General features: G+C 45.1%; 9 protein-coding genes across 19 annotated transcripts; 4 read left to right on the top strand and 5 right to left on the bottom strand.

Moving 5' to 3' along the window:
* Window positions 1-15857: 15857 nt before the first annotated feature.
* LOC115552866 (hyaluronan-mediated motility receptor) lies at window positions 15858-29832 on the bottom strand. Its single transcript, XM_030369231.1, has 8 exons — window positions 29578-29832; window positions 29135-29292; window positions 26769-27001; window positions 25706-25793; window positions 20662-20774; window positions 19318-19467; window positions 19066-19153; window positions 15858-16056 (listed from the first exon to the last, which is right to left on the bottom strand). The coding sequence occupies exons 1-8, from the start codon at window positions 29663-29665 to the stop codon at window positions 16018-16020; spliced, it is 957 nt and encodes a 318-aa protein (XP_030225091.1). The 5' UTR covers window positions 29666-29832; the 3' UTR covers window positions 15858-16017.
* An 8664-nt stretch (window positions 29833-38496) lies between these two features.
* Window positions 38497-42962, bottom strand: LOC115552470 (leptin receptor overlapping transcript-like 1). Its single transcript, XM_030368615.1, has 4 exons — window positions 42683-42962; window positions 41875-41950; window positions 41353-41539; window positions 38497-40432 (listed from the first exon to the last, which is right to left on the bottom strand). Exons 1-4 carry the CDS (start codon window positions 42696-42698, stop codon window positions 40316-40318), a joined length of 396 nt encoding a protein of 131 aa, XP_030224475.1. The 5' UTR covers window positions 42699-42962; the 3' UTR covers window positions 38497-40315.
* A 3233-nt stretch (window positions 42963-46195) lies between these two features.
* srp72 (signal recognition particle 72) lies at window positions 46196-60103 on the top strand. The gene is made up of 19 exons (XM_030367829.1): window positions 46196-46387; window positions 47145-47265; window positions 47414-47537; window positions 48049-48192; window positions 48515-48626; window positions 48725-48756; window positions 50605-50729; window positions 51021-51078; window positions 51453-51584; window positions 51930-52058; window positions 52375-52447; window positions 52577-52641; window positions 52892-52987; window positions 53199-53302; window positions 53548-53625; window positions 55739-55876; window positions 58153-58190; window positions 58472-58631; window positions 59299-60103. Exons 1-19 carry the CDS (start codon window positions 46288-46290, stop codon window positions 59468-59470), a joined length of 2001 nt encoding a protein of 666 aa, XP_030223689.1. The 5' UTR covers window positions 46196-46287; the 3' UTR covers window positions 59471-60103.
* Window positions 60104-60521: 418 nt separating this feature from the next.
* LOC115552075 (zinc finger protein ZFMSA12A) lies at window positions 60522-78633 on the bottom strand. Of its 4 annotated transcripts, XM_030367825.1 has the most exons (15): window positions 70375-70712; window positions 69897-69976; window positions 69701-69756; window positions 66107-66303; window positions 65609-65701; window positions 65428-65505; window positions 65244-65342; window positions 65015-65144; window positions 64208-64445; window positions 63974-64072; window positions 63855-63901; window positions 63641-63765; window positions 62294-62753; window positions 61225-61680; window positions 60522-61020 (listed from the first exon to the last, which is right to left on the bottom strand). In XM_030367825.1, the coding sequence occupies exons 1-15, from the start codon at window positions 70468-70470 to the stop codon at window positions 60845-60847; spliced, it is 2430 nt and encodes an 809-aa protein (XP_030223685.1). In that variant the 5' UTR covers window positions 70471-70712; the 3' UTR covers window positions 60522-60844. The 4 variants fall into 4 exon arrangements, with proteins under 4 accessions (XP_030223685.1, XP_030223687.1, XP_030223688.1 ...); XM_030367827.1 differs by lacking the exons at window positions 69701-69756; window positions 69897-69976; window positions 70375-70712 and adding an exon at window positions 78573-78633; XM_030367828.1 differs by lacking the exons at window positions 69701-69756; window positions 69897-69976; window positions 70375-70712 and adding an exon at window positions 75568-76144.
* Window positions 78634-78772: 139 nt separating this feature from the next.
* On the top strand, window positions 78773-92766 carry LOC115552085 (DNA-directed RNA polymerase II subunit RPB2-like). Of its 4 annotated transcripts, none has more exons than XM_030367846.1 (4): window positions 78773-79055; window positions 79372-79568; window positions 85998-86057; window positions 92579-92766. In XM_030367846.1, exons 1-3 carry the CDS (start codon window positions 78976-78978, stop codon window positions 86018-86020), a joined length of 300 nt encoding a protein of 99 aa, XP_030223706.1. In that variant the 5' UTR covers window positions 78773-78975; the 3' UTR covers window positions 86021-86057; window positions 92579-92766. The 4 variants fall into 4 exon arrangements, with proteins under 4 accessions (XP_030223706.1, XP_030223708.1, XP_030223709.1 ...); XM_030367848.1 differs by lacking the exon at window positions 92579-92766 and adding an exon at window positions 86191-86762; XM_030367849.1 differs by lacking the exon at window positions 85998-86057 and having other exon boundaries at window positions 92579-92765.
* Window positions 80351-87245, bottom strand: igfbp7 (insulin-like growth factor binding protein 7). Its single transcript, XM_030367838.1, has 5 exons — window positions 86756-87245; window positions 85056-85165; window positions 82734-82841; window positions 81894-82020; window positions 80351-81251 (listed from the first exon to the last, which is right to left on the bottom strand). Exons 1-5 carry the CDS (start codon window positions 87171-87173, stop codon window positions 81229-81231), a joined length of 786 nt encoding a protein of 261 aa, XP_030223698.1. The 5' UTR covers window positions 87174-87245; the 3' UTR covers window positions 80351-81228.
* On the bottom strand, window positions 87611-94579 carry cox18 (cytochrome c oxidase assembly factor COX18). The gene is made up of 7 exons (XM_030367831.1): window positions 94440-94579; window positions 93816-94226; window positions 92676-92776; window positions 91579-91745; window positions 89755-89870; window positions 88885-88992; window positions 87611-87937 (listed from the first exon to the last, which is right to left on the bottom strand). Exons 2-7 carry the CDS (start codon window positions 94209-94211, stop codon window positions 87770-87772), a joined length of 1056 nt encoding a protein of 351 aa, XP_030223691.1. The 5' UTR covers window positions 94212-94226; window positions 94440-94579; the 3' UTR covers window positions 87611-87769.
* selenot2 (selenoprotein T, 2) lies at window positions 94575-109900 on the top strand. 2 transcript variants are annotated; one of them, XM_030367840.1, is made up of 6 exons: window positions 94755-95158; window positions 95594-95704; window positions 95935-96061; window positions 106785-106872; window positions 108065-108213; window positions 108846-109900. In XM_030367840.1, the coding sequence occupies exons 1-5, from the start codon at window positions 94941-94943 to the stop codon at window positions 108184-108186; spliced, it is 666 nt and encodes a 221-aa protein (XP_030223700.1). In that variant the 5' UTR covers window positions 94755-94940; the 3' UTR covers window positions 108187-108213; window positions 108846-109900. The 2 variants fall into 2 exon arrangements, with proteins under 2 accessions (XP_030223699.1, XP_030223700.1); XM_030367839.1 differs by lacking the exon at window positions 108065-108213 and having other exon boundaries at window positions 94575-95158.
* An 18922-nt stretch (window positions 109901-128822) lies between these two features.
* Window positions 128823-139140, top strand: rnf4 (ring finger protein 4). Of its 4 annotated transcripts, none has more exons than XM_030367841.1 (8): window positions 128823-129119; window positions 129406-129490; window positions 131632-131860; window positions 131938-132020; window positions 132233-132245; window positions 132512-132635; window positions 138212-138263; window positions 138587-139140. In XM_030367841.1, the coding sequence occupies exons 2-8, from the start codon at window positions 129455-129457 to the stop codon at window positions 138734-138736; spliced, it is 687 nt and encodes a 228-aa protein (XP_030223701.1). In that variant the 5' UTR covers window positions 128823-129119; window positions 129406-129454; the 3' UTR covers window positions 138737-139140. The 4 variants fall into 4 exon arrangements, with proteins under 4 accessions (XP_030223701.1, XP_030223703.1, XP_030223704.1 ...); XM_030367842.1 differs by having other exon boundaries at window positions 128903-128925; XM_030367843.1 differs by lacking the exon at window positions 132233-132245.
* Window positions 139141-141939: the final 2799 nt, after the last annotated feature.

The raw sequence follows: 141939 nt of genomic DNA, 5'->3' as shown, positions 1-141939 counted from the left end.
TCCTTATTTTGGAGGTAATTATTTCCATACTCTTGGCTTTTCCTCCCTTATAACAACTTGTTGTGTTTATAGGTTACAGGCGGAGGAGGGCAGGGGCAGGCAGCTGTAGTTCGTTGCCACAGGTAGTTTGGAGCTGCGGGGCTTTTTACTGTGGGGAAGCCCGGGTTGTGCCGGGACACAAGCTCAGTATAAGGCTCTAGTTGTTCTGGTCCGGTCAGCCGCCAGACAAGAAGCCCCGACTGTTTCTGCTCACATTAGCACCCCGTTAACCTAAGCCAATCGGGTTGTAAGGCAGTGGTGTCCCCAGCCAATCAGGTCCTGAGGCTGTTAAGGCTGTTGTAACCCCAGACAATCCAGTTGGCTCGCACTTTAAGGCTGTTGTAACTCCAGCCAATCAGGTTGTAAGGCTCTGGTATCCCCAGCCAGTCAACTTGGCTCTCCTGTTAAGGGTGGGTTAAACCCCAGCCAATCAGTCTTATTCTCTTGAAACCCCAGCCGAATCCACTTGGCTCCCTCATTAAAGCTGTAACTTAAACCAGCCAATGAATTCTTCTCCCTCACTAGGGCTGTCTTTAACAGCCAATCAGGTTTGTCCTCTCATTAAGGCGCCCTCAAGGCCAGCCAATCGCATAAACTGCCAATGTTCATACTCTTAACCCAAGCTTTACATTTTCACTGATTAAATTTTCGATCCTATACTTATTTTCCAACTTCAACTTAAGCAATTTCAACGGATTTCCCTGTGGAATTAATGCAGTAGTCTCAATCTAAATCCGTTCAGTGTACAGTTTCCCTCATTATGTTTACACGCATGGCGGTGAACTCTGCACAAACCCCTCAGCTCTCCTTCTGACCGCATTCACGCTGTGGACAATTATTTTAACAGTGCAATAAAGTAGGAAATTACAGCGGAGGAGACAGCGAAATCCTTCATAAACCCATTCCTTACACCTGCAATGTCCATGTGTAGGAGCTCGGTATGCATCCGCACCAGAACTGTGCATTAAACACCGAGCTCTGAGATTCACATCCAACTGTAATACTTTAAGGAGTTCTCCACGGGTGGTCGGACTGGGATTTAATTTGAGGAACCAGAAAACGGGAGACTTTATTTGAGCCATTCGTCAGGTGCTGCCATAAAGCAGATGCATCGTTGTAATGTTGGAGGTGAACAGCATACTCTAGGCCCTGGTAGTTAAATCTTCTAGTCCCCGCCCTGAGACCAGATGAACGCAGACGTTAGTTGGACCCTATTGTTGAGGAGCATTGGAGGACGTTGGACGCTCTCTCCATGCTCCCTGTTATTAAATAATAACTCTATAATTCATCTCCTCTCCAAAGCAGTTCCAGAGGCCCACAGAGACACATGCAAGGAATGCGAGAGGCCCGAATGAATGATTGATGATTAACTTTCCCTCTCACAAACAGACTTCTCCGTTTTAGTTTTTCTGTCACCGTCGCGTGTATTTCCTCTGATTCACAAACATGTGAACAAACCTGCTGTACACAAGCACCCTTTTAACATAAACAAACCGACTCATATATACACACATTACGTTGAAACATACATGCATACACACACACAAAATCATACACAGACTTACTGATACGTTCACACACACGTTAACACATATACACACACTCTCATACATAAAAACACCATGAAATATACACACAAACCAATACACACACTCAAGCATGCATAGATACATAATAAAAAATATACAGACCCTCCCTTGTGGAGGGTCTGTATATTTTTTCCAATCCACCATCACCCATTCCAATACACACACACACACACACACACACACAAACTTCACCTAAATACCCCGCCCTCGGACGGAGGGAGGGGGGGATGAGTTCGGGTGATCGCCGAGACTGACCCATCACTACGCGTCGCTTACCGTTACCGCGGTGACGTAACCCGCAGAGGATTCCTCTAATCACGCTCCGAGCTTCCAATACATCAGGTTGTGTTTGGACTGGACGTGTGTGTGTGTTGGCGGGGGTGTGTGTGTGAGAGAGGCATGAACATGGAGACAAGGCCAGAGGCTAATGTAAATATTTTATTTATGTCTACTCCATTGAGAGGACAGAAAACAGAGACCGTGATTTACAACCAACACACACGGACCTCAGAGACAAGTCATTAAGGAGCCAGTAGGGGTTGGACAGTCCAGAGACAGGTCATTAGGAGCAGGTAGGGGTTAGACAGTATAGAGTCAGGTCATTAAGGAGCCAGTAGGGGTTAGACAGTACAGAGTCAGGTCATTAAGGAGCCAGCAGGGGTTAGACCATTGGTTCTCAAAGTGCGGCCCGCGGAATCATTCCTGGCGGCCCGCAATGACATACATAATTATGTAAGTTAGATAAAAAAAATATATTAAAAAATATATATATATATATTTTTTTTTATTATTATTATATCAATATTAATTTAAACAAAAATAAATGAATATAAAGAGAAAAGTCGAGTCTCTAGCTTTCACTTAAATCCTTTTACATTTGTTAGTTTTAATCCGACTGTACATTACTTTGAAAGGCTGAACCTCAGTTTCGTGATTTAGACCTCACTTGACCTCACTCCCGGAGGTCCATGGTGCAATGTTTTTTATGACCACTGGGATGCTGGCGGCCCTCAGTCAAATTTTGGGTTCCTAAATTGGCCCTCAGTTGTCAAAACTTTGAGAACCCCTGGGTTAGACAGTACAGAGTCCGGTCATTAAGGAGCAGGTAGGGGTTAGAGAGTGAACAGTCTATTGGAAACAAAGAGGTGAAGAATATTCTGTAGGTACAGTTCCTAGACTCTTGGAACCCTGCTTGGAAAAGCAAAACTCAGCCGAAGTGAACGTACTTTCATGCAATGCAAATCGCCAGCAATGCGATAATATACAATCTTCCAGAGTTCTACTTTAAACACACAGAGAGGGAAGGCTTCCTCGTCCTCGCCACACGGCCAAGGAATTTAAATCGACCAAACATTCAGAGAAGAGTCACCCAGTTCTCCACGGCCCTCTCCCAGTGAGGTACTATGTGTAGCAGCAATGCTCTCCCAGTGAGGTTCTACCTCTATCAGCGACTCTCTCCCAGTGAGGTTCTACCTCTATCAGCGACGCTCTCCCAGTGAGGTACAACCTCTAACGGTGATGACAGAGGCGATGTGTGCCAACACTCTGACCGGCTAGGGACGGCTCTGAGTGAGAGAGTGAGTCTCTCAGTGGGTGAGTGGTGTTGGGGAGGGACAGCTCTGAGTGAGAGAGTGAGTCTCTCGGTGGGTGAGTGGTGTTGGGGAGGGACAGCTCTGAGTGAGAGAGTGAGTCTCTCGGTGGGTGAGTGGTGTTGGGGAGGGACAGCTCTGAGTGAGAGAGTGAGTCTCTCGGTGGGTGAGTGGTGTTGGGGAGGAACAGCTCTGAGTGAGAGAGTGAGTCTCTCGGTGGGTGAGTGGTGTTGGGGAGGGACAGCTCTGAGTGAGAGAGTGAGTCTCTCGGTGGGTGAGTGGTGTTGTGGAGGGACAGCTCTGAGTGAGAGAGTGAGTCTCTCGGTGGGTGAGTGGTGTTGGGGAGGGACAGCTCTGAGTGAGAGAGCGAGTCTCTCGGTGGGTGAGTGGTGTTGGGGAGGGACAGCTCTGAGTGAGAGAGCGAGTCTCTCGGTGGGTGAGTGGTGTTGGGGAGGGACAGCTCTGAGTGAGAGAGCGAGTCTCTCGGTGGGTGAGTGGTGTTGGGTAGGGACAGCTCTGAGTGAGAGAGCGAGTCTCTCGGTGGGTGAGTGGTGTTGGGGAGGGACAGCTCTGAGTGAGAGAGCGAGTCTCTCGGTGGGTGAGTGGTGTTGGGGAGGGACAGCTCTGAGTGAGAGAGCGAGTCTCTCGGTGGGTGAGTGGTGTTGGGGAGGGACAGCTCTGAGTGAGAGAGTGAGTCTCTCGGTGGGTGAGTGGTGTTGGGGAGGGACAGCTCTGAGTGAGAGAGTGAGTCTCTCAGTGGGTGAGTGGTGTTGGGGAGGGACAGCTCTGGAGGTCAGACTCTCCTTCAGCAGCGATGCCACCTGTCCTCTCTCTGACCCAAAGCCCTTCAAAGCCTGGTGTGTGCGTTGTTCTGCACAGTGAGGTGGAACCAGGCCACACACACACACACACACACACACACACACACACACACACACACACACACACACACACACACGCACAACACCGCCTTCAACTACCCCCTGCTATGAGGGTCTAATGTGGCAGCAGTCAACCACAGAGAAGGTTCTTCAGAATCCAATTTCATTGGCCAAAAATACATATATTATACAGTAGTGCTATTATACACATATACCATTATGTTTATATGTGTAAATATTATTTATGTGATATAATATTATTAATGTGGCATGCATCATATATACTGGATACACTTGACGTTCGGTATATATTGCATTCAATTATCATAAGTCTGCTGACTGTTAATTTATAATATATGTTTTAGGTTAAATGTAAAACCTGTCCGGTTGTCTAAACACTGTGTAGGATGAATGGATCAGAAACGTGTGTGTGTGTGTGTGTGTGTGTGTGTGTGTGTGTGTGTGTGTGTGTGTGTGTGTGTGTGTGTGTGTGTGTGTGTGTGTGTGTGTGTGTGTGTGTGTGTGTGTGTGTGTGTGTGTGTGTCTGTGTGCGTGTGTGTGTGTGCAGCTCTACAGGGGAGGTGTCACCTTGTGTGTCAGGCGAAGCCTGGCTGGTAGGTATAGCTCCTAAGAGAGAGAAAGAGAGAGAGAGAGAGAGAGAGAGAGAGAGAGAGAGAGAGAGAGAGAGAGAGAGAGAGAGAGAGAGAGAGAGAGAGAGAGAGAGAGAGAGAAAAGGAGAGAAAGAGAGAGAGAGGATGGTAGAGAGAAAGAGAGAGAGAGAGAGAGAGAGAGAGAGAGAGAGAGAGAGAGAGAGAGAGAGAGAGAGAGAGAGAGAGAGAGAAGCACGTCACAGACGAGACCTTAATGTCGTGGAAAACCCCAGAAAGCCCTCCTGCTGTTATTCTACTGAAATAGAAATGTAGAGACCAGTCCATCTCCCGTCTAATGACCTCAGGACCATTAATATCTCCAGAAATATCCCAACACTGCGACTGGCCTCGGCCTTGGGAAAACCCCAGGTACATTCAGTACGGGTCCCGGTGCAACCAGACTCCCGACGCCGTTAACCCCCTCCGTAACCCCCGACAACCGTCTGGCACCCCTCTCCACTTGACACCGGCCAATAGGGTTAATTGACTGTGAAAACACCTGGAGAGAAAACAGTCATTTATAACAGGCGGGATTTAGACGCGCTCATATTGGATTATATTAAAAAAAAAACTCACGCGCTGAGTCCGCAAGGAAAATACCCTGACGCCGCTCTGAATAGGATTTCTTTATTCTTCTGCGACGACGTGTTATTCTACGCAGGGCCTGTGGTCGACGGGCGATGGGAGCACTTTAATGAAGTCGCAAGCCAGCAGCGGCTCGCTGGAGAGTACGGTAGTAAAATAAGATCGGCAGGATTTGACAGAGCATCTTTGAACGAGGAGCTGAGGCCTGCCGGTAATGAAAATCAGCTTTGAGAACTCACTCAGCAATGTTCAAACGTTTGACGGCACCCTTTCACAGGTTCACCTCACAGGAGGGAATGATCGACAGTTATTGCATTTCTCCATTTTGTTTTTCACTTCATCAGGGGGCCTTCTGAGAACTTTAGTATAAGATAAAATAACATATTATTCAGTATGAATTAGACTTTATCCTTTACCCCCTGTTATCCTCAATGAAAAACATAAAATTGCATTAAAAATAGTGACATTTTCCAGCGTAAGCTAGTGGATAGAACCTGAAAGGATGTAGGATTTGTTCCGTGAATCAACGTCGACAAGACAGATCCAGTTAGCTCTACGTATCCAATGTCACCACAGATTTTTCCTTCAAAGTGTATATTTTTAGATTGTGGCCTCGTCAACTCCAAACATGCCGTGTATTAAGAATACTTTGCTGCCTGTCATAATGTTATGTCGTTTGTCTTTCCACAGCCTGTAAAATGTCGGGATTTATTAAGTGGGAGAGCTAAAAGCAGAGCTAGAAGGTAGCATTGCTAGCTAGTGGGTAGATAGAGAACCACAGTAAATGCTAGAGGCCAGGGCCAACACTGACAGCCCTATCAAAAGATAATTTCAAAGGGTTTTCCATCATGTTATGAACTGTTTCGTAAGGTATGGACATTCCTCTGAAACCAGGGCTTTCAAATTTAGTCACAACTTGTTGTTTTTACAACGCTGTGTCTGCTGTTTTGACAGAGGCTCTGGTTTGCTAAACCTTCTACCCCGCTCTGCTCTCTCTCCTTTCCATTACGTTTGTGTACGTGACGGCCAACTCTGACAGATTCCCGAGTGTCTTGTGTGAGACATTGTCTAATTAAATGTATTTACACCCAATGACAGCAATACAGTACTCAAAACAAATCTCTGAGGAGGGCGTAAACTAAACAATAGCACATGTTAGCACGCAGCGAAAACACAGATCGCCTCGATGTTGATGTTGACGTACATCTTCGTTTCACAGATCACGTCCTTTCCCTCGCTTAGCTGGGAAACGTTCCGGTCTCGCTGTTGCAGGGGTGTACCTGTCATGTCAGAATGAAGCGACTCTGAACCCTACACGAACTTGTCTTGTCAGAGCAGTCCTGGGTGAAGTTGCCGGGGAACGTTACCATTGCGACTCCCCCGACACGGTGAGTCACAGTAAAGCTCGGCCGCTGTCTGACCGAGCAGCACTGCTCATCGAGCCCGGAGAAAAAAGCAGCTTCCACAGCCATCACATCTGCCTCGTCTCTCCCCAACTTTTTTATCATCATCTTCTTTTTCTTCTTCTTCTTCTTCATTCCTTTTGTGTTGCGGTCGCAGCCCGGTTGGACGGTCTCCGTGCACGGCGTCTTTTCCATACGCGGACAGCTGGAGCGAGTTACGGGCGGCTTGGCCGGCGGAGAGAGAGAGACGCAGATGGCTGAGCTCTCATGTCACCCCGTCTACTTGGCAAGAGGCGCAGGGAGAGCAAGTGGAGAGGAGATGTATTCTCTCACACAACATCTATACAGGCCCCCTACATACACACACAATCATACACACACACACGTACACACACACGTACACACACGAGCAATATACATGTGGATCCGCACCCGAAATGAACAAAGGCACAAAAGTTAGGGGCATGAAGATGGAAAACTCAAACAAACTTTTTTATCCTTCATTAAAATGTCAGCTGTATAGTAACGCTTCTCTGCAGAGTGATACAGATTGAGCCCGACAGCAAAATAAGCTCAAAACTATAAGCAGGCTTGCAGTACGACACGTTTGACATTCGGTGGATATTTCCCACTGAAATGGCGTCATGTTCGCATGTGAATTCACATACATTAGTGTTTTTTTTGTTTAATGCACAGCAGTGGCGAATACTTAAGGGTCTTTATTCAGAACATATATCCTGGCTGGAGTCACTGCGCAGAAATAAAGCTCAAGGACTTTCAGTATTTGACAACAAATCACCAAGAAAGAGAGATTTAGCCTCTGGTTTCAACTTGGAAAACTGTGTGTGTGTGTGTGTGTGTGTGTGTGTGTGTGTGTGTGTGTGTGTGTGTGTGTGTGTGTGTGTGTGTGTGTGTGTGTGTGTGTGTGTGTGTGTGTGTGTGTGTGTGTGTGTGTGTGTGCTTGTGTGTCTGTGCGTTTGCATTTGTGTCAGTGTTTATGTGGTGAAAGCTCTTTACAGCATACCAGGGTACAGGCTCAACGCGTACGCAGAAAGCCGTTCTGTTAAGAAACTGAACACAGAAACACAGGCTTCACTGGGCTGCTCTGTTCCCCCCCCCCCCCCCCCCATCCCATCTCCCCCCCCCCCCCCCCCCCCCCCCCAGCTGTGTTTCCTAGCTCCACCTGGGCAACAAATCCTTCCTCACTCCGTGTTGTCGTGACCATCCCAGCTGCACGATACATGTCTGAAGACAAAGTCATCATCTAAAAGTTAGATTCAAAACGGCATATTTTTTTTGCCTTAATTTATTCATGTATTTATGTAACTTTTGATTGTTACCATCCATGTGTCTTCTTTCACATTGTGTGCTTTTTTTCTTGATTTATTCAACTTGTCTTTCGATGTTGATTTTAGGATGAGTAAATAAAAACTATTTACTCTCGCCATTGATGTGTCTTTCCTAGTGAGAAGACAGAGGACAACTAAACAGTCTAAACCTTAACCGCTAATTAAAGACACGTTGGAGACTCCACGCTGCCAAGCGGTGCGCTCACGGAGGCGGGACCCGCGGTGCAACAGTGCCCTCTAGCGTCGAAACCGCCAGTAAAACTTAAAGTCCCCTCTTCACGCACACAGAGGGGGTCGAAGGTGAACGAGAACATGCCCTTTGTTTGTTTTCGTGGCAAACTACTTCAGGGTTTACCGGCCCAAAGAGAAAAACGCGCAGAGCTCTTCGTGTGGATGTGGACTGTAAACGAGCAGAAGATAAACATCATAGGAGCTGTGTTAAGGAGGAATGACATCATGTGCAGTGGTTGTGTTTGTCTTTATATGGCCTGTTTTCACCGCAGCTCTCTGGAAACCAAACAATAACTCATCATTAATAATGAGTTATAATGAGTTTGTTTACAGCCGGGCTGAACGAGGCTCTGTATGGGGAACCGACGAAGGAACCAGTCAACGCCGGTTCCTCCGTATCTGATTCCTGTCTGCGCTCTAACGGTTCAGATATGTTGGACGGAGCAGGAAGCTGCATCATCTCTTCTTCCTGCTCCTGTCCCGGTCAAAATGGAGGCTGAATATGTTGGCGAGCGCTGAGCGATTCCTGATTGAGAGAGAGAGAGAAAGAGAGAGAGAGAGAGAGAGAGAGAGAGAGAGAGAGAGAGAGAGAGAGAGAGAGAGAGAGAGAGAGAGAGAGAGAGAGAGAGAGAGAGAGAGAGAGAGAGAGAGAGACAGACAGACAGACAGACAGACAGACAGACAGACAGACAGACAGACAGACAGACAGACAGACAGACAGACAGCGCGAGAGAGATATTATATAGAAAGAGAGAGCGATACAGCTTGAACTCGAGAGAAAAATAGTTTCCATCTCTTTGGAAAGAAGAAGAGAGAGAGAAGAAGAAGAGAGAGCTGTCACCCATCTCTCCTTCTCCTTTGACGTCTGACAAAAGGCAGTCTGGCAGAAACACGCTTCTGTGGCGTCTCTCTTTTCACTCCCCCCCCCCGCTCGGCTTCGCCTGCCCAGCCGGGAGGAGGGGACTGAAAGGCCGCACGCTGGTCGGACGTCTCAGAACGGAGGGACCAGACGAAAGAGGTTAAAGAGGAAAAGTTGAATTAGAAGGAAAAAAGAAATGGGAATGGGAGCGGGAAATAACTGCCACCCTGGCCTGACAATAATAGCGGTTTAGGCTCGGCGGGGAGAATGGTTTGCAGATGTACGCCGAGACCTGCTGGGGAAATGTGTCCAACCTGGTGCACCTCGTAAACCGTAGCGCTCCCAGGAGAACGATATCCTCACGCTTGTTCTCCGCAACAAAGTACAGCGGGGGGGTATCTCAGAGGTTCATGTGTTGAAATGTTGACGATGAACGATTAAGGAACCAACCGACTTATCGATTAGCCATCAGGGACTTTTGTCTAGAAGAATCCTTGTTGATTTTCGAGTTTGTTTGTTTTAGTTGAGTTAATGAATACTTTAGACCCTTGTTGTTCTCAAGGTTAGGGAATCTCTTCCTCTAGTGGCCCGAAGCGTTTATCAAGCAGATGATCCTGCCTAAGCTCCAAAGGAGGAGACCATGTGACCAGATGATGGTCACATGGTCTGTCAGCATTCCTGAGAGGACAGGTGTGGCTGCTAGCTCGAACGTGATTAGAAGAACTCTGCTTGACAGAAGACAAGTACGCAAGTGGTATAGCTAGGATATTGGTAAGCTAGTTCTAGGCTAGTGATGGCTAGGAAACCTAAAGCCTGATGCTAGGCTAATAAGATAGCTAGGATATCTGTATGCCAGTACTAGGCCACTGAAACTTAGCTTATCTGTAAGATAGTATGAGCTAGGCTATCTGTAGGTTGGATCTGCAGGTTAATATTACAGTTTTTCTCAGTTGCTTTGGTACATTTCTCAGATCAGAATTGAAATTCTCAAAACTACCTGTTCAATCTTCACATCATTGTGTCACTTGTGCACATCAAAAAGCATTTTCTCATTTCTTTGAACAAGTTGCAAATGCTTTGGTACATTCATGCAAATATTTCTTTACATTTCCATTAGACTTTTTTTTTTTAATCTGTCCTGAATTGGTAAATTGCTACCAGGTGAATCTTGACTTTGGTGGATCTCCTGAACCATGAACTGGTAAGTATAACACAACACAATGTTACATTGTCTGAAAATGTAAGGACAAGGAATTGGACAGGGTCAACAGCCAGAGAGAAGAAGAAGAGGAAGAGGATTGAGGCTGCCTGAGAATTTGTGGACCAACAGACAGGAACGTCAGGAGGTGTAGGAAGACTGCACTGTAATTCCTACAGCAATGCATGCACAGTTTACCCTAAGGAGATATTCCTATGTTCTCATTTCTAACAATGACATGGTCTGTCAACAAATTACAGTACAAACAATCAAAGCGTAAATGTGAATCTTGTCAAGTCTCTTGCAATCAATCTCCCACATACACTAAGGTGTAACTTACAATTTACAATAATTGTATTCAAAACTTTAGCCATAGATTACATCAGAACATCCCTGCAGAGTACACTGTTATATTGATAACATGACTAAGCAATTTGACTGTCTTATCCGTACACAATGACACAAGGACTTGTCATTGTGATGGCACTGACATGTTCATTGACACAGATATTTACTTTTGAGAAACGAACAGGATTCTGAGCAAGAGACTGGCTTTTGCATGAAATCCATGGTGTTTTGCTATTTGTACGAATTGTTTTGAGAAATGCACTTACTGTTTTGCAAATTTCAATTCTGATCTGAGAAATGTACCAAAGCGACTGAGAAAAACTGTAAGGCAAATGGCCAGTGCTAGCTACGCTATCGCTAGGATTACATATGACATTTTTAACATTTAGCAGACGCTTTTATCCAAAGCGACTTACAATAAGTCCATTTGTTATTTGAAGGAGAAACAACAATATATGGCTGTATGTCAGTACAGTAAGGAAGTTCACAGAACCAAGTGCCAAGCCTTAACCACCACAACATAAATAGCTAGGATAAGATGCTAGACGATGCTAAGTATTATTTTTAAGTGCCAGGACATACGACATTGAATAAGTGCGTAAGAGGATTGTGAGTGTAGCTAGCACTAGCCGCTATCATGAAGCAGGGAGCAGTGTTTCAGCCGGTGGAAACGGAGTCACCAGCTCTGCCGATTTCACGGCCGTGACCCCGGGCCTGTTGGGATCTTTTATTCACGCCGTTCATCATAATTAAAACGAGGATTCTGGCAATATTGACACTTGTAATAACAAGGAAATACGATCGCCATAATGTCACTCAGGCTCCGCTGCCAGAGTAAATACGGCGTGGAGCTGGAGGAGGACTCCTGGAAGCCCGATGGAACATATGTCTTCCAGACGTACCGTTGGAGGGGGGGGACGCCGCAGTGACCCACTCCTCACTCGGACTCTGGGGACCTCGGTTTGACACTCACTGGACCTCAGGACTCTGAGGCTGCCAAGTGGCTCTGGAGCACACACAAACACGCACACAAAAACACATATAAAGACACACAGACACACACACATATAGGCACACACACACATAAAGACACACAGACACTCACACACACACATAAAGGCACACACACACACACACATAAAGACACACATTAAGACACACACACATAAAGACACACACAAAGATACACACACATAGAGACATACACACATAACGGCACACACACACACACACATAGACACACACACATATAAAGACACACACAATTGAAGACACACACACATAAAGACACACAGACACGTGCACACACACACATGAAGACACACACACACATGCATAAAGACACACACACAAGTATGCATGAAGAGAGAGACACACAGACACACGTATACATACCCACATACTAATTCCTACAGACACACATGCACATATATATCTATATATCTATATCTATATATATATATATATATATATATATGTATACATATATATAGACACACACATATATATTTAGACACAGATATATAGATATTAGACACACATTAACACACAAAAACAACAACACACAGACGAAGACAGCGTTACAGATGTGAAAGCAGACAGCGGCGTGTGTGCGTCACCTGCAGTCACCCTGGAGCGTGTAGGGTAAGCACCGGCCAAGCAGGGGTCAGCCACATGTCACAGCCCTCTCACTCACACAGACACACACACACACACACACACACACACACACACACACACACACACACACACACACACACACAGACACACACACACACACACACACACACACACACATACCAAGGGCTGACCGTTTCATGGACGGATAAAAAGGCGCACATCGGCCCTTACTGGTGATAGTCTGTCTGTGTGTGTCTGTTTCCTTATGCAGGTGTGTGTGTCTGTGCGTGTGTGTGTGTTTGTGTGTGTGTGCTTCTTTATGCACTTGTGTCTGTGTGTGTCTGTTTCCTTATGCAGGTGTGTGTGTGTGTGTGTGTGTGTGTGTGTGTGTGTGTGTGTGTGTGTGTGTGTGTGTGTGTGTGTGTGTGTGTGTGTGTGTGCTTCTTTATGCACGTGTGTGTGTGTTTGTGTCTGCGTGCTTCTTTATGCACGTGTGTGTGCTTCTTTCTGCACGTGTGAGATGTGTGCATGCACGTGTGCGCATTTGGAAAAATCCTTGTGTGTAACGATGGTGAACTCCAACGCATACAAAAGGAGCCCAGCTAGCCAAGGAAGCTTCACTCCATTCAACGAGCTGAAAGGAACAGAAAATACTCTTCTTTCTTTCTTTCCATTCATCTCCGCAGTGAGACAGGGTTCGGGGCAGATGATGCCGTATTTAGCCCAGCTCCTTTTACTAGAGCAGCTAAGAGCAGGCCCTGGTCACCCTACCACTCACAGGTTCAGCTATGCTTGGATAACACAAACGGCCATCCAGGTCTCCAATGACCCCACCCAGCCCCTCCATCCATCCTTTCAGCTATGGGCATCTGGCAGGAGATTGATGTTTCCAATGTCCAGGAAAAATGGGTACCAGAAGCAATTTGTCCCCCCTTTGTATGTAAATTCAGTGGACAGCAGGGCAGTGGTACTTAGTAGTTTAATCTTATTCCACGGAGGCCAAGCCCTGGCTTAGTCTTAAACTTTTAAGCGCTTTGAGTGTAAGAAAAGCGCTATAGAAATTGAATCTATTATTATTATTATTATTAGTCTTCGTAGTTAGTTCAGTTCGTTCACTCAACTATAGCACTTACTGTTCTGTACTGATCCTAGATTTGTGTTTTGCGCACATGAATGCTTCCCATCGTATATCTGGTGATTCATGTTCAGAACTAAACAGAGCCTCACAACTCTGAGCTCAGTTTATAGAGAGTATAAAAGGGACATCATGTGTCTTATTTGGGTTTGTGGGGACGTCTCCTTCGCCGGTGATGTCATTGTTTCTTGGAGCTGCGATGAGCGTAGAGTCGACGTTCAGCTGTGTGTCGTCGCGGCGACAACAGCGACGTCCGCGGGCGTCAGATCTCAAACCACGCTCCACCTGACCCCGGACACCTAACCCTGATCCGATCAGGTCAAACGTTGACACATCGCTGTGAGCGCTCGCTCGGCGAACCACCGCCACCGTCTCTACTTCCCGTCCGCATGCGGTCGCGCAGTTCGCCTCGGCGCTCCGACAGGGGAGAGCCGTCCCCAAACATCCACAACGATCAATCACAGGGAAACCAAAACAGCCGTACACAAAGAGCCTGGCTGGGGTAAACAACTTTCACGTCAGCTGGGCTGGCGTCTCCCTCCGCAGGGAGTCCACCGCACCCACCCCACCTTCCTCCGCCCAGGGGACAGGCTCTTCTGCTCAGCATTTGTTTGCAATTGGAAGCTCTGAAACAAATTGTTGTCTTTCGGGGGAAAGGCAGGAATTCACCAGGACAAGGCCCCTGGTTACATGCGTTTCGTGCAAAATATGTTCTTTTCCCGAAGCCGCATAAGCCTAGCACAAAAGGCCTGTCTCCTGCCACCACATAATCCAGATTTATTCCACAGCGTGCAGACAAAAGTAAAAGTCACACATGGCAATACGAGTCTGGGTTCCCGTTTAACAAGTCCCAGTGTTTTAATAGACGTGCCCTTGTGTTATATGTGCGCAGAGTGTTTTCCCTGGCGATGTTGACCGTCAGACATAAACATGCTATTCTTGCTCTACCTATAATTCTTCTATTTATAACCCCGCTACGGGCAGAGGCGGGCGTCCGCTTGCCTGTGTCGGGGTATTTATTGTGTGCGAATGAGCTCTGTTTCGTGACGCCGCCCTCGGCTGATTGCTGGCTCCTCCCCGCCTGGTTCACGACATGGTAGGTGCAAAGGTAGGCCTGCTGCTAACACCTGTACATAAGGGTTGCGCAGTTTCGCAGCAGGTAACAAGAAGTCTGTTAATTTCCAACACAACGCCGCATGGCACTGGCATCCTAGCCGGGCCGATGGTTTTGCGTCGCACCCTCCGTCTCAATACCTGTGCAGTAAACTTGAGCTACACGGAGACCTCTGAGTAGATGCTGTACAAAGCATGTACTGGGTTTGGTTTAAAAAACAATGCAACACATCAACATATAGGATGTATAGGATAGTCCAGTGGTTAGGGCTCTGAACCGAGAGGTTCTGGGTTCAAACTCAATTGTGTGCAGCCGAATCTGTACGCATGGTAGAGCAAGAGGTCTAACCCTAGCCACCCTCTTAAAACCGTTTGTCTACAGATTCAATTAGAGTTGGTTTGGAAAGAGATGTCTGCATAATCGTTAAAAAAAATTCACGGTTGCTTTGAATCAACGTCTGATGAATGACTAATGGGTCGTTAACATAAAATCGTACATCCACGGTCCCTTTGAAAAACTGTGTGAACACATTAAAACATTGACTTTCAGTCGAAATGAAAGCTCCCAAAAGCACTTAATGACAAATCTTTTCCAACAACCAACACGGCACTCCATAAAAATAAGAAATAGCGCCTAACCCAAAATAGTAGAATATACTGTAGACGACAGCCAGTGTTATTGTAGACACCGAATTTAGACTTCGAGTTGAGTTGCTGAAACATACCAATAAGTAATTTGAGGGCATAATCAGTGCAGAAGAAAATGTGAATTCATCTTTTCTTCGGTGCAGGGCAACGTAGACACAATATTTTCCATCTAGACAAATGTAATTTGTCTTCTCGTTTAATTCATGGACTTCAATCCAGGCAGTGGAAGTACATCAAAGCATTGGTCCATGGCAGGAAACTCAACTCTCATTTCTCCTCATACCACAGATGATTTAGGAAGCTCCAGTCCTGTTATTTACCAGACCAGCTCCTCTCGGATATGTACTGCACTTACGCCGGGATACAAGTCATTAGTGGGAGCATTCTGAAACGAGGGAGAAGATGAGAAGACTCGACTTGGCCGTGCTTCATCCTAGCCTCGTTTCCTGTTGACACCAGCTGTTTTGTTCCCCCCAGTGTCTGGCAGGAGAACACACCAAACCCAAACTCTCAGGTGCATTCGCTGGTCTGCAGGTGGTGATTACCGTGCTATTACCGCTAAACGGAACCAGACGTGCATGTTTGGTGCATGTGTAGACGAGAAGGAACCTCAACACAGCATGTCTTCATTGTCTCTTTATTATTTCACTGTTCACTCCACAATAACAACAGTGAAACCAGAGTGCGGACGGAGTTCCGACGTACAGTCTCTCTGGTGTTCTTCGATCTTCTAAAGAGGGCTGGGAGGAGAGCCACACTCGTCTGGTCGGAGGGAGAACCTCAAGGAGGTTTCTGCTCCGTGTCGACCACGCCTCCCACCTGAGGACACAAACGGCAACGTTTTAAAAGATCCCAAGCCCCTCAACCCCGGGTATAACTAACAACACCGACACGTCTCCTAGAGCCACCAGAGCTCCCGCCAGCGTCTGTGCCTGGCCAGACACGCAGGAACACTTGAATCAGGACGGCCTTGTTTCGCTGCTGATTTGTGGTGCAGAAGACGGACGGCTGTAACAAGCTTTTTCCGTTTCAAATCACAGCCTGTGAGCACGGCGTTCTGATAAATCACACGGAAACCATCACTCCGGCCTCCTCTCCGGCAGTCCCTGCTCCTCCTTCCCCTCCCTCCCCCCTGCTCTTCCTCCTCCCCCTCCTGCTCCTCCTATCCCTCATTCTCCCATTGCTCCCCCTTCTCTTCCCTTCTTCCCCCCTTCTCCTCCCTCCTCCCCCCCTCTCTCCGCTTCTCCCCCCTGCACCCCCCCTGCACCTCCTTCCCCCCCTGCTCCCCCTCCTTCCACTCCTGTACCTCCTCCCCTCATTTCCCCCCTTCTCCTCCTCAACCCCCTCTGCACCTCTATCCCCTCCAGCGCCTCCTTCCCCGCCTGCTCCTCCTCCTTCCCCCCACTCCCCGCTGCTCCTCCTCCTTCCCCCCTGCTCCTCCTCCTTCCCCCCCTGCTCCTCCTCCTCCCCCCACTCCCCCCTGCTCCTCCTCCTTCCCCCCCGGCTCCTCCTCCTTCCCCCCTGCTCCTCTTCCTCCCCCCTGCTCCTCCTCCTCCCCCCTGCTCCTCCTCCTCCTCCTGCTCTACTCCCCCTCAGAGTGGTGGGGGAAAGGCTGCATCATCTGTACTCAATCAGAATAATTATGTGAAGAAATGCGCTGCGGAGCCGGAGAGGTGGAGGGCCGTAGCACCGGGCCCCTGGCAGCCGCCTGCATCCAGACATTATTAGTCATCTCTGGGCTGCGCTTGGAAGCAGAGTGGGGCTGTTGGTGGGGCGCCATACGCAGACATACAGAGAGTGGGGGTGGGGGGGAGGGAGGGAGACAGACAGAGACACAGAGAAGAGCCTGATGCGACTGTACTGTAAATGTTCCAATGATATATAGAGGTTCCAGTTCTCAACCTCACATGAACATCCCAAGGCTTTAGGAAAAACATCCTCAGGTTCTAGAAGAACACCAGAACTTACCAAAGTGTGTGTGTGTGTGGGGGGGGGGGGGGGGGGGGGGGTCGATAGGTGCATAGCTAGCCAAAAGCGAAAAAAACAAATAAAAACATGAGGTCGTTCACGATGAGAGCGCAATGAACCTCAAAGATGTGTAAACATTCTTCAAGGGTTAAATCACTTGCCTTTTTTTTGTAATGAATCCCAAATGGCCAACAATCCTACCCCTGAACCGAAAACTAAAGTGGCACCACAGGGGGTGAGGAGTTTGTTCACAGTGAGAACACGGTGCTCAGCACCTCGGTATTAATCTACACACAGGCAGCTGCTGTCTGCACCACATCAGGCCTCTGCATGGGAATCAGGCCACTCGTGTAATCAACATAGCCCAGATAATGCATTCCCCCTCTCATGGAAACCGGGAGACTTCCAATCCTCCGGAGGGTTAAATTATGGGATGTTTATATGCACACGCACATCATCGCTTAGAGGACTCCCGGTTTGAAGATATTTGTTTAAATCGTTCATGCACTCGACCCCGGCACATGCCTTCACATTTCTGAAGAGCTCTGGGTAACTCTCGCTAAGTTTATAATGCCGTGTTTATGGAGTATGAACGACAGGAACACAGAATGGTGAAGGGGCTGCATCCATTCTGCTTTCTCAGAACTTTCTGGAAGTGGGACAGCTTCACTGGGCCCTAGCAGCGGGGCTCATCTGGCGGGGAGCCTTGTGTTATGAATGTCTCCCCTTACACCCCTCTGGCCCTTGTTTTTGTATTCTAATTTGTATTCTGAATCTTAAAGCACTGCAATGGGCCTGGCAGATCGCAACACTCAGATTCGTTGCGGACATCTCCCCAAAAAAACGATCCCATTCATCCAGAACGTATCAGGGTTCGTTGCTCCACAAACAAAAAGTGCATCGACCAAACGTGGACTTTTCCTTAAGAGACTGCAGTAGCAGCCGCAGGACCCCTGGAGAGGGGGGAGGGTAACCCCGCAGAGATACTGTGTGGTTTCCTCCCGCCCGTCCTAAACATCTCCTCCAGTCTGAGACCCTTGCATTGCTTTGAGGCCATGCCAGTACCCAAGATGTATCAGGGCTCTGAAATCTGGAGGCAGGCTGTTTGGTTTACTGCAGCTGTCCTCGAATAAATATTATCCATGCAAATTAATCTCTCCCATGTCACGCCTGTTGCACTCGTCTGCAGTCCAGCGGTATCGGATCCTCGGGCTCAGTGGCGAAAACTGTTCAGAAACAAGCGTTTTTTAAGGAGGTTTACAGAGCATTCTCGTGAAGATTACATGCATTATGTTGCTAGAAACAATGCGTGGATCGAGTCGCACGCTGACAGGTCGGCATGTTGGTTTTGTATTTGATTTCTACAGACAGACAAATTGCTGCACGGACAGAAATAAAGGCGGCCCAGAATAACAGAGACGTCTTGCTGCATGGTCAGACAGGCAGACAGCTGCAGTAATCCTGGCACTTAGTGTACACACTTATTGTATGTTGCATGTTCTGGCACTTAATATAAGCACTTATTATATGTTGTAGGTCCTTGCACTTAAAAATAGTACTTAGCATCCTGTAGTGTCTTATCCTAGCTATCTTTGTTGCATACGGGTAATGGGTTAAACTAGAGATTGTTAGTGCTTGGCTTACTGTACCGACAGTGATATATATTGTTTCGCTTTCTTTTGACAATTGTACTTGGATAAAAGTGTCTGCTAAATGCCCCCAAATGTAAAGCTAATGACAGACTGCAGCACGGATAGACATGCAGACAGACAGACTGCTCCATGGTCAGACATACAGGACTTTGCATGGAGACACAGCTGGTTTTGTAGACCACCAGTATGGTATGAAAGCTCTTCCTACCTGAGTGATGACTTTGTCCTCACACAGGGCTGACCACGGCTCCCCCTGCTGGTCAGCCCGGAACTCTGCACCACACATAGACTGGTGCCTGCACACACACACACACACACACACACACACACACACAATGTTAAGGCTACACACACATACTATACGAAAGTATAGTGTGCATATGTATTAAATAGGTGATTCAAACTTTATTCATAAAGCAGATTTGGTGCAAAACCACTTAAAGGTGATTGATTGATTTACCGATGCCTGGAGTTGCTGCCCCTGTCCTGCAGGGGGCAGTGGTACTGTCTGCTGCAGTGGGAACATCCCCTGGGCTTCAGGACGGTCTGCTCCAGGTCACTGACCTGCTGAACCACCGCCTCCCTCTCCTCCGTCAGACAGTCTTTGTACCTGCAGCCACAGGCCAACCAATCAGGAGAGACCAAGCGAGAGACGTGGCCACGCCCACTCTTGTGATGTCACAACATTGGCTTTCATTCCAGGTGTCTTAAGGAAGCTGGCGTAACGTGAATGATGTGTGGCTGGTAGCAGTATGGCAATATTAGTGTTCACCTCTAAATCATTAATAAAAAAGTAATTAGGAATTGATTTACCGTTAAGCGTTCTTTTGAGGTGTTACGTCATTATACTTAATACTTGAAACCACGTCAGCTAAATACTTGAAACCACGACTAGGTTAGGCATGGGTACCCAGTGATCTGTTTGCAACATAGGCTTACCTTATCTTATTTGTTAGGAGCGCAAAAATAGAAAAAAGTCAAGGCTAGGAATGCTAGCTGAACACGGTTAATATAAAAGGCTTGTTGTGCTAGCTTAACAAGGCTAAGTTAAGGCTCGTGGGCTAACTGAGCTAGCTGCTAGCTGAACTCTTGACGCAGAGCATCCAGTAGCGCGTCTAACTGAATCAAGTAAAGTTGGTACAAGATGAGCTAGCTTCTAGCTAACCTCTTGACGCAGAGCATCCAGTAGCGCGGCTAACTGAATCAGGTTAGGGCTATGCAGGCCCGCCGCTCCCTATACGCAGAGTACGCAGGGCACCAAGTACCTGAGGGGGCACCAAAAATTAAGGTTTGTAAAAAATAAAAAATAAAATACATTATTGAATTAAAAAAATATGTAAATTAGTTATGAAGAGGCCCACCGTGTTTGTTCTTAATTGCATAACCTATCACTCAATTTCGGCAAATTAGATGTTTTTACCTGATATATATTAAGGGGCTCCCCCCCCCCCCCCCCCCGCTGGCGTAGGGCACCGAAACGGCCAGCAGCGGCCCTGGGGCTAGGGTTATGGTTGGTGCAGGATGAGCTAGCTGCTAGCTAACCTCTTGCAAAGAGCATCCAGTAGCGCGGCTAACTGAATTAGGTTAGGGTTAGGGTTGGTACAGGATTAGCTAGCTGCTACTGTAGGTCACCTTTTGACACACAGCATCCAGTAGCGTGGATAACTGAATCAGGTTAGGGTTAGGGTTGGTACAGGATGAGCTAGCTGCTAGCTCACCTTTTGACACAGATCATCCACTAGCGCGGCTAACTGAATCAGGTTAGGGTTAGGTTTGGTACAGGATGAGCTAGCTGCTAGCTCACCTTTTGACACAGAGCATCCAGTAGCGCTGCTGTTTGCAGAGCCGCTCGAACTGAACGGCTGTCTGCTGCAGCTTCTGAACACTGCTGCTGTTCTCCTGCTGCAGCACACACACCTATTGCACAAGCACCCACGCACACACACACACACACACACACAGACAGACAGAAAGACATAGACAGACAGACAGACAGACAGACAGACAGACAGGCACGCACACACACACACACACACACACAGACAGACAGACAGACAGACAGACAGACAGACAGACAGACAGACAGACAGACAGGCACATAGACAGACAGACAGACACATAGACAGACAGACAGACAGACAGACAGACAGACAGACAGACAGACAGACAGACAGACAGACGCACAAGCACACACACACACATACACAGACAGACAGAGAGACAGACAGACAGCCGCACACACACACACACCATTATGGGTACATTTGTATGCATGTTTCCAACTGTAACTGTATGCATGTGTTCCTTCAAAATCTTACAATAAAGATTGTGGAAGCAGAGACTTCCAGCTCCCCCTCATTTGTTTCGCTGCTCTAATGGAGACGTCTTGTGAGAAAGATTACTGTCGACATGGCCAGGTGCTTCTGTGATAGGCTGGGAAGAGAGTCTTGGGAAGAGATTCCAAGAGGCCGTGTATGTCCCGGAGCAGGGGAATTGGTTGTTGTTTCTTTCCAGACCTCGGCTCAGAATAATCTAGTTCTACCAAACTACAGCTTGGCACGTTAGGCCTCTGTTGTTGGCCACGGCGGGTTGATCGCATACAGAGCTTTTGTTTTGCCGGGGATTTAATGTTTCGTTGAATAATCAAGTAATTTGAGCTACCTCAAGCGAAACAGTGGACCACAATGCATTGCTCTCCGCCGGCAGGAAGCCATTTTGGATCCGCCAACTTTAATTTATGTCGTCCAACATGGCCAACTGACACTCAAAGTATTAGAGAGAAGTTTGAGCCATTTGAAAACATTCTGGAAATGGAGTGTGTTTGGAAATGGGGATTGAAAGTATTTAAAAATTGAACTTCTATCAGTGGCGACTCGCCTATAGAGGGCGCTGGGGCGCCGCCCTCCCACCGACCTGCCTCCCTGTTTTTTTTTTTTTGTTGTTGTTTTTTTCGTGTTTTTTTTGGATAATCTTTCTCATTTTGAGATATAATCTATGTTGATTCGCTCGAATAATGCATTTACGTTAGAATATCTTTAGAATCCTCCATAATTATATCATCATTCACTTTCATGTTCATTTTAGTGAAGTAGGTGTCTTCCCTGGGGTATGGAAGCATATATGTAGCAAAATTCAAATGGCAATGCAATTTGCAATTACATTATGCAATTTACAATTCATTATGCAATTTTATAATGTCATTTGTAAATACGTTATTCAAAGTGTATTTTAATATGCAAAGTGACAATGCAATCCTCAATTAAATTTGCAAAAGTTATAACAATAAAAATAGAAAAACATTTTGTCAAATTCTTTGAGTTCCTTTATTCAAATTGAAAAGCTATAGCGTCCCCGTGATTGCAAATCCACTTCGCCACGCTCCGTGTGTTGCGATATTCAAATGACATTTCAATCCGCAAAACGAACGCTTTGCAAAAGATTTGGCAAAACGTTTTCCAAAACGTAATCCAAAATGTTATCCAAAAAGTCAATATGCAAAGTGTCAAACGTATCAGCCAATCAGTGTCTGGGCGGGAACTACGTCACTTGCTCGTAATTTTCTTGTTCACGTTCACTTCTAGTTCGTATGTGTCAGGTCCATGGTCACCAATGGATATTGATACGCTCCGAAGTTTAGCCGATGATGTGGAGAACAATCGTGTGGAAGACACAGATGCAGTAGATAGAGTGCGTGTTTTGGGAGATAGGATAGACGACTTATCCTCACTGGTACGTTTTGACGCCAGTGTGGTAAACATAAAGATTTCCCAAGTGCTACAGGCACTGCGAAACATAGGGTCGGGAGACCAGGGCCGCTGCTGGCCGTTTCGGTGCCCTACGCGAGCATTTTATATATTAGCATACCTAATATATAAAAAGGGGCCCCTTTTTATATATTAGGTAAAAACATCTAATTTGCCGAAATTTAGTGATAGGTTATACAATTAAGAACAAACAACCGTGGGCCTCTTCATAATTATTTTACATATGTTTTTAATTGAATAATGTATATATTCTTTTTCTTTTTTACAAACCTTAAATTTTAGTGCCCCCTCAGGTACTTGGTGCCCTACGCACTCTGCGTACTCTGCGTATAGGGAGCGGCGGGCCTGCGGGAGACCCACCGTGGAGATACCCTTGGAGGCAATAGAAAGTGACGTAGTTCCCGCCCAGACGCTGATTGGCTGATACGTTTGGCACTTTGCATATTGACTTTTTGGAAAACGTTTTGGATTACGTTTTGGAAAACGTTTCGTTTTGCGGATTGAAATGTAATTTGAATATCGCAACACACGGAGCGTGGCAAAGTGGATTGCAATCACTTTCTGGCAAAGCAACTACAAAGTAAATGATAACATTCTGCATAGAAATCATTTTTTTCACTGTCCGCTTATTTTAGGTATGTGTTTATAGGTCTCCATCTACTTCATGCATCAAGATATTCACATCCAGGTTTTTCCAGTAGGTGAAGTGACTCCCTGGCTACAAACTTGCCAAGTCTCAAAGCTCTCAGAGCTTGTGTTATCATTCTGCATTAGTTTATCTGTCTTAACTCCCATACGGACAGGCTATATTTTAGGCCTTTTTTTGTTTGGAGGTATATAACAATATCTGTCAATTTCACAATCTTAGCAGTAAAAATATTTTAGCCAAGAATCACTTTCATGTATGGGAGACCTTAGAGATGAGGAAAAACATTGTTGGGTTTAGTTCTACCTCCAGTAGGGGTATCTCAAAAATTAAAGCCCTTTCTGACTGTTTGTCACTAGCCTACACGGGGACGCTATAGCTTTTCAATTTGAATAAAGGAACTCAAAGAATTTGACAAAATGTTGTTCTATTTTTTTGTTATAACTTTTGCAAATTTAATTGAGGATTGCATTGTCACTTTGCATATTAAAATACACTTTGAATAACGTATTTACAAATTACATTATGAAATTGCATAATGCATTGTCGATTGCATAACGTAATTACTTATTTAATTGCAAATTGCATTGCCATTTGAATTTTGCTACATATATGCTTCCATACTGGGGCGCCAGTTCGCTCAGCCCAACAAGCCTGAATTTTTACCCAATAGTTTTCCGGTTGTTAGGCAGAAAAGTACATAATTTCGCCAATCAGCGTCGTCGAATTGTATGGCTTGTGGGTGCTCAAAATATCGCCCCCAACACAGTGCACCGTCCACTGCACGTAACCGCGCATTTGCCATTACCTCAGAGATCAGCAACATGGCGACTTTGAGTACTGCTACTACTGTTTCCCTTTGAGTTCAGCAAGCCCCAAATTCAGTTAAGTCTTTGCTTATGAATCCATTCGAAAGAATAACATTTGCAGAAAAATTGCAAGTAAAAGAACTCGGACCAGAAAAGCCAGAAGTGAACATAACCCAACAAGCAAGAGAAAAGGATAGAGCCTACAAGAGAAGTTTTTCCAGAGTTTGTTTCAGGTTTGGCTAACTAGCTGTGGGTATGCCAATGCAATTTTTTGCTTTCCTTGTATACTTATTAAAACAAGTGCGTGTGATAGTTCGTGGACACAGACAGGGTTGACCTGAAACATCTGTCAGAACGGATAAAAAAAACACGAGCGAGCAAGAGTGCATATGAACAACTGTGAAGCTAGCCATGCTAGAGGTAAGCAACTTATATTTATTCCACTAGCCTATGTATGTATTTGTGTTTGTTTGCACATTTTTCTATTCAGAGTTGTCATTATTAGACATACTAGTATGCATACTGTATATATACTGGAGAATGCAGACATGTCTTTTTTTCCCACGTTTATGCTTTTTAATTATTACTTTAAGCTTTATTAAAAAATTAACTGGTAGGAGTATGACTTCATTGTATCGTTGAACTGGAACATGTTTTCTGTGGTTATTATTTCATAGGTCTGTGACACCATTATGAGCCATCCCAAGGAGAGGTTTTCTTTCACAAAGCATCTCATCAGTGCTACTCTGTTGCAAGGTGACTTGTTCCCCCCCCCCCCCCCTCCCCCTTCCTGTGAGGTGGACACTGGTTGCAAACCCTCACAACCTCCCCCCACCCCTTTCAAGTGTACTGTATATAGTTCTCTGCAAACCTATGGTGGGATCAGGCCTTCAGTGTGCATATTGTATATAGTCCTCTGCAAACCTATTCCGTGTACATACATACTATAGTCCTCTGCAAACCTATGGTGGGATCAGGCCTTCAGTGTGCATATATAGTCCTTTGCAAACCTATTCAGTGTACATACTGTATATAGTCCTCTGCAAACCTATGGTGGCATCAGGCCTTCAGTGTGCATATTGTACTGTATGTAGTCCTCTGCAAACCTATGTTGGTATCATGCCTTAAGTGTGTCTTGAACAACCACACACAAAAGTTTGCACATTTACATGAATTGTGTGGAATTCCTATTTCATTGTATTTGTCTAAATGCAGACTGTAGATATATTTATGAGTGAAGTTTACCAACACAATGGCTTGGGCGTAACACACTCACCCATTATCTCTATCACTCTCTCTCTCACTCACTCTCTCTCTAACTCACTCACTCACTCACTCACTCACTCACTCACTCACTCACTTTGCCTTTATTATTTTGTCAGAATGCACCAGAATGCTTTGTTTGTTTGTGAAAATCACAAAAACATTTTCTGGGGGAGGATGCCCCCAGACCCCCCTACAGGAGCTTGGAATGCAAATGTTCAGCCCCCCCCTCAAATAAATTCCCCCCTCAAATAAAAAAAGATAAAGAAAATATAACTACTAATTTGACTACTGTAGTTTAATCTGAGCATCAATTTCCCAAACTGGCTGGCTAGGTGTCATTTCAGTGAGTTGCAGTTCCCTCACCTTCCTCTGGTGGGCGCTCTGGAGCTGCTCCAGCTCCTCTCTCTGTTTCTGCCGGTGTCTCCGCAGGTCCTCGACCTCCGTTGATTTACTGTGGGGCACACGTTGATCCAGATAGACTCAGCCACAAACAATCAAGATTGTTACGTATTTTAAGCACATAAGCTGCCCCCACATAGCCACTAGGAAACAGGATCGAACACATAAGCTGCCCCCACATAGCCACTAGGAAGCAGGATCAAACACACAAGCTGTATTACCCTCACATAGCCACTAGGAAGCAGGATCGAACACATAAGCTGCAATAACTACTCCAGCCACAGATGGCAGCACCTTTAGACAGGTGAGGAGTGCGGAGCCATTACGTCACACCAGCCACGCCCACTTCACAGCGCGGAGTTCAGATTTAGGCCAGAATTTACAGATACCCCGGCGTACCCCTTTAAGTCGTGTGTTATGTTAGGCTTCAAAGAAGAGGGGGATACTCTGAAATAAGGGGTCGGGGGGAGGGTATTTTGTGCTGACTCGTGGTATAACTTCGACCCGAGTTGTTTTCCTTCGGTCTTTATGTGACGTGCGAGGCGGGGATCGGTCGTGTGTCGATAAGCTGGCGGCGGCAGTGATGTTGAGATGTTAATCAAACTGTGACAGCGCTTCGTTTGTTTTTATGTTTGTCTGCATAGTATCGCGTGTCCTTATCTGAAAATCCCGAAGAAAACTAAATGTATTTTACATTTTTTGTTTGCTCTGGCATGCTGAGGGGACTATAAGAACAGAAATGTTTAAATCGAACCGCGGCTGATTTAATACGTTTTAAGACAACAGTATGGGGTGACAGGAGAGTACACACACACACACACACACACATAAACAGACACACACCAACAGCTGTAGCCTTTGCTACTGTTGGCTGTCATCATCGTCTGGTTAGATAGACAGTAAACAATCCAACAGTCCTAGTTGCACTTTTTACTTTAAATAAAGTGGTCCTTTATTTTGGAAAATACCAAAAGGCACACTGCCCTCCTTCCATTACTAACTCTGCCCCTGACTTCATCGGGCCTACCTGTGCAGCTCCTCCTGGAGGCTGTCTACCAGTGCTGCTCTGTGCTGGGCCTCAGCGTAGAGCTCCTCCACCAGGCCCACCAGCTGCCCGTCGGAGCTCTGCAGCGCCAGCAGCTCAGAGCGGAGCTGCTCCAGCTCCGTAGCCAGCAGCTCGGTGTCTCTCAAGTTCTCCTCCGCCGTAGGGCCCACCTCCGCTCTCAGGCCCGCATGATGCTTAAGGAATTCCACCAGGCCCTATGGAGGCAAGGAACACAGAGGCCAGACCATAATAAGTAACCTAAGTAGCTCAAAGAATTACCATAGCAACTGAAGACTAACCGTGCAAGTGAACTGATTCATAATACACACTTCAACCCGAGGGTCAGTCGGTTTGTTTGGATCATATTTAGGAAGAATGCTACAGATATTAGGACGGTTCCCAGCAGTGAGGGAATCAGGCTTGGCTCTCTCTAGCTGGGTGGTGCAGAGATGGAAGCTGAGCTGCTCTTCCAAGATTCCCTCCATCTCCTTGTCTCAGGCCCAGCGGGTCTTCCACGCTGCATGGCATTACGTTCTGCAATAAGTAGTTGCGGTTCAGAGCCCTTATGGATAGGAGAGTGAAGAAAAACATGTCAGTGGGTCTGAAGAAGAGATGGAATGGCCCGTCCCACCTGTCGCTTGAAAGGCGGGAATTGGACCAGGGTTGCTACAAGGGCGTATTCCGTACGTTGTCAGCGCCTTCGCAGGTTGAAGGATCACGTCGTCACATTTATTAAGGAGACACAAAATCACACTGAAGGAGGTGTCATGCCAAATTTGTACCGGCTGCCAAATTTGTACCGGGCGCGTCATCCATACGTAATCCATTACAAACCTGCATGACAGAGGCACTGGCCTCCAGCAAGGAGGGATAGGACAGAGGGGCTCACTCTCAGGCCGTGAGTTCATTAACTGGACTGAGAGGTCCAGTTCCCCAGTCCTCCACCATCACAGGGCTCCGTAAGCCCCTACCCCCCACTGACTGCACTGTCTGCTGGGGAGGCCGGAAGGGGCACCTGGCTGGACCGGGCCCGTCCCAGGTGAGAAGGAGTCTAGCTCCATCGACCAGGAGCGCCAAACGCTGGCAGTAAAGCCTTACTCACTCAGCAAAACACCCGCTGGAAAGTTCGGAATAACAAAGGGAAACTTGGAGGATATTTAAGAAAATGTTTTAGCCACATGTCTTCAGAACGAAAGTTTTTAAATATGACCGAAAGATCATAATCCCAAATGTAATGGTAATAAAATGTGTGGATGTCAACATGGGCACATAATTGGTGTGTAATTATTGTAATTATTGCCAGCTGGGCCAGCTGGCAGTACCGGGGCTCGGTGTAGTGGTTTTAGAAGGTGAGGAGGGTTTGAAGTTAAACTCTGGTGACGTTAAACGCCAAACACGTTCCAGGACATCACAAGGGAGTTGGTCGAGGGTAGGATGACGTTTCTAGGCAACCCTTTGATCACCACACGACACAGGAATACATCAAGACAGGGATAAAGCCTGAGAACAGACCTACTGGAGTAGAGTAAAGTAGAGTAAAGTAGAGTAGTCTCTAGTGCCACCTGGCAGCAGAATATGTAGAGAACAGTAGAAAGCGAATTAGACGGTAGAGTAATTAGTCAGAGTTCTGAAGAGCAGAAAAGAACCGCGGGCCAAGTTGACATTAAATCCCCTTGGAGTGAAAATGTACTGCATGATGACTCAACTTAAATTAGTCCGACTTGGTACTTTAAATTCATAAGTTGTTCATCATATGAATTATACTCGAGAAACAGCTTTCATGGTTACGAGTCTTGTTGTTTGAAAAAACATTGAAACAACATTGAAATAAATACATTAATGAAAGAATATGTACCGTATAATTTAAAGTAATGATAATTAGCTCTAAGTACACGTATGTTTTGTGTGTATGTTCGCGTCAGATTATATGATTATATACAGATGATTATATACTCAGACATGCTTGCAAAGCGTTCGGGACTAAAGCACACCAATGAAGCTCTTGAATTGAAGGGGCCTCTGAACACTGACTGCTCCTCTGACCTGGGAGGGGGCCATCCTTGAGGTTAGATTTGTAATATAATATTATCCTTTATTAAAAAAGGTACTCAGCATCCTGTATCATCTTATCCAAGCTTTGTTGTTTACAGGGAATAAGTTAACCTAGCGATTGTTAGTGCTTGGCACTTGATTCTGTAAACATCCTTACTGTACAGACATTGATAAAAGCGTCTGCTGAATGCCCTCAATGTAAACGACGCGATAGATGGCGACTTAACATACATTGATTTACGCGCAAACATTAGAGATTGCCCCCTTAAGATAAAGAATCCCCTGTATCGCGCTACCTGCTGTCGGTTGAGGTGGTCCACCAGGTAGTCCTGTTTTCTCCTCAGCTCCACAATCATCTGCTCCTTCTGCTGGAGGTGAGCGCCCATCGCTTCCAGATCATTCTGTAGCCTCCGCTGTCTCTCCCTGGTCACCAAGGTGTCCCTCTCAAGCTGGGCTGAAGGACCGGCAACATTGTTAAGCACATGGGCTGCGGCCAAAGAGACCAGCTGACATTCTCTCATTCGTTAACGCAATGAATGGTTACTGAATACACGTTACTCATTTAAAATGAACAAGTGTAACCTCTGCAAGGCAAAGGTTACCCGGAATTTTCTCTAGATACGTCTCTGTAAATGCAGGGGGGGAGGTAAACATGAAATGTATGCACCCAACGCATGACCCCAAGGACCCAAAAAATGCGGTTCAGTGGAGGAGTGAGGTCCTCGTCTCAAGTGCTCACCTCTCTCGTGAGCCAGCCGGTGACACTTGGCCGTCAGGTACTGGATCTGACTGGAGTCTTCGTCTCGCGCTCTGAAAAACCTCCTCATCCTCCCTTGGCTCGCTCCGGTCTACCTGGTGTCTCGACCGAGTCCTCAGAGGTCAGAGACCTCACAGACCAGAGACCAGAGTCCTCAGAGATCAGAGTCCTCAGAGACCAGAGTCCTCAGAGACCAGAGTCCTCAGAGACCAGAATCCTCAGAGACCAGAGTCCTCAGAGACCAGAGTCCTCAGAGAGCAGAGACCAGAGTCCTCAGAGACCAGAGTCCTCAGAGACCAGAGTCCTCAGAGACCAGAGACTAGAGTCCTCAGAGACCAGAGTCCTCAGAGACCAGAGTCCTCAGAGACCAGAGATCAGAGTCCTCAGAGACTAGAGTCCTCAGAGACCAGAGTCCTCGGAGACCAGAGTCCTCAGAGACCAGAGATCAGAGTCCTCAGAGACCAGAGTCCTCAGAGACCAGAGTCCTCAGAGATCAGAGTCCTCAAAGATCAGAGGGCTGGGTTTGGCCTGCCTGGGGGGGTGCAAACCCAAATCGATGCAAAACTTCCAAAGGGCAGCATGTGTTCTCCATTCTCTCCAGGGGGGTCAGGTTGGTGTTCCGTCTTCTGCAGGAGCCCAACAGTGTGCAGGACGGCTGCGTTGAGCTGGTGCAGCGGTTTCGGAGGCGCTGTGCATGTAGAGGCGTGCACGTGGAACACGCCTACTCAAGGCAAGTTTCAGCATCAGTCCAAGTCTGTCATGAGTTATGAGTCCGTTTTCATAACTCGGGGCAAGGGGTGCGCATCTGTAAGGGTGTGGGAGAGCATCTAACCTAGATAGTCTGACTGAACAAAAACATGTGTTAACAAATAAACAACTTTTTGATTTGATGTTATGCAATACAATTAATGATGACATTATTCCATGTGAGCCGGTATGCAAATACCTGGTGGAGTCAGTCTGACATGTTGGCTCTAGCAGGTGAAGGAACCTTCCAGATCTTCGCCCTCGGGGGGGATCATACAATTTTCTGTAGCAGCTCTATCTGTATATAATACCTCGGGTGGTGATGGACCTGAAGTCAAGCTCTGAATACATGGACACAAAGACAGGGATGTCTTGACAGAAAGCCTGAAGCTTACCCCGTCATAGGTGAACTCCTGATAGATGATTTTTTCAAGCAGCATGGGGCAAAGGATGAGTTGAGGCAAGCAAGAAAAATGAATGAATGACTGATCGGTCATTTTGTGAGTTTATTTCAGGGATTAAATTAAATAGACTGAAATAAAATAATGTTGACTGTGGATTATTACACAATGTCTATGTGCTCTGTTACCCTGCCATATATTATATTAACTCTCATTATTGTCGAATGGAAAGACTCAGCTCACAGAGCAGCATGTGTCAGCGTGTTACAGCCTGTCCCGTCCCTGCAGGAGTTCTCAACTGACCCTGAACTGTCTGAACGCTACACTACTGGGATGGCTCCATTCCTGGTCTGCAACAGTTCCTCTCCAGACAGCGAGGGGGCGCCAAACCCACACTACCCAGGACTTAGATTTAAATTTTTAGCTTTAGATTTAAAATCACTTCACATCAGGTGCGTCCTGATGGATGGCTGGAGTTTCCTCCTGTCCACCATCATCATCATCATCATCACCTGGGCGTCGAAGCCACTGGGCCGAACAAGTCGAATTTTAAACATGTAATAATTATACTAATATTTTATCATAATATGATCTATGTTTATAAAGGTAACAAGTAACAGCCACTTTTGACACTTACTCTATGGTTTTATTAATATATTGGTTTTATTTTCGGGCACTAAGGTCTTTCTCCGAACAAGTCCGGTGTGGGTGTCGGATTGACTCGGCTGCCAGATCGACTCGGGGTCCTAGATGCGCAATAATGACGCACTTCCTGTAAACGCTGTCTTTTAAATGTGCATGCGCGTTTCATTCATTCCCATGTTATTCCGAAGTATTAAGGATCTCCTTTTGTTTTCTAATTTATGAATTAGGGCTGTAACGATACGCGTATCGAAACCGAAATCGCGACACTCAAAGCCACAAACCTGTCTCGCGGTGTGAGAAGGCAGAAGCGCGATACGCCCTTTCTAACTCTCCGGTCAAATTGTCAGATTGAAATTTGCTAATAATTTGTCTAAATAATAGTCTGCTGACACCGTCCCCTCTTATCGATGCCGTAAGTATGCGACGAGATGCCCTCTCTGTGATGACAGCTCTCCGTGGCTACGGAGGATTGCATTTCTCCACAGCCGTCGAAGTCCTCATATGCGATATGAACGACTTTTATCCAGATTGGGCCAAGCGCGAAAAAAATTGCCTGTGTGATCCCTGTCTCTATTGTTTTGTGTGATTTGACCGGCAGTTTGTCTGCCTATAGGTCGGAATGAAGCGGCCACCGATTATTGACAGGGTGGATACTTTATTCTACCGGACTCATTCGCTTCTTCACTAGACACACACGCTACCGCTCGCTCTCCTCGCTCGTCCAATCACTCGCTGACGTCACTCACACACACACATACGCACACTGCCATTCTCGCGCACACACATACGCTACTCGTAACACATGCCTCGTTATTGCGACGTTCATGTTAGGCGTTCATGTTAGGCGTTTTTTTCCATCTATTGAAAGTTAGGCTATTAAACATGTTGCATTCTATACGGCCTGATTATGTCATTGTTTAAGCTACATAGCCTAATAAGAAGCCCTAATAGGATATTTGACTAAAACAACCAAACTTTAAGCTTTTTAAATTTAAAAAAATCGTGGGATGTATCGAACCGTGGGTCGAAAATCGTGATACAAACCGAATCGTGAGTTGGTGTATCGTTACAGCCCTACTATGAATAATAATCTAATTTACATATTATTGTTGCCTATACTTGGGTTATCTATAAAAGAAGAATCGGTTAACTCCATTCACTGAACGGGGCGATCCACTTTATTTCAAGCGCTGCCAACACAGAGTCAAAACAGCAACCCACACGCAGACACTTCCGTTATGCACTTCCTATGCATTCATCAGTGCTTTTAGACGTGTTTCCAATGGCTTTGTTTTGAAAGAACGGGCTGCGTTCAATGAAATCAAAACCAAAACGGATTAAGCCTTCTTTTTATGTCCATGATTGAGCCCTGTTTATAAACAACCCTTCCGGGTTTTGTCCGTTGGCTTGTGTCGATACGTCATCTGTAAGCGCAGGACCCCGAGTCGATATGGCAGCAGAGTCAATCCGGTACCCACACTGGCGGTAAAAGAGATCGAAGGAAGAAATGTGTTGTAGTGGCTGAGAATAGCCTGTATGGGGCAGTCGAGAACACAGCCATAGACATGGCTGGGTCAGCTAAACCAACCCACAGGGAGGTAGTTACCTTCATACTCTGTCTACCAAGTCAAGGTCAAGGTTAAGGTCAAGAGGTGAACATCCTAAGAGAAGAAGGGATGGGCGTTGATGGAGTTTAAAGGATTGGTAACATCACAGCGGTTGTCTTATAGTTGAGTGCATTAGTCTATCGGGGTCTTCATACATATTCATGAATCCATGCCCTCAGTGAAACTGACTTTAATCATTAACAGGGGCAGTTATGTATATTTATTTAAAAAAAGAATGAAGTTGTGTGATGGACTCAACCCCAGTTCAGGGGTCTCATTTATAACCGTTGCGTACGCACAAAACGGGGCTGAAAGTTGCGTACGTGACTTTTCACGCCAAGGTTGTGATCTATAAAAAAACAACTTGACGGGAAAATGTGCGCAGCCCTAAGCAAACTCTGACCCATGCGTACGCATGGTTTGTGGGAAAAGGAGAATTGGCGACACAGACGGTGTGGTGGTGAACTGAAGTCAGACCGAAGAATTGCAGAGTAAGAAGAACGATTATGTTTTATCATCGCCCTTCATAAATTTAATTTCAACCCGTATCATGCGTTAGATCCTAATCAGAATAATTTAAGTCCACTGCGTTATTTCTCAGTTATAACTCCAGAAATATCTCCTTAGAATATAAATAAAAAGAAATTCTCTATATTTAATCCCGTTACTCCACCATACTGTCCACTGACGGCGCGACTGCATGGAATAGAGCATCTGTCCAACATGTGTCAATAACATCATATTTTTATGTGACACTGTAAACATCTGTAATCCTTAGCCCAAGTGAAGGAGTTCAAGTAGGCTACCTCGGGGTCTTGTTTGCGAGTGAGGGTACTATGGAGCGTGAGATTGGCCGGAGAATCGGAGCAGCGGGGGCGGTATTGCGTTCGCTTTACCGCACCGTTGTAACGAAAAGAGAGCTGAGCCGCAAGGCAAAGCTCTCGATCTACCGGTCGATCTTCGTTCCTATCCTCACCTACACTGGAAAAAGTATAACCGTGCTCAAATTAAAAAAAATGATGTCCAGATATCACATCTGATATATTTGACTTCACTGAATCTAAATTGAGTCACTTGTTATGACCTGATTATTTTATGTTGATGTAAACAATAATGCTGCACTTGACCCAACATTAAATCTTTGCCTTGATCCAAATGATTTTCTCAACATTTAAATTGTTGAACCAAACTAATATATTTACTTTCAACATGAATTAATGTTTGCATTGATACCAGTTAATTTATTTACATATGACCAAACTATCATTTACACATTTAAAAACTCTACAAAAAAAGACACTTGGCCAACAGATAACTTTATATGTATTTATTCATCTTTAACATATGAACCGTAACATATTTAACATGAGGGGAGGAGTGAGGAGGTGAGGAGGAGAATGGAAAGGAGGAGAAAGGAGCAGATGAGAGGGGAGGAGATGGTGGAGAGAAGAGAAGAAAGGCTGGAGGGGAGAGGGGAACAGAGGAAAGGATGGAGAGAATGAGAGGTGGGAAAGAAGAGGATAGAGAAAGCAGGACAGGGCCATGAGGGCAGGATTCTATGTTTTCTAAAAACCAACATACTGGTACTTCTTTATCATCCTCTGGCGACTGGAATCTCCATGTCCAGATGCCATCTTGATAAAGACTACCCTTAAAAGGGCAGTTTTCTGCACGGATATAAACTGTAATGATCTTTAAGAAATGCAAGTCAAGTAAAAAATAGATGCCGCAAACACACACAAGCATGTGTGTGTGTAGTGTAGATGCAAGATATTAACTGTTCAGGTTGGATGAAGATATAGGCTACAGGCATGGAACTGAAGAGAGCGACCACGTGTTGCTGAAAGCATACAAAATAAAACAAACAATTAGGCTACTACTCTCTGAAGAGCACATAATACAACACCAATAAATAAATAAACGTTGCTGGGTGGAGAGCGAGAGAGTCTGTGTTTTCTCTCCACCCAATGACAGACCTTAGGTGAAGCTAATACGTGCAGCAGAGTATGTGGGTGGGCTACTAGCCACACTAGCTGCCCCGGATGTTAGCGAGCGATTCATTGTCATAACGTTACCGGTAAATGCATTATAATAACTCAAACGTCAGCTTGCTCATATTAACAGTTAAGGCCAAGCCAAGAGCCTGCCTGGAACGTGCCACAGCCCGCTACGGCAATTTTGCACAAAAAAACAACACAAAATACTAAAACATTGATTATCTGCAACTGTTTTGCTACTTACATTTATGTTTCGACGAAATCCTCCAAGGATGTAAACGACCGAAAGAGAGCTCTCGATCACGTTCTGAGACTGGGACCTGAATGTGCTCCGACTGTGCAACGTGCAAATTCAAATTCGACTCAAACTAAAAATAATACCTGCAGGTCATGAATAAAAAATAATTGTTTGTGAGAAATCTAAAACTTTTGTTTGTGTCTATTGGACGTGTATTTAGTTCAGTTTAAATCAAACGTGGTGTCTCAAAATGCTTAAAGAATGAGTTACACAATCAAATCAATAATTGTATCCTGTTTTCAATGACAGTTATTAGTTTGAATGAACAACCGCATGTTACTCTTTTTACAGTGTATGGTCATGAGGGCTGGGTGATGACCGAAAGGACGAGATCGCGGGTACAAGCGGCCGAGATGAGTTTTCTCAGAAGGGTGGCTGGCGTCTGGGATAGGGTGAGAAGCTCAGCCATCCGTGAGGAACTCGGATTAGAGACTCTGCTCCTTTACTTAGAAAGGAGTCAGCTGAGGTGGTTCGGGCATCTGGATGCCCACTGGGCGCCTTCCTTGGGAGGTGTTTCAGGCACGTCCAGTGGGGAGGAGACCTCGGGGAAGACCCAGGACTAGGTGGAGAGATTATATCTCAACACTGGCCTGGGAACGCCTCGGGATCCCCCCGTCAGAGCTGCTCAATGTGGCCCGGGAAGGGGAAGTCTGGGGCCCCCTGCTTGAGCTGCTCCCCCCGCGACCCGACCCCGGATAAGCGGACGAAAATGAGATGAGATGAGACTGTAAACACATAATCAAATGTCAATTAAATCAAGTGTGAAAAACCAAGCCACACTCCTCATCACAATCGTTGTCCGTTACTCTTGATGCTTTTCATGACAAATCAGGCATTAAAAAGGGGTTATGTTCAAGAACATTTTACGTGGGTGATTACAAACTGATTATCCAAGGCGTTCTCGTCAGTCTTATTACCGTAACCCTATAAATACAGAGGTGAGCGCCGTGGTAATGCTGCACCATATGGCACTTCTGGCGGACCATTCAAATGGCAGGATTCGGAGGGAGAGGGTATTTAGGGACCATAACGATTTATTGGTAGGCTACATAAAAATATGTAACTCCATGTCAGACCACTTCTTTTTCTAATTCTGGGAAAGTGCGCTCCGTGCTACTGACAGAGTTCACTGCTGCAGCAACATGTTGCCACTCACTCTGCTTTTTGTTGTTGGCGATCCCAATCCTTTCGGGCCTCCATCTCACCCACAAGTGTCTCCACTTCAAGCTCCGTGAAATTTCGCTTTTTTGATTTTCTCAGTACTTCTGCCATTGTTTCCAACAAGACATAATACCGGCATCTGAGTCTGTTTTATATGCAGATCGCATTCATGAGGTCATTTGCATTGACCATTTATGGTTAAAAAGGGGCGTGTAGAGGGCGGAACGTGAAGCTGATTCAGCTGCGCACAATTGTAGTCAGTATGTGATTTATAAAGCAAAGATTGCGTACAGGTGTGCGTACGCAGTGTTTTATAAATCCGAATATTTTTTGGCGCACGCAAAACTTGGCTTCTGGGCGTACGCACATTTTTAGTAACGATCCCACGCACAGTTTTATAAATGAGACCCCAGGGGTCTCATTTATAAAACTGTGCGTAGGATCGTTAAATGAGACCCCATGGGTCTCATTTATAAAACTGTGCGTATAAAACTGTGCGCAGCTGAATCAGCTTCACGTTCCGCCCTCTACACGCCCCTTTTTAACCATAAATGGTCAATGCAAATGACCTCATGAATGCGATCTGCATATAAAACAGACTCAGATGCCGGTATTATGTCTTGTTGGAAACAATGGCAGAAGTACTGAGAAAATCAAAAAAGCGAAATTTCACGGAGGTTGAAGTGGAGACACTTGTGGGTGAGATGGAGGCCCGAAAGGTAGTTTTGTTCGGCGGTCACGGGATTGGGATCGCTAACAACAAAAAGCAGAGTGAGTGGCAACATGTTGCTGCAGCAGTGAACTCTGTCAGTAGCACGGAGCGCACTGTCCCAGAATTAAAAAAAGAAGTGGTCTGACATAGTTACATATTTTTATCTAGCCTACCAATAAATCGTTATGGTCCCTAAATACCCTCTCCCTCCGAATCCTGCCATTTGCATGGTCCGCCAGAAGTGCCATATGGTGCAGCATTACCACGGCGCTCACCTCTGTATTTATAGGGTTACGGTAATAAGACTGACGAGAACGCCTTGGATAATCAGTTTGTAATTACCCACGTAAAATGTTCTTGAACATAACCCCTTTTTAATGCCTGATTTGTCATGAAAAGCATCAAGAGTAACGGACAACGATTGTGATGAGTGTGGCTTGGTTTTTCACACTTGGGATTTAATTGACATTCGATCATGTGTTTACAGTGTCACATAAAAATATTATGTTATTGACACATGTTGGACAGATGCATTATTCCATGCAGTCGCGCCGTCAGTGGACAGTATGGATTGACGGGATTAAATATAGGGAATTTCTTTTTATTTCTATTCTAAGGAGATATTTCTGGAGTTATAACTGAGAAATAACGCAGTGGACTTAAATTATTCTGATTAGGATTTAACGCATGATACGGGTTGAAATTAAATTGATGAAGGGCGATGATAAAACATAATCGTTCTTCTCACTCTGCAATTCTTCGGTCTGACTTCAGTTCACCACCACACCGTCTGTGTCGCCAATTCTCCTTTTCCTCCAAACCATGCGTACGCATGGGTCAGAGTTTGCTTAGGGCTGCGCACATTTTCCCGTCAAGTTGTTTTTTTATAGATCACAACCTTGGCGTGAAAAGTCACGTACGCCAATTTCAGCCCCGTTTTGTGCGTACGCAACGGTTATAAATGAGACCCCTGAACATTACCATGGTAACACACAGCTATTGGACCACCGAGGACGAGTCTTAAGTCTTTCAGTTGACCTGAACACTGCTTATAATTTAAAATGGCGATCAATCATCTCCATAATTTAAGAGTTTGAAACAATGAACTTTTTCTGTATTCATGTTTCAATCGTTCTGTTTCTGTGTTTCCATGGATATACAGATGTTATCCAAGACATGGAGAGATATGCATCTTTGGTCGTTAAGAAATTAATCTACTCATGGAAGGCACTTCAGATAAAAGCCTTCAGACGGCATGCATTAAATTGTTATTATCTTTGAGGCATCTTTTCCAAATAAGCGCACATAACATGCATTTAATAATGCAATGAGAGGATGTTCAAAAATGGCATTTATTTAAAAAATGAAAGCCAAATGCGGACACAAGCCTCCCGAACACAAAGTCTGTAAATACAAAATGGCATTGGATATCTACACAAAACAGTCAACAGAATGAATAAATTAACATACCGTCCGGATCTGCGAAGTAAGATAAATAAAACAAAATGAAAGCACAGACCCAACCAACCCCACAGACACAACGCACCAGTTCTCAAGATTCAGGGCGCATCTCTGAGGAAGACTTAACAGTGTCAAACTAAGTCTCAAAATCAAAACATGCATGAGACAGGTGATTAGGGGATATTAACAAAGAGAAAATACGCAACAGTTTGCTCCTAGTCTTCAGTTTAAACACACTGTTACATGGAATACACACGAGATAGATCAGTAGTTTGTAACAATGCCATTAGATAAAAGGTACATTTTTAATTAATTCACTTGAAATGTGTTGTGCTGGAGATACAGTATCTCAACACAGGTGGGCTAAATGAGGAACCAATCCAAATGAGTTTATATCCAATCAGTATCCTTATTTTGGCATCTCCCAGGGGGCACCATGCAAATAAAAAACGAAATGTTACACTCACTCATTCACACTCTCTCGCTCTCTTACCCTCTTACTTACTGACTCACTCACAGGGTAACTCAGCTAGGGTGTTGAACTCCACTAAGCTGCCAGGAAACCAGTGGTCTGTAAAAGCAACACGGGTACTCTGGCCTGAGTTTGACCCTGCTGTTCTTATGTTCCGGAAACAAGGCATGAACTCAAAGAAACTACAGGAGAAAACAAAAATAGATCAATTGAACTGTCCAAAACGAATGTCACATCTAGCCGGTAATGGTGTGAGTAGATTGGCTGAGCTTTGGGTGTGAGTAGGGTTTGTTAGCCCAAGTACATGACTGTTGGCTGTAAGCCGAACTAAGCTAATCTCTCACCGGCTGGGGGCTTCTGTTAGCCACACCCACTGCAACATATGAACCGCAATATATATATTATATATGAGCTTGGCAAGGGAGTGAGCCTCACTGTGTGGCGGAACAATGGGACAGCCGTCCTGTATTCAGCCATTTCACAGTGATACAGAGAAGCTATGCAGTTCAACTGACTCCAGATCCATGTTATTGAGGACCAGGTAGGGGTTAGGGGTCATCTAACCCCCAGACTACACCTGACAGTGTTGGATGTTTTCCATCCATTGGTTTTTCGATGTGATACTAAATAATCTACAGTCTTCCCAGCTGGAATCTATATAAAAGCTTCCTCTGCTCCTCAATGCCTTCGCTTAAGATAAGCGGTTGCGAGAACTTGTTAACAGCAGGTGAGGAACCTTTATTGTTTGAGTTAGAATCTAGCGGGTCTAGCCTACAGAAGACGTGGTCAGAGGTCGGGATGTAAGGGGAAGTAACAGCAAAAGCTCCATCTCTTTTCCACACTGAGAACTTTATCCAACATGAAACGACCACACTATTCCTTCTATTCGGTCCACTCTTGGTTTTACATTAACATTTTTCTTAACACGCTTGCACACAAAACCCACACATCTCTGGTCTACGTCGCTCCTCTTCCGGAACGTGATGAGCGTATTTATGCATCATGATGACCACGCTTTAAACCTTCATCTTAAGAGTGGGGGTCATGTTTCGCCTCTCAGGGAACGTCTTGTATGTGTGTTTGGATGGATGGGCGGCCCGCAGTATAAATAACAATAAAAACCAACCAATCAGAACAACAGTAATCATTGCAACGCTACTTAAAAAATACAAACTAAACTATTCAGACCAAGACTCCTCTTCCTCCTCCTTCTTCTCGTCTACCACTGCTGCCAGCTGAAGTCGTCGTTGGTCCCGAACACCATGAAGAAGCCCAGGATGGTGGAGAAGATCACCAGGTTCCCGGTGAGCACCAGCGCACACGCTCCCCAGGCGATCTGCGGACAGCAAGTGTTCACGTTAGCATGCATGCTACTTAGCATTCATTCAGTGCGTTCATTAAATTCACGAATCAGACATTCAACTTGTACGGTGCTTCCGAGTTCTTTCTGAGTGGCTGTTCAAAGGAGCCAGAGTGCCTGGAGATTTTGTACTTGATAATAAGTTTTATCGAATGTAGCACACAGTCAGTTCAGATACGTGCCATTAAGGAGCAGGTAGGGGTTAGGAGGAGGCCTACATGTTAGACCAGTCTTTCCAAAAGACTGGGAGATTTGAATTGGGTCGCTAAATAAATGTATATTAGAAAAAAATTATAATAATAATACTTTGGCACTAATTTGGCATCCATCTCTACAGTTTCAGTTTTGACTGTCTTACTTCTTGCTGCTGAAACACCAGAATTTCTCCCCTTGGGGATTAATCAAGTTTTATCTTATCTTATCTTAACTTATTGATTGATTGATTGACTGTATGATAACAACAGCTGCCCATAAATACACGCCTACCTGTTCGGCATGAGCATTTAAAAAAACTTTAAACAAGAAGCCTTTTTTTGATAGTACTACTGTACTATTTTTTATATTGGGTCGCGATGGTTTGTAATTTCCAAAAAATGGGTCCCCGGAAAAAAAGTTTGGGAAACACTGGGTTAGACGGCCGACATTGGGAATCAAACCCTGAACCTTGCAAACGCCCTAACAAGCAGACTATCCTGCCCTCAGGATGGTGACCATGTGGCCTCTACCACATGTTCAGTTTAAAAACAGATAAAAAGATAATCAATAAAAAAGCGAATGCGTTAATGAAGAGATCAGCATTCATCTGAATATCTATTATCCTCTCAATGAACTGGCTGTATTAGAACAGCCCTTTATGTTATTAACTTAGGATAATTCATGATTGAGCGTTCACTTACAACTGTGGCCCTGGCGAAGACGATGGGGAGGCCGAAGGCCGAGATGACGATGCCCGTGGTCAGGAATATAGCAAGCTCTTTACAGGCATTACTAGCCGAGTCAGTGTCATCCACGACCCTCCGAGAGATACAGTAGGGGACGGGGGCCAGGATGTAAAAGAAGAGGAGGAACAGAGGCCAGTATGTACTGCAGAGACAGAGACAGACAGACAGAGATTAATACAGTACAAGACAGACGACAGATCAACAGAGTTTAAAGATTCCATACTCAAGAAACCAGCGAATCCTGAAAGTCGTTTTGATTTAGAATGTGGTTTTTAATCCATTTCATGTTTTACAACTTTCCCTAAACCAGACAAATCTTCTTGTTCACACTCTACATCAAATCAGGAGACGGCCAGTAAGCCCACAGGAAACACTATAGGCAATACTGTGTGTGTGTGTGTGTGTGTGTGTGTGTGTGTGTGTGTGTGTGTGTGTGTGTGTGTGTGTGTGTGTGTGTGTGTGTGTGTGTGTGCTTACTTATACACCGGGAGAGCACATCCCAGCATGAGGAACATGAGTCCGACCGCCCCCCCGAAGGACAGGCTGATGAGAGCTGGACAGAGAGGGGGGGTACAGAGGTTAGTGTGATCTCTGGACACAGGGTGTGTTGGGTTAACAGGGCAACGGACATTATTATTATTATTAGTGAGAGAGACACAGGACAGAGCGACAGACACAGGAAGAGAGACCGAGAAACACAGGAAGAGAGAGACAAAGGAAGAGAGAGCAAGAGAGAGAGAGAAAATCAGAGAGAACGGCCGCAAGGGGAGACGGAGACCATGTGATGAAGCAGGTGATTTCACAAGTCCTTCAATGAGACGGTAACTCGTGAATGCTGTGATCGCTCGGCTAAAGGTCCTCTGTGAGAACTCAATACGCGGATTGGAAGTAATGAAACGGGCAACTTTCTCACCACAACAGCACACATAATTCATTAATCCTGATAGTGTGATGAGCAGTCAGCTCTTGTGTAGTGATTTTAGAGTCGTTGGAGTTGTGAGGTTATCCATCAGTACGTTTAATTGTGCAGTCCAACAGGAACACAAACGTCCGGACCAGACCCCTTCCGAGCGGTTCACTATTGCCATTGTCTCATCAAAGTTCGGGTTGTTCGGCTAACGCTAGCGCAGTCTGCTCTGCACACTGGCCTTGCGGTGGCTTCCTGCAGCCTAGCTCCACATAGCAACACAATGAACGCAGTGGCCAAAGTGAGTCGGTCATAAACACAAGACGCCGATCCCATCACCTCCTGATTAAGGACGGATCGATACTGAAGCCCGCTTACCTTTGATCCCGGCCATGTTTCCTGAACAGAAGCTTGTCACACAGTCCGAGCAGAACGACAACAATGCCCCCTCCTAGCTCACCGCTGCAGCCTCCTGCAGATCCTGCGTGCTGCTGCTGCCTGGGCTTCGAGGAGGACCACTGCGCATGCCCAGTGCGGTCGGTAAATCGAAATCAAAACACCGAAAAGCAGAAAAACTAAAATATTTCATATAAATAAACAAAAAAGTAACGTAAGAAATAAATAAATAAAATATAAGATATATGTCATTTAAATTTAAAAAAAGGTATGTCGTTTTTTATTCGTTGTATCTCTGACGGTTCTGGTTTAACAGTAACTATAATGGAGTGGCGAAGTCACGCCTCTTCCGGTAGAGCTCATGGGACCTATGAGATCGAAAAATATGAATGGGTGTCAATGGAGAGAAAATAATTATTTTCTGGTCCCAGTCTTGCCCTATATGCCCTGGTTTACACATATGTTGTTTGTGGATTTAAATGATAATTTTTCATGCAAAGAAAACAAAAAAAATTCGTGAAGAAGAAAAAACAGCTCTTCGCTGCTCTCGACGCATATGATATACGTCACCACACCCGCACTTGGAACTCGGCACAGAGATGGCGATCTCTCTGCTCCACTTCACCACTTTTTTTCAAGGCGAGGATAAAAGCATAGAAAGAGGTGAAAACCACTATAAGTTGGGGCATGTGGAGAGTTTTAGTTATGTGCCATCGCTATGTGCCATCTCTGTGCCGAGTTCCAAGTGCGGGTGTGGTGACGTATATCATATGCGTCGAGAGCAGCGAAGAGCTGTAGTTCACAAAGCGGCCTCACATAAAACCTAAAATTATCAAACTTCTTTACGAAAATGTTTAGTTTCCTTTGTACGAAAAATTATCAATTAAATCCACAAACAACATATGTGTAATCCAGGGCATATAAAGACTGGGACCAGAAAATAATTATTTTCTCTCCATTGACACCCATTCACATTTTTCGATCTCATAGGTCCCATGAGCTCTACCGGAAGGGGCGTGACTTCGCCACTATAGGCGATGCAGACGAATACAAATTAAAATATAGCTGCGAGCAGCAATGTGGGTGTCAAGTATGGCGACACATTAGTGCCATAATTCACTTATGTGATAAAAGATGCATTCGGGCGTATTATATTATTCCACACGCGTAGATATTAACTGCGAGCGCGCAAATGATCTCTGCGAGCGCAAAAAAGCCTCTCGCGCGCGCAAATTACCTCATCGCGCGCAAAACAGCCTCTCGCACGCGCAAATTACCTCAGCGCGCGCAAAACCTCTCGCGAAAGATGTTTTACGCTCTCGCTCGAATTTAATTTTGGCACTATGGGGGAGGGAACCAAGGCAGGGCGGGCTTTCCTATGATTGGCCGTTTCTGAAGCACGATATTTGATTGACAGCCCTCCTCAGCCCTCCTCTCATTCAATTCTGAATTGTACAGTAAATGGCTGAAAAGATAGTTACGTATTGTAACTCCAGATTCTATGAGTATAGGCGCAGCCTTTTAAGTGTCGGCCTCATTGTCCTTTAAATAGCTGAAGAAAAGCTGTTTATTGGGAGCAGAACGTCCGCCGGCGCCCGACTATATCTGCGAAATGCGGACGTCGTTGAGGCACGCCGCACGCGGACGTAATTGAGGCCCACGCTGTTGGTGGTCGGGGATTACACATTCTTCAGTGCTACGGCTCACGCCTAGGGATAACCCAATAGCGATAGCCTTTAAAGGCTGCTCCTATACTCATAGAATCTAGAGTTACAATAAGTAACTATCGTTTCAGCCATTTACTGTACAATTCAGAATTGAATGTGAGGAGGGCTGTCAATCAAATATCGCGCTTCAGAAACGGCCAATCATAGGAAAGCCCGCCCTGCCTTGGTTCCCTCCCCCATAGTGCCAAAATTAAATTCGAGCGCGAGCGTAAAAACATCTTTCGCGAGAGGTTTTGCACGCGCTGAGGTAATTTGCGCGCGCGAGAGGCTGTTTTGCGCGCGCAGAGATCATTTGCGCGCTCGCAGTTAATATCTACGCGTGTGGAATAATATAATACGCCCGAATGCATCTTTTATCACATAAGTGAATTATGGCACTAATGTGTCGCCATAGTCAAGCATAATGGGACTCGGTAGGCTAATTCTGCCGGATGGACGAAATCGGCCAGGGGGCTATATGACGACCGTCTCGGAAATCGGCAATACCGACAGCCGGTGGGATGAGCATTATGCGAGTACGCGTCAATGTTTACCAAATGGGAAAAGGACCCCACCTAGAGGTAAGGGCGAAATACAGTCTGCCTGACAGAACAAATGTCACCAATACATAGGGGTATTCTGAACAATATCCCTAAAAGAGACACAATGTAAACAAGCATCCGTTCTGGAGGTGGTTCGTGAAGCATCTAATCCAGTGGGAATTGCAGTTTATATTGTAAGTGGGGGGAATGGTAAATATAGTCATTGTTGCATTATACATTAAGTACCGCTTGTCGCCACACGAGTGCAGTGTCTACCCATAAATGAGCGCCGTCAAGTTTGATTGGCTGTCACAGCCAAACGGTTTTGAATTTGAGAAAGCTGTTTGATACATTTGTTCAGCTTGGTCTGAAGATCATTTATGCCAAGGTTCATGAAGATTGGACATAATTTGTGGCCTGTGGAAATTTACAACTGATTTTGACAACTTTCAACATGGTGGCCAAGTTCTGATGTTGCCATGAGAAATAATTTATAAGCTATATGGGGAGGTCTGATAGTATCACCAGACATTGAAAATAAGTTTTAAATATACTCATGTGAAGAGAGAGGAGTCAAAACACATCGACATTAATAACAGCGCCCCCTAGAGGTCAAAGGTCACCAAATTCATTCAGTGTAACCGTGATGGGGTCATGGGTCTATGTTCAATGTTGGTTATGATATGTCAAAGGGCTGCTGAGATATGGGCTCACTTCCTGTTTGGCGACTTGAATTTGACAAATCTATTCGATGTTTTGTATCAAGCATGGCCGGAAGATCATGTGTGCCAAGTTTCGAGATGATTGGACAAGCTTTGTGATAGAAGTAGCATTTTGAAGGTTTTTGACATAAACCAAGATTGGGAAAATCCATCATGGCGCAAAATCGTCATAGGGTGCGTTGAACTCGGCTTGGACCAAGGAATCTAATGATACCTGGTTTGTGAATATTGGATGAATGGGTCAAAAGTTATAAACATGAAGGCATGTGCAACTTTGACCTGTTGGTGGCGCTAGAGCTGTTGGGCTAGTGACCTGACATTGGCTTAATGGGCTAATGGGGCTGTCCTGAACCAGTGTGCCAAATTTCACAACTTTTCGCCAAGCGGTTCTATGGGCTGCCATTGACTCCCACTGAAGGATAATAATAGGAATTCATACAAAAACAATAGGTTGTCGCGCAACTTTGTTGCTTGACACCCAATTAATGATTTCGTTTGTATGACCTTTTTTTAATTATCGATCTATTTAATCGGTAACATGAATATACGGTATTTATTTTACCACCCGGAAACATAATACTTCTACTTCCGGTTGGCTCTACCCTCATTCACCGAAGATGGCGAGCGGAGGGGGGCACGTCGCGGCGCTCTGGACTGAAGTGAACCGCTGTGGGCAGAATGGAGACTTTGCCAGGGCTCTCAAGGCAGTCAATAAAAGTAGGTGTCCGGGATTAAACGTCCACTTATTTGACACAATGATCGGATTGTTGGAAGTAGTTGTAATTGTTGTTAGGGCGCCAATCACTGGGTAGAACCAGCTGTTAGCATAGCGATGCTAGGTACAGTTAGCCGTTCATTTCAGGTGTCAAACGTGTTTAAACACTGATTGGATGTTTCTGTTACGTGAGTGTGGATGGGTGATCCGTCAATTCTGCTTCCAACTTACCATTGAGGCTATTGGATGGTGTTTCTGTCCTGAGCCGTGATGGACAGTGTGTTCTCCTGGCGGACCAATGACGTGTCCCTGTGGAGGGGCTCTTTAGGGTGAATCTCTGGTCGCCTTGACCCTCCAATCCGCACCTGGTTCAGTTTAACTGCATGTGAAAACTTGACACTGATATACTGATAGGTTACTCTTATTTTAGGGTTGCTTCGCTGTATTTCATTTTTTTGGTCATGTACTTTCTGCTCTGATATCCTTCTCTGGCGTCTGTTGTGGTCAACCTAACGATTGTTAGTGCTTGGCACTTGGTTCTATGAACGTACCTACAGCGATATATTGTTTATCACCTTCTGATAATTGCACTTATTGTAAGCAGCTTTGGATAAAATCGTCTGCTAAATGCCCTAAATGTGTGCTACACAGACCGTGTTCTTGTCTTTGGCCAGGAGTATGTTTTTAGCACATTGTCTTTCAATGGATCTGAGGGCTATTCTCAGTACTTCATCATCTTTTCACCAAACTGTCTTTCAGTTCTGCACGAAGCCAAGGATGACATCACAGCCCTCCACTGTAAAGTCGTCTGTCTTGTTCAAAACAGCAGCTTCAAGGAAGCCTTAAATGTGATGAACAACTACTCTAAACTGCTTGGCAAGTAAGTGATCACCGTCACTTTATGTCAGCTTAATCGTTTGTTGTTTCACCCTCTTGAGAACGCCACAACTAACTAAAGCATCCCTTTTTGTTTTCTCAATGTTCTCGCTGCGTTGTGCTACGCTGTGTGTGACCCTCCTCTTCCTCAGTGACCTGGTGGTGTTCGAGAAGGCGTACTGTGAGTATCGTCTGAACCGGGTGGAGAGCGCCCTGAAGACCATCGAGGCAGCCTCCGAGCAGACCGACAAGCTGAAGGAGCTGTACGGCCAGGTGGTGAGTTCCCACACCTCCAGAGACCTCTTCGTCCTCTCTCTTGAGGAGGATAGAAGTCCTGTTCAGTGGCCTACTGGTCTACCTTGAGGCTAGGGTGAGGTGAAGTGTTTTGGAGGCTTATTACATATTTCTGACAGGTCACAGCTAGTAAGCGATTGAACAATTAATAGTTTCTTTTTTCCAATCCTGCCTATGTATCCAATCCTGTATGTCATTATTCCAATTGAACCAGCTCTCGCTCCATTTCCATACATATGTTTGGCAGATCAGATCTTTATGAGCCTGTAATGCCAATGTGACATTTCAACCAAAAACTGCAATCTGCTGCTAATAAAATCTCCTTGTAGTAATAATGTTCATGACATTATTCATAATCATTACCTACAACCTACTGTTGGTGTGCTGCCATTCATTTCTTCACATGGTGGTGGTGTGCCCCGGCCTCAGAAAGGTTGGGCACCACTGGCCCGGTCGAGGTGGGATGTGATGTAACGAGGTGTTCCTTCCCCAGCTCTACAGATTGGAGCGCTACGACGAGTGCAAGGCGGTGTACACGGACCTGATCAGGAACTCCCAGGATGAGTACGAGGAGGAGAGGAAGACCAACCTGTCCGCCGTGGTAGCGGCCATGAGCCAGTGGGGCGAGAGCTCTCCGGTGAGTCTGCTGCTGAAACGACCTCACAGTCAGACGCATGTTGGAGGGTGGGGGGGGGGGGGGGGGGGGGGGGGGGGGTGGTGGTTAACACCGGCGTACAACGCTGAATCAACTGTTGACATTCAGACTCATTGTGGAGTGGGAGACAGAGGGGTAGAGACTGGGGGAGACGGACGGATGGACGGACTGACTGAGAGAATGAGAGGGGAAGAGAGAACAAGACTGGGATAGACAAGTAGATGAAGAAAGAGAGGGGTAGAGAAAAAGACAGTAGCTAAGTAGTCAATGGCGTCCCTGTACTGATGTTTTGTTCCTCCTACAGGAGGACCTGGGTCTCTCTGAGACGACGTATGAGCTGTGCTACAACGCAGCCTGCTCCCTGATTGGTCAGGGACAGCTCACCGAGGCCCTCAATAAACTAAAGCAAGCCGAAGGTGAGTCCGGTCTCCTTCTGGTCCTCTTTCACTACTTACCGCGTTAGTTTTGTTGAACTCTGACCTTGACAAGAACTCAATCTCTCTCTTTTTGGCAGAGCTCTGCAGAGTCTCCTTTGCTGACGATACTGTAAGTCTTCTGTTTTATGCATTCATTATTTTTTATTTAATAATAATAGATTCAATTTATATAGCTCTTTTCTCACACTCAAAGCACTTTACATAGGGGCACAACAATAGATAAATAAGAACAACTTTTAGAGTTGATGGGGCTAGGGTTGATGGGTGATCTAGGGGTAGGCAGAGGAGAAGAGATGATTCTTGAGGCGGGACTAAAAGATGGTGAGGGACTCGGAGTCACAAATATGTTGGGGGAGGGAGTTCCAGAGCCTGGGAGCTGCCCTGGAGAAGGCTCTGTCACCAAGGCTGTGGAGTTTTGATGTGTGGGTGGAGAGGAGACCGGCATAGGAGGATCTGAGGGCCCGGGGGGGTTGGTAGAGGGAGAGAAGGTCAAAGAGATATGGGGGGGCCAAATGGGGGAGGGCTTTGTAGGTGAGGACCAGGAGTTTGTAGTGGATCCAGTGTGAGATGGGGAGCCAGTGGAGATTCTTGAGGACTGGGGTGATGTGAGGAGACGGGCTGCTGCATTCTGGACCAGTTGGAGTCTGTTGATTGAGGTGGTGGAGATGCCGGCGAGGAGTGAATTGCAATAATCAAGGCGGGAGGAGATGAAGGCATGGATGAGTCTTTCTGCAGGGGTTGGGGTGTGAGGGAGGATCTGATCTTTGCGCTATTACGGAGGTGATAGAAGGAGGTTTTGAAAGTGTGGGGTTCAAGGGAGAGGGTGGAATCAAAGATTACGCCAAGGTTGCAGGCCTGGGGGGAGGGGGAGACCATGGTGCCGTCAATAGTGAGTGTGGGGGGGTTTGCAAGTTTACTGAGGGTGGAATTGGAGCCAATGAGGATGAGTTCAGTTTTGTTGCTGTTAAGTTTCAGGAAGTTATTATGCATCCAGAGAGTAAGTGAAGACAGGCAGGATTTAATGTGGGAGAGGGGGGGGGGGGTGTGGGGGGATTTGGTGCTGAGGTAAATCTGGGTTTCGTCGGCGTAGCAGTGGAAGTCCATGGAGAAATAGCGGAGTAACTGACCAAGGGGGAGGAGGTAAATGATGAAGAGGAGGGGGCCCAAGTACAGAACCTTGGGGAAGGGCTTGTGTGACGGTGGCTGTGGCAGATGTGTGGTTGTGGAGGGAGATGAAGTGAGATCTGTTGGAGAGGTAGGAGTGAAGCCAGCTGAGTGCAGTACCTTCGATACCGAGGTTGCTGAGTCTTGTGAGCAGGATGTTGTGGTTTACGGTATCGAAGGCTGCACTCAGGTCAAGGAGGATGAGGAAGTTGAGGGAACCAGAGTCGGCAGAGGTGTTAGGTGGTCATTGAGGAGGGCGGGTTCTGTGCTGTGGAGGGGGCGGAAGCCAGATTGGAGGGGTTTGAAAAGGTTATTGGCGTGGAGATGGGACTGGAGTTGTGTGGTGACGATGCGTTCAAGGGTCTTGGAGAGGAAGGGGAGGTTGGAGATTGGGCGGTAGTTACTGAGGGAGGAGGGGTCGAGACCAGGTTTCTTGAGGGTGGGGGTGACAGCAGCAGATTTGAAGGCAGAGGGGACAGTTCCATGGGACAGTGAGGAGTTAGAGAGCTTAGTGAGGTAAGAGCGAAGAACTGGAGGAATGAGTTACAGGTCTTCCCGACGGAGCAGCTAGCGTTAGCCGCCACTCGATAGATGAGCGGGGGGGACCCACTAGCAGGATTCGGGAGGCGAGTGGATGAAAGTTTATTTAAGCGTAATCTTTCATTGTGATGTTTAGCAGTGGGGTCCTATTGGGAGGGTGAAGCTTATGTGTGGGGCTGTTTTGAAGCTGTTTTTCTGGTAGAGAATCTATCTTGATGACTTGCTGTCTCTCCCGCCACGCTTACCCTCACAGGACATGACGGAGGAGGACATTGAGTCGGAGCTGGCCGTCATCCACTCCCAGATGGCCTACATCATGCAGCTACAAGGACGCACAGAGGAGGCTCTGCAGCGCTACAATCAGGTCATCAAGCTCAAGTGAGTCAGGAACACCGTGAGGCGGCGTCGAATTGAACTGTGCAGAACGACCGTGTTATGCTGCTGTTTGATGCAACAGAACGTGAACTTTCAAGTTCACCAGTACAACAATAAGTCTGATTCTGTATTTTAACTTTATGTCCGGTTAGCCTCAGAGTGGTACTTGGTTTATTAGAGGGCCACTCCCTGTGGGTACTGTAAATAAACTTCTCTGTGCAACAACACTGAAGAAGCTCAGCCTAAGGATGTTGAATGCTGAAGTGTTAACACGGTCCCTGGTTGTCCCTGCAGGCCGTCAGACGTCGGGCTCCTCGCTGTTACTGCCAACAACATCATAACGATAAACAAGGTGAGAGAAAGACCCCACCTCGTGACTACGGTTAAGGGCTGATTATGGTCCCACATCTAGGACCACACAGACGCTTCGACAGTCGTGAACCTGTTTTGGTTCTGTCGGGATTGAGTGAGCGGAACAATCGCAGCCCTTGCTGCTGCATCACCTCGACAGAAGGTCAGAATTTTTGGGAGGCGCATGTCCGGCCCTTGCAGTGGACGCAAGGATGGTCCGCAAGGACGTAACGGGGCCGTATAATCTGCCCTTTACGCTCTCCCGCTTAAACCAACCACGCCCTCTTCAGCATCATAAGAGTGTTAATGGTACGAGGTCCTGTGGGTAATGGGAGTACTAACGTCTGTCTGTCTGTCTGTCTGTCCCTCCCTCAGGACCAAAACGTGTTTGACTCTAAGAAGAAGGTGAAGCTGACGAGCACGGACGGGGTGGAGCACAAGCTGGCCCGCAGGCAGCTGCAGGCCATCGACTTCAACAAGGCCCTGCTGGCCATGTACACTAACCAGGTAACCCTAGCGACCATGTAACCGTAGCCACCACATTGTAACTAGAGACGGGGTAACCCTAGCGACTATGTTACTGTAGCGACCGGGTAACCTTAGCAGCCATGTAACCACAGCAACTGGGTTACCGTAGCGACTGGGGTCACCATAGCAACCATGTTACCGTAGCGACCGGGTTACCGTAGTGACCGGGTATACCTAGCGACTGGGTTGACGATCCCTAGCTACCAGGTTACTATCCCAACATCCTTCCTATGAAAGTGCTCACTGAGTCAGACGTCTCAGTGTGAGAGTGTGAAGCCCCAGGGCCATCAGAACTGACCAGGGCTGTGTCTCTGTCTCCAATAGGCGGAGCAGTGCAGAAAGCTGGCGTCGGGCCTCCAGACCCAGAACCCAGGGCAGCCCCGGCCCGTCCTGGTGCAGGTGGCCCAGCTGTGCAGAGAGAAGCAGCACGGCAAAGCCATAGAGCAGCTGCAGGTAGAGAACACTCTCTCTCTCTCTCTCTCTCTCTCTCTCTCTCTCTCTCTCTCTCTCTCTCTCTCTCTCTCTCTCTCTCTCTCTCTCTCTCTCTCTCTCTCTCTCTCTCTCTCTCTCTCTCTCTCTCTCTCTCTCTCTCTCTCTCTCTCTCTCTCTCTCTCTCTCTCTCTCTCTCTCTCTCTCTCTCTCTCTCTCTCTCTCTCTCTCTCTCTCTCAAACTATGGGCATAATACACAGCATACTGTGCTGCCTTGGTGCAGGTAGAAGCAACACACACCTGTACAGCCCTTGTGACCGGTCCGTCTCTCTCTTGAAGCAATTCGCAGAGCAGCATCCGGAGAGTGCGTCCGGGATCAAGATGACCATGGCACAACTGTACCTGACTCAAGGTGCGCCTCTTAAAGTGATACTGCATGCATTCAACTGCATATTTGCACAAAGTCTCAAAAGAGCCATACACACAGATGACAACAATGAAAACACGCTGGTAACAATAATGATCTTATTTCGTTTGGTAGGTCATGTCACGAAAGCCTGCGACATCCTGAGGTTGATCGAAGATTTCAAGCACAAACAAGGAATGGTACGTTTAAATCGAATGCAATACTCGATACGATTTATCAAAGCTTCTCTCATCCATCACATAACGTCATGCCACCGTGCCAAGATGCCAGCGTCGCTATGGGAATCAAAAGAACAAGAAGCAATTATATTCATGAGTGTACGATCTTCAACCTCAGAGCGCTGGTTTCAGACTCCAGACTGTATCACGTGACTGCATCACGTGACACGCTCAGCTGCCAGGGACCAATCAAATGTCTCCTCTTCCCAAGGTGTCGGCCCTGGTGTCCATGTACAGCCACGAGGAGGACATCGACAGCGCCATTGAGGTGTTCAGCCAGGCCATCCAGTACTACCAGTCCCAACAGGTAGGGGGCATCACCGTGTCTCAGCGGACCTCGGGTCAGTCCTGGTCACCTGGGGTCGGTCTGTGGGGAAGGGGTGGAGATGACTACTCTTGGAGAGTCTGCTCCAGTGTTTCCTAAACTTTGGGTGGCGCAAATGTTGTACCCTGACCCGTTCTGTTCTCTCTCTCACTCCCTCCCTCCCCCATTCTCTCTCTCTCTCTCCTACTCTCAGTCCGGCTCTCCAACACATCTGGCCCTCGTCCGCGAGGCCGCCAACTTCAAACTGAAGCACGGCCGGAAACGAGAAGCCATCAGCGACCTGGAGCAGCTCTGGAAGTACGTAGTCCCGGCTCTGTTTATCGTGTTTAGAAGGAGGAGATGGGAGGTGTATTAATCCATGACACTCACTGTGGTGTGGACTCACCTTTTTGAGATGTCCTGTGTGTTGCTTCATGATGTCCTATTTGTTTCATGTCTACCATGTGTGTGTTTCTTTGTGTATACTATGTGTGTGTTTCTCTGTGTTTAGATGCCCTGTGTTTTACTTCATGTCCGCCATGTGTGTGTTTCTTTGTAACCAGGCAGAACCCCAAAGACATCCGCATGCTGGCCCAGCTGATCTCAGCCTACTCCGTGGTGGACGCAGACAAGGCCAAGTCGTATCCCTTTAAAACAGTGATCACTTCCTTCATTCCTCCAAGTCGTATCCCTTTAAAACCGTGATCACTTCCTTCATTCCTCCAAGTTGTATCCCTTTAAAACAGTGATAACTTCCTTCATTCCTCCATGTCGTATCCCTTTAAAACCGTGATCACTTCCTTCATTCACGCTAGATGTATTGACGTGTGGCGTTCACAGCAGAAACCAGGATCTGACTTAAAAAGCTTGAAAACTAAAATGATTATACAATGAGAGGCAGAAATGAGGGGTAAATGTAAGCTATAATATTAACCTCTACGGTAAGATTTCAGGAAATAAGGGAACCCTGACAGCATATGCAGCATAACACTTTATATCAGTGTTGTTTTCGTCAGGCAAGACGAAAATGAGACTAAGACGAACGTCACCAAAGCCATATAAAGACTAAAATGTGACGAAAAATGTAGACATTTTCGTCAGACGAGAACTAGACGAGACTAAATTGTTAGTGAGTGGACGAACAAAGTTTCAAAACATGCTTTTTTCCCGCCAACTATAATATGCGTGCAATGTCAATCAAGAGCTCAGACATCAGAAATGGAGCCAGCTGCTTGTCCTAACAGTCACGCCCCCATCACACACTAAAAGCCTCGCTCGCGCGCAGCTGCGCCTGCACGCACACGGCACACACACACTCATAGGGTGTGTTCGAAACCGCGTACTTGCTTACTGCTTACTACCTACTAAATATTTGGCTTACTTCTCGAATCCTTAAATAATGATTGAGTAATCCATTTGAGTAATCAACGTTCAGAAGACCGTCCTTACTTAACCACCTCAGATGACGTGAATCAAATGACGTGTCAATAACCTAACGGCCGGACGCCGTTAATAAATATTATAAATAAATATATAAACGTCACATTTAAGGTCACAGTACATCTTCAACCTAAGGATTTGCGGTGATATGTTAAAAACAATTATTAAACAATTATTAAAAGCACTGCTGCTGCGGCTCTCCGTTTAGCCCCATTGCTTCCACTGTTCTTTTGAATAGACGCAGTGCATTCTGGGGCAGTTGAGTACGTCTAGTAAGCTGGCGATGCTTACTCAAAATCTTTACGGAAGTAGAAGACATTCGGATACTACTCGCTTACCTAAAACTCGCTTACTACGTTCTGCATACTCAATTTGACGTCATAGTTAGTAGGAGTAGTATGCAAGTACGCGGTTTCGAACACACCCATACACTACAGAGAGAGGCTGGTGGACGAGGCACACACACACTCATACACTACAGAGAGAGGCTGGTGGACGAGACACACACACACACACACACACACACACACACACACACACACACACACACACACACACACACACACACACACACACACACACACACACACACACACACACACACCCCATGGCAGCAGCAGCGGTGCTAGCAGCGGTGCTAGCAGCGGACTCAAACCTTTGGAGTTTTCGTCGGACTAAAACTAGACTAAAACCTTTTGAGTTTTCGTCAGACTAAAACTAGACTAAAACTTTCAAAGATAGAAATGACTAAAATGGGACTAAAACTAAGAAGCATTTCGTCAAAAAGACTAAGACTAAAACTAAATCTAAAATGCCTGCCAAAAACAACACTGCTTTATATGCTGCATTATTAACCGTGTATCTAAAGATTCCCAAGAGGTGTGTATGTATGTATGTATGTATGTATGTATGTATGTATGTATGTATGTATGTATGTATGTATATATGTATATATGTATATATTAATTTACATATTAATTTACATTTAGCAGACGCTTTTATCCAAAGCGACTTACAATAAGTACATTTGTGAGAAGAAAGAGAAACAACAATTTATCTCTGTCGGTACAGTAAGGATGTTTATAGAACCAAGTGCCAAGCACTAACAATCACTAGGTTAACCCATTCCCTGTAAACAACCAAGATAGCTAGTGTAAGATGCTACAACATGCTAAGTAGTGTTTTTTAAACAATTTTTCTGCATTCCTATGTGAAGGTTATATAAAGTGTAATGCGGCGTTAGTATGTGAATAGCGAGTCCTCACGGAGGCGGTACTCTGAGCCCACACCAGTGATCCTCAACCCGCCCCCCAGCCTCAGTAAACACCTGCCCTCGCCCGACTCCATGGCGCTGAAGGTGGACGTGGAGGAGCTTGAGAACTCGCACGGCGCCACCTACATCAGGAAGAAGGCGGCAAAGCCTGCGGGCGACGCAGTGCCCAAGGAGCAAGGGTAGGAGACTGCCGAGCTCTACCTAACTCAGGAGGTAGAGCGGGTCGACCTGTAGCCGGAAGGTTGCTGGTTCGATCCCCGGCTCCTCCTAGCTGAGTGTCGAGGTGTCCCTGAGCAATACGCCGCACCCTAACTGGTCTTGACGTGCTGGCTGTCGCCTTGCGTGGTAGACTCTGCCGTCGGTGTGTGTATATGCACTGTCGTGAGTCGCTTTGGATAAAAGCGTCCGCTGAATGTAAACGAGACCGGCAGGCCTACGGACCTCGTGCAGTCACCCTGGGTTGTGGCCTGTCCTGTTAGCAGGAGGAGCTTTTATTAGTGTTTATTAAACCTTATTGCACTAGATGGGACTCGTGGAGATTAGAATCTCTTGGTTGAATCGACCTGGTCAAGAAAGCAGCATTAACATCCCAACAGGGTGACAGCGAGATGAAGCTACAACACTCTTATACCAGAGCGTAGAGGAACCGCCGGTTTAGACATAAGACTGCAAATCCAATCCTTGAAGGTGCCATGGCATGAAAATCTCACTTTATGAGCTTTTCTAACATAAATATGAATTCCCCTAGCCTGCCTATGTCCCCAGTGGCTAAAACTTACGTTCGGTATAAAACGAGCACTAGGTGTTCTGCTCGCCTTTGGAAAAAACGGAGGCTCCAGCGCGCTGATTTGGAATGTGGTTTCTTATGTCGTCACATTGCAGTAAGCTCCTCCCCTTACTCTGCCTGGCCCGCCCAGAGGCTTTGGCCCGGTGTGTGTGTGTGTGTGTGTGTGTGTGTGTGTGTGTGTGTGTGTGTGTGTGTGTGTGTGTGTGTGTGTGTGTGTGTGTGTGTGTGTGTGTGTGTGTGTGTGTGTGTGTGTACTGTAACGCAAGTGTTTCTTGTCGGTTCTTTGACGTCTCTTGTATTTTCACAACAAGACTGTAGTGGGGGTTATCTCAGCCATGGTTGAGAAGGAATTGGGGTAAAGGAACTTCGGCTTTGACTCCCTGAAGTACATGAACTGCGACATGCCGCCGGTTGCCGCGAGGCACCACCGCCGCGAAGCACCACCGCCCGGCAGCAGGAAGCATGCGGTTCAGTCTACTTCAGATGGATGTGGAAGAACCAGAGACGTCGCAGAACCCGACGAAGTCGTTTGTGATTCATAATATCTTCTGGAGGCGCACACAGCTTTTGGCCGTGATAATATGTATTATATGATATAGATATGTATTATATGATATTATTTAGATATAAAGCTCCAGGACTGTAACGCTAGTGTTGTACACTTCCTTGTTATTTGGATAACCGTTCTGCTTTTGGTGTTATGCGCCATAACTTATGGCGAATAACACGTCAGACTCACGCCTCTGGTATTTCCACAATGAGACTCGTAGTGGGGGTTATCTCAGCCATGGTTGAGAATGAATTGGGGGGGGGGAAAGGAACTTTGGCTTTGACTCCCACAAGACTCCCTTGGCGGCGAATGTCTCCCGCCAGTCTACTTCCGATTGCTGTGGAAGAACCAGGAACGTCGGAGAACCCAACGCGGTCGTTTGAGATTCATTATCGGCTCTCACAGCTTTTGGCCGTGATAATATATGTTCTAGATGTCTATGTAGGCTATATGATATTATTTAGTAGAGCTCCAGGACTCCCGTGTGTTCTAGAATATTTACAGAACACGGTTAAAGGCTGTGTGCGCCTCACCATCCACTGTAAACAGAGCGCATGGTACCGTGGCTGCTAGCTGCTCAGGGCCACACCCCCACCCTCCGCCTTGACCCGCCTCGCTCCTCCTCATTTGCATTATAGCTACAGACACCAAAACAGCGCATTTGGGGGAAGCTCAATGTGCGACTGGCTCGGAGTGGCTGTAACTCTGCACCACGGCTGAATTTCGGGAACGTCTTTGAATACTGTGTTGGTGGCCCACTAATAGCTTTATTCAGCATCCATAAAATAGCATGTCATGGCACCTTTAAGATTACAAATCCAATCAGTCTCCCAGCTCGACGGGCCGATTACACCGGCCAGTTGCTGTTCACTTAAGCCAGAGTGTTAGTGTTGCCCCACGTTACGACACGTTCAGGGTTTCTGCTCTGGTCTTTCTGAAATAGTGTTTACATCTATTTGCTACTTATTTGTCTCACACATGAAGTAACGGGTTTAATTATGGATCAGGATGATCTTGTTAATGTGTGTGCACCGTGTATTTTGTGCTGGAGGTATACTGTGTTTCATGTGTGTATCTGAGGTGATGTGGTCGTGATCCTACGTCTGATTCCTCCACAGAAACGTTGAAATCAAAAAGAAGAGGAAGAAGAAGAAGGGTGGGTTGCATCTGTTTCACATTCATTTAATTAATTAATATAGAACTGCTATTGGACGATCTCCATAAGCATTATATGTGAAGGCTGTGTTGCTTTGGTCCATCCCCATTAGCATTATGACTGAAGGCTGAGCTGCTATTGGTTGATCTCCTTTGGCATTATATTCAAAAACGGAGCTATACTGCTATTGGTCGATGTTGATCAGAAGTACATTAGTAAACGAGTCCTTCTTTCTTTTGGCTCCGTTCTGCTGCTGACCTGCCCTCGTTGTGGTTTTCCAGGCAAGCTGCCCAAGAACTTTGACCCCAAGGCGACCCCCGACCCCGAGCGCTGGCTGCCAATGCGGGAGCGGACGTACTACCGCGGCAAGAAGAAGGGCAAGAAGAAGGAGCAGGTCGGCAAGGGGACGCAGGGCACCACCGCTGGGGGCTCCGCAGACCTGTGAGTACCCTCCGTCTGGCCCCTGTCTGGCCCCCGTCTGGCCTCTGCGCTGGTTTAGTTCCTATTCCGGTAGAGCTGGACCAGGTTTAAAGGGGTGATGTCATGCAATGTTTGCTTCAGTCCACTGGGTTGGCTGGTAGACTGATCTATCCAGCACACGTCTAGGTGGACACACCTACTCGTGATGTCAGAAGAGGCAGATCTTTTAAAACGGCTCGTAACGGCTAATCACACTCACCCCTGGTGGTATATTATGTCACCTTTAACCAAGATGCATGTACGAAGGTCGGCTGACCAGGACTGCTCCTGATGAGCTGGCTGTCGCCTTGTTGAAATAAGTCCTAATGTAATGTAGGTGCAGTCCTACATTATATTAGTTGGTTTTGATTTAATTAGGATTCTTTATGGGATGCTGAGATGCCCAGTGTTGAACATTTGATCAAAATCGATATCACTCTAATCCTTATGTATTATAATAAATGCTATATATTGGTTTAATCCTTATGTTATATGTTGGTTTAATCCTTATGTTATGTATTATATATACATAACACTTTGCTATATTATTCCATTATAATAAATGTTATATGTTCGTTTAATCATTATAATTTATTTGTTTAATCGTTACTGTTTTATTCATGTACTGGTTTAATTTATTTCCTTCCAGGGACGCCAGTAAGACTGCCAGCAGCCCCCCCACCTCCCCCCGCCCAGGCTCCGCCTCCAGCTCCGCCTCCGGTGCGGTCCCACCCCGCCAGCAGAAGCCCGCCACCGCCTCGGGCGCCACTCGCAAGAAGGTCCCGCAGAAGAAGAAAAAGAGCGGGAAAGGGGGCTGGTAGGACCGCGGGCCCAAGAGGATGCTGCGAAACTGACGGCGAGACGGAAGCAGTTTGGTTATTTTCTACAGACCATCCATTTAATGTGCGGCCGGAGTGGCGGCCGTGCGTCTGTTTGCCGGCCAGAGGCGGGGCCAGCTGCCTCCGCCACTCAAGTGCTTTGTTTTTTATTTTTACAAAATGGCCTCCGAGCTCATTTGTGTTTCATTCTTTTTTTCAGGAGAGCGTCGATCTTACTTTTGAGATATCTATGATTACACACCAAATCAAATCCCAAAGTTGACTTGAAGGTTGAACAGAAATGTCTTTCTTTTTGTTTGGTGTGTTTTTGGGAAACAAAACCGCATCCGTTTACAAAGTCGGCAGAAATTTGTCCACACATGTCATATCCTGTCTTTATCTCATTGATAAATCTCACTTCATTTTTACGTCAGTTTGGAACGGCCACAAGGCAAGTCGGAGTATTTATTTTTTAATCCCTATGTTGGTCTCAACCCAGAGAAATTGTAATTATATTTCTCGGTGTTTCTGTTGAATGTTTCATGAACATTGCATCATGGAGATGAAAAAATTTACTATTTTGGCCAAAGGTGTCCCGTTACGCAATGTCTTAATAAACAGATCCTGGAAAATATATCCCAAGTGTTTTCGTAAATGTACTGTGACAACTGAAATCCATGTGGTCACATGGCAATATGAAAGGAAACATACAATATAAAAACGGTCATGAGGCGAGCTGTTCTGTCAGCCCAATTTGTTGGCTAATCTTAGATCTCAGTACCTGCATGTCTCACTCAATTGGAGGACCTAGAAAATGAGGGTGAGGTTTAGGTGTGGCTGCAGACTCCAGCTATTGTCGAGAGGCGTCATCTAGAGGAGCCATACACACACTCCCGCTCAAAGTATTTAAAGAAATGTTTTCAAATATTAACTTGCTACTTTTTGTACTCGTTTGCTCAGTGTGAGCCTGTAGAAGCAGCAATGGTAGTATTAGTAAGAGTTCAATTAGTGGTAGTGCTCTACATAGCAAGTTCAGAGGGCGATTCCATCAGCACAGGTATCACAGGCTTTGTTAAAATATTTTATGCAGCAACAAAAATAGACAGTGTTTAACATAACGGTCTGATAACACTGCGATACAGAGCGGACGATTCCAGGGGAGAACTGAGCCAAGACGAAGAACAGCCAGGAACATGCGCTCTCAAGACACTCTTTACAACAGTCGTACAATAAAACTTTTCAGACTAGTTTTGGGGTGGAGGAGGCTAGGGGGTCAGTAGGTGTCTGTAGAGGCTAGGAGGTCTTCTGGGTCCATCGTGGTACATGTCTGGAGGCTAGGAGGTCTTGTGGGTCCGTAGTGGTACGTGTGTGTACAGGCTAGGAGGTCTTGTGTGTGCGTACGTGTCTGTTTAAGTGGTTCCTGCTGGCGTAGCTCTTCTGGCAGTAGGAGCAGGCGTGGGGCCTCTTGTCGCTGTGGGTGTGGATGTGGATCTTCAGGGTGGACTTCCTGATGAAACACTTCCCACACTTTGGACAGCTGAATGGCTTCTCACCTACAAACACACACACACACACACGCGTACAGGGGAGTGGAGCTGGTCAGTGGTCTCCCGACATAATTGTCTGATATAATCATTCAGTGCAATAATTATTACATTATATTGGGTCAGAGGGTAAGGGTTGCTGGAGGTTGAGGGTTACTAGAGGGTGCTGAAGAATAGAGGGCGAGGGGTAGTCGAGGGTGAGCGGGTGCTTACCGGTGTGCGAGCGGCGGTGCTCGCTGAGGTGACAGGAGATGGCGAAGGCCTTGCCGCAGTCCGGGCATACGTAGGGCCGCTCCCCGGTGTGCGTGCGCGTGTGCTTCTGCAGGTCGCCCTTCGACGGCCAGCCCTTCCCGCACACGGCGCAGACGTAGGGCCGCTCGCCGGTGTGCAGGCGGATGTGCACCACCAGGCCCGCCAGCGCGGTGAACGACTTCCCGCAGTACTGGCAGCAGAAGGGCTTCTCCCCGTTGTGGAGCCGCAGGTGGTTCTCCAGCCCGCCGCGCGTCCAGAAGCGCTTGCCGCACTGGGAGCAGAGGTGGGCCTGCGGGGCCGAGTGGCGCCGGGCGTGCACCTGTAGGTTGCTCAGCGTGATGAAGGCCTTGGAGCACTGGGAGCACTGGAACGAGCGCTTCTTGTGCTCCCGCAGGTGGATCCGCAGCTGGGTGAGATCTGGTATGAGGAAAGTCGGAGGGGTTAGAGAGGAACCGGTCCGGAACACACACACTACACTGTCTGCTCTGATTCCTTCATTTTACATACAACAGGATGTCTGATGTTCTCCTAGAGGAAATAGCTCCTCAATAAAATACTATACTCTAAACAAAAATGCTTAATTTTCTGTTTGTGCTCTGCTGAATACAGTATTCGGATGGGCTCCTGCACTACAGTACACACACATACATGATGTGTTCATTACAGGATAGTTATATAGCGTGTGCGTGTACGGTCAGACATTGAGAGGTACGAAGAAAATGTATCTATTTTGAGCAACCCGTCAACTCCTGCCATCTTGAAACTAAATGTCTACATATGTTGGAGTGTGTGTGGAGGAAGGCTGGTTTAAGCAGCCTCACCTGGCCCGAGTCAGACTGCTCTAGGGCTGGGTGAAGCTGCTTGAACCAGCCATCTTCCACTCACCCAGAGTCTAGAATCTGGACCTAGACTCTGCATTGCCTCCCCCCTTAATCCCCCATGTACTAATTTTAAATGGATTTGGATTAAAGTGTCTACTAAACGCCCTGAAGGTAAATGTAAATTAGATGATCAGAGGCGTCCGCTGTACCTGTGAACACCTGGTCACAGATGCTGCACTTGAAGGCTCTGTCGGTGGCCGGGTGGGTCTGCTGGTGCCTGAAGAGCTCCGTCTGCGTGGGGAACGTTTGGCTGCAGGCGGGGCAGCCAAGCCGGGGGGCCGCCGGCGGGGGGTGGCGGTGCGTCTGCCGGTGGGCGCGGAGCTCCCCGGGCGAGGCGAACACGCGCACGCACCTGCCGCAGGTGAGGCCCCCGCCGCAGGTGAGGCCTCCGGCGGCTGCGTGGGTCTGCTGGTGGGTGGTCAGCGTGGAGGAGAGGCGGAACCTCTTGTGGCAGTGGGAGCACTGGTAGGGCACCTGGTGGGTCTGGATGTGGGCCTTCAGCTCGCCGTCCGTCTGGAAGCTGCCGGCGCACTGGAAGCAGCTGCGGTACACCTGGGCTGGGGGGGGCGGGCCGGGGCAGCCCTGCAGGGTCCGCAGGTGGCGAAGCACCTGAGAAACAACCAATTAAAGGGCCCGTATTATGGCACCAGGTGGCAAAGCACCTGAAGAAACAACCAATTAAAAGGTACCTATTATAGCACCAGGTGGCAAAGCACCTGGAGAAACAACCAATTAAAGGGCCCCTATTATAGCACCAGGTGGCAAAGCACCTGAGAAACACATGGTAACCAGAGAGACAGTTAATACATGACAATGCATTTTTGAGCCTTGGCTGTGTTTTCTTTTACTTATCTATTTTATTGTATGAGAATGTTTCTATGTGAAGCACTTTGAGTCTGCTTCATGCATGAAAAGTGCTATATAAATGAAGTTGCCTTGCCTTAAATAAAAATATATATATTACAAGTAATCTGGTTTCTACCTACATGGTGTGATTATATGTGACTTGATTTCGTCTATTTCCCATTATGGTTGATGGTTTGGATACTTAGTCCACCATTGTTGATTTCTCACCTGAAGAGCCAATCTCCAGAGCTATGGCTCGCCAGGCAATGTCCTTTTTGGTGTTGTCTTTATAATGACGGGAACTTTGGTCATATAATTCAACATACTTTTCCACCTCGACGACCAGTCTCTCATCGTCCATTCTCTCAGAATAGTTTTCTCACAAACGAAAGAGGGCGACATCCAGTGGTGAGGAGTAGATATAGAGGTGCCTACGGGACCCGGGATGTACAAACCAGCTTTTAAAAAGCGCTTTTTCAGGGGCGGCGACGCTAGGGAATAGAACATTGGCTCGAAGATTAGTTGGGCAGCGCGGCGCGGAACGCTGCCGCGCTGCGCTCCCTTGAATACACATGTTGTGTACAGTGAAGATACATAGAGTGTGTGGGTAGAGAGACAGACATTGAGGTGTGTCAGACGTGCAGGCTGACCTCAGAGCGATATATGAAACATTGTCCACACTGAGGGCACTTGTGGGCCAGCCGTTGAGTATTATGGTCTGTCTGGGCCGGGGAGGCTGAGGTCGTCAGCGTATCACCTGGAGATAAAGCTTTGCCTGATGGACGAGCAGGAAGGACACATGAGTAACTGGACTATTATGGGCTGGTGATTGCATCAGGTGTATGCGTGATTATGCGTGCTCACCTGTGTTCTCCGGCTGATCTTCGATACAGCAGTCCGAGTCACTGGACCTGAGAGAGGAGGGTCGTCAGGTCACTGTGAACAGGGTCAACGTTCAGCTCAACAGAGGGACCCACACACACCTGTCGGGCTGGGAGAGTGCCAGCAGGGAGTCCTGAAGTTCTTGAACGCTGCTCTCCGTCTCCGTCGGTGGTGGGCCGGCGGGCTCAGACTGGATCCCACTGCTCGACAGAGGAGCGGACATTTAACACAAACGTTAAGCTAAACGGTAAATGGACTGCATTTACACAGCACTTTTCTTACTAGTGCCCACTCAAAAAGTAACTAAATAAATTGTTCTACAACCGGAGACCAACCTTGAGCCCATTCTGTTCAGTGCTGCCGTTGGCTGCTTGATTGACACCTGGCTCTGGCCAACAGTGTCACATTCCTTTCCATTTCCTGCTGCCTCACAGGTGACTTCCTCTTCGTCCTGCTTGCTCGCCTGCCGGGATGCAGGTTTTGATTGGATCAGGGGTTTGGAGGCAGGAGAGGGTGGGGGGGGCTTGAGGCGGGACCAGGCGCTCAGTAGGTGGTCCTCATCAACGGAACAGCCTGGAGAGAACGAGAGGATGGAGGGATGCAACCACCAGTCTGTAGGGTAGGGTACGCAGAGTATGTACTAGGGTTGGTGTAGAGAAGGTAAGGTTGGTGTAGAGAAGGTAGGGTTAGTAAAGAGTAGGTAGGGTTAGTGTAGAGTAGGTAGGGTTACTGTAGATAAGCTATGGTTAGTGTAGAGTAGGTAGGGTTGGTGTAGAGTAGGTAGGGTTGGTGTAGAGTAGGTAGGGTTTGTGTAGAGTGGGTAGGGTTAGTAAAGAGAGGGTAGGGTTAATGTAAGGAAGGTACAGTTAGTGTGGAGTGGGTACGGTTAGTGTAGTGTAGGTAGGGTTAGTGTAGAGTACGTAGGGTCAGTGTAGAGAAGGTAGGGTTAGTTTAAGGAAGGTACAGTTAGTGTGGAGTGGGTAGGGTTAGTGTGGAGTGGGTAGGGTTAGTGTAGTGTAGGTAGGGTTAGTGTAGTGTGTATAGGGTTGTGGGGTTAGGGTTAGAGTCTGTAGGCTACCTGGGGTGACGGGGTTAGCGTCTGTATCTTAAATGGGGCTGTGGGATTAGAGTGTGTGCGCTACCTGAGGTGGTGCTGTGTCCCAGGCGGTAGGTCTGATTGGACAGCAGATCCTTCAGCTCCTCCCTGTTGGAGTCGATCTCCTGCAGACACTCCTCCAGGCCAGCGGAGGGCGCCGACAGCCAGACTGCAGTCTAACAACAGATCACAGAGTGTGTACTACTCAGTATCCTGCATCACTGAACAGTGAGTGTAGGAGAAGAGATAGGGGAATGTGTGACCGTTGTGAGTACCTGTTTGAAGTCAGGAACGGGGAAGCTCTGGTCAAGTCTGGACAGGAAGTGACACAACAGACCCTCCAGGGCTGATGTGAAGTCCTGGTCCAAAAGGGTCTGGGGGAAACAGATACTTGGCTCCAAACTGTACAATATACCCAATTACACTCTACCATGAGCTTAGTGCATCACCACCACTCACCTGCAGGAGGTGCTGTTGGGCCTCCTCGGGTCTCTCTGCCTGTAGACTGGACGCCCACTGCTTCAACACACTGCTGTCCTGGAATAACGATCAACAATCAATCAATACCAATGTGACAAGCTACCGCTGGTCTGGAACGAGAAACCCATGATAATCAATACCATTACGATGTCTTTCTCACCGTTTCCAAGGAGACCGCGTGGATCCTTTCCATGTGGTGTCGGACGGCACCCGGGGTGTCGGCGACCTCACCGCTCAGTACTTCCTGGGTCCTCTTCACAGACAGAAATGGTAACAGATAGCATTAGCATCGTCAGGTTATAACCACAAGCTATCAGAGTCGGTGTATACCAGTGGTTCACAATCTCAGGGTCGGGAGCCAACTCGGGTCCCAAACAAGCATATGGGGTCACTGCATGGATATACCTTTTAATTTTTTTAACTATGAACAAACTGACTGCCTTTTGCTTCATAGCTAGAATCACTTTCTTAATGTATAAATTATGCGATTAAGTTTACTGGGACAGTGAGATTACCAGCAGATGCCCAAAAGTTAAAGTTTGGTCTCCAAACATTTTTAGAGCTAGAAATGGGGTCAGGTGCCAACAAGTTGGCAATTTTAAAAACAATAGTGATGCCCAAGAATTTTGTTTACATTTGAACACAATTCCATAAATACCTTGGCCCTCAGCCCGAGCAGCAAAAGGCTTTTCTGCTGGCCGGTCAAAAGCTCTGGGATGGCATCCGTAACCAAGGAAATAAAGTCTTCCAACATCCCAAAGTGGCTCGTTCTCTGTTGCCGGGCGACCTCCCACATCACCGCAGAGAAGAGTCGGAGGGGCGGGACGAGGAGCTGCAGGGACGACAGCGACGACACTGAGAGTAGAGAGGAGATTAGAGATAATGAGAGGTGAGAGGAACTAGAGATTAGATCAGTGATATGGTTAGACATGAGATTAGAGATAAAAATGAGATTACATAGGAATTAGAGATGAGATTAGAGAGGAATTAGAGATTACATTACATTACAGAGGAATATAGATTAGAATAGAGAGAGAGTAGATTTGATTAGAATTGAGATAATCGAGGAATTATAGATTAGATCCAATATTTGATATAGGGATAAAAAAGGAGAAAAGAGACGGGATTAGATAAAGAAATTAGTTTATAGATGATATTAGAGGAGATTAGATATTAGATAAAAGATGATATTTGTTAGAGTCCACTAAAAGAACTGATGAGGAAACTAGTCAATAATTGGACACCATAATATAGATAAGCTATTAGCACTTATTTGCATTAAAGTACAGAAATAAAGTCAGGAATGGAACTGAAAGGATGTCAATTGATCTTCATAGTCCTCCGATTACAAAAATGGTTATTTTAACCATGTGAAAAACGCCTCATCTATCGAAAGTATAAAAACATAACTGTGAACCAACATGAAACCAACTTCACTACAGTATCGTCCAATGCATCCGGACCGTATGCCAAACCAGAGTTCTCCGTCTAACGTGCGTTATGTACAATACTATATTCTACAATACCCAAAAGTTTAAACTATGATTAATAATAACATGGTCGATTATATAGCTAGTAGATTATAGATTATAACAGTGAGGACTTCGGGTGTCCGAGGCGTTAATGTTCCAACCCGTTGACCCCCTCGACGAGGTACTGAGTGTTACTATTACTGTATGTAGTACTTTATACTACCGGGCGGGTATCAATTGTACTCACACATGTCGCGTCGCAAGTGGAGGTATTTATTTAAGTACTACTTTACTATTTACATCTTCTCCGGCGCAGGGCACCAGAGAGGACGTCATCACACGGCGCCTCTTAAAGGGACAGTGCAGGGAAGTCTTGTGTCAATGCAGCAACAAGTTGGCTGAGAATTAAAAAATACCGGTAGGCATTAGAGACACGTTAGTGTCTCTTTTCAATAAGCGACCTCCTCTGTTGGAAGAGCACTCAAACCTGTACTTCAATGCAATATTTGTAAGAACAGTTTCCACTTACTGTAGGTTCCAATGTACTTTACATTGCTGCCTCAAACTGGGACACAAAAGTCTGTCTTTTTATTTTGGGGCATTTGTTGTATTTTATTATTGTTTTAAATATTGTATATATTTTTTACTTTTCTCTATTCGTGTCATGCAATGTATATTTTTGCTAACAATCTAGTTTTCTTCTATCTTCTAACTGACTGTTTGTAATGCTGTAACTAATTTAGTTTACGAATTTAAATATATAATATAAAACCAGAACAACTGTGGCAACGTGAAGTGCAACGTTAAGCGCTATATAAATTTCATTTATTATTATTATTATTATCCGTAAAACGACCTGAGAAGACGTCAATAAGTAGGACTCTGTGTCAGAAGCGTGTCAAGAACAATCTACATTCTCTCTCTCTCTCTCTCTCTCTCTCTCTCTCTCTCTCTCTCTCTCTCTCTCTCTCTCTCTCTCTCTCTCTCTCTCTCTCTCTCTCTCTCTCTCTCTCTCTCTCTCTCTCTCTCTCTCTCTCTCTCTCTCTCTCTCTCATATTCATCTTGGCAATTTTTATTTGCTGTGTTATCTGAAACCTTATTCTCTTTTGGGTTCCATCGTGACTATTAGTTTGTGTAGTGCTACACTTTGGGTCTCTAGAATAGTCTCCTAATCTCCTAATCTCCTAAATCTCCTAATCTCCTAACCTTTATGACACCTTTCCTTAACCTTGTGGAAAACGTAATCGGGTCAAGAAGAGATGAAGAGGTGCTTCCTTTCGAACATAGGAAAAGACAGCACTGTTTAAAATGAATTAAGCTGTGTTCGAAATCGTTCCCTATCATGGATTTAGTGCACTAAGTAGGGTGCACGCCATTTTGTAGGGTGTTTGAATTCTCAGTGGTCCACTATATAGGGCAGGGATGGGCAACTTTCATGATAAAGAGGGCCACATTTTTCATCATAACCATCAGAGGGCCACATGACTGCACACTTCAACTAAACGTGAGCTGAGAGAAGCTACACAATTTTGAATTTGGTAGATATGATTTCCTGTATTCTGGTGCATTTTGGGGATGGCCACTACCTAAAAAATCATCCAGAATCATAACCTATGTACGGTATGTTAATTGAACCAACATACATTCATTTCATGTTTTCCATGCTCAAACAGCCACATGAATGGTCAGTATTTTTATCAGTGCAAAGGGCTCACATGCCAACCTTCCCTCACGGTTGTGCGGGCTGTCAACTTAACCTGAAAGTTCAATAAAACTTTGGCCCAGGCCATAACTCATTATGACGTAAACGTAAAGGAGGCGCAGAGAATCTCTCTCTCTCTCTCTCTCTCTCTCTCTCTCTCTCTCTCTCTCTCTCTCTCTCTCTCTCTCTCTCTCTCTCTCTCTCTCTCTCTCTCTCTCTCTCTCTCTCTCTCTCTCTCTCTCTCTCTCTCTCTCTCTCTCTCTCTCTCTCTCTCTCTCTCTCTCTCTCTCTCTCTCTCTCTCTCTCTCATACTTTAGGGTGCCACTTTGACTTACTGTGCTATAATTTGTTGTGTTTTAGTTAGTGTAGGCCTTAATAAAATAATACATATATTTTGTATTCTTCCTGTTGTTCTGTGTTCTTGCATTTTTTGCTGATTGTGAGACGGTTCAAACTGTACATATTGTAAGCATTAGTCATTTCAGAGGGGATTTGACCTAGCTGCAAAAGTCTCTGCAAGTATAGTGAAAGAGCGTATCAATTTTTAACATGGTTACTCTCTTCCATGTAGGCTACTGCGCTTAATTTTAATTGTTGAAACAGCACAATATGCGGATATATCCTCTGGTATGTTGTGTGCCTCCGCATGTCGTATAAATAATCATAGTGGGCTGCCATGGCCAAAAATGCCAGGGCCATTTTTTGGTCCCAGTCCAGCCCTGGGCGTACGCATGCACCAACAAATCTGCCAAGACTGCAGCTGAAAAAGTGTTTTGTTTTTTTTGCTGATTTTGTGCTGAAATTTGGCTTTCCCGCCAAGCCTCAGCACGATCAAGGCAGAGAATTTGAGAACAAGCTGTTCTACAAACTCAAAGAATATTGCGGCATTCAAGGCTCACACACAACACCATATCACCCAGCTGGAAATGGTCAGGTGGAGAGATTTAACCGAACCCTTATTTCCATGCTGAGATCTCTGCCAGAAGAAGTTAAGAGTGACTGAAAAAGTTCTTTGAACAAAGTGGTGCATGCGTACAATTGTACTCGGAATGAAGCAACCGGCTTCTCCCCCTATTACTTTCTCTTTGGTAGGAGTCCACAGCTTCCAAGTAGACATCATGTTTGGCCTGAAGCCTAATGAGGAGGAGAGTCGTTCTCACAGCGAGTATGCGGAAAGATGGAGGAAGCGCATGGCTGAGGCATACCAACTAGCCTCAAAGGAGGACCAGAAAGGACAGGCCAGAGCGAAAAAATATTATGACAAAAAGACGTACGGAGGTGAGCTCCAACAGGGCTGCAGGGTGTTGGATCGCAACTTGCCAGAGAGAGGAGGCCCTGGTAAATTCCGGTCGTACTGGGAAGAAAAAGTGCATGTAGTCATTGACAAGAAACAAGACAGTCCAGTGTATGTGATACGGCCTGAGAGAGGCCCAGGAAAGACTCGAGTCCTCCACAGAAACGTACTATTGCCTTGTGACTTTTTGCCAGTGGAGGAGGAAGTCACATCAAGAGACACAATGCCCCAAAAGGAAAAGAAAAGGAACAAACAGACATATCAGAGGGACGATGTGACAAACAGCAGTTCAGAGGATGAAGGCGAATGGAGAGCCATCATCAGAGCATCACCAGCACGCCCCGCCTCAGCCAGGAGCCGGCTGAGTGCGGGTGCAGAAGAGTTTTATCTACAACCAGCCCCTAGACATCAAGAGCACCGAGACACGGAAGAGCATCCTGGACAGGATGATGATTTACAAGAGGAAGAGCAGGAGGCAGATGGCTGCGGAATGGTGGAGGAGACGGGAGCAGCTGCAGTATCATCGGATGAAGCAGACGACCACACGCCAGCATCTGATGGAGAGGTCACCGCAACGATGGCGGCCGATGAAGCAGATGAAGCAGATGACGGCGCCATGGCAGCAGAGACGGCAGGCGTTCATCCAGCAGCATCATCTGATGAAGCAGACGGAGATGAGGAGTCGCAGCTCTCCAGAAAATATCCTTTCAGATGCAGAAAGCCATCTAAACTGTTTACTTACACCACCTTAGGCCAGCCTTCCATTACACATAGAAAAAAATAACAATGCAGTACGTTGTTAAAGAGGGTTATATGCAGAGCCGGACAGTAACGGAGTACATTTACTTGAGTACAGTACTTAAGTACAATTTTGAGGCCCCAGGGGCCTCATGTACTAAGGTTGCGTACGCACAAAAACGTGGCGTACGTCCTTTTCCACGCTCACGTTCAGATGTACAAAACGTGAAATGACCGTAAAAATGTGCGGTCCCCACGCCAGCTCCAGAGCTGTCGTACGCACGTTTCTACAGCTATTGTTCCTTTGGCGACACTTAGAGGTGACGCTGGGAAACTGGGAAAAAAGGTGAAAACAATGACTCAGAGTGATTTGCACATCAGAGACACACTAATGAACAATTAACACGCCTTGCAATTATATGGGTGGCTATAAAAGCATGCGCAATGGATGAAGAAAATTGTTTTAAAAATGGCTGCGTTAGCGTTGTTAGAGGACATCGCAAATGGTCAAATCCGAATCCGTGCCCTCTCCTTGCTTGTCTATTCAAAAATAAAAAATTTAAGTTAATAAACACGAGTCAAAGTCTTTAATATCCTGGCATCTTTACGCGCGACTTATGTGTATTGCAAGCAGCCAATTGTATGACCACGTATAATTACAGCATTTATGACTTCAGCATATTTACCTTGGGGATGATCGGCGTCCCCTTCATGGGCTCCCACCACTCCGGTGAGAGCTGTGTCACCGATCAAAGCGGCCACTCTCAAATCGAAGGGGGAGAGTTCCCCCACTCCCGTCCCCCCACCTGTTGCGGTCACGCTTCGGCTGTGGGCAGAAACCCTCCGCTTCACCTCCACCTTGAGGTCTGACCACTTTTTTTTAATTTCAGAGTGTGTGCGCTGCTGAGACCCCACTGCATTGATGGCCTCGCAAACACACTCCCACTCACTTCTCTTTTGTTTTGCATTTATCCCTGTTGACAGGGTTCCAATAGCATATGCTTGCGCATTTCTACCTCGTGGAGCAAAATCTCGAGCTCAGACTCCGTGAAGTTTCGTTTTTTGCCTCTGTTCATGGTGCCAGGTGATCGGATTAAGAGGTGAATCTCAGGTCCAGAGGCCTATTTAAATGAAATTGCATATTTAAATGAGGGCGTGGACAGGGAGGAGTTTGGCACCTCGGCATGTGCGCTCAATTCCACGTTGATCGAGATGTACGAAAGAAACGTGCTTGGATCCATGCGTTCGCACACTTTGATACATCTGAATTTATTTGTGCGTAAGACAGTTTCTGGGTTTTGGCGTACGCCAAGTTTCAGTATGAAATCCACGCAAGTCTTAGTACATGAGGCCCCTGGGGTCTCATTTATAACCGTTGCGTACGCACAAAACGGGGCTGAAAGTTGCGTACGTGACTTTTCACGCCAAGGTTGTGATCTATAAAAAACCAACTTGACGGGAAAATGTGCGCAGCCCTAAGCAAACTCTGACCCATGCGTACGCATGGTTTGGAGGAAAAGGAGAATTGGCGACACAGACGGTGTGGTGGTGAACTGAAGTCAGACCGAAGAATTGCAGAGTGAGAAGAACGATTATGTTTTATCATCGCCCTTCATCAATTTAATTTCAACCCGTATCATGCGTTAGATCCTAATCAGAATAATTTAAGTCCACTGCGTTATTTCTCAGTTATAACTCCAGAAATATCTCCTTAGAATATAAATAAAAATAAATTCTCTATATTTAATCCCGTCACTCCATAGCCTACTGTCCACTGACGGCGCGACTGCATGGAATAAAGCATCTGTCCAACATGTGTCAATAACATAATATTTTTATGTGACACTGTAAACACATAATCAAATGTCAATTAAATCCCAAGTGTGAAAAACCAAGCCACACTCATCACAATCGTTGTCCGTTACTCTTGATGCTTTTCATGACAAATCAGGCATTAAAAAGGGGTTATGTTCAAGAACATTTTACGTGGGTAATTACAAACTGATTATCCAAGGCGTTCTCGTCAGTCTTATTACCATAACCCTATAAATACAGAGGTGAGCGCCGTGGTAATGCTGCACCATATGGCACTTCTGGCGGACCATGCAGGATTCGGAGGGAGAGGGTATTTAGGGACCATAACGATTTATTGGTAGGCTACATAAAAATATGTAACTCTATGTCAGACCACTTCTTTTTTTAATTCTGGGACTGTGCGCTCCGTGCTACTGACAGAGTTCACTGCTGCAGCAACATGTTGCCACTCACTCTGCTTTTTGTTGTTGGCGATTCCAATCCCGTGACCGCCGAACAAAACTACCTTTCGGGCCTCCATCTCACCCACAAGTGTCTCCACTTCAACCTCCGTGAAATATCGCTTTTTTGATTTTCTCAGTACTTCTGCCATTGTTTCCAACAAGACATAATACCGGCATCTGAGTCTGTTTTATATGCAGATCGCATTCATGAGGTCATTTGCATTGACCATTTATGGTTAAAAAGGGGCGTGTAGAGGGCGGAACGTGAAGCTGATTCAGCTGCGCACAATTATAGTCAGTATGTGATTTATAAAGCAAAGATAGCGTACAGGTGTGCGTACGCAGTGTTTTATAAATCCGAATATTTTTTGGCGCACGCAAAACTTGGCTTCTGGGCGTACGCACATTTTTAGTAACAATCCCACGCACAGTTTTATAAATGAGACCCCTGTACTTTACTCAAGTATCATTTTTTGGGAGTACTCATGACTTTACTCAAGTACATTTGAGAGGCAAATATTGTACTCTTTACTCCGTTACATTTCTATCCATGACCGTGAGTACCCGTTACTCCTTCTGAAAAATAAAAAATAAAAGGAGAAAAGAAAAATCACGGAAACCCTCAATTTGTTGTTTCCCTCTCAAACGTGATTCCCTCTCAAACTGATTAGGACAGCCTTCAGCCTATCAGCAATCACCTTCGCTTTCCGCCAAAGCCAACTCCATGGTCAGAATTAGATGAGAGACGATTGTTGATTTGATTGATAAAAAAACTGAGAAACTCACACATACATAGAATTGTTAGCTGAATTTTCTTTTCTGATATTGCATATTTATGTAAGCTGAGCAATTGTTTTTATGTTCTTGAGTATACTGTTATACACTGTATACTATAGTGCTATTGCCATGGTAAAAAGATGAAAATTACTTGATTTTACTTTCAATTCCTTTTACATTCTCCAAGGTGTTAACATTTTTCATAACTCCATGCAGGACGTTTCTATACATAAACGTAAGCACTGTAGCAGTAGTAATGCAATATTTAGAAAACATACTCTTGTACTCTTGATACTCAAGTACTTTAAAAAACAAGTACTTCAGTACTTTTACTTAAGTAGACATCTGACTGTAGTACTTTTACTTGTACTTGAGTAAAATTTAGCAAGGGGTATCTGTACTGTTACTCAAGTAAGGAAGCTGTGTACTCTATCCGCCTCTGGTTATATGTTACTTTAGTTCAAAGGTTAAAAAGGTCAAACTGTTTTACACACACAAATAGAAGCAGCTGCTAGTATTTTTTATTCGTATTTTCTATTTATTTTGCAAACAGTACCAGATTCCAGACTGCTAACACATATTATGGTATTACTATGGGTATGTGAGGCATACAATTTAACCACATGTGAGTCTGTTGGGTGGGTTATGGGATAGGAACAAGATCATCATCTTTCATTAAAGGTACCTATCCTGCAAAGCAGAGTTATGCCTCAGAGATCACTTGGCCAGTGATGTCTACCTGTATGACGTGGCAAGACAACGGGAGATACCGGCCATGTTAAAGACTGTTCATGGACAGCAAGTACTTTTGAATTGAGACTCCCGTTCTTGTTTCCATGGCTCCTGAGTTGAAGACCAATATTCTGGGAATGTGTAACGTCGAGACGACATTTATTTTGTAGGGGAGAGTGTGGGACTCTGGTTAAGTTAGGCTATAGTATTGGACATTATGGGAAAAGGTGCACTGTCCAGGGCCGGGAAACATCTACACCCCCTGTATATTGTATTTGAGGTTTTGTTTATTGATTTATTTTAAGCTATGCTTTGACTGAATATGTGCATGCAGAATGAAAGGAATTAAGACCGTTATGGTAGAATTGTCAGGAGTTAGGGGGATGCCACACACAGGCACATAGGGGCAGCCCACCGGGGGTCTTAGTGGTCCTGACTGTAGAGAAAGTTAGCTAGGGAGCTGCATATGGAGAAGTGTGGTTATCCGACCTTATGTTTAATGTGTTACAGGTGAGCCTAATATGACAATTTACTGTGTATTCTTCATCATTATTATTATCATTATTTTGCATGTATCTTAGTGGTCCTGACTGTAGAGAAATTTAGCTAGGGAGCTGCATATGGAGAACTGTGGTTATCCGACCGTATGTTTAATGCGTTACAGACCGTCGACAATAAATGCCACGAAAGATCATCCCCTGTCTGATTAATCCAACCATAAGTGTGCTACACACAGACCGGTGAGGGTGGGGGGGGTCCCAGATCTGGTTCATGAGGACATTAAGGCACGATTGTTAGGGTTTAAATAGACAAAATCACCATTATTGTTCTTAACAAGAATCCGTAGAAGAGAACGAATAGTTTTTTGCTCATAAAGGCTAATGCACCAAGCAACTTCCAGCATTCGCACGCATGCACGCACGCACGCACACATACACACACACACACACACACACACAACAAGATGTGTTGTCTTGATATCCTGCCCTCGAGGAGCATCTCTGTCGTTCCCTATCAATCAGTCAAAACCAGATCATTAAACCCTCATATTTTACGAGCTGCAGAGCAGTAGCTGTTGACAAATGGGGTATGCATAACTCTTGTTCCAGCCCAGCTGAACAGTCCCTCAGGGCTGCGTGTCACAACCTGTCTCTCCGTCTGTCTCTCCATCTCCCCTGGCCACAGGTCCGCTCCGTCCGCATCCCCCAGATCGGAGAGAAGTTTGCCAGCTGACACGGACAGAAGGGTACCTGCGGAATCCAGTACCGACAAGAGGTAAAACCACATCCTCATACACGGAGTGGGAATGTGAAGGGATATCTGATCAAAATGCTGGCCAGGGGTAAAACAATCACAAAGATTTGCAAAAACGTTAATATTCTTCCTTTTTTTTTCGTCTTAGTGTGTTCACATTAATGAAATCTGTTGATATTCAAATAAAAAAATTACATAATCTTTTACAAACTGTACTCTGCTTCCTTAAATTAGTTTCCCAAACTGCCTTTCTTAGCACATAGCGAACTGGAGTATATTGTGAAATGTGCACCCCTATGTACTGATTCATTAGTTTATTTTGAATCGGGAATCAAGAATAGTTTTTTAATCGAATCGTAACCCTCAAGAATCAAAATAGATTTGAGAGATACCAAAAGATTCACACCCCGTGTCCAGATAGTGTAGGTCCGAGGTTGGCGTGTCTGACCGGGGAGCCCAAAGGATTCTGGGTTTAAACCCCGTTGTCAATAGGGAGCAAGAGACAACCCCCCCCCCCCCCCCCCGGGCAAGAGACAAACCGCTACCTGCTCATTCATGATGCATCCCATTCCAATATAATCGCCTTAGTCTCTTTGACTAAAAGCTAAGTAACTAAATGGTGAATAAACACGGGTAGACCATCTTCTAGACCCATAGTTTCCCCAGACCTTTTGTTACTTATCTACCTACCTTTAATCAAACTCGCTAACCAGCCCATTCTGCTTCTCTGCATGTTAGCACGCTCTTTATTAATCTGGAGAGCCTGCTGCGGCTCATGTGTTGGAACAAATTCCCTTTGTAAAGCGGTCTTAGAAAGCACAACAAGGATTGGGTTTCATGTAAGACGATAGAGGGCCTCCAACAGGGGTTCTCTCAATCCAAAGAGCCGTCCGTGGGTGTTGTGTCTTCTAGCGTCTTTGTGTGTTTGCTCTGTAGGACATTCACGTGTGAGGGAACATGTGAGGGAATCACGCCTGACATCATCATCAACCCCCATGCCATCCCCTCTCGAATGACAGTCGGTCACTTAATCGAGTGTCTGCAGGGCAAGGTGTGTGTGTGTGTGTGTGTGTGTGTGTGTGTGTGTGTGTGTGTGTGTGTGTGTGTGTGTGTGTGTGTGTGTGTGTGTGTGTGTGAGACAGACAAAAAGTTATAATGCTGCACAACCTAGTTTCAGAGTATAGAATCTGAAATTCAATGTTAACAATTCTGTAGATAAATGTATTTCTAAAGTTCCCTGTGTGTGTCAACACTTTAAGTGGCTATATAAATGCACTCTATGGAGCATCCGTCTCAATCCAACAATCTGCCTACACTGTTGATGTTGTCCAGTATCCTGTTTACTTTGCACTGCAAGGCTGGATCTTGTATCACAGTACGCCTTGAGAGCCAATCACAGCTAACCCCATGCTGACGCCGTCGCTCTGTGTTCAGCCCGGCCCAAGGTCACACTGTCGACCAGCGCGACTGTAGTATATTGGGTATACTGAGATTAACTAGCCAGACACTGACGTTACTCTAGGCATGTTTATTGTTGACCCGGGCACAGGGCACTCCAGCATAGCATTCATACATCAACTCTGAACCAACCCATTTAGTTAAATCTTTTTGAAATTAAACACTGTTCCATGTAAAACGTTGACGTGATTCCGTCTCATTCTGTCCCTTTTCCCCTGTGCGTGCACAGGTTTCTGTAAACAAGGGCGAGATCGGCGACGCCACGCCGTTCAACGACGCGGTCAACGTGCAGAAGGTCTCCAACCTGCTGTCCGAGTACGGCTACCACCTGAGGGGTAACGAGGTAAACCCAGAGCACTCGTTCTCTTCTTTACCACTCTCCATTGAGATGGTGTTACCGTTGACAATATGTAAGGTTGTTGTCTGTTCCCACAAATGAATGGCTGGCTCGACTTGGTACGTGGGAAATGGATACAGACTAACACCCGTTCGTTCGTGTTACTCAGTGTAACTCACCGAGTAAACACTGGGGGTTATGTACACTGCTATGTCATACTGGATTCCGTTTTCTTCTACATTTTTGTTGTGTGGTACCCGTTCGGGCCTTAATACGAAGTCAGAGCTAGCGATACGAAGACACAATATGAGGCATTGTGCCACAGAGCCCCCCCCCCCCCCACACTCCCACAGGTCTGATATGATGGCTCACTGGGTGCCATGCGTGATTACCAAGCGCTCTCTGTCCCTCCAATGCAGGTTCTCTACAATGGCTTCACCGTCCGCAAGCTCACCTCCCAGATCTTCATCGGGCCCACGGGGCATGCCCGTAATTCCGACACCTCATTGTTCCGACGTCTCAATGGTCCGAAATATTTCCCATTAGATCGACATGCCACTATGCCGACGGTTCAATGTTACGAAAACGGAACCCATTGGTCCGAAGGTCCGTTTGTCCGACTTTTCAAAAAGGAGGCGCATTAGGCCGACGGTTCAATATGCCGAATAGGCCTACTAAATAGGCTATAAAGAGTTTTATACCTTGCTCGCGCTCTTGCTCTCTCTCGCTCTCTCACTCTCTATCTCCAAAATACAACATAGGCCTACATATCACGTTCACGATGAATATTGGAGAGCAAAGTGACAACGCTTCACTTCATTTCGACACGGTGTTTCAGAGCGTAGGTCTAATTCTCAACACGGGCACGAACACACACACACACACACACACACACACACACACACACACACACACACACACACACACACACACACACACACACACACACACTTGACTAAGTACACGGCATGAGGTATAAGTTTGACTAAATCAATACCAACAAAATTATTTAGGCTAAAAGCCCACTGTAAACACAGTAAACAACACATATAGGCCCACACACAGCTACTAAAGATAACATTTGTATTTGTTTTTCACTCACCGTTTGACTTCTTTACAGGAAAAGCATTAGTCCTTGTATAACGTGCGCTTCATAAATTCACCTCTTGTGACCGTTCAAGCCCACAGCAACAGTCTGGCTTGGTGAAGTGCACTTCTGGAACTTAGCCTACATCGTCTTTTATTTTTGGTTTCATAATCACACATGTGGAATTGCACCTTGGCCTATTCGGCATATTGAACCGTCGGCCTAATGCGCCTCCTTTTTGAAAAGTCGGACAAACGGACCTTCGGACCAATGGGTTCCGTTTTCGGAACATTGAACCGTCGGCATAGCGGCATGTCGATCTAATGGGAAATATTTCGGACCATTGAGACGTCGGAACAATTACGCGTCGGAATTACGGCATGGCACCGGGCCCACATACTACCAGCCCCTCAAGCACATGGTGGACGACAAGATCCACTCCCGGGCCCGAGGGCCGGTCCAGATCCTCAACAGACAGCCCATGGAGGGCAGATCGCGGTAGGAACCCATTGCCTTCCTTTGTCGCGCACTCCGACTTTCCAACATTCTGTTTCTCTCGTACAGTTTCTCTATCTTTACGTCTCCTTCCCCTGTTTCTCTCTGTCTGTCTGTCTGTCTGTCTGTCTGTCTGTCTGTCTCTCTCTGTGTCCCTCCTCCTTCCCCTGTCTGTCTGTCTGTCTGTCTTTCTCTCTGTGTCCCTCCTCCTTCCCCTGTGTCTGTCTGTCTGTCTGTCTGTCTGTCTGTCTGTCTGTCTGTCTGTCTCTGTCTCTCTCTCCCCCCTCACCCAACCAATCGTGTTCTGCCCTCCTCCCAGTGATGGCGGTCTGCGTTTCGGTGAGATGGAGCGTGATTGTCAGATCGCCCACAGCGCCGCCCAGTTCCTGAGGGAGCGTCTGTTCGAGGCGTCCGACCCCTACCAGGTGCACGTGTGCAACCTGTGCGGCCTCATGGCCATCGCCAACACATGCAACCACACCTACGAGTGTCGCGGCTGCCGCAACAAAAACCCAGGTACGCCAACGGGCCATGGCCACTTCCCTTGTTGCACACGTCTCCCTCTGAGCCACTGCTCTGTTTTCCTGTCTGCATTAAGTAAGTTAAACTAATGTTTTCTGTGCCTGTTTCTATCCCTAATTTGAACACTACTCTAGTACGTCACTACCACAAAAAGTCACATCACTATCTGCTTTTTAAATCCAATCAGAAATGTATTGAATATTTCGAGCAAATTTTCTGATTTCAGCCAATCTGAAGCCATTGCAACGACGTGTGTGTTTCTTCCATGGGGAACTAAGAATAAGGAACCTGTGCCCCAAGGCAAAAGTCGCAAGAGGATGAAAGGGGCCCAATGCTTATGACCTTAGCTGAGGGTGTTTGAGGGGTCTTTTTACCTGAAGGGCCTTTGGGTCAGAAACGGCCGAGTGAAGCTAACCTGACAGCCATGTGATCCATCACATGCCATTTTAAAAATAAATACAAATCTATGCCCTGGCCTCTAATCCTAACACCCAACCCGATCAATTGTGTTGCATGATGGCAGTAAACACAGGAGCAGTCTAGATTTGGTTTGAACGATTTAAACCTGACCTGATGTTACCCAGGACATCATACCTGTCTATCTTCATCTCAATACTGGCCAATCGCCCGATCCCTCTAAACTGTACAGTTCAATTCATTATATCCTGAGCATAACTGCTCTTTGATTGGATGCCCATTTTCAGCACATTTCCTGTTTGCTGTTGGTAGTGGAATGACTGCAGTGTACAGTACTTTGAAAAAAAGGGTAAAGCATATTTAAAATGATAGCATATAATTTTCAGCCTTTCACAGTACAACAATTCAAGACATTCATTTTAGTTGTTTTACTATTAGTGACACTGAAACACAGAACATGGCTTATCTCAACACATTTGTTGTCCTTACCCAAAATGTTAAATTTCAACATACAGCTTACACACACATTTCTATATATAAAACTAAATGTCTACTTCTACTGCCCAAAAAAACCCCATGATTTATACTTAAGCTTTTCTAATATTCCATGGTGTACACAGCTACGATAAAGATAGCACATTCCGCATTCCGTTTCAATTCCTGTTGAAAGAACGACTTTGCCTCAGTGACTTCGCGTACACACTGTCCCAAACACAACGGCCTGTTTTGTTAAGAGAGCAAATCCCGTCTGTGTGGGAGTTATCGGTGGTGTTTGGCTAGTGGGTCTAAGCCTGTGGAATGAGGGCCTGTGTTTTGCCTGCCTGTAACGTCATGTCACTTTCCAGCACAGTTGAAGTTCATAATATAGAAATGGTTTTAATGTGGTGTGTCTGTGTGTGTGTGTGTGTGTGTTGGGGGAGGGGGGGTGACTGGGAGCGTCTTTCCACATATCTTGCCCGAAGGCTTTGCCTAGTTACAACATAACACCAATGAGCATTGCCTGTATGATGATATGGCTTTGTTCTACATTTCTAAACACAAGAACTTCCGTGAGATGAAGAGAACAGTGGTCATAAAGCATAGGTTTCAATAGACGATGAGAGCCAACTTTGATTTCACAAGGGGAGGATTTTCGTGTTTCAGTTCTGGAGAGCTTGCTTCACTAGCGGATTTATAAGCATCAGGTTTGTCTGTTTATTCAAAGAATTAATGATTGGTTTAATTCGCTGTTCTCCACTTAAAGCTCTTCGTCCTTGTTCACTGAAAGAAAGAGAAATTCAGTTATTAGTTTACACAATATGAAAGATTTTCTTCTTTTGCTAATAACTTTCTCATCTTTATCTTCGTCTGTTCATGCCCTTCTACACCAGCAAGACAAAATAAGTTGCCAAATGATCCATCAAACAAACCCCATGTTATTATTTTAGTGTCATAATTTGACGTGAACTCATTAAACCTTTGCATTCCCCATTACCACTTGGAGAGCGATGTGCTGCCTGTGGGGACGCTTCTGCACTATCAATGATGTGATGTCGAGCTGGATGGAAAGAATGGGCTTTTAGTCCCCCTTGAGCAAAGCTTTTCTAGCGCAGGGATCTGTTAAAGCCTGTGTAGGAAAACACCCAGAAACGCATGTCTGATCATGGCCCCGGGCCCCATGCAAAGGCCTGTATTAGGAGGCGATGAGAGCCATGACTTTTCAAAATCTATACTCATCCAAAAGGTTTGGATTCTTTTTTACATTTTTATTTTGCACATTACTGATTTAGTTTAAAAGTTGAAAGTACTTTTTAATTTTGAATGCCCGGCCAACCCCAGCTTGTGTACTGGGCCAACCCCACCTTGTGTACTGGGCCAACCGTAGCCTGACTGTGCGCTAGGCTAGCGATAACCCCGAGGTACCTTTCTTGATGGGGATGTCGTCCAGGGAGTCCACGACGTGGATGGTGGCCACAGCCGAAGCCTCGCCCTTGGTGTTGGCAGCGTGACACTCATAAGACCCAGCCTCGTCCACACTGAGTGGAGAGATCTTTACAAAACAAGGAGGAGGCAAAAGAAAACAAGACAAAGAAAAAGAAAAATCACTCCCGTTATCCTCTCAACTGCCACGTGGGAAACGTTATTGGTTCGAATGTCAGCCCGGCTGCGGTAAACAAGCCCAGCACAAGACACAAACACTCTCTTCTGTGGCCCCGCGTTCACTTCAACCGGTGTCTGGGAGTCTGGCCTTACACCTGGCAGGACGTTTAGATAACCACTGCAAAGGATAAACATCTATGGAGAATTCCCACAACATGCTCTAAATCATGTCCAAGGTCGCTGTAGGCAAACATTGGCATTCCTCATCTATTTATATGAATTAACAAATTAACAATATGCAAGAATCGATGACAGTCTTATGTGAGTTCCTGCATGCAAGTGTGCGTGCATGTGCACACTTCCAAGGACCCAATTATGTGGACCAAATCGTAATTAAGCCATTAATTCAAACTCTATGAGTTTGTGTTCATGCGTTCATGCATCATTTGTGTTCTTGCATCTTTGAATTTGTGTGTGTCTGTGTCTTTGGGTGCGTGTCTTTGTGCAAATGTGTGGGAGTGTGTGTATTTTGTATATATGTATATCTGCCGATGTGAGTGTTACATGTGTGTCTGTGTGTGTGTGTGTTTGTTTATGTTTGTGTGTTCGTGTATGTGTGTGCGTGCCAGTGTATATGCATGTTTGTGTGAGTGAAGTACTCACCAGCACCCAGCCAGTGACCTCGTGTTTCTCTGGTCCTCCGCGGGTCTGGATGGCCAGGTTGTCCTTGTCCCCAGGAAGAAGCTCCATCCTCCCTTTACCGCTGACCAGCTGGGGCAGCAGACCACAAACACTAAGAACTCATCATCATCATCCTATTTTAGAAGGCGCTTTTATCCAAAGTGACTTACAGTGGACTCAGATGCATGCTATTAAGGAACAGGTATGGGTAAGGGACATTGGGGTCTCGAACCCAGTACCTTTCAAGTTGGCAGTCAAACAGGATATAACCACATAGACTAGATCTGGCCCCTGATGGAGATAATCATTAGCATTACGATATGCTTTAGATACACACAAACACCGCTGCTCAAGTGCTTTCCCCTCTGTCTCCTATTTTAACTTGAACTGTTTTCTCAAACAAAAAACACAGTGTTGTCCTCCTCAATCTCTTGATCTTAACATGACTAAGACCAAAACACGAGTGGGTTTTTCCTGTCTCTCTTTATTTTAGCTTAGCTTGTCTAGACTCAGACTAAAACCCACCCCCAGCACTCCCTCTCTGCAGCACGACTTGTCTTGTCTCAGACTGTTTCCAGAGAAGGCAGGATCACAGGCAGGGTCATGCTCAAGTGTTTGCCATAAAGCTGCACAATGTTATTCCCACTGATCTAGGATCTGCTCCGGTCTTTGCAGCTCCTCCCCGGCCACTGGCAGCCAGCGGCTCTCCAAACAGCCAGGAAGAGACGCTTGGCTTCAGAGCCTCAGAGACACCAGAGTAGAGAGACTCCTGGGAGCTTGATTTCTCTGTCCTCAGACACGGATGGAGTGGGTATCTAACTGTGAAAGTCACTGTTTTAGCCCTCACCAAGTTTGGATGTCAGATCGAGGGAAGTGCCGGAAGTTGTCTAAATTTAGCGGAGGAGTCATACATTTTCTCCACTCTGAGATTATTTACCTTCCCCTTCTTCTCTCTATGAAATTTTGTTTCTAGTGAGTCCCATGATATATTATACAGGGACGTATAACTCCTACTTGAGTAAGTGAGGGTTGCTATAAATTACACTCCAATACTCACTCTTTCTCTTTTTTTCTCTCTCTCTATCCCTCTCTCTGTGACCTTGGTCGGGCCGGTCACGAGTCACCTCCCACGTTTTCCTCCTCTCTCTCCTCTACCCCCACCCTCCCTCCCTCCCTTTCCTGCCTCTCATTGAGGGTTTGACCTCCCCTTCGATTGTTTCCACTCTTGTCACCTCCTCACTTCGACCTCACCTCTGCACTCTCTCTCCCCTGCGTCATGGAGCACAAGCTGTGAGTTTTCTCTTCAGGTGGGATGGCCCGTACCTCCTCATTCCCTACCTCCTTAATACTTGTCTCCTATGATCAACTCTCTGCAAACCTCAGACTTCACTCAAATCCTTGACATGCTCCGAACAGGAATTCAAATATTCCAGGGGCCCTGTGAAGCGAGCTATGGGAGACAGGAATGCCAAGTTCATGTGATTTCATCTCCAAGCCACCCCCTCCCCCACCCCTCCCTAACAAGACAGTGGATGAAGTATGTTGTGTGTAATCGGTTCCCAGCTGGTACATGAAACCACTGGCCCTTTAAGAACACATGACATGAATAGAATACAATGAAGATGAATTTAGCTATGGTCGCTCCTGTCCTGTGTCCTGTGTTGGATGTTTGCTCCCGGGTACACTTGACCGACAGTAGGTGAGGCACTTCAACTTGACGGGAAGCAGGAGTTTAACGGAGTGCTGTTATTTCCTGTGGAGTTTGAATGAGACACTTCCTCTGTACGCGCCGCTTGTTGAAACACACTGGGCCGCCAAAGTACAATGGCCGGAAGGACGGATTAACCGAGGAAATCGAATGAGTCCAGTTGGGATTTGTTGCGGTCATCCTGATGGAGCAAATTTGTATAAATAACCATGACAATGTGTGTGTGTGCGTGTGTGTCTGTGTGTGTATGCGTGTGCGTGGGTGTAATGTATATGCGTGTATGTGTGTCTGTGCAGTACTCCCAAGCATCCAGTGTGTCACTCTTCCCAAACCAAATTCCTTGGTATGATGTGCTTGCCAAACACTCTAACCCGCTGCCAGTGACGATGTTAATTAAAGTCATGACCTCAGGGAGCTTGAGGTGCATTCGGTTTCCCCCACGACTGACCGTCATGAACATGGGACTTATTCACCTTGCGTTTAGAACCAAGATGGAGCTAAGACAGCCGCTATAGGTGAATTAAGGCCCATGGTGTTGCGTTATTTATATCTGCTGTTGCGAGTGCGTAAGGAGGCCTGTGAGGGACATATCGTACCTTCTTCCAGGTGACGACCGGGGTTGGGATGCCGATGGCCTCGCAGCTCAGATATACCTGGGAGCCCGAAACGTTGTACACGTCCCCTGGGGCCGTCACGATCACCGGTGCTATAGAGCAGAGGGAGAACACGTGGCAAAAGTCGTTTGCTAGATTATTTTTAACTTAGGCAAAGCATAACAAGCTGGTACATGGGTGAACTAGGGCACTTGGCTTAGGGATGGCTACACGTAGACTGTTGAACATTGGGGTTTGAACCCGGAACCTTTAGGCTTTGAGTCAAACCGTTTATAACCAATCGATTATTGTGAGGTTTATCTTTACTATAAAAGGTTGGGATGTAGTCTATCATGAGAAGATAATCTGAGTGATAGGGGAGTTGAAATATAGAGGGAAGAATTGCGTTAAAAAAAACAAAAGAAACGCTCTCATGGATATCAAACAGGATTATAACACACATTCCTCGCCGTTTCTGTGCTTTGGGAAAATGCAACCAGTGGCTTTGTGCAGCTTGGTTAAGTATTTCACCCCTGGCCAGCTTCTCAGTCAAGTAAGCTGATCTGTTGTTTTTTTTCACATAGAAAAAGGGAGTCATGATACATTTATGGTAATGGAAATCATTAAAGATATTAAAGTGTGTTCATAACATAAATCCACTTTAAGTGGTGGCAAGCTGCCTTTTAAAAATAACCATAATAATAAGGACAATGTGTTTACATTATTTATCTCCCCTTTTATTTGTAGACAAACCAACCCTATTCCAACTAAGTTGCATTTGTATTATTGTTAAAACAGAAAAGATAATATATTATTTAGAAATCGATACAAAACATTGTAGCTCAAGACTTATATATTTAAGAGATGTGTGTTTAACTGGTGCATTAGAATAATTGTCTCACATTTCTGTTTCCCATCAAATCTTTCTAACGTTGCGGGGCCAAGCTCCACATACAAGCGGGACGTGACAACGGCGAATAGAGAGGCGACCAGATCTACAACCCTGTGAGTCAGCCTACGCTCCCACACATTTCAATTGATCCTTGACCCTGCAGTGTCGCAGAGAGATAAATCAACAGGTTCTCCATCATTAACATCTGCTTCACATTGTTTTAATCAAAGTTGTTCTACTCCTCAGGCTCCTCAGCCAGAGCTACTGAGTCAAACTATCTCGTTCTACGAGAGAAGGCTATACTGACGCAACATAACGGCCAGTGCTCGGTAATAATTAATAGTGTGCTGGTTCAGTGGTCCTCCACAAACACCCACACGCACACCCGCACACCCATCAACAGGGTGCGTGTGTGTGTTTCTATGGGGGGCCTCTTGGTTTTAACAAAGAGCCCTTCTCCTTTACAAGAGTATACGGCCTGCTGCTGGAATTCAGCTACGGCTGGGTCCAGGATAGGGCTACTGTTTCCAGGGCCAGGGATGGCCTACTTTATCACGGGTAGGTCTACTTCACCACCAGCCTTCATGAGGAAGGGGGGCGTGTGTGTTTACTCTGACCACATGCCAAGCATTCAGACTAAATTGTTAGCGTAGTAAAACCAATAAAAAAGTTGATGAAAATCAATAATATAATTTACTGACCGGCGTGGAAATCTTTTTTTGCTAAATTGAATTTAGGCATGGTGGTTAATATTCTATATAAGCTTTTGGTTCATGTTGACTTCTACGCCGAATGCTTTTTGAACCCTCACCTGTTGCACATCTTCCCTTGTTCTGCGCAATGATCGCCTCCTGCTTCGCCGCGACGGCTTTGCTGCTGGCGGCTTTCAGGTCGCATCCCGTCTGGTAGGACACCCCGTCATTGCCGCACACCTCGTAGTTGGCTTTACAGGCGCACACGCCTGCTTTGCTCTTCTTGTCCTTGTCGGACTTGACGCACTCCAGCCCCGACGCGCAGCGCCTGGCAGCGGCTCCGCGCCCGCCGCACTGCTCGCCCGCTGCGGCGTTGCAGACGACGCAGCAACCGCAGGAGTCGAGCGCCGAACCCGTCGCACATCCGTCGACGGGCAGCGGCTCGCAGACCGTGAGTTCGCAGGTACCACAGCTGCGCGAGACTCGGCTCGCGGACACCATGGACAGTGACACGACGACGGCGTAAAGAATCAGCATGTTTGCAACAGAGTTCTGGCAGTTCTGTGTGCAAGGTGTTGCAGCTTTCAGTGAGCTAAATTAACTGTACCAGCAAAGAGTTCTCGCTGTAATAAAAACTTGACCACGCCCACAGTGTCACGCCATTGGTGCCTTTCAATCGGCCCCTGTCCAGTTCATGTGGGGCCCCTCTAAAGCTTCACGCTATTATACGTTTTAAAGATAAGCTCAAACGTTAATTTTATAACAAGGTAATAGACAGATATAATATCATCGTTGATGATACTTCCTATCTATCCATCTCTAAAGACCAGCAAATCATTGAAAGTGCAAGTTCATAAGATCGGTATGTTGGTGTTTCATTCTAAACGAACTAACCCATCAACAACTTTTTTAGTTACTTCTGCAAATTCCCAGTTACAAAAAGGCATCTTATGCATACAATAAACACAAAATCATGGGTGACGTATTTTACATCAGAGCACAAAAGGTTTATTTGATTTGATTGTTCCGAAGTGTGGCCAAACATGTGCCATACAGAAACAAGTTTGGCTAAACTTAACACATTATGTCACATAAAAAACACACACACACACACACACAGACACACACACACTTCATGGGAGGTACTTTTTCCTGAGGGCGGAGGCCAGGTCCCGGTAAGGGGTTTGGGAGTCGGACCTTAGCGGGGGGATGTGGCAGGCCATGCGGAAGCGTGGGGAGCGCAGCAGCAGGTTGTGTCCCAGACCCACCAGGCTCGAGCTCAGCCAGTAAAGAGCCAGGGACTAGAGAGTGATAGGATGGTAACAAAACGAGGAGAGCGCGTTAGAGAGACGATAACCAAAGCCTGTATGAGGACCTAGTAAGGAAAGCGTTCCTATTCTGAAACAGAAACATCCAAGCAAGACACAGACGGAGAGACAGTGAGTGAAAGAGAGACATAACATGATGCTCCTCAAAGATGCTGATAAGACACATTTCAAAAGGCGGACAAAACATCAGGTGTGCGTGTGCAGACTCACTCACTGTTGGCATCAATCACATACACATATCTACCCAGTACCCGCAGTGAGCAAGCATGTCCAAATCGCTCAGCAAGAATGCAGGAGTATAGAAAGTAAGTAGACATGTTTTGGCACGTGTGCACACTGCATTAAGGTGAAGAAGTTTTCATGCATTTTGTAATTCACCAAAACATCAGCATGTATGTGTTTGTACACACACACACACACACACACACACACACACACACACACACACACACACACACACACACACACACACACACACACACACACACACACACACACACACACACACACACAGCTATTTGTGGTACCATTGTATTTTGGTTTAGTGTCATATCACAATATTATAACTAAATGTAAGGTTTCTCGTCAGAAAACCACTATGTACTTTCTCCATGTTTTTCTTCACGCAGAAACAAGTGCACCAATTGATGATAGATAAGGGGCATGCAGAGGCACGATGAGAACAATCAAGCTGTCCGAGAGTGTATGTGCGTGTCGGTGTGTGTGTATCGATGTGTGTGTGCGTACAAGTACACAAACTGAACATCACCCTGAATGAAACTGCAGTTATTCATACAGGTTTTGTTACCGGAAAATAAGTATACACATGTTCAATCATGCACATCCTGTGTGTATCTTTTTTATGATTTTGTAGAGATAAACACACTAGAAACCAGATACAAGGGGTGTAAGCGGCTCACCGAAGGGACGGTGGCCGCGATGGGGACCATCAGAACGGACACACCTCGCAGGAAGTGGGTCATGTACCGCTGTAGGGAAGACACCTGCAGTCTCTGCACTGCAAAGATCTGAGACACACATTGGGAGACAGAGACAGACGGACAGGGAAACAGACAGGCAGGAGAGAGACAGACGGACAGACGAGAGAGAGAGAGTCAGGAGAGAGAGACAGACCAGAAGACAGCCAGACAGATCAGAGAGAAATAGACAGACAGGCAGACAGAGATACCAGGAGAGAGACAGATGGAAAGAAAGACAGACATACAGGGGAGAGAGAGAAACAAACAGGAAGATTGACACAAAAGGAGAGAGACAGTCAGTCAATCAGGCCGAGAGACAGACCGGTGAACCAGAATCCCTGAGGGGAATTCATATGCCAGAGTGATGAGTGAGTGAATGGTCAGGTCACAGGTAACAGAGAAACCCTTTTAGGAAGGCTAGGTGTAGCGGAGGAACATCCAGGCCCAAACGGTAGGACTCAAAAAGTCTGGTCTGCATACGGTAATAAAAGATGGACATGTACGGTAGAAACTAAACATGGTCATCCATGAGTAAGCGCAAGTTCAAACACAACTTCTGCTGGGCTATATTTTGTGCCACGTGACCTGACTTGGGCCAACCAGAGCAACCGTCTTCAACCTGTCTCACTCACCCTCTTGTAATCTAGATCTAAAATACCCAAAATGTACACAACAACAAAAAATACATATAGCATATAAAATAGTAAATACTGACCTCTATAATCACCCTCTTGTAATCTAGATCTAAAATACCCAAAATGTACACAACAACAAAAAATACATATAGCATATAAAATAGTAAATACTGACCTCTATAATGAGCAAGTTAATGAGTCCAAGGGAGATAGGGAGGACCCAAGTGTGGTCTGGAAGGGTCAGGTCAGAGAACCACAGAGTGCCACCTGTTGACAGCTCAGTCTGCAGCGCTGGAATACACAGAGAAACATTAAATAAGCATTGATAATTACATTTATAAACCAACAGTATTTTCCGCCCTATAAGGCGCACCGGATTATAAGGCACACCCTCAATGAATGGCCTATTTTAGAACTTTTATCATATATAGGGCGCACCGGATTATAAGGCGCATAGAATAGAAGATACTGCAGTCAAACGTTTGACTGGGGTTGCGTTATGTATCGACTAGACCGAGCTGTGCTAAAGGGAATGTCAACAAAACAGTCAGATAAAGAAAACTTTATTAAGCGTTCTGACAACTCCGTTCACTCCCATGGTAACGATGTTCAAACGTTAATGTGCATATTAACAATATCTCCCAGCCTTGTTCAGTTGTAAACACGTAAAAGAAACACAGTCTGATACCGCTAATTCAAACGTTAGTGCATAACTCAACATTGTTCAGTTACGTATAACACGTAAAGCTCATATTTTCAGTTCAAATCTATCTGGACCTATGCGGTTTCGTGTTAGGATTCGTGTGGACGCCTGAAACACAAACGATTATGGCATTAGCCCCCCACTAGCTGGGGGACGTCTGAGTTGCGTTGAATTTTTTATTTATTATTTTATTTGTATTATTTTTGTAGCATTAAATAAAGCCCCTTGATAAATGTAATTACTAACTGTACATTAAAAAGTATTTCTGCTCAATTTAAAAGGTTGAATCTCCTCGTGAGTCGTGACTGAATGTTTGTATACAGCGCGCAGGCTTGATGCGCTCCACTTTTTTCTGTGGAGAACCAGCGCCTTGAATATTTACTACAGCGTTTCTACAGCTCGAAGCGGTTTCTCGGCTCCGTGTGGAGTGTTTGCGTGTTCGCCATATATAAGGCGCTCCGGATTATAAGGCGCACTGTCGTTTTTTGAGAAAATTAAAGGCTTTTAAGTGCGCCTTATAGTGCGGAAAATACGGTACACACATTTTTTAAATACCGAGTTCTTAAAATATTTGGTTGTTAAAATTGCATCTTACCAATGACAGGTATTAGTCACACTGTTTAATTGACTGTAATGTGTAGTGTGTGAGTAAGTGTGAAAGTATGAGTTAATACTACATTACACATGTGTTGCCTGCCATCTAAAAGGTTGAATCGATCTACTGTGGTTTAGAATGATGTCAACAAACATCTGTCTAAGCTTGTCTATCTTGTATCGCTTGGATTGATTGACACACTTGAAACACTTTGTGTTTCATGTTTTCACATCACCTTTTCACAAAAATAAACTGCTGCATAGTTAAGTGGGAGAGTCAACCCAGAAGTATGTAGAATAGATCTCCAGCTACTCTCTGACCACATCCCTATCATACTGTGCCAATAACTGGTGGGTCCACTGGATCGGTTTTGAAATGGCTTTTAGTGGACTATCAGAAGCATACCCGGCGGTAAAACTTTTTACCTCTTAAGCTCCAGCCTATTTTTAATTGTCTAATTTGTCCAATTAATATGCTTGGTGTTTGAGTTGTGTTTGGCGTGGGTAAAGATGACTTATATGTGCTTGTAGCGGAGTTCCTCATGTTTAATTTAATATGACTATTTCTACGTAATAAGGGCAGTGTTGTATGCCTTTTCATGTGAGAGTGATCACGGTCTTCCCAAATCTGGGGAACCTCAAGTTTAAGAGGTTAAAATAACCTCTCCAGCACAATCCCTGTACAACCCCACCCCTACTCACCAGATCCAGCTGGGGAAGAGGCCATGCTGAGGTTGCGAAGGGCCAGGGAGAGACTGACCCACATGGGCAACTGCACCCACACCAGCAGGCTAGCCTTGAAGGGGTGGCAGTTGTCCCTGATGTACAGCTCAGACACAATGCGATGCAGGTTCTTCTTGAACTGATAGCTGGCAGAACACAACAACAGGTTAAAGGCCATTGCAAAATGAAATATCAAATAGTCAGCCTTTCGAGGTTGACCTCAAACTAAAATGAGCTCCTGTGGGAAATTCTGATTAGGCCACAGATTGACGAAGAAAGAACGCAAGCCTCTGGCAAATGAGCAGTGACTTCTTTATGGAAAACATGACCTTGGCCCATGGAGAGGTTTTTCTCCAGAGGGGAAACCATCTTTCAGAGGTCAGAATCTGAAAAATTAAGTGTTGGGCTTTGTGTATTTGTATCCAGGCTTAATTTAACCCACTCTTTACCCAATAGTAACTAGGGGGTACTCTAACGGCTTATTTCACAGAGCAATCTCTGAAGAACAATCAATTATTAAAAGTTAATATACCAGTTCACTCCATTCATTCAGCATTCATTACAATTTCATTTTGGTAGGGTTATATTTGCCCATGGACCAATCTTTACTTTAATGCTTTTCTCTAACATTATGGCTATGATTCATGTACATTTGGCTATGATTTATGTAAATTTGACAAATGCATATTTCCCTTCAATTTGGGTTGCCTTAGCGTATTTTGTGTTATACATGTTGTAAGTCTTACTTCCCCTGCTACATCTGGGACTGTTAGGGAAAACTGATTCTGAATCCCATCTAGGGTTGAATGATTAATGTAATTCAAACCGACATTTCGATGTAATATACAACGCGATTGCATATCACAGAGTCTGTGTTTAAAAAAAATTGGGATGATTATTGGGATTATTATTTAAAAGAAATGTGATTTGTTACTGACTGGAGATCAGTACGAATCATATTTGTTTTTCCTACACATAGGCCATGCCTAAAGGAAAGATGATCCCACAGATGACAACATCAGCTCAGCTGAGAACCGCTGGTCCTGGTCGGGGTCATGGTCGGCCGTAGGGCTCACCGGCAGTGACGCTCCTTCCAGCCACACTCCTGGGCTCGGACGGACACCTCGTAGCGAAGTCTCTTGGCAAGCACCGCTATCTCGGACTGTAGCGCCTCAACCTGGCTAGAAACAGGTGTCAGAATTACCGGGACCACTGGGACTGAGTGAGGCAACTTCACAAAAATACAAATAAATAAATAGATTTGGGTCTCACATCTCATGGCCCTTCGTGGGTCTACCATACTGTTATATATGATTTTTCATTGATTTCTATCTTATACTCATAAGTAATGTATGTTTCTATTTTTGTGTTTAAATTTTGTCCGAAACCAAGAGACGGCATCATGAACGATGTTGTTTGGTGTGTTTTTTGTGTACTAATATGAGGACAGAGGCCTTTGAATAGCGAGGGGACCATAGGAGAAGCGTGGGTTGCACTAACACACTAGTTGGCAGCCGGAGACAGTAAGTACATCCAGTTGGATGGGAATGGGATGGGAAATCAAACAGGACTTGCGAGGGAGTAATCCTATGGGGGGTTTGTCAACAGACTAGATGCCTGACATTGTTTCACAGAGTGTGCCAGAGAAGCAAGGATTTTTTTTGTATGGTCTTATGCATGATCATGGCTTGTTGTTAGGCCACGGGTTTGAAATCTTTAGGGAGGGAGAGGATTTTCAACATTTGTTGAAATATCGATACTCATTGTTCTCTCGTCATTAGGGTAACATGTTCAAAGATTTTCTGTACCATTCGCAGTTTGTTCTAATACTCATTATTGAAACTGCCCTAACTTAGAACTATTAAGTATAGTTATTAAAACCATTCCTCGTAAAGTTACCAACATTTCAATATTTGGCAAAGAGCAGAAAAGTGGACCAATTCCTCCCCCTGTTGGTGATAATAGAAAATGCTCCCATAAGGAGAGTCCCAATCCACCCTGCTGACCGTGATCACAAAAAACAAGTGAAGGAGTCTAAAATCAATACCAAAGCTACGGAAGACAATGTTGACAAAATGCACATAGCATTTAGTTTCCATTGCAAAGACATCGATTCGACTTGAGTTGGAGCTTCATGTCCCTAAATAAGAGCTAATGAGATGAACTATATTCAGTAACATGTTCTGAAACATGCTCGGGACACGACGAGGACGAACCTTTCCAATGACGATCATCTGATAGGCTCCTAGCGGGAGTGTAATGACAGTCCGAAGAGCCAGCGTGGTGCACATGATACTGGCCCACCAGGGAAGTGCAGTACCCCCCTGGCTACTGATCAACAGCTGTTCCGTCAGGTGAACAAGGTTCGAGTCCGCGATACTCGCGTACCATCCAGGAGAACCAGCATCGTCGCTACCAGTGATGCTCGAAGCATGTCTAACATGTACAGTCAATGAGGAGAACGAGATACGTCCAGTTGGGGGGATGTAAGGTCCGCTCCTGTTTTGTTGTGGTGTATGGTAGCAGGTGAGTAGAGTAGGGCCGCTTGCGTTTCGGACGAGTGACTTTGGGCAGACAATTCTTATCCCTGCAGCGACACGAACACCCAGCATTTTTACATGGGATATCTGAAAACAAAAAAGGAGATAACGCCAGATGATGGTCGGAATCAGACAGAAGTTGTCCCCATAAGATTTATCACATCTTATCAAGGTACTCTAAGTCGCCCGTGCAAAGACGTCCTTGCAACATAACTGCTGAATTTTGACAGGTAGCTGAAGCTTATGTTACCAAAGAGCTTTGTTATCCACTGTGTGCATGCATCTGTTTTGTATACTCACTTTGTGACGAGGTAGACGGTCTGATTATAGTTGTTATTTTTTTTCTAGACAGTGTTTGCACATTTACGAGCCGCTTATAAGTTATTCAACATACATGCATTGGTTGCAATGCTCGCGCACACCGGGCCTCACAGAATGGGATGTCGCGCACATATGACGTCCATACACAAATACTGAACCCGGGACATAACATAAACATTTAGATTATACATAAATAACAATAATAATAATAATTTAAATTGTTCATGTATTTATGTCCATTATTATTTATTTGGACTTAAATGTACTCCTTATGTTACACACGTTTTTCTTTGGTGTAGTGTTTGTGTGAACCACTAGATGTCGCTACTTTAGTCTCCGCGACAAATTTCATCTGCACAGATTCTTCGGCTCGGCATAGCCATTCGGTCGGGAGCGTTCCAAAAGCAGTTAAGGATTACTGCTACTCTCCAATAAGGGCACGTTTTTATTGGGGCTTTTAGTCCCGCGAGCCGTTTTGAGATGGCCGAGTATACGCAGAAGGGTATATTGACGGCTGTACTGTTCTTTTCGGCCATCACTTTACGAGACATCTACGTCGGGAGAAGCCAGACCCAGCAGCAGGGTCCGCAGGCCTCCGAAAGCCTCGGCATGGCCTCTGACAGCCTGCCGGACGCCGGCACCGTGAAGCCTGGGAAGCCCTCACTGTACACTGGGCCTGTGTTGAAATTTCAATACTGGTGAGTTGATCAATACATAACATTATCTATTCATTTCACTAAGCCACAAATGCATATGATGTATGCATGGCTAGGAGAGCTAGGTGGCTACAAACTTACCAGCGGATTAGCTTGAACCATCTAGCTGTGTTGCTAATCAAAATGAGCCATTTACAACGATAACCTCAACAACCTGACACCCCCCACACACACACACACACACACACACACACACACACACACACACACACACACACACACACACACACACACACACACACACACACACACACACACACACACACACTAACACAGACGAATATATATATCCATTATCCACTGACTTTTCATTGTATCAGTAAAGTACATTCATACAATACGTCATATAGAATACATCATAAAGTGAATTGGCATCTTCTTATTCTGTATATTGTCTATTATCTTTGGTGTTTTCAGTATTTCCTGAGGGTACAGCAAGGTGTACCAGGAGTACTCTCGGGCCATCAGCCAGTTGTACCCGGACATCCGTATCGAGGGAGAGAACTACCCTCCAACACCCACCAACAGGTAAGGGATGGTCACAACTCTCTAAACAAAACACACCGTAGTTTCCATTCCTTTTTAATCCTTTTTTTTTTTAAATTTAGTATTAATAAAAATCTTCATATAAAGGGATGGGCTCGGTTAGAAAATAATGCATGTTGGGATTAGAGGTGCTTCATGTTTATTGCCTTTCTAATCCACCCAATTCTCATCATTATCATCTATCAACCATATCCCCTGGTTCACCACATCAGGTATCTAGGTAACTTCTTCGCCTACTTCAAGCTGCTGGCCATCACTCTGGTAGTAAGTGGCCAGAACCCCTTCCCCATCCTGGGCCTGGCCACCCCGCGGGCCTGGGTCTGGAGTCAGGAGAACAAGGTGAGTTATAGGGTCAGGAATGGATAGCCATTTTGAATACAAAATATGTAATTTATGTAGATCCTATGAGAAAATTGTGTGTGTGTGGGGGGGGGGGGGGTGCTAAGAGATAATAGATGTATTCTTATAAATGCATCCATCCAACAACGATTCGAAAATACAGTGTTCCATCTATGATCAGCAACTATAGTTAAAGAAACAATGAGTCCTCCCATTCAGCTGCTAGCCTAACAATGCTGGTTCGTGTCCCACAGTTGCACAGCCAGTTCAAGTGGACCGAATAGTTATAGATTTTTTTATTTCTGATTGATCGCTTACTAACTGAGAAGGGCCTCAATCATGCACAAAGGAACTTTAAGTATATCATCCAGCGTAATAGCTAGGCCTTATTCACCGAATAGATACACAGTAAATTTGCCTGAGTAAAATTTACTCAAATTGAAGAAAATTTTACTCTGCCGCAGATAACATTTGGTCCCTCTCTAAAAAGAGTAAAATTGACTCTTTTGGTGGAGCTGTTTTCCCAGAGGTAATATTTGACTTTGTGGTGGTAATTGACCCTTTTCAGTGGGTTTTAAAATGAACTCTAACACTATTCTACTCCGTTCAGAGCTACATTAACTCTATTGTGAGAAACTCTAAAATGCCTGTAACCCATTTTCCTCAGCTTTCAGAGTTGTTTATCCTCATATAAGAGTAATTTATCAACTCTTTTCAGAGTTGTTTTTTATAATTATGCATTTCTTCTGGTTTACTGGTGAATTCACTTGTGCTTACAAAAACAATAAATAATACAGAAACAATAAATAATACAATGAAAACAATAAAAATACAAGAGGGTAAATAAAAAATAAAAAATAGAGTAAGACAGAGATGAGAAGATGAAGACCGAGAGAAGAGATGAATAGACCTCTGAAGAATAAGTTCCACCTCCGAGGCTCCCGGTTCCCTAGGTCAAATATCTATGGGAAATAACCTGGTGTTTTTGAATAATCGTACATAACAAACTCTGTAGGTGGCGAAGAAGTAAACGCTGAAGAAGGAAACTAGATGGAAAAAGTGTGCACTTCAAAACGTGAGCTTTTACTTCTTTGCCACCTACAGAGTAGACATAGGCTGTGTCCAAATTCAGGGGACGCATCCTTCGAAGGACGCAGTCTATGAAGGTCTTCGTAGACCGTGAAGGCCGGACCGAAGGCCGAACAAACGTTTTTAATTGAGACGGTCTGCCCTACGGAGCATTTCAAGTTTGCGTAACAAGCCGTTAACACCCTTTACCTTGCGTGATGACGCGCCACTCCTGTCACCTAGCAACCCTGACAGCTGCGGTTCAAACCGGACGGCGGAGGAGAAATATGGAGCCGTTTTATATAACCCATTCAGAGATGTCCACTTTCACTTAGATGTCCACTTCTTACTTTATTCTTACTTTTATTCTATTGTATTCATAATTTTCTATTTTTTATAATCTTATCTTCTATGCTTGTAATTTATATTTGTACGGAGCACCTTGAACTAAACAATTTCACCCCGGGGATCAATGAAGTTTTCTGATTCTGATTCGGTTATATAATAATTATTTAAAATATAACGTTAATTAGTTTAACGTTATATGGCTCGTTTTAATGAAATTGAACTTTGACAATAAAGTTACAACTTTAAAATAGTCCCAACTTTATTTTAATACTAACATTTTTTTTTACATAGTTTTGTCATTGAATAATGTAATTTGCTGCAACTGCCGCTTCGTCTCTCTGACTGAAAAAAATCCAACTCGCAATGAATCTTGGGATACGTTGGGCCGAGAAGGATACATCTGGTGTATCCTTCAAATCCGGGAAAAGAAGGCTGCATTTGTCGGCCGCATTTGAAGGAGCCTTCGAAATGGGACAGCCCTTGACGCGTCGCAGTGACGCAATCGCCCTTCGAATGCACCCTTCGAAGGATGCGTCCCCTGAATTGGGACACAGCCATAGACATTTGACCGAGGGAACCGGGAGCCTCGGAGGCGGGACTTATTCTTCAGAGGTCTGTTAGAGTAGTGAAGAGAAGAAATAGAAGAGGGAGAAATTACATGAAACAGTAAGGCACAATAAATAAAATCTGTATCACCACCATAAGACATCAGTATATCAAATATTCTGTGGTAAAAAATACCTTTTATGTCCAAGACAAAGGGTGCCTCTGATGTACGCAATACCTTGTACGCATGGACATGTTCATTTAAGCATATGGTTTCTAAAGCAGTTGTAATAAAAAGAACCTGCTCATCTTTGATTAAAATTTTCTGGTAGATGGTGATACCTGAGGAGACAACTGACGAAAACACTATGCTGACCATCTGCAGCAATAAAATGAACAAATACCAGTGCTGATCATTAGGATGCACAAGATCTCCAAACATAATGGGTAGATGACGTAGTAAACACCAGCTCTGAATGGCATTTAAGCCCAAGTCATTCGAACCCTCCACTAATTTTACACCAGGTGGTTTGTTTTGTTCCGTGAAGCCATAGTTGAAACTCTGAATTCTCCCATGCACTTCTGCTGATGTAGTGTAATTTCTAATCAGGTGCTGAATGAGTAATTTCATTTCATACTGTGCAACACCCTTCAAAATATTGTGCATTATATCAACTGAGAAGTTTGCTGTTTTGTGAAAATCTTGCAATGAATTCAAAGGGCAAGATTTTTTTACTCTCATCACATAAGGTAAAGTTGGATTGCTCTGCATTATCTGGCAGTGTGCAACATGAAGCTCTTTACTTCGTAATGACATCTTTGAACTTTCTTCAGTGAATTCAGTCTGATAGTCTTCCTTCTCTAATAGGCAAAAGCGGCAACAGTATCTAGCACTAAAGGATTCCACAAAACCAAATAAAGAATGAATACCAAGGTTGTCTCCAGTAACTTGTATAATGGTTCCATAAACGGTATGATCAAATAGAGGAATCTGAATTCCATTAGTTTCAAGAGCAGAGACATCTTGGACGAGTGGCGCTAGTATTTTCTCAAACCTATATGTTTTGATATCTTGTGCATGAAACAAAGCAGCCAAATGGATATTTAGCAAACGTGAATTGTATTTAGGTCAAACATTTCTGAGGGTAAAATAGATGGCTCTTAACTTATGGATTCCTCTTTTTGATCCAAGGGGGTTACAACACTCATTCGTAAAAAAAAAAAAAAGCTGGATCTGAATAGCATGCTCTTGTTTTGAGAAGAGCGCATGATCCTTAAAGAATTCTCCATCCTCTATGTCATATAGTAAATGTTGACTCTGTTTAGGATCTCTAATCAACATATCTTTGATATTTGGGTGATTGTAAATGGACTTCAGCGTTTCAAGAATTGGTATGTATTATACATTTGTCTTTGACAGTGGTTTGTAGAAAAGTTGTTCTGTTAATTCGTGTAGCAAATCTTGTTCCAAGAACAAGTTCTCCTGCTCTCACTGTTAAATGCAACAAAAGGATTAATCACCTTCTCAAAACACTCATTAATTTGAGACTCGACCACACTTTTGATGGGCTCCTCTAAAGCAAGACTTTTTTTAGAGCGTGAGCGTGACTATGTATGTCTCTGAGCACTTCTTGTACAGCACTAACAACATAGTTAATAGTTGCCTCTGCAACCCCAGCAACTTTAAGTTCTGTGAGCATTGTTAGATTAGATTTCTTTATTGTCCTTGTTCAACAGAGTTAATCAACAAAATTAAGTTTAGAGCATCACCACTGGCATAGTATATAAATAAATAAATAACAATAATAACATGAATGAGAATGCAGCAAATCCAGTCCATAGTTGTGATGAGTGAGAGGGGGGGGGGCTGCGGTCCTCTGCGTTTTTCCCTCTTCTGCAGCCGCGCACAGCGTCTCCTCCTCCGCTTCTCAGCCTCAGGAGTGCTGGATGGTGATCTGGTGATCTCGGCTGGGATGGTGAAGTCCGCAGATTTTGGGAGCTCTGGGCCGTTGCAACTATGTGCGCCGCCGCCATGGCAACAAAGCCATGTCAGCTGTTCTGTATGCTCGATAGGCAGTGCGGCCATCTAGCTCAATAGCCGAGTCCGGGGTCTTGTTCTCCAGCCAGGTTTCCGCAAAGATTAAGCTGCAGCAGTTCTCGATGTGTTTTTGTGAAGCCAGTTCCAGTCGGATCTGCAGCCGCGCACAGCGTCTGGTGAAGTCCGCTGGGAGTTGGCGAAATGGTGCGCCGTTGAGCTCCAAATGTTAATTCCGGCTGTACTTCATTGTTGGGTTTGAAAGCAGTGTGAAAAGCTGTGTGAAATAATATTAAGTGCTACCAAAAATTACAAAAAAACATGCCAGTTTGGGGAGCTCCAGGCCGCTGCAACTATGTGCGCCGCCGCCATGGCAACCCAAAATTGTTGCACAACTGTTTACTATGTTTCTTTCTTGCAGAGCAGTGTCACATGGCAAACTCTGAGAGGGCAAAACATCTGTATCCCCTAATGAAATGGAATTGTTGGTTGTGGAACATTCACTGTCATCAAAACATAAATTGTCATTTGCACAACACTTGATTAGATGCTTTCGTAATCCAGAAAAACTTTGATAAACGTGAGAACAACCTCTATGAGCACATTTTAACTTGAGACCCTTTCCCGAGCAAAGACCATGAACTAATTTAAAGTGTAATAAGTGCATTGGCATGCCACCTTTTACACATAAAGCATATCATTCTGGCCCACTCTTGGATTTATTTTTGTGGTTTCAGCATCTATGCCAAACACAGTTGTTTGCAGGAAAGTGTACAGGTTTGTCAACTCCTGACAGTATGTAGTGCCAAAAACTTAGTGAGCTTTAAAAAGCTCATCAACAGCAGCCAGGGAATGTGAGGCTTTACAGGGCAAAGCTTGTTGGTCAATGACTATGAAGTAAGACTGGATCCTACTTTTCTTTGGCCCAACTGCTAGCAGATATGGTTGGAGACTTCATGCAATGACGTCCAGGTGTCCCTGAATGCTGGTACCAGTCTGAGAGAGAGAGAAACCTCAATCGTTTAACAGCAACGTAACCTAACGTCGTTGGCAGCCTGGATATGGACAGGTTTATCACATTATAACCTTGACTCAAATATATATGGGACTCCGGCATGATGAGAACAACAAGCAGTATGTTTACTTCAGGCATGCAAACTAGTCACCTTTCGGCGAAATTCGCCGTTTTGAAGACAAAATTGACCACTTGTGTGATTCGTGGAGATCCGTTGAGAAAACATTTTTTTTGGGGGGGGGGGGGGGGGGGTCCTTGTAGCGCCTGCTAATACATTCTCAATGGAGAGGCGAGCGGACAGAGAGAAGGCACAGCATTCTGTCAGGCGGCACGACAAGTGGGCGCACTCCCGTGGAACTGTCGCTTCCGTGCTCGTCGAACGCATGCGCGCGCTCGTGAAGCCGCGTGGCCAACCGACAGCGCGAGCGGAAAGTCGCCTACCATCTGAAACGGCCAAGCGTGAGCCCAGCGGAGCCTTTAAATGCCTCGTTTCCCACCGAGCGTTTCCACCGCCGACAGTACCCTCATGGTAGGCCGGATGTCGATCGCCGCGGCAGCTACGTAAACATCCCGAAGGTGAACGACGAGAACTGATTCCCAAAACAAACATAACAAAAATATGGTCACGTAAATAAAATATACAAACGAACAGAGCTTCGTCTCCCCGCGACCTTATATTATCTAAAACGTTCTCATCGATTCAGCCAATGGGAGTGAAGGGTAAACAAATGATAAGGCACCACCACACAAGTAAAGTAACGATCGCTGTAGGCTTCAATATCATGCAAGCACTTTGTTTTCTTTTTATTTTGTTCTACATCACAATTGCATGCTTTAATAAAGTATTGTCTTCTTTAATAGGTCCATGCTCCACCTCCTTGTTCGCCCAAGCTAACGTTTTACGCGACACGTCCATTGTCCAGAATAATACCTCGCGGTTTGTTTTTATCCCCATGTCACGCCCACTTTTGGCAGTGGAAACGCGGACCGTGCCGCAACTTTGCGAACCGAACCGAATGCACCCTCAGGTGGAAACGCGCCGAAAGAGAATTTTTCAGCGGGGTCACCAGTTGTGTTGATACATACTAGTCAATATAGGTGAGAGAAGTCGCTGTTTTGCAGCATGCAAAACAGCGAAAGCGGGCCCTTGAGACACTGGTCCAGGCCAAGAAGAAAAATAAATAATGGCATACTCCTATTGCCCTGTCCTCCCACCTCTTTTATTCTTCTCAATATTCTTTCTTAATTTTGTAATAAGTTATGTACCTATTGGGGCTGCCCTTGCACATTTTAAATTAATGCTTTGTTCGTAATTGTGCGCAGTCCTGTAATTTCTTTTTAGCTTGTGACTAACCCTAATCCATTAAAAAATGTAAAAGAAAACTCCCCGGAGTATAAACCTGGAACCCTATAGTGGGTCTGTGTTTTTCTCAGCTCACGCATCATTCTCACCTTTTTCACCCCGAGCCAGTTTGCATGCCTGTTACTTCTAAGGACGTGTTTAATCTGGTTTAATGGTTCACCTTGATGAATTTCACAAGATAGTCACATGCTTGTCTGGCTGCAATCTTTCCCGGTCGCTTGCAGCCTTGACTGGAGGGCGGCAAAAGGTGAACCAGAAGGAGAAGGGAAGACATGTCACTGTCCCAACCTGGCGGCACAGACAACAAAATAAAATAGGCATTTTTAGGTTTCAGTTTGATAAGTTTGAAGACCTCCTCCTACTTTAACCTACCAATTATGGATGAATAACCAGTATAATGCATTAAACATCTGCAGTACCCTTAATTTCTCAGTAATTAATCAATTCCATTGAAATAACTGGGCCATTATAGGTACCTTCTTCAACTTCAGTGGCAACGGCATTCTGGATGAGATATTGTACCTCCTCAGTCTGTGTGAGGTCACGGCTCTGTGCGATGACCTTTGGTTTTATGTCGGTAGACCACTTCTCCATTGGCTTTGCAGAGGTTGAATCTCCAAAAAGAAGTCTAAAATCTTGATCGATCTACACAAAATCACGAAGTATTGAGGATTTATTTTACCCAACACATGTTAACTACAACACAATCACTTTCAGATTTCACATTAGTATGTAAAAAAAAAAAAATAAGGTTGACATACCATGCCTGGTATGTCCATGAACCGTGGGGAAAATGGCTAGAATATCAGATGACTTGTCAGGGTCATGCAAAACCTTCTGACGGTAGATCAGTGTTAACCTCATCTTTTGCTTTACCACAGCGTGCTTCATCAGGGCAATAGCTTCCTGACACTGACTTTCATCATTCAACCAGTTAGCCTCTTCAAAAGGATCTCTGTCAGCCCTTGGTCCACCTAAAATGATTACTGATAATATGAGTGTTGCATGGTAAGGCTTTTCTTTCTGAAACACAAAGTATTCACAAAACTCCAGGCCAGGATGACCATACACGATCATAAGTATGTACATAGTCATAAACATTTAAGGATATTACAACAATTTGTGTTTTGGAAAAATGTATCAAGAAAACAGGTCAAATTCTAACAAATAAAACACAACTCCATACTGTGTGTTCATTTGAGCCCAAAATTATACCGGGGTCAAGCTGATACAAGCAGTGACCAAGATCAAAAAATGCACCTGTTTGTGATTGCCGTGAGCGCTTAGGTCGTCCCTCCGATGCTTCCTTCGGAAGTGTTTTTATTCTCCAGGCCAGGTATCCACTTCCATCTTCTGCATTGTAATACTGCTCCTTTGGACATATCACAGACACAGATAAGTTATGTATTGCTGGACTAATGTTATGCATGCAACACTCATGGAACATGCAACACTCATCTGAATGAAGACACTTGAGATAACGGCCACATACATAACCCAGTTTGCTCATGGGAGCTGCCAGGTATGGGAAAAGGGAGGTGATCCCTTTGGCATAGTCTTCTTTTATCCGTCGAGGAGGGCTTGTTACACACACACACACACACACACACTAGAATCCCGATCATAATAAACACTAGAATCCAGATCATAATAAACACTAGAATCCAGATCATAATAAACACTAGAATCCAGATCATAATAAACACTAGAATCCAGATCATAATAAACACATAGTACATAAATTCTACAAATTGCTTCTTTAACACCCTACCCATGTTCATTTAATGTGGGAATTAATGTGAAAGGATATGCAAATTACTGTCCAAAATTGCCTCTGGGATAACAATTTCCAGGACACCAAGGTCAGTTGCTCTTTTCTGAGTAAAGTACATGTGCTGATGGGCAAGCATGGAATGGTGAACAAACTTAGGCCCCGTCCACACGAAGCCGAAACAGGCGAAACCGTTACGGTTTCGATCTATCCGGTTTCGCAGTATCTCCGTAAAGACTGAGTCAAGCGAAACCGGGTAGATCTGTAGAAACGCTGTAGTACACATTCCAGGCCCATAAGGGGCGCTGCTTCTGCTACAGAAATCCTTGTTGTTGTGAGTTCTGAGACTCCGCGGGCTTAACAGTCTTTGGCTAGAGGGTCGAGGGGTGGGGCGATGACGTCATGGTTTACGGTTTCAGTCGGTTTCAGGCGTCCACACGAATCCAAAACGAAACCGGGTAGATTTGAAACCACCTCCGAGGGTGGTTTCAGAAGTTTGCGGTTTCGGTCGGCGGATTCGCCGGCTTCGTGTTGATGGAAGGCCGAACCGTACAGGACCTTTTGCGGTTTCGCCATGAAATCGGCTTCGTGTGGACGGGGCCTTAATGGCTAACGTTAGATAAGCTTCCCATGCAGTCAATTGACGCTTGTGCATTGCATTTAGACTAGTATAGTTCTAATGTGAAGTTTCATGACAGTTTCAACCAGAAACTTGTAAAACTGAGGCTAGAATTATTTGAACTTGGCTCGCCCCAATGGTGTGCGCCACGGTTAAAAAGCGACTAGCTTTTTAACCGTGTGGTTAAAAAGCAAAAAAATAAATAAAAAAAAATCGACTAGCTTTTTAACCGTGTGGAAAATGCTGACGTTAACACACACCCACAGTGAACATTAAGTTAGTTCAAAGGTATATTATTTTGTTAGTTGTTTTAGGGATGGGCAAAATTATTCTTTTCCGGGAACTAGTTCTTTCAGTTCAGTTCACTATAACGATTCGTTTATTTGATTCGGTCGTTTTGATTCGTTCGTTACGTCAGATTACATCTTAAAAAAAATAAAAAAAGTTTTTTATAATATATATATTTTTTTTAATTGGTCATGGGTCCGGATAGGACAGTCAAGACCGCAGTCCGCCGTTTGGAGATGCCGGCTACATAGCATAACGAACGTCCCACCAATATTTATACCACTTGCTTACTCTCTATATTTCATTCTTGGTTTTACATTTATAATTTTATTTTACTTTACATTTAATTCTTCATTGTTCAGGCATTACAGAGCTTGCATGGTCATAAATAAAAAATACGAACTGCAGTTTAATTTCTTTGTTTGTTCTTAAATTGACGTAGAATGGATCAAAGACTCCTGGGATTGGGAAATGCGTTTATCCATTAAACAGATGGAGGTCAAGTCTATTTTCGAAAAAATGTAGGGGGATATATGAGTGGCCCCACGTCGATTGGTATGACCCAGGATACGTCAGACAGAGAAAGCGCGCATATTCGACGGTACCGCCTTGTCATTGGTTTACCCAGGTGCCATTCCAACACCATTGCTACCTCTCATTGGCTGAATCTTTGAGAAAGTTGTAGACTCATTCAATATAAGTCGCGGGGAGACGGAGCTCTGTTCGTTTGTATATTTTATTTACGTGACCATACGTTTGGTTTATGTTAAAAAAAAGAATCAAACAACCAGTTCTTCTTGTTTTAGGGAACCAGTTCTTGTCGTTCACGTTCGGGATTTGTTCGTTGCAACGAATCAGTCGCGACCGACACATCCCTATTGTCCATACATGCCTCATCGACAGGCAACTCATACATGAATGTTGCACAAAACTTAGCTAACGAACTTTAGTTACTTAGTTAGCTTGCTAGCTGCTACGTTTGCTATGCCTGTTGGTCTGAAACCCTGACGAATAGCTCATAACGGATGGCAACGTGTTCTTAAGGAACGGTATTCTAATAATTTAGAATTAATAACTGCCACATTACTTGCAAAACGGTAGTTTAATGCCGATACTTCATAACCAGCACATAATTAGGCTATCTTGTCGGGTATATCAAATCAGAGTTGGAAAATATATTACGAAAATACAAGTTGGAAAATCCGTTAAGAAAATACAAATTCAACAGATATGCATATTTACAACAAAATTGAAATATTACTTACTTTAACAATCAGTAACAATCGTTGACTTCCATTGCACTTCTACTGTGACTTCAGCTGCGGTCAGGTGTCGGGGACTCGGGAGGAGTAATGGCGGACAAACGAAACTTGGCGGACAAAACAATAAGCTCCGCCTATTGATCAGTGATCACTCTGTATACAACCACTCTATAATTCTGCTCCCACTCAGACTCCACATTTTATTCATCAAACTCAAAATAGTGCAAAAACGACTTCTTGAGGAAAACACTTGTAACACTTGCTCAGCATTTTTTCGTGTGTAACAGTGTATTCCAACTTGATTCTTAACTCTAGCAGGTGGGAGAACATCAGTTAAGATAACCGCTAGGTGAGTATTGCCCATTGGCATTATGCTCATCGTTTCGGCATGATGTTTGTGTGTTTCAGATCTTCTCGTGCCTGATGGCCTTCTTTCTTAGCAACATGTTGGAGACCCACTTCCTCTCCACTGGGGCATTTGAGATCATGCTCAATGGTACGTATAACCTTACTTCTCTTGAGTTTCTGGAAATCACCTCAACATGAAACACCTAATTAGATGAGTGCTGCATGCAGCGCTCAACTATTGTTCTTCATAAGTTTTATTCTTTCTTTCTTTCTTTCTTTCTTTCTTTCTTTCTTTCTTTCTTTCTTTCTTTCTTTCTTTCTTTCTTTCTTTCTACAAACTTTGGGACCTATCTCCTTTCTCAAATTTTCACCTAGAGACTCCATTCAAATTTTAAAATATCCAGAATAGCTTGGAATCGTCCGCTTCTTTTCAGATATTTTAAATATTTTATACTCTAAGATATTGTACTTTTAAAATATTATCTTTTTTTTAACATGGGAGTCAATGGGAGGACGGTAGAGCCGTCCTCTGGTACTTCAACTGTAGAAGTAACGTAACTAAATACATTTTCAAGTGTTTATCTTCGTTCAAACCATTTAAAAAATCTTCACACTTGTATCTTCCATAATATCGAAACGGAATTTCGATAGAATTTATACTTTTTTCAGAATCAGTTTTAGTTTCAAACCGGCAGTTTTCAGTTGCTTATAATAATTTAGGTAACCATAGCAGCAACGCCGGTAAACAAACCCCACAAAGCACAATCCCTAAAGAGCCCGCCGTGATACGGCCGTCCGGAGGCGCAGAGCTTTTGGCCGTGATATATATACAATTATATTATATTATATTATCACGCACACGCGCGCGAGCAGTGCAGGGCAATACATTTGACGTTTCGGATACAGCAACGCTGAATGCTTTGCGCTTTTCATTCAGCGGTCACTTTATTTGTTTCTAACCATTTACATTTTCTTAAATGGTGTGCATGTTTACATTGTTTACTCCATTTAGACTCGAATTCAAATTTCAAATCCCTTCACTTGCCATTTAACATCTCTTGACGTCTTAAACTATCTTTATTAAAACATATTTTCAGCCTCACTTTGCACTACAGCACTCACCGCATTTTCTGCAGGAAATGCATTTGCTAGTTGTCTTTCATGACTCGTAATGTAACTTGTTACTTTCTTAGAAGGAGCTAAACGGCAGAAGAATTTATGTAAGAAATGTATTGCACGTCGCCATATCTTCCCCTTATTCCTCAATGCACACTGTAGTACATAAAAAATTTGATTTTTTTTTTTTTACTAGATGTATTTGTTGCCATGTATGTGTGCAGATGTTCCCATCTGGTCCAAGCTGCAGTCTGGATATGTGCCCAACGTCCAGGAGGTCTTCCAGATTCTAGACAACCACATTAAGATGAATCAGGTGGATCAGATGAACTTCTCGTCCCCGTAGTGCTGGAAATAAAGCCTCAACCGCAAGGTGAACACCAAGCCAACTGCTACCAATGGTTCCCTTGAGGGATGAATGAAATAAATCAAAGGGCCACCTTTGTTACTACAACCAGCTGCGATGTAGGTTGGCAATAACAAGCCATTTAAAACTACCCTATCGGGAAATCCTACGTGGTAGTGTCCACACAGGTATTTGACGAAGGTTCAACCCATCATCTTACCCAGTTGACTATACAAACAGGTGGGCTGATAGGGTAGATTCTGAAATGGCTAATCAACACCACACCTGGTGGAAATACAGTGTCCTTTTAGTCAAAGGCAGTATGAATAGATACGGGGACGGTCAAAGAGCGTTGCTAGATGTGTTGAAGCTCTTCAAATAAAGGTCAAAATGAATAAAAAGTATGTAAATATGTAATGTATTGATAATCTGGTTCAAAACTGCTTGTGGATTAATGACCCTGATCCTAACTATGATGGCAGACTGCTATGTCATTATACAATTTGTACCTTTCTCTTTCGTCCTGCTTCATATGAAAAGCAATGGCTATTATTCTCCGTTATGCCCTTGCTTCAGAATTGGGAGCAGCAAGCGTTAAAAAAAGAAAAATCCTGAGTCTTTCTTTGAAAATCCTTAATTTTATCTGTCTCTGTCTCTAGCTCTGCTGTGCAGTCGGTTCCTGGTTCTGGCGGAATGTATGTCTACTGGCATTAATGAAGGCCGGGCCTTAAAGCAGTCCTCTGTGTGGCCCGGCCGGATGTCCCCTGCCATTAAACCAGCGCTCCATCTGTCCCAGGTATCCTCTCCATGGCAGCGCTGCTGTTGTGGAAAATTACAATTATAGTACACATATTCATCACATGTGAGACATCCAAACCTCGCCTCGGTATGCAGTTCAATATTTCAGGTTTGGCGAGAAACTGACACCATGTATAATGTGAATCACACCCGAGTGTACTTCTTGCAAGTGCTGGAAAGTGATTCTCATTTACATATTTGTTTGCAACAACCAATGTTTTTTTTTAGCCATTTTTGTTCCACTGCTACATTGTATAGATGGGTTTTTAGTCTGTGTATAAATGGGGTTTAATGCACTGGATTTGCACAGAAATGCTTTTTTTTTCTTTTTTTTTAACAATGGAAATGGGTGTTTCTTATTAAGATTAAATAATTACTTGGTCAAAAACACTATTGGTTATTTTGCTCTGCAATGGCGTTTCCCCTCTTCTGGTAACCGGGTTAGGACGTAAAATTACTTTTTAATAATACTATAGCTCCACACTCTCCTTGCTGAGGCCCTTGTGTCAAAATTATTCACACACTCTAGTCTTAAAGGGACATCCTACACTATCAGGGATCTTTACCGTGCTCTGTTCTCCCAATGCTATTCCTTTATCTGTATTCCATCATAGGTCTTCATTTTTGCCGTAAGAGATGGATGAGAGTAAGCAGACAACAGTGACAGCACCAGAAAGGGGCTATGCAATTATGGTATCTGATTGATTGAGCTGAGCAAATTTGAGCTAATCGTTTTGTAGAGTAGCAGTATCTTGATGGTAATGTTTCTGAGATTTTATTTGGTTGCTCTATAATGAGGGTGATGGATTACGAGAGCCTTAACCAATCGCATCATCCCTAATTAAACATTGTACATTTATTTAATGTGTTTGTGTCATTATGTTCATCAGAAATAAAGAAGGAACTTGAAAACCAATGCTTCTGGTTTCTTCAATGTCATGTCATCATACATCACATTGGTTTGGTCTAACATATTTATTTATCTCTATCTTCAGGTGTATTTTCTTTGGACAATGAAGTTCACAGGTTATCCCACTACAGTAAATAAGACACTTAACATTCTTGTAGACACTTATCATTTGTGTATGTATGTATGTATGTATGTATGTATGTATGTATGTCAGGGATGCAAACAGCTCACTTTTTATGCGAGACTCACTTTTTTGACGGCCAAATGGGTCACTTGTGTGGTTCATGCAGATCCAAGGAGTTTTTGTTTGGGGGGGGGGGGGGTCTAATTTGCGCCGGAACTTTCGTGCGCATGCGCACTCCTCATTCCCGTAACTAACCGTTTCTGCTATGCTTTCTGCCATCTAGATCGTTCAAAAACTATCAAGCGGAGAAATAGATCTTGCGCCCGTATATTAATCATTACGGTAGCCCACGCCACTTCCGCAGAACTACCGTCAAATCACAGAGACAAGATTCACCAGCACCTGAAGTATTTGTAACGTCAGCTTCTATGTACCGTAACTCCTGAATGGTTGGGGAATTTCAAAAATTTCGACCGGTTTCTGAAAGTAAAGAATGAGAGCTTAAGGTAAGGTTGCAGTCTTTTGCTGAAAGTTTAACATGAATATTATTTGTCTTGGAAGTATCCATAATGGAGTGACCAGACGTTTCAGGGGACAGTCGCAGCTTTTGGTTGCCTATCCCCGGGAAAATAAAAATAAACTCTGTCCCCGTTTTTTTTAAGATAAAAAATTAAGGTAGGCCGATATCAATCAAACTGATGGCCACACAGGAAATCTCCCCGTTTCTCTCCGCCTTTTTGGGATTTATGTCCTGGTATTGAACATCGGATGACTGGTCATTTTCATCCATGATATCAGTTAACTTGAGCTGATGTTAGCTAGCGTATAGACCTGCATAGTTAGAGATAACACTGTTACCAATTAAGAGTGGCGTAGGTAATCTAGGCCTAGGGAACGTGAAAGCTTGCGATGTGTGCGTTCGCACCAAACGCGACGGGGCGACAGGATCCCATACAAAGTGAGGCGTATCGGGCAATTTTTTTGCGAGGGAAAACCGGCGATAAGTTTTGATTTGTCACACAATACTTTCGCCGTGCACAGGCGAGCGCGTTCATGAGGATTTGTGGCGCGACAAATTCGCTCGACTTCGCTCGACTAACCCTCGACTATATATAATAGTATATAATATGATATAATTGTATATAGAATAGAATAGACTTTATTTGTCATTGTGCATTGGATACACAACGAAATTTGTTTGTGCAACCACTAACAAAAGTGCAGTTGTGCTGGGTGGAGGGTAGGAGTGTAGTGTGATTATTAAGTTCTGTGATGGCCCTGGGGATGAAACTGTTCTGCAGTCTGGAGGTGCGGGCTGTAGTGGCCCGGTAGCGCCTGCCAGAGGGTAGCAGGGTGAAGAGATGGTTTGCGGGGTGAGTCTCATCCTTTAAAATGCCACATGCTCGGCGGAGGCAGCGCGTCCTAAAGATGTCATCCAGGGGAGGCAGTGGAAGTCCAAATATTCTCTAAGCAGACCTTATGACCCGACTGAGGGATTTCCTGTCCTTTTCTGTGCAGTTGACGTACCATGCAGTAATACATTAAGTGATCACACTTTCAATGCAGCAGTGGTAAAAAGTCTTAAGCAGCTCGGGAGACAGGTTGTTTTTCCTCAATATTCTCAAGAAGTAGAGCCGCTGTTGTGCTTTCCTTACTGTGGCAGTTGTGTTCATCACCCATTTCAGGTCCTCTGAGAGCATAACCCCCAGGAACTTAAAGCAGGAGGTCCTCTCTACTTCCTCACCATTGATGATGAGGGGTTGAGGGTTCGCCTTTTGCCGCCTGAAGTCGACTATGATTTCTTTTGTCTTTCTGACATTCAGGGTCAGGTTGTTTTTTTGACACCATTCTGTCAGTCTGTCAACTTCGTCTCTGTAGGCACTTTCATTTACATGGGTGATTTGTCCTACCACAGTGGTGTCATCTGCAAATTTGATCACAGTATTTGAAGGATGGGTGTTGGTGCAGTCATATGTGTATACGGAGTACAGCAGGGGACTCAATACACAGCCTTGTGGAGCTCCAGTGCTGAGGGACAGGCTCGAGGATTGGTGGGGACCCAGTCTCACTGTCTGCGGGCGATCTGTTAGGAAATCCTTAATCCACATACACAGGCTGTAGCTGAGGCCCAGATCAAGAAGTTTGGTGATCAGCCGGTTGGGGACGATGGTATTAAAAGCCGAGCTGTAATCTATAAAGAGTAGTCTTACATATGTCTCCTTCTTGTCCAGGTGTGTCAGCGTTGAATGGAGGGCTGTGACGATAGCGTCCTCAGTGGACCTGTTTTCCCTGTAAGCATACTGATGCTGGTCCAGGGAGCGAGGGAGGAAAGCCTTAACGCGCTTCGCCACCAGCCTCTCAAAGCACTTGGCGATGATGGGAGTGAGCGCCACAGGTCTATAGTCATTTAAGGTGCTGATGTTACTTTGCTTGGGCACAGGTATAATAGTGGCTGTTTTAAAACAGGTTGGTACGACCGCTTTGGCTAAAGACATATTAAAAATGTCCGTAAAGACATCTGCAAGCTGGTATGCGCATTCTTTGAGCACTCTTCCTGGAATGCCATCTGGTCCCTCTGCCTTCCTTGTGTTCACAGACCTGAGGATGAGTCTTACCTCCTCTGCTGTTACCATGGCTGTGTGGTCTGTGCCAGCAGGTGGGGGAGCAGCTCCATTATCTAGCCCAGGTGTCTCGAAGCGGGCATAGAAGTGGTTGAGCTCCTCTGCTAAGGAGGCATTGATGTTTGTCGGTGGGTTGCGGCTTCCCCTGTAGTTCGTGATCTGTTGTATGCCTTGCCACACTTGTGTTGGGTCTCTGTTGGTGAAGTGGCCCTCAATCTTCTCCCTGTACATGGCTTTGGCCTGCTTGATGCCTTTTTTCAGGTTGTGCCTGGCTATGCTGTACTGTGCTCTGTCACCTGATTTGAAAGCTGCGTTGCGCTCCCTCAGAAGGGCCTGTACCTCCCCAGTCATCCAGGGTTTCCTGTTAGGGGGAATCCTGCTGCGGGTGATGGTGGTGATATTTTCAATGCAGGTCCTGATGTAACAGAGGACAGCGAAGGCATACTCATTTACATCCTGATTAAAAAACAAGGTCCAGTTTGTTCTTTCAAAGCAGTCCTGGAGCTGTAGAGATGCATCTTCAGGCCACTTCCTAAACGTTTTAATGGTAGCTTCTTGTTTTTTAATGATGGGGCGATATGCGGGAATCAGGGATAGTGACAGGTGATCAGACTGGCCCAGGTGTGCGAGGGGTGAGGCCCTGTATCCCTTTCTAATATTTGAATACACACAGTCCAGAATATTTTTTCCTCGAGTTGCGCACTTTACGTGTTGATCAAAGCAAGGCAGCACCGTCTTGAGGTTGACATGGTTAAAGTCACCAGCCACGATAAAAACGCCCTCTGGATAAGTGGTCTGCTGTTTGTTTATAGCTGCTAGTAGATAGCCAAGTGCTGCATTAACGTTGGCATCTGGTGTGATGTATACAGCGGTTACCACGGTAACGGAGAATTCGCGTGGTAAATAAAATGGTCTGCATTTGACTGCTAGCATCTCTAGATCAGGTGAACAATGCTGATCAATGACAGTGGAGTTTGTACACCAGTCCTTATTTACATATGTACATAGTCCTCCTCCACGGCTCTTACCAGAAGCCTCTGTTCTATCGCTGCGATGAAGTGAGCGACCTGCCAGCTCCACTGCTGCATCTGAGATCCCCGAGTGTAGCCAGCTTTCCGTGATAACGATGATGGAGCTGTCTCGTATGGTTGACCGCGTCGATATATCTAGATGAAGCTCGTCCATCTTATTTCCTAGAGACCTGACATTTGCGACGTAAAGACTGGGCAGTGGTGGTCTGTTTGGAGCCCTTTTTAGCCTAGCCAAGTCGCCAGACCTGCAACCCCGCTTCTGTTTACGTTCCCTCCTCCGTCTTCGGGGTATGCCGCTCGGTGTATCTATCCATGGAGACGCCGGTGTTCTAGCTATTCCCGGAGGAATCCCATGCGAGTGTTGAAAGGCACTCGTTATCGGAATTTGGCATGTTCTACCGAAGTGAAATAAATCCTCTCTGTTGTAGACAATATTTGACGATTGATTTGGTTTCATTTGACTGATTTCACTGCATTGTTTTTGGGAGCACTGAGCCGCTGCGACTATGCGCGCCGCCATGGCAACATAATCATATATATATAATATATAATCAGGCCCGGTTCCAGAACTGAATGCCTTGGGGTGCATCTGAGATTACCGGGGGTGCACCAGTAGGCTACTATACTAAAACCAGCTACCCAGCTTCAGTTCAGACTTCGCTTTTTTACACACAGGCTTTTCCTACAATAGACAAGCACTTCTGCGTAGTTCTACTGACATGTTGGGACAACAAACAATTACTGTGCTTAAAAGATGGTATCATATCATGTCTTGTGATGTGGAGAACATTTCAGCTGCAACATTAGCTTATTGATATCTTAGATAGCTTTGAATATGAGATAGGTTTTTGAGGTGTAAAAAAGAACAGAATTCTACACAAAAAAAAACCATGTGACTGCAATTCAAAAATAACGATTATTTTTTTTATAAATTGTGGCAGGATATTTGACGGAACAAATAATTGTACATTGCCACTTATAAATAAAGCAGATTTTAGCTGAACAAGGAAAGAACACTTTCAGACTTTGAACTTTGAACAAAAAGTAATCATACTCTTAAAGTTAACACGATTGTAAATAAATGCAATAAAAATAAATATGGGTTCTTATGAACATAATACATTTAATACATGTATTGGATATCCATCGGATATCCAACGGATATATAACTGTTGCTGCCGAAGAAGTTCAACGTCACTACCGTGCGCACCATAGATATACTATATGGGTGCGTGCATTTTGCACACGATGCCGGCCGGCGGCCAATCACAGCAGCGCTGATATAGAGCGACAACATTGCGACCTCGAGTGTGATATTGCTTTATACAACAGTTATACTAGTAAAATGTACTGTTAATAATAATAATTGACAATAGATTTTGATTTGTTTGTTTATTTAATCATATAAACGAATGAAATTGCTTCCGGCAACAAAAATAGATCCCCACTGAGCGGACTGTTGCCAAGCAACATATAAACAAAACACCATACATAAATGCGGAGGGATTTTGTCAGTTTGGTGAACAGTCAGAGTGATGTTGGATGCTGATATCTCAACGGTATTTAATGGAAATTGTCACAGGTTTCATTACAATTTGTTTTGTGAGCAAGTATTTTATTATTTTTTATCATATTTATAAAAAAAAAAATCTTTTTTATTTTTTTTCAATTGAGGGTGCAAACATTTTTTTGGGGGGTGCAATGCATGCTTATGCACCCCCGTAGAACCGGGCCTGTATATAATATCACAGCCAAAAGCTCTGCGCCTCCGGATGGCCGTAGCGCGGGGAGCTCACAGGGATTGGGCTTCTCAGGGTTTGTTTACCGGCGTTGCTATGGTTTCCGGTCTTGTGTGTTACATGATGAATGAAACAGGCGGTCGAAACTGTTGTGCATTAAGCTTTATTGTTTAGTGACTCTTTTAGTCCGATTCTATCTAATGTAGGGAGGTAAAGTAAAAACCATTCAGGTAGTAAATGTTGAATGAAATTAACTAGGACTTAAAATTTGCAATTTGGTTCACCATGGACTAGGCCCACATGTTTCAGACCTGGCCTATATCTACAAAAGAAACTACCTTTGGAGAACCCCATCCTACAATCCCTCTCTGCTCTAGACCCCATCCTCAGAGGTCACTCGCAAGCTGTGATCCATTTGAAGAAGCTGGCCACCAACCTTCAACACTTCACAGACCTTGAAAGTGATGTCCACCTTGAAATAGTGGGGTACAGTGTGTCTCCAGATTTGGCCTCATTCAGTGAGGGAGAGGACATGGTCACTTGGTTGGCCAAGGTCTTCAATTCTCAAAAGTTCCCTGCATTGAGCAAAGTCGTGAAAGCCGCCCTCTCCATCTTTCATGGCCCATTGGTGGAGGCCTCCTTCAACCTTATGGGGGACATTATTGACCCAAAGAGCAGCAACATGGCTATCCCTACATTTAATGCATTCCAAACTGTTAAATACACACTAAAATCAGGCAACATGTCCGCCACTCAAATTTTTAAGAGGGACGATCCAAAATATGGGAAATTGGATCAAAGGCTGTGTCAAAACATCAAGTCTGCTGGGGCAAGGGATGCGGCTAGACGCCAAAAGAACCGGATTTCAGCAATGGAGAGGGCTAAAGAATATGGGTACGAGAAAGCACAAACTGCAGAGGACAGTAAAAGGGTTGCACTCGAAGCCGAAAAGAGGGCAAGAATGAAGCATGCGGCCAAACAAAGGCGTCGGGCACTCGAGATCCTGGTGGCAAAAAAAAAGAAGTAATTCTGTCAAAATGACAATGAAAATGTTGTTTTGTTTGTTGTATTAATCCGTTACTCTAGCTATTGCCAATATGTTTACAATTCAATAAAGAATGGAGTAGAAATCTTTGGCCCTTTTCATCATTGCGCCCCTTCCATGGTCTCATGTGGGATCGGCAAGTCGCCGCGATGTACTCACTTTTTTGACCCTTCACCTGTTTGCATCCCTGGTATGTATGTATGTATGCATGCTCGCCGTCAGCTCCTGAGGAATGCCGTGAGAAGGCGACCGGAAAGCCTCCCTGCTGCTGCGATCCGCCTCCAGAAACCTGGCTTCACATCTCCAGTGGAGCCGTCTGCCGCTGCCCCTGTAGCCGCACACCGGCCAACCATCCCATGTGCCTCGGGGCTGGCGGGGAGGATCAGTGCAACAGCAACACAGAGGCCCTCGCCCTGTATCACCTCAGCTGACCCCGTCTCCACCGTCGACAATCATCCTGGGTGACTCGATTATCAGAAACGACTCAATCTTCAATGCCCGTACTATGGTTTTTCCTGGTGCCACTGTGGTAGACATCACTGACAAAATCCAGGAAGTTGCGATGTCCTTCCCATCGACTGACTCTCTTATTACACGTCGGGACAAATGAAGTTGGCAAACGGCAGTCGGAATTATTAAAGAGCGACTTTATCCGACTGTTCAGTGTATTAAAACCAGTGTTGTATAGTAGCGAAGTAGAAATACTTCGTTACTGTACTTAAGTAGTTTTTTTGGATATTTGTACTTTACTTAACTACTTATATTTCTCTGTACTTTTACTTCGCTACATTTTGCGAAGAAAACGGATACTTTTACTAGGGCTATCAAAATTCTACTATTTGTATCAGGCTGGTTTGTACACGCAGTATTACAACACTATCTTATACACTTCAATACGCTGTATATGTGCGTATTGGCGCGAAGTAGGATAAACGGAATAATCACCTCAAGGCAGGGCAATAAACAGTTTGATATGCCCGGCTCGCGGAAGGTTACCGACCTCGACTTCGTCTCGGGCGGTAAGCCGTCCACGAGCCGGGCATATCAAACTGTTTATTGCCCGGCCTCTCTGTGATTATTCCTTACTTATTCTCAAAATTATGACCCTTTGCTTTTTTATTAACAGCAGTTACTTGTACTTTTACTTTCAGTACTTAAGTACATTTAATATCAGAAAAGTACTTTTGATACTTAAGTACAGTAAAGATCAGATACTTTAATACTTTTACTTAAGTACTATTCTAAAAGGTGACTTTTACTTTTACTTAAAGGTTGGGTAGGTGATTTTCGAAACGCCAGCAGATTTTGAAAATACACAACTCAAATGGTCCTACCCCCTCTCCTTCAACGCTGACTCTGACTCCACCCATTCCAAGTACCTGGACGCGCAATCATGCACGAGCGCGAACAGAGATGCGCGAGAGCGAGCCAGGCTAGCGTAGGTTTTCGTTTAACAACATGGCACTACATTCAGCTGTAAGTTGCACCCAGTACCGCGGGAAGTAGGAGTGCTGGGGGTGCTGCAACACCCCCTGTCCGAGGCCCTGTCTTATCACAGAAAACGATCATTTCTAAAAAGTCCGGCCAAAGTGGAGATTTCTGAAAACGCCGGTTATGTGTTGTCGTGTCAACGGGGAGATACGGGATTTTAGGTTCTGAAGCGTCACATTATGCACCAGGAAATGCTTAACGTCATGTGAGCGCCCGCTGTACCGTATTGGTCCGAATATAAACACAAACCCCATTGTAAGACGACCTATATTTGGAAAAAAGATTTGAAGACCAGATCCGTTTTTTATGAATAAATAAATTGTATTCATTGAAATAATATACGAAAATAAAAAGGCATCGAATAAAACACTGCATTGCCACTAAACAGTAGTGCAAATAGGCCGTACTGATGTGTACACCAAAGACTATTCCTGACACTCCTCTGCCCCGCTGTGTTCGCTCTGGCTGTGGTCGCTCCGAACTGTTTCGGCCCGTGGCAAAGCGAGTCATCCTCGCTGCTGTCCAAGGCATTTTGAGACGCAGCATTTATTTAATGCTCATATGACCTAGTGCTGAAAAAAGGTTATATGAAAAAGTGTGAGGGTAGCGGTGGTGCGCTAAACTTGTTCTGTGAGCAGCTGGATGTGAACGATCGATTTTCAACTGTCCGCGCATGCACTGGTGTAATTGAGCTGCGCTGCTATACATCTTTTTTTATCAATGTAACGAGTTGCGAGTCTAGTGCAGGCTGAGTTTTTTTTTTCCCAGCACCCCCTGCTGAGAATACGTTCTCGCTGCAATGGTTGGACCAGATGTTATAAACATTAAACGGTCACATAAATCATTACTATTTTTAGAAAATGTATGTTTGTTTCATATAATTGTATTGGAAGTCCTGGTTTTCACTAGGGTTGCCGCGGTGTGGACATTTTCACACCGAGTAATACACTCGTCTCCACACCGGTATTACCGAGTATAAACGGTATAAACTTTGAAACTAGGTCAACCGCCACACAAGCATCGGTTTTTAGACCCTTCTCGTCCTTCAGTTGCCGCCAACGTTCGAAAGCAGCGCCTAGGATTATTCTTGATTTCAGTTTTTCTCTTTCAGCGTTTTTATTATCAATTACTCTCTGAAAAAGAGTTTTCCTTCTCTTTGCTGGTGGTGGTGGTGGTGGTGGGGATGGTGGCGTCTTGTCTGCCATGGAAATTGTCTTCTACTGCTAGGTCCAAATGTGGATTAACTAGTTCCAGTAGCTACCGCAGGATAACAACAAACAGGAGCTTGCTCTGGGTCACGAGCTCTGGGTCACGAGTACTGCACGAAGGGGTCGCGCGCGGGGCGCGGGGGAGGGGGAGTGCAGTACGACCGTTTGATTGACGTACTTACTGTCCAATGCAACTCGGTGGCAATGGAAATGATTGGCTGGAGTTTTTCGAGCCCTGCCCGTTCCACAGATGATTGACTTGTTTAATTTTCATGTCAGTACTTCTAACTCAGTGGCTGTAAGCGGGTTATGATAAGGATTTCAAGTAATTTTGCAAAAATGGCCAAAAAAGCAAATCACCTATACAACCTTTAAGTAATTTTCCAGTAAGGTATCTGTACTTTTTTTTCTGAAACGAGAATTAAGTATGGCTTTTGAGTACTTTATACACCACTGATTAAAACACCTTCACTTTAAGGTCAGTATCTCCGGCGGGGGTTGGTCCTGGATGGCCGTTACCACCGTCACCCACCAGCCGGCGACGGAGAGCACCGACCGAACCCCAATCAGCTTGATTGGGGGACGCCTGGCCGAAAGCCGAGGAGCCACTATAAAAGGACTGACATTTGGGAAGACCAGGGAGGGGAGCGAGGAAGGAGGAAGCGCTCGGGTCCGCGAGCAGCTAGAGGCCCACGGAGGCCTATGAGACCATGAGTACCTTGTTTGTTTAAGCTGTCTGCAATAAATGACGTGATCAGCTTTAACCCTCACTGCCAAGCGTCGTTTGTACCTGGAACCCGGCAACAACAAGGACCGGGTTGCCACATATGGTGGAGAATGCAGGCACACGCTGATCCGCTACAACCCCCTGGTATAGTAGCCCACGAGTTCGGAACGCAGAACCCGGACGGGACCTCCGCCGCCGCCGCAAGAGACGCCGCCGCAAGGGACGCCGCTGCCGCCGGCACCGCAGCGGGTGACGAGGCCGCGGCGCGAGACCAGGACGGGACGGCGCCGCTGGCCTACGCGGACGTTGGGACGGGTCAGCCCTGCATGCTGGTGACCTGCTGGGCGCAGGGGACGTCCGAGAGCCCGACCGTACCGGCGCGGGTGATGAGCAGAGACACGCAGGCCCTTCTGGTCAGGGGCAGCGTGGTTACCCTCCTTCGCCCCGTCTAGGTGGGTGGGAAGGCGGGGGAGCCCATGGAGGTGGCCTGCGTGCACGGGGGGACCCGGACCTACGAGACATGCCACGTGGTCATCCGGACCCCGCACGGGGTGTTCACGGCTCGGGCGGGGATTGTACCCAACCTCCCGGTGCCGCTCCTGATTGGGAAGGATTGCCCGATATTTCGCCGGCTTTGGGACCCGGCACGAGAGAGTCCCGGGGCAGGAGAGATGCGGTCGCCGCCGCGGCAGGAGATGCAGCCGCCGCCGACGCAGCCACCGCCAAAGCAGCGGGAGACGAAGCAGCGGGAGACGAAGCAGCCGGAGACGACGCAGCCGGAGACGACACAGCCAATGCCTAGCCATGCCAACGAGATACCGGCCTGGGCGGGTCCCCTGTCTACCCGGGGCTTGGACAAAGGGTGGAGGAGTGTGGCATCCCGCCCCGTAAACCTCGGCCCGGACCAGCCCGAGGGTTGGTCCTGGATGGCCGTCACCCACCAGCCTGCGACGGAGAGCACCGACCGAACCCCAATCAGCTTGATTGGGGGACACCTGGCCGAAAGCTGAGGAGCCACTATAAAAGGACTGACATTTGGGAAGACCAGGGAGGGGAGCGAGGAAGGAGGAAGCGCTCGGGTCCGCGAGCAGCTAGAGGCCCACGGAGGCCTTAGAGACCGCGAGTACCTTGTTTGTTTAAAGGGGACCTATCATACCACCAGGTGTGAGTGTGATTAGCCATTACAAGCCGTTTTCAAAATGTGCAGCATTGTGACATCACAGGTGGGCATGTCCACCTAGATGTGTGACGGATAGAAGAGCAACGTTTACTTCAGTCCACTGGTTAAGGGCTGGTAGACTGGGCCCCGTTTCCCGATATCGATGGATCTTCGCTCGTAAGATGGTTCGAAAGAGGGAGCTTTCGAACCATCGGTAATTTCTTTGGAGCGTTTCCCGAAACTCCTCTTAACGTGAACGCGCATTCGCTGCACTCAAGACGATTTTAGGATTGTACCTGTCCACTGACATGGTGCTGAAACGGGCTATGACGCAGGGGGAGACGCAGGAATGTCGGAGGAAAATGGGGTTAAAAAGGGTTAAAATATCTCCCCATCAAGGCCAACCGCAGAGTAGCCTACGAAAAGAATAGATTGCAATAATATGAATGCTAAAGATATTAAAACACAATTGATTAAGCCTAGGCCGACATATATAGCAGTCCTAATCCTGAGCGCACGATCGGGAGGTGGAAGTTGCGCTTTAGATGCCTTCACAAGTCCAGCGGAGGGCTCCAGTTTTCGCCGGCCAAGTCATGCGCTGTGATATGTGTGACGGCTATGTTGCACAACATTGCAGCTAAGGCTGGGGTAGCTTCAGAGGCGCTGCATCCCATTAGGCATACCAGGCAATTGCTTGGGGCCCCGGGCCACTACTAGGGGGCCCCCAAGAGCCAAAAAAATAAATAATCGCTCCCGTCCCCGTCAACAATCGCTCCATACCCCCCCCCGTCCCCGTCAACAATCGCTCCTTACCCCCCCCCCCCCCCCCCCCCCCCGTCAACAATCCTCTGCCTAGGGCCCCCACACTCCCTAGAATCGCCCCTGGGTAGCTTTGGTTGAACCGGAGGACATTGAGGACGATGACGACGAGGAAGATCGGTGTGAGGACGCGCTCCCTCATAACTATGCGGCTGGTTTTCATGCACGTCGAATAGTGTTGGCTCGTTCGTTCGCGAACCGGTTCGAATGACCGAGTCTTTAGGACGAACGAACTGAACCGGTTCGTCTCCCTCGTTCGTTCGGTCGTCTCGTTCACCATTCGATTCACTGGAAACTCGACTGAACGAACAAACGAGTTTCCGGTAGCACTAACTCCCCTGAGTCTGACTGACTCAGCTGAGAACCGTACAATGGCGTGCATTCCATGATGCGATTCACCGTTACCGGAAACTAGGCTGAATCGCGAACGACTCCTCCACGAATCGTATGTTCGTTCAGAATGGTTTCCGGTAGCGGTAAATCGCATCATGGAATGGACCCCATTGCACGGTTCTCAGCTGAGTCAGTCATACTCAGGGGAGTTAGTGCTACCGGAAACTCGACTGAAGGAACGATTCGCGAACGACTCCTCGTGGCGAACTGAATCACGCGAACTGGGTCACGGAAACGAATCATTGAATCCACCACTAACGTCGAAGAGTGATTGAGACTTTTTTTTAACCCCCTCCACCCACATGTCACTAAACATTCCCTTCAACGTGACCAATCCCCACCATATCCCAGCCTTTTGCCTGCTCCTTTGCTTGTTTTTTATAAACAAATATAATATTTTTTTTTTTTATTTTTTTTTTTACATTATTTAATGCTACGTTTTATGAGTAGCCTATGTCAGTCTGCACAAATCCCCCCCACTTTCTCTCACACATTTTAAGTGCCCTGCCTGCTCAAACACATCCTGGACTGTCTCTCTCAAACTAAGAACATAATGGCCCACATTAGGCTCAGACGCACGTGATACACCATTACCAATGTGTTATAATAAAACGCATCCAATACTAGGAATGTCCGCTGGCTACGCCACGGAGGCTATAGTAGGCTAACTGTACGTCCACACCAGGAGCGACCATAGCGTCAAAGACGCTTTGGTCGCTCACAAAGTTTCGCTGCGAATTTTTCTGTTCGCTTTGGTCGCTCAAGTCGCTCATGGCGTACAATTCAATTATGCAGACACATTTAAAGGAGCCGTATGCGTTTAGTAGGCCCTACAGACAGCCATATCAAATAGTGAACTCTCCCATACACCTTGGCCATATTGCCGAGACGGTTTTGCTTGTTCGATAAAGTGCTTCGACAACAAGTAGGACAGTGATTCCCCCCAATATAAAAAAAATCCTAAAATGTAGGCTAATTACAACCGAGAACAAAAAACCCTGCGTGCTGTAGTAGTTAAAATATGTTTCACTGATCTGGATCTGCAAATCATGATCTGCACTCATTCGTCGCATTCAAAACAAATAGACATTAGCGCACATGGCTAATTTGCATACGTGCACAGGACTGGTTGGCTCCGCAAGGCAAATAATGGAACATATCTATCTATCTAGGCCTTTCTGTCTATCTATCTATCAACGCGTGTCTAGTTTTAATGTGATGTATTGTGTGTATGTCCAGTCAGACTTGTTCTGTGTGGTCTTGTAGGCTACTGTCCTGTGTGGGACGAACCACCGAAATGGATTCCCGACGATTTGTGTCGTTTGGTATTAATAAAGACTTGACTATCTATCTATCTAGACTATTTAATTAAAAATTATTCACCTCAGGCTCCGTGAATAGTGGGGAATAGAGGGATAAATGACAAGGGATAAATCTCTTGTCTTTTATCCCTCTATTCCCCACTATTCACGGAGCCTGAGGTGTGAGCCTCGTCTTGTCGATTAGTTTGTTTATGTGACGATTTCAAAAACTTTTTTGGTTTTGTTTAAAGCATGCTACACGCGATTGGTTGGTTAGATTGGTGGCATGTAGAGCAAATTATAATGATTCCCGCTTAAATACGAACGTTCTAGATATAGCCTATAAATACTCCCGCTTATCATCACTTGATATCCAAACCACTATGGCGTTTCGATCTCTGAACTGAAAAAGGGTGGGTTCGTACAACACCGGGTGCCCAGTTACAGCCGCGATTAATACTTCAGCCGACATTTTGTTCAGTGAGTGAATAAAGGTAGGTAGGAACCAAAGTGCCTGCCGATGTTCCCTGGGATCCACGCAAGCGAAGAGCGTCTACATTCCGATTGGCTGTCAGTGTTTGGTCGCTGAAGCGAATAATAGTAATTTGCATAAAGTTAAAAAGTTTTCAACTTCTTTTTGACGCTCTGGTCGCTCAACTTTGGCCGCTGGTAGCGTTGGTCGCTTTGGTCGCTCTTGCCCATAGAAAGTGAATGACTTCCGGCGATTTGGTCGCTCAATTCGCTTCTGGTGTGGACGGACAGTTAGGCTAACTGTCCGTCCACACCAGGAGCGACCATAGCGTCAAAGACGCTTTGGTCGCTCACAAAGTTTCGCTGCGAATTTTTCTGTTCGCTTTGGTCGCTCAAGTCGCTCATGACGTACAATTCAATTATGCAGACTCATTTAAAGGAGCCGTATGCGTTTAGTAGGCCCTACAGACAGCCATATCAAATAGTGAACTCTCCCATACACCTTGGCCATATTGCCGAGACGGTTTTGCTTGTTCGATAAAGTGCTTCGACAACAAGTAGGACAGTGATTCCCCCCAATATACAAAAAATCCTAAAATGTAGGCTAATTACAACCGAGAACAAAAAACCCTGCGTGCTGTAGTAGTTAAAATATGTTTCACTGATCTGGATCTGCAAATCATGATCTGCACTCATTCGTCGCATTCAAAACAAATAGACATTAGCGCACATGGCTAATTTGCATACGTGCACAGGACTGGTTGGCTCCGCAAGGCAAATAATGGAACATATCTATCTATCTAGGCCTTTCTGTCTATCTATCTATCAACGCGTGTCTAGTTTTAATGTGATGTATTGTGTGTATGTCCAGTCAGACTTGTTCTGTGTGGTCTTGTAGGCTATGTCCTGTGTGGGACGAACCACCTAAATGGATTCCCGACGATTTGTGTCGTTTGGTATTAATAAAGACTTGACTATCTATCTAGACTATTTAATTAAAAATTATTCACCTCAGGCTCCGTGAATAGTGGGGAATAGAGGGATAAATGACAAGGGATATATCTCTTGTCTTTTATCCCTCTATTCCCCACTATTCACGGAGCCTGAGGTGTGAGCCTCGTCTTGTCGATTAGTTTGTTTATGTGACGATTTCAAAAACTTTTTTGGTTTTGTTTAAAGCATGCTACACGCGATTGGTTGGTTAGATTGGTGGCATGGAGAGCAAATTATAATGATTCCCGCTTAAATACGAACGTTCTAGATGTAGCCTATAAATACTCCCGCTTATCATCACTTGATATCCAAACCACTATGGCGTTTCGATCTCTGAACTGAAAAAGGGTTGGGTCGTACAACACCGGGTGCCCAGTTACAGCCGCGATTAATACTTCAGCCGACATTTTGTTCAGTGAGTGAATAAAGGTAGGTAGGAACCAAAGTGCCTGCCGATGTTCCCTGGGATCCACGCAAGCGAAGAGCGTCTACATTCCGATTGGCTGTCAGTGTTTGGTCGCTGAAGCGAATAATAGTCATTTGCATAAAGTTAAAAAGTTTTCAACTTCTTTTTGACGCTCTGGTCGCTCAACTTTGGCCGCTGGTAGCGTTGGTCGCTTTGGTCGCTTTGGTCGCTCTTGCCCATAGAAAGTGAATGACTTCCGGCGATTTGGTCGCTCAATTCGCTTCTGGTGTGGACGGACAGTAAAGATGCTTTCGGGAAACGGGGCCCTGAGCGATAGCATTCGCATTGTTTACCGACCATGGAAGTAATCCCCCGATGATTCTCTATATGTTTAACAATTATTATTTTAGATTAGTTTGCCCCTTTTTGACTTTATAAGAAAAGCACCTTGTATATACCTTTTTGAATGTTAAAACAGAAATAATAATTACCACTCGTTTTTTAATATATTTCGGTTTCTGAAACGAGAATCAACTGCCCAATATATACACAGACCCATCAGCTGGTGTACCCAGGGAACTCACAAGGTGTTAGGAAGCAAAGGAGTCTGAAATGACCCCACATGGTATCATGGACCGACCTATTATGTGTGGGTGCAATAAATAAGACATGATGGTGGCGGTGCCAGACCAGCCCCACGTCAGGTTTCAAAAACAAGTAATACTGAAACTGAATCTAATACTTGATCCTGAAATGTATTTAACATGAAATATTGTACAGGGAGAGGGCTGTGGCCGCAATCGAGGGAGGAGGCAGTCAGGTGTGCAGGAAGACAACAGGAGTATGATCGACAGGAATCTGACATGGACAGGGAATTTTTTTATTTAAACATTCAGAGGAAATCAGGCCTACTGTAGGCCTATGTAAATGAGATTAAAGATGTCTAGGATAGTATAAATGATAACTGTAAATGGCAGGTGTACTTTGCTTTTGATGGAGCCATAATGTTATATTAATAAGCATTTTATTGATTGGCACCTTTCAGGCCACTTAAGCACACCTTACATGCATAATTAATAAAAGATTAAAAACACTTGGGTGAGGCGTGTTTGTCACTTATGGGAAAGAGCTGGAAAGAGTTGGAATAACGGAATAAGATGCAGCTGGGCAGGGCGCTGAGAAGTGATGCATGAGGCATGATGGTGGCACGGCAGACAAGTAGGGGAGCATGATGGACTGGGATCTGATGAGGAAACAAAGATTTAACTTAAGATAAAATATACTCTGAGGTTTCCAGTTTCTGCAAACAGAAGAGAAGGGGTTTAGTTAAGGCCTTGTATCATTAATAAGATAGACTGACAATCAATAACAAACAAAAAAATAAAACTAAGTCTTAGTTTAAAGCCCACTCACCACGTCAAGGTGCAGGCCAAGAGTGGGAACATGGGAAAGACATGTACATAACTACGAGACCATAGACCCCACATCAAACTCAAGACAGTCACAACATGTAAAAAAACATAAATACATGAAACATTTGCATAAATACGAGACCATAAGATATGTTTGGGTTTCTCTTGTTTTATCTTAAAAACGAAACACACGTAACATTAAGAAAAGGGAAGGAAATAAAAGTAATAGATAAAGCTAAACTCAGTTAGTGATGGGCATACATTTAAATGTACAAAAATTACAGAGGTCATTGATCGGATGTGCTGTTCAAAAAGAAATCCACTATTAAACTATGACTTGTGTTCCGTTATGCAAGCTCCAATGTCTACAATTGAACAATTACAATTATTTTTGCAGTTTTGAGTGCTTTGTTTGTGCCAACTTGTGCTCCGTCATGCAAGCTCCAAGTGTCACACTGCTTAGAAACAGATTCCTTCCAACTAACTATTTACGAAAAATGCAATCAATAACATATGTACAAATAAATGGTTACATTTCAACCAGCAACGAAGTTGGAGTGGCCTACACACATAAATAATTGTAATACACCAACATTGTTAACTGTCATAGGTAGCTAAACAACCTAATGAAAAATTAAATACCAACGCTGAAATGTTAGACTATTAACAATATAAAATGATACCGTAATGCACCCGTTCTTTGTCTTTGGATCTTTTGAATACATCGATCAATATATGGTGAAACACAATGATCTGTCACGGTTAGCGGGTGTCAGGCAGGCAGGTAGGACAGTTCGGGTAAGGATAATTTATTAACTCAAAAGGCAAGGAACACGGGTGACGCGGGTAACACAGTGAACACCGGCATCACAGGCATCACAGGCATCACAGGCATCACAGGCATCACAGGTAACACAGGTAACACACAGGACACAACTCACCACGAACTAAAATGATCGGACAAGGAACAAAGGAAAGACAAGGGCTTAAATACACAACACACACAGGGCACGCAACGAATAACAGCTGAAACACATTAGGGGAGGGAGCAGTAATCAAACAGGAGAGACCTGACATGTGGAGAAACAAGACCGATACCAAAGTAAAACAGACACACCAAAACAAGACAAGGAAACCGACAGACCATGACATGATCGCAAGAGGACCGTGAGAGTTATTGAGCAGCAGCTGAACCAGTCTAAACATCGGACGCGTAACGGAGCACTGATCTAGGCCCTCTCGGATGCCAGGTCGAAACAACATTTGTTTCACTACGACTCCTTTCAGCTGCACACCTCCTTCTCCAGCAAAGAATAATTAGAGAACGGCTAATAAAACGCTTGAGGTGGCGTTTTGAAAATAAATAACTTACATTTTTTTAGGACATGAAAATAATTATGAGCCTTTGATTGATATCCAGACATTTTTTGCGGAGACACATTCCTGTACCCCACTTGTATTGGAGTGAACGGAGATATCTACGGTACTTCTGGGTCCCATGAATCGAGGGACCCGTATGTATATCCCTCAACGTTAACACCGTTAATAACGCGTTAAACTGACAGCGATATAAATAAACCAATCTAAAAATGGTATATAAACAAATTGAGGAAACCCTGATATAAAGGATAGGCCTAATGTAACAGTATTGAGCTGAAACCAATATGAATTATTCATTTAAAAAACAATAATAGTTGTGTTGCTTTTCTTATCAACGTCTAGAAATGTGAATATCAGCTTTATAAATAAATTTAGATTTTACTTCATAGCCGATTTTTTCTATGCCTCCTTTCTGAAAATACAAGTTTGCAACACCAAATCGTTTTGTCCAATATATGGCGCATTTAACATTTTCAACCTACTTATTAGTCAAAAGACCCACCTACATATTACGAAAAACAACACTGAGACAAGACCTATCAGAGCACAGAATGAAAAGGGGAGAGATTCAAGCTTCTTTAATAGGTCCATGGATTCAAGGGTCTTTTCTATATACACCCACTAGATGGCATATATAGCAGTAGAGGCCATTTCGACTGCCGCTAACCATGCGCAGAACCCGTGCGCAGAACTCACATGTAACTTGTCGAGGTTTGTGAGAATAAGCTGCTTTTGACGTGTTTTATAGAACATTCTCGTTGTTACCTGAGAGCAGTTTACCACATTCTAAATTATGCCTCGTAAACCTAGTGTGAATAACTAATACGTGATTGCTTACTAAAAACAAAAGAGAAACTAAGCGACTACAGCTAGCAGTGGACTAACAACAGACTGACTACCAGCAGGTAAAATATCTAATGCATGCTATTTACACACGGCACTATGGTCTATGTCATGCATATAGAGGCCACAACAATACTTGCACCTGTAAGTTTTAGTCATGTATCGCCTAATAGTGTAATGTGACGTTTCTGATGGTTTGCTAGTTTCATTAGCCGGCTAACGCTGCACTTGGCAAAGCTAATGATAACAAAGAACCATTGACGAAGAGGAGTAACTTAGAAGTGAAAGTCACTGCTGATTGTATCGTTTTTGCTTTCCTTCCATGTTATGTATCGGTTATGTACCCAGTCTCCCTTGCACAAACCAGAGTGAATTTGGCGGCTGAGGATTCTGAGGAATGGATGTGGACGCTTCGGGAATCATGAGCAGACCTGTAGGTGTACACTGGTTTGAGCTCTTTGGGTTTATCATTAAACTGTTTAACCTTTTTGGGTGTGAACTTATTAACGGTATTTCGACGTCAACTTGTCAAAGCTTCTTCGATGTGATAAATAGTTTAGATTTAAGATGTCCCGGAGCCAGCCTTCCATTGTTTTAGTCGTGTTATATTGTTATAAGAATCGGGCGAACTGGTTTGGTAAGGCCAATATTATCGTATTTTGAGAAATTATCGAACACGTCATAACCAAAAGAAGGGTTATAGAATGGGCATAAATGATATTATAAGAACATGATTTGTAGTCTGAATTGATAAGTTAACCTTATCTCAGGTTTCACATAGCCTCTTCAAGCCTCAATATTCATAGCCTTAATGTCTTTAAATGAGTTAGGCCTTGGTCTAGCCTACATAAAGGCTAAATGTTTCCAATTCAATATACCAATAGCTCACATGAAAATGTTTCAGGGTTGCTGGTGTAATTTTGTCTTCTGCATCACCTTTTAGGTACTTGTGTTGCATGGTGTAAGACTTTCATTGATATCGATCTGATTTAATTAGTAGAGAACAGTCCCTATTCATTAAGGTCAGCGGGTCATCTTTGTAGGTCTTGCACATATTACTCTTGAGTGAAGCAATCGCCACCTTTATGCTCAGAAGATATTGATGACTGTCAGTAAACTTGGGCAGAGCCCACTCCAAAAAGTGGGTGTAGATCCAGAGAGACAGAGCCAATCTGGCCACTGGTCAGTGAAAATAATGGCAAAGGGCATCACACTGACATAGGCCTGCACGATTCGTGAACCTAATCCTTGCAATGGTAAAGAATCTATTTGCACGTCTCACTAGCACACGGGCGTAGCTGTCCCTGGGAAGTCTTACTTTTATGTGATCACTCCCTCTCCGACGATAGACCCCTGTTCTGAAAAGATCTGCACCAATTTCCAAAAACAGATCTGAATCTTGGTTGTGCCCTCATCAAAAAAAAACGAGAGGGTTAAGAGAGAGGGCGACAGAAAAAAAGAATTCTCTTCAAGAAAACGTACGGTTTATACTTTTTGTGTGATGCTAGAGACACAGCATATCTTCCATTTTAAGATGATAATCTTGCATCATTATTTGTAATGATCCATAAGCAATTGCAGTGTAACAACACTGCAGGATCAAATTAGGTCGTATTGTTTACTTTATGTATAGCCTTTTCACTTAAAAGTCTAATAAAGCTGAAGAAATGCTCATGCATCGCGTAGTGGGCGTGCGGAAGTAGAGATGTGTTGTGGCAGGCATATGATTGGTTAGTTACCATGCAGCCGATGTCAATGCCCGTTCTATTTTTAGGATCAATTAAACCAATGCCCCTTTTCTGAACAAGCTTGCTTAATCAGGATTTGAAAGAAGAGTTACTTTTCAAGCCGGCACCAAAACAAAATAAGACTAATTAAACTATTACTATAAGACTCAAAGTTATTTATTCTTTCTTTGAGACCTGGTACCACATGAGCCGTGACCCAGTACAAGGTCCCGACCCAAAATTTGGTTCTGATGCTTTCTATCATCCACCAGATGGACAGGGTTTCTGTTGACCTTTGCATCGGGCCAGACATTTATTTTTCTTATGGTGTTTTGTTAGACATGGCAGGATTATTTTAAAATGGGGTTCTCAGCCACCTGTGTGTTGGAGACATGAGGCTTTTCTTCCAAAGCCTGCAACAGGTTTTCAGCCATCTAGTTAAAATGGGGTCGCTTTCACACATCCCTGTATGGTTTGGGGATGCTTACTTTTTGTCTGTTCCAACACCAACTCTGCAATGCTCTTCACTTAAGTATTAATCTTTGTCTTGTGCAAACTTTCAAATAAACGACAAGCTCATTTTTGGGCTTGTGACATGCTTCTCTCCTGTTCTGGTATTTGGTATATGAACTGTTATGTTGGCATAGTTGTACATTAAATACAATTCCCTTTCAAGACTCCAGATGCTGATTCTTTATATGTTCAGACATTTGTATCACCAGTAAGCTGTATCAACGGCATGCATATAATAGTAGACCTGCTATGGGGAGCAGATGTACCAGCGGCACACCACAGGTCATACATAAGTTAAAAAAACAACAAGCTAACGGTATCGTTTTGCTTTCAGATTCCAAAGAGAAGAAAGGCAACATGCCCACAGTGCTCTGGATGCAGCGCAAAGAACAGCAGAACCGCCAACACCAGGTCTGCTAGCTGCAACCCGAACACCAGTAGAGACTCAAACTCCAGCGGAGATACCATCAGCAGCGATTCTAGTACTAGCTCTTCAAGCCTGTTGCCTGTTCTGCCTTTCACAATCACAGAAACCATCAACGTATTGGAACACATGTTAGCCGGTGGGTACATTTTTGTGGCTGAACACCTGGTTTCTATTGAATACACTTTAATTGTGTGTGTGTGTGGCGCCCTCCAGGGGAAGAGGACGTAGTAGATCTTACGTGTGAAGGAACCGAGCCGGCGGCCGTAGTCGATCTCACCAACAACGACTCGGTTGTGGTGAGTAAAATGTCTTTGGACCACTGTAGAATCTCAGGTCATAAATTACTTCTTATCCATGTGCACTAGAATAGTGTGCTGTCATCTCAATGTGCCTATAAATGGAAACACAGGATTGGGAATTAATTTGTTGCAAAGCAGCATTGCTATTCTTCTGTTTGACTAAATGTGTTTGCTTTTCCATGTTTTCCTGTTTCTGAAATGGATACCAGCTGTTGGATGAAGGTGCGACATTTATTTATGAAAGGCTAACTGTAAATAGGAAAATGAACTGCCAATTACAAAGTCGTATAGCACACTATGAATAGGTGCCATAAGTATTTTTAATATATATATATTTTAAATATGCATTTATCCCTCACTCTATTCCTCCTCTCTGTCTTTATGTGTGCCTTTGTGTGTGCACGCGGTTTGTGTGTCCTTCAATAACTACACGCATTTATCCACCCCTCCTTTGCCTTTCCTAACACATCCATCTGTCTCCCTCCAAGGTCCTGAGGGCACAGAGGGAACTGCAGAGAGCTACGTGGTCAGCAGTGACGAGGAGGAGGAGGATGCGCGGACCCTGCTCAATGCGGATCTGCTGTCCACGTTGCAGGCCAGCAGTCAAGCCAGGTAGCAAGGGCCCCATCTCCTGTGTCAGGGCACAGCTTCATCCCCTGAGGGAACTAGATGGGATGGACCTCATTCACCTAGCAGCCATATTGTTGAGTGGGATAGGTTATGTAAATCTTGGATGAAAGATGACAAATTAGGGATGTTAACCGATGACCGTTTGACCGATGGTTGACCGTATTAACGTTAACCGATCAATCTTGTAGCTTGTCGGTTAAAAAAATTGTTGTGGTCAATGTGGACTGTTGAGTGTGTGTTGGTTTCACTTCACACAAAAAGATGATCAGATGAGGTGACTTATTGGAAGTTGGACGGACACCACGTCTCTAGCCCACTGTTTAATTTCTCAAGTCTTAATTATTCCCTGCATGCGAGCAGCAGAGAATATGATCTCTAAATGATTATGGACATTAGACTAAACGCTATAAGACTACAGTTAGCCATCTCCTTCCTTTTTGTGTGAAGTGAAAAACATTATCCCTCACAATCAATTTATGGGCTTGGATTTGGAAATTACTACATTTCAGGATATTCAATGGTAACAGATAAGGTAATAATAATCATCATCTTCAGGGCTCCAGACTTATTTTTTTCACTAGGAGCACTGTGGCCCCTAACTGAAAATTTTAGGGCCGCAACCAGAAATTTTAGGGGCACACATCGTTAATCAACATGCCAACCAAATTTCACATCTCTACTTTTTCACTGTATTACTAATAACTATTTTGATAATAGATGCAGAAATTACAATGTGCCGTTTCAAATTCAGTGTCACATTTTATTGTGATTCTCATCTATCCCAACGGTTTCCAGGTTTGCGCATGCACGCGTTCGACAAGTACGGAAGCGATAGTTTCACGGGAGTGCGCCCGCTTGTCGTGCCGCTTGACAGGACGCTGAGCCTCCTCTCTGCCCGCTCGCCTCTCCATTGAGAATGCATTATCAGGCCCGTCAAACGCCTCCCGTGTGAAAAGCCCTTTATGGCACCCGAAGCAGAGTCCTGCAATGGTTCGGGTGACCCGCACAATTTGGATGAAACGAGTCGGGTCGGACGACTGAACAGCGTGGGTCGGGCGTGGGTTTTGCAATTGTGAGCGAGACTTCACCGGTGCTGGATATTATGTGATCAGGAGCAGAGGAGTCAACTCAAACCGTCAACAGTGGATGATGTGCACAACAATCTAAAGCACCAAGCCAAACACCAGAAAGTGTAATTCCCATGAAATGTTTTTAATTTTCCATCGGGTGCGGGTCGGGTGTCAATAATAATTTATAGCGGGTCTGGTCGGGCTACTGTCGGAACACGGGTCGGATACGGTTTGATGTATTGCGGGTGCGGGGTTTGTAAAATAAGACCCAGGAAGGACTGACTTGCACTGGCACACTAGCCGAAGGTCAGAAGAACGAGTCAATCGTTTGCTTGCTCATTGTAAACGCACGTAGCAGGTTGTGAAATCTTTCTCCTTCGCACAGACGTTTACGCGCCCTCGATAATCTCTAGGACCCTCCCCCTCGACACATTAGCCACTTACAGTAGCCATTCCCTATCCTTCTTACACTCATTGGCCTGCTAAAGATTCCGGATTCATTGACGCGCCCCTTCCACGTTTAACAACAAAAAAAAAAGGGGGGAAAATTTACTGGTCGCACATGCGCGATCAGATGGAGAATTCAGCCGCACACTCTCAAATTTTGGTCGCAGTCTGGAGCCCTGATCCTGATTTATTATTATTAGCACTACCGTCTCCTCCAAACTAAACAAGCGGCGTCTCTTCGGAGCTGTCCTTTTCTTAAATGAGCCGTGGCAATGTTTCAAATGAGCTCCTAACGCTGCCCTCTTCCGATTGGCCCCTGGTTAATCCCGCACAGGGTCTCAACCTGGTCCGCGCCTTCTCAGACCATTGTGGGCGTTCAAGCCCACTCTCTACACACGTTCAACTTGCCGTAAGCATGCCTCGTGTTTCAATTCAAACTAAGGTCGTGCCGCTGTTGGAGCCACTGCCTCTCACTCGGACGGACCGGGTGCTATCCCCGTGTCCGCTCATATGAAACCTGTATTTTCAACCCTATCACCTTGTACCCAAACCATTTCCAAACTATGGAGACATTTGGACTCCCTGTTTCGCGCTATAGAGGATTTAAAAAAAGTGACGTCAGTGGAAGGGCCGGCAGGGGCAGAGTGCGTGTGTGAGTCGGAGGCAGAACGGGAGAGAGATAAGCAGAGTTACGAAACAGCAGAAATGGCTGTTATTTCAAATTGCACGTTTTAATCGGATCGGTTAACCAACCGGTTAATGAGGCTCGGTGATCGGTAGTGGTGCAACGGTTCACGGGTTACCCGTGATCCGTACGGATCAACCCTCACGGTTCGGGACACAAGTGATCCACGGATCGGCTGATTAAAAAAAAAAAAATTGTGCGTTCACGTTATCAGCGCATGTTTAAAGGACAATCTGGTATTAACAACATCAAGTATCATAGTGAAATACAGTTTCTGTTGTGTTTTATTTGGCGTTCAGGAAATCCCATTGAAACGGGAACCGGATATATTTGTTTGGTTGTAGTCTTTTCGCTCCGTTCTCCGTATCAACAGTAGGGCTAGAAACGAGCGAAAAGACTGCAACCAACAATAATAATAATAATAATGCATTTAATTTAGAGGCGCCTTTCAAGACACCCAAGGTCACCTAATGAGCAATGAGTCTTCCAACCGAAATCAATGGATTTACAAAATGCAAATAAAACACGACAGAAACTGTATTTCGCTACCATACTTGATGAAAAAAAAGATGAGGATGTCTGCATTGCCTTGGGAGAGTGTAGACTCTAAACTCCCCCAGGAAATGCAGAAATTGTAAATCCAGGGTTAGGGATTATTTGCTATCCATGTTAAAAAGAAGGAATAATGCAGACTGCAATTTTTTTTGACCAATACACCGTTCTGAGCTGCTCCATGGCTGCTCTGTGTCTCCAAGCACGGAGCTGTCTGTGAGAGGGGCGGAGTAGCATAACGTAGCGCAACATAATGCCGCCTCCTCCACCCCACGAACAGAGGGACATTTTTCGACTCCAATACAGGAAAATTTAAGCAGAACTCATAACATTTGGGCCAACATATTACTGTAAGCAAGCAAGCTGCTACTAGATTTCGAGTAAAGTCCTTCAAGCTAACAGCAAGGACAAGTTAACTGTGAGCCTGTGAACTCAATCAGCTGTAGCCTTAGGTTACAGCTCTCGACGGTTCAGTGCTTTTAGTTTTTTTTTTTTTTTTTTTTCCTTTCACTAAGTGAAGCAACACTTCATAGTTTACTTGTAACATATATAACCTAGTAAATATGTTACCACCATACAACTTTGAGATAGCAGAATTTAAGCCTTACCTTATCTCCCAGGATTACAAGTTTTGGGTTGGGGTCCTTCACATGCGTTCTGCCGGTACCAATAACACGGGGCTGCCCGCGGACATGCCTGACTATAAATCGGCGCTACTAAACACAGATATCGGCCGATGCCGATAGATTAAAAAATAACAAATATCGGCCCGATACATCGGCCGACCGATATATCGGTCGACCTCTAGTAAGAAGCACCAGAGCAGGTTGCTAGTACCATGGGCAGTATCAGAACGATAACCTGTTGAACTAAATGGATGTGGTAGGCTACACCACGGGATGCATCTGCAGACCACTGCCACATAAATAAAGGTAAGACGCGATATTTATTGCTTAAGATTTGCTGGTGCTGTGGCGAGGTCTTGTGTTTTTTGCACTCAAGTGGTCGGCTGTTTTAACTTGCAATTGATAGTCGGTGGAGTCAGTCTCTTGTTGACACAAAGTGACTTTTGGTCATTCTTGCTTTGCTTGAATTCTGGAATAATTGTGGGGGGGAGTTCACGAGTTTTGGTCAGAATGCCTGATGTAGGCTAGTTTTGATGGAATGCGTGTTGTGAATTGAGAACAGCCAGCTCATGATGTGATACAGCGTTCAACTGTGCAACAAATATTTTTTTCTTTTTCAATCTTGACTTTTGTAGTGCTGTGTGTAGCCACACCTTTGGCCCTTCTGAACTTAAACACGCAGTTAAATTCCTTTCCTAGCTCCTCTTGTTTATGTTGTTAGCTTAGCCATATCATGTCACGTTGTCCACATTGGATACATGGAGCAGAACATAGTGGGTCATATATCCGATGCTTTTTGGAAACGTTTTCTTCATAAAACGTGCCAGACAGAATTTGTATACATTTTATTCCTTAGTAATTAGCTTCATGGTTATGCCGTCTTTCAGAACCTTTCATTACCGGCACTTAAGAGAGAAAAAAGAGTGCATCCTCATTGTACCCAGCACTTGTAAAATTGCACTTCCGAATGCGTCTCTGTCCCCAGCACATTTCAAACCAAACTGACGCCCATGTCTCTGGTACTTCCACAAGTAAAGACTCGTAGTGGGCGATATCTCGGCCATGGTTGAGAAGAATTGGGGAGAAGGAACTTTGTCATTGACTCTCTAAAGTCCATGAACCGCGACATGGAGAAGAAAAGGATTGTACTCCGGGAACTGAGCTGCCGGACTGCCTCCGAGCTCCCCGCGCCGGAGCTGCCGGCCGCCGTCGAAGCCGTCCGGCCACAGTCCAGCAGCTCTAGTGGTGTACTCCGGGAGCTGAACTGGCGCCAAAGCTAGGTGGCAGCTCCAGCGGACTAGCAGCTCCGGCTGGGGTAGCTCGGCGGCAGTCTGGCAGCTCAGCTCCGGGAGTACAATCCCTTTCTACTCCATGTCTCCTCCTCCCGACTTCCCTTCGGCGGCAGCTCCGGCGGGGTGAGCTCGGCGCCAGAGAAAGGGATTGGGAAGTGGGGAGGTAATATTCAAATGTGCCCCCTTCCTACGTAGGAGGGGGCGCCAAAACTGACTCGCTCGTTTGGTAGCTGGAGGCGGGCTGCTTCCAGAAATGCGTATCTCACTCAAAAAATCATGTACAGACTTATTTCAAAGTTTGTATGCATGTGGGAGCACCATCTACCCACAACAAGACCTCAAATCCCAGGAAAAGTGCTGTTTTCATAATATGTCCCCTTTAAAGGAAGCAGGATTGTTACCAAATTTTTCACTTTATTTCGTTTTTAAACATTTGAAGATTCTATTTAAAGACACATTTGTCTTGTTATCTTTTTTGTTGTCGATTCGAAAATGATCCGACCGTGACCCAAAAACCGTGACACGATCCGAACCGTGAGTTTTGTGGTCGGTCAAGAATATTTGTAATATTTTCGCCATCCCTATGACAACATTTTTTAAATGTGTTCCAAATGTTACCCTGGATAGCAAAATGAATTCAGATCAAAACAAAAATGCATTGAGTTTTCATGGGTTCCCAAAGATTCTAGGTTTCCCCACCTAACTAACCAATATGGCCCCCAGTTTCATAAGGTGTAGGGCCTACGGGGGGTGTTTATCAGTGATCGTGGGGTTGATATTCTTGAAAAAGCGTTCAGAAAGGAACACGACATTGAGAGCAATAAGGTACGGTGATGTCATCTTTAAGTCTATACAGTTCTAACTGCCGTGTCTGTTTGGTGTCCAGGGCGACTCCAGGGACCATCAGCTGTCCAGTGTGTATGGACTCGTACACAGAGGTAGGGCTCTGCATGAGGAGAGGAAAGACATTTTCACCTTTTTGACCTGCAGTACATTCAAGTATGGTCCGAATCGGGATAGGTCTGACTTTCCCGTCGCGGATAAAGTACCTTTCTTGCTTTTACTAACCCTTACTTGCAATGATGAAGAACAATACTGTTTAAGCCAGACCAATTAGACACCGAGATGAATGGGTCAATATATTTAAAATTTAAAATTATCAAATGAAATCATACATTTTCCACTTTTGTGTATTTAGACATAGAAACTGGGCATTGATCCCCTGTTTTTCTCTCTTGCTCTGTCGCTCGCTCTCTCTCAGATCGTGGACACCGGCAGGCTGGTGGTCTCTACCAAGTGCGGCCATGTCTTTTGCAGCCAGTGCATCCGGGACTCGCTGGCCCACTCGCATACTTGCCCAACCTGCAGGAAAAAACTGACGCCTCAACAGTACCACCCCATCTACATCTGAACGGACCTCTGGCTCCAAGGCCATTCAGCGCTGCTCACCACTTGGCTGCCATATTGCCAAAAATCCTGCTCCCTCCTCCTCCTCTTGATATGCAGTGCAGTTCTCTCTTTCACTCTTTTGTTTTGCCTTTAATCAATAAAACATCTGATTGGCTGACGTGTAGGAGACAGCAGCTTCTGAGTGTTTGAGATATAGATCTAAAATCTATTTTCAGTAGATTTTAATTTTTTTTTCTCTTATTTATCGGTTCTTGGAAATTCCTGCATTGATACAAGTTTAATGGAAAAAGTATTTTTCACAATGCCTGAATAAGGTTGTTGTCCTCAAGCCCTTTTGACTTAATTTTCCTATTATGTATTTTCTTTTTGTAATGGGGTTATATTAAAGGTAAGATAACAAATGGTTTTGTTGCGTCTGCTCAGCATTGTCTTGTGTTTTGCAGGGATGCAAACAGCTCACTTTTTAATTGAGACTCACTTTTTTGACGGCCAAATGGGTCACTTGTGTGGTTCATGCAGATCCAAGGAGTTTTTGTTTGGGGGGGGGGGGGGGGTCTAATTTGCGGAACTTTCGTGCGCATGCGCACTCCTCACTCCGTAACTAACCGTTTCTGCTATGCTTTCTGCCATCTAGATCGTTCAAAAACTATCAAGCGGAGAAATAGAGCTTGCGCCCGTATATTAATCATTACGGTAGCCCACACCACTTCCGCAGAACTACCGTCAAATCACAGAGACAAGATTCACCAGCACCTGAAGTATTTGTAACGTGAGCTTCTATGTACCGTAACTCCTGAATGGTTGGGGAATTTCAAAAATTTCGACCGGTTTCTGAAAGTAAAGAATGAGAGCTTAAGGTAAGGTTGCAGTCTTTTGCTGAAAGTTTAACATGAATATTATTTGTCTTGGAAGTATCCATGATGGAGTGACCAGACGTTTCAGGGGACAGTCGCAGCTTTTGGTTGCTTATCCCCGGGAAAATAAAAATAAACTCTGTCCCCGTTTTTTTTTAAGATAAAAAATTAAGGAAGGCCGATATCAATCAAACTGATGGCCACACAGGAAATCTCCCCGTTTCTCTCCGCCTTTTTGGGATTTATGTCCTGGTATTGAACATCGGATGACTGGTCATTTTCATCCATGATATCAGTTAACTTGAGCTGATGTTAGCTAGCGTATAGACCTGCATAGTTAGAGATAACACTGTTACCAATTAAGAGTGGCGTAGGTAATCTAGGCCTAGGGAACGTGAAAGCTTGCGATGTGTGCGTTCGCACCAAACGCGACGGGGCGACAGGATCCCATACAAAGTGAGGCGTATCGGGCAATTTTTTTGCGAGGGAAAACCGGCGATAAGTTTTGATTTGTCACACCATACTTTCGCCGTGCACAGGCGAGCGCGTTCATGAGGATTTGTGGCGCGACAAATTCGCTCGACTTGAAATATTTAAACTTTGACGCAAATTTCGTGTGATGACAGCCAATCAGCGTTCAACAGCGTGGCCACTGAGTGACATGTGTAACGTAACAGTCAATCAGCGTTTAACCGTCAAACTCAGTGCAGTGCAGTCCGGGGTGAACTGCAGCATGGAGGAGAAAGTGATTGTTGCCGTATGCGACTCCCGGAGCTCTATATATAATAGTATATAATATGATATAATTGTATCTATAATATCACAGCCAAAAGCTCTGGCCTCCGGATGGCCGTAGCGCGGGGAGCTCACAGGGATTGGGCTTCTCAGGGTTTGTTTACCGGCGTTGCTATGGTTTCCGGTCTTGTGTGTTACATGATGAATGAAACAGGCGGTCGAAACTGTTGTGCATTAAGCTTTATTGTTTAGTGACTCTTTTAGTCCGATTCTATCTAATGTAGGGAGGTAAAGTAAAAACCATTCAGGTAGTAAATGTTGAATGAAATTAACTAGGACTTAAAATTTGCGATTTGGTTCACCATGGACTAGGCCCACATGTTTCAGACCTGGCCTATATCTACAAAAGAAACTACCTTTGGAGAACCCCATCCTACAATCCCTCTCTGCTCTAGACCCCATCCTCAGAGGTCACTCGCAAGCTGTGATCCATTTGAAGAAGCTGGCCACCAACCTTCAACACTTCACAGACCCTGAAAGTGATGTCCACCTCGAAATAGTGGGGTACAGTGTGTCTCCAGATTTGGCCTCATTCAGTGAGGGAGAGGACATGGTCACTTGGTTGGCCAAGGTCTTCAATTCTCAAAAGTTCCCTGCATTGAGCAAAGTCGTGAAAGCCGCCCTCTCCATCTTTCATGGCCCATTGGTGGAGGCCTCCTTCAACCTTATGGGGGACATTATTGACCCAAAGAGCAGCAACATGGCTATCCCTACATTTAATGCATTCCAAACTGTTAAATACACACTAAAATCAGGCAACATGTCCGCCACTCAAATTTTTAAGAGGGACGATCCAAAATATGGGAAATTGGATCAAAGGCTGTGTCAAAACATCAAGTCTGCTGGGGCAAGGGATGCGGCTAGATGCCAAAAGAACCGGATTTCAGCAATGGAGAGGGCTAAAGAATATGGGTACGAGAAAGCACAAACTGCAGAGGACAGTAAAAGGGCTGCACTCGAAGCCGAAAAGAGGGCAAGAATGAAGCATGCGGCCAAATAAAGGCGTCGGGCACTCGAGATCCTGGTGGCAAAAAAAAAGAAGTAATTCTGTCAAAATGACAATGAAAATGTTGTTTTGTTTGTTGTATTAATCCGTTACTCTAGCTATTGCCAATATGTTTACAATTCAATAAAGAATGGAGTAGAAATCTTTGGCCCTTTTCATCATTGCGCCCCTTCCATGGTCTCATGTGGGATCGGCAAGTCGCCGCGATGTACTCACTTTTTTGACCCTTCACCTGTTTGCATCCCTGGTTTTTTTTTTTTTTTTTTTTTTTTTTTGAACTTAATTTTTTATTTGAGTTTCATACAAAATCAAACAGAATCTTACTCCTCATATCTGCTGTTTCATACACAAGGTAACAGTTATGGTACAACAAAGGAAACGGAGACACAGTGACAAAGAAAAATATAAAATAAAACAGAATAGAATAAAACAAGATGAAATAAAATTATATCAGTATACCCATAGCAGGGCTCCACCTTTTAGTGAATATATGTTTTTGGAGCCTCAGGGAATATGTTATTTGTTCCATTTGATATATTTCCTTTATTT

The sequence above is a fragment of the Gadus morhua genome, chromosome 10 (assembly GCF_902167405.1).
Source record: "Gadus morhua chromosome 10, gadMor3.0, whole genome shotgun sequence".
Classification (NCBI taxonomy): Eukaryota; Metazoa; Chordata; class Actinopteri; order Gadiformes; family Gadidae; genus Gadus; species Gadus morhua.
This window is presented reverse-complemented; position numbering and strand designations above follow the sequence as displayed.

Bases quoted from the DNA above. Each gene is read 5' to 3' on its own strand.
- igfbp7 (XM_030367838.1), bottom strand. From the start codon at position 87,173: ATGCTGATTCTTTACGCCGTCGTCGTGTCACTGTCCATGGTGTCCGCG. The intron at 85,166-86,755 runs GTGAGGGTTCAA...TCTGCTCTATAG, and splicing joins CAAGGGAAGATGTGCAACAG to CACCGGTGATCGTGACGGCC. The intron at 82,842-85,055 runs GTACGATATGTC...CTGCTGCCCCAG, and splicing joins CGGTCGTCACCTGGAAGAAG to CTGGTCAGCGGTAAAGGGAG.
- cox18 (XM_030367831.1), bottom strand. From the start codon at position 94,211: ATGCTGGGTGTTCGTGTCGCTGCAGGGATAAGAATTGTCTGCCCAAAG. The intron at 91,746-92,675 runs GTGAGCCCTACG...GTGTTCTGCCAG, and splicing joins TGGAAGGAGCGTCACTGCCG to CTATCAGTTCAAGAAGAACC. The intron at 88,993-89,754 runs GTCAGTATTTAC...TGTGTGTCTCAG, and splicing joins TTAACTTGCTCATTATAGAG to ATCTTTGCAGTGCAGAGACT.
- LOC115552470 (XM_030368615.1), bottom strand. The intron at 41,540-41,874 runs GTAAGCACACAC...CTGTCTCTGCAG, and splicing joins TGTGCTCTCCCGGTGTATAA to TACATACTGGCCTCTGTTCC. The intron at 40,433-41,352 runs GTAAGTGAACGC...TGCTGTCCGCAG, and splicing joins TCTTCGCCAGGGCCACAGTT to ATCGCCTGGGGAGCGTGTGC.
- srp72 (XM_030367829.1), top strand. From the start codon at position 46,288: ATGGCGAGCGGAGGGGGGCACGTCGCGGCGCTCTGGACTGAAGTGAAC. The intron at 48,193-48,514 runs GTGAGTCTGCTG...TTCCTCCTACAG, and splicing joins AGTGGGGCGAGAGCTCTCCG to GAGGACCTGGGTCTCTCTGA. The intron at 52,988-53,198 runs GTAGGGGGCATC...TCCTACTCTCAG, and splicing joins AGTACTACCAGTCCCAACAG to TCCGGCTCTCCAACACATCT.
- rnf4 (XM_030367841.1), top strand. From the start codon at position 129,455: ATGGATGTGGACGCTTCGGGAATCATGAGCAGACCT. The intron at 131,861-131,937 runs GTGGGTACATTT...GGCGCCCTCCAG, and splicing joins ATTGGAACACATGTTAGCCG to GGGAAGAGGACGTAGTAGAT. The intron at 138,264-138,586 runs GTAGGGCTCTGC...GCTCTCTCTCAG, and splicing joins GTATGGACTCGTACACAGAG to ATCGTGGACACCGGCAGGCT.
- LOC115552866 (XM_030369231.1), bottom strand. From the start codon at position 29,665: ATGAGGAGGTTTTTCAGAGCGCGAGACGAAGACTCCAGTCAGATCCAG. The intron at 27,002-29,134 runs GTAGCGCGATAC...TTGCCTCCATAG, and splicing joins ACCACCTCAACCGACAGCAG to GGCCTGGTGGAATTCCTTAA. The intron at 19,154-19,317 runs GTAAATCAATCA...GTGTGTGTGCAG, and splicing joins GGCAGCAACTCCAGGCATCG to GCACCAGTCTATGTGTGGTG.
- LOC115552075 (XM_030367825.1), bottom strand. From the start codon at position 70,470: ATGCTGGCGTGTGGTCGTCTGCTTCATCCGATGATACTGCAGCTGCTC. The intron at 65,702-66,106 runs GTATTTATGGAA...CTGTCTGTGAAG, and splicing joins TGCTCGGGCTGAGGGCCAAG to AGGACCCAGGAAGTACTGAG. The intron at 62,754-63,640 runs GTCAGCCTGCAC...GTTGTTTCTCAG, and splicing joins GTTTCATATATCGCTCTGAG to GTGCTTCGCCACCTGCGGAC.
- LOC115552085 (XM_030367846.1), top strand. From the start codon at position 78,976: ATGGTGGACGACAAGATCCACTCCCGGGCCCGAGGGCCGGTCCAGATC. The intron at 79,056-79,371 runs GTAGGAACCCAT...CCCTCCTCCCAG, and splicing joins CCCATGGAGGGCAGATCGCG to TGATGGCGGTCTGCGTTTCG. The intron at 79,569-85,997 runs GTACGCCAACGG...TGCGGGGCCAAG, and splicing joins CTGCCGCAACAAAAACCCAG to CTCCACATACAAGCGGGACG.